The sequence below is a fragment of the Hyperoodon ampullatus genome (genome assembly GCF_949752795.1).
Source record: "Hyperoodon ampullatus genome assembly, chromosome: 5".
Classification (NCBI taxonomy): domain Eukaryota; kingdom Metazoa; phylum Chordata; class Mammalia; order Artiodactyla; family Ziphiidae; genus Hyperoodon; species Hyperoodon ampullatus.
Genome location: NC_136918.1, coordinates 48,376,447 through 48,520,625, shown reverse-complemented (window position 1 = coordinate 48,520,625; position 144,179 = coordinate 48,376,447).

The window sequence follows — 144,179 nt, the reverse complement described above, 5'->3', positions numbered from 1 at the left end:
ATTGTCTTCATTTTCCTTGAAGACAGACATTCTAAAAACATCTAAAAAGTCAAAATTTTCTATTGCTGAATGAAGGGTTCTATAAATGTCAATAGGTCTAGTTGGTTAGTAGTGTTGCTCAAGTCTTCTATACCCTTTCTGATATTCTGTCTACTTGTTCTATCAACTACTAAGAAAGAAGTGTTGAAATAGCCAATTACATGGGTTTGTTTTTCCTTTCACTTCTATAAGTTTTTGCTTCATGAATTTTGAAACTTTGCTATTGGGTTCATTATACATTTTGTATTGTTATGTTTTCTTAATGAACTGATCTTCTACTTTATGAAATGTCTCTCTTCATCCCTGATAATATTCCTTATTCTGAAATCTACTCTCTCTGATATTAATATAGACATTCCTGATTTCTTATACTTTGTATCTTTCTTCCATCCTCTTATTTTTAACCTACCAGTGTCTATGTATTTAAAGTTTTTTTTACAGGCAACATGTAACTGAATCTTGCTTTTTAAATTCAGTGTGACAAGCTGTTTTGTTTTGTTTTTTCTTTGGCTGTGCCTCAAAGCTTGCAGGATCTTAATTACCCAACCAGGGATTGAACCAGGGCCCCAGAAGTGAAAGTGCCAAGTCCTAACCACTGGACCGCCAGGGACTTCTGTTTTATAAATTATAGTGTTTCAACTACTTTTATTTAATAGAATTAACCACGTGATTGGGCTTTAATTTACCATCTTGCTATTTGTTTTCTTTCTTTTTTGTTTTTGTTTTTGGCTGTGTTGGGTCTTCATTGCTGTGCGCATTCTTTGTCTAGTTGCAGTGACCAGGGGCTAGTCTTCCTTGTGGTGAGTGGACTTCTCATTGAGGTGGCTTTTCTTGTTGCGGAGCACCAGCTCTAGGCATGCGGGCTCAGTAGTTGTGGCTCACGGGCTTAATTGCTCTGCAGCATGTGGGAAACTTCCCAGATAAGGGATCGAACCCATGTCCCCTGAATTGGCAGGCGGATTCTTAACCACTGCACCACCAGGGAAGTCCCGCTATTTGTCTTCTATTTATCCAATTTTTTCTATTCATCAAAATAAATTATATGCTGAACAAATAAAGCAAGTCTCAATAAATTTAAAAGATTGGAATTTGAAAAAATGTAGAATATATTCTCTGACCAAAGTAGAATTAAATTAAATGCAAATAACAGCAAGATTCCTGGAATATACCCCAATGTTTGGAAATTAAATGATTACTCCTAAATAACCCATGGGTCAAAGAAAATATAAAAAAATTTGTAGACTGATGCTGAAGCAATACTAAAAGGGAAATAAATCTATGGCTTTGAATGCTTACATTAGAAAAATAAGAACAGTCTAAAATCGACAATCCAAGCCACCATACCAAGCACCTAGAAAAAGAATAGCAAATTAAACTTGATGTAAGTGAAAAAAGAGAAGAAATTAAAAATAAGACAGTAATCAGTGAAATGTACAATGGAAAATGGGGGCACTCTGAGGACTGCCTGCCCCACACAGATTCAGTAAGCACTTTCCAGGCTGGCCCACCTTACCAACCCCTACCAGAAGCTGCAGTGGGTGGAGGGCTGGGACACAGACCCATCTTGAAAATAAAATAGAAATGATGGACCATGCTTATTAAATAAAGCTGCAATGGGAGGAAAAACAATAGTGCTTCCTTTGAAAATTAAAAACTTCTTTGAAAAACATCTATATGATTGGCAAAACTCTAACTAAATTCAGCAAGGAAAAAAAGACAGAAATCACCAATATCAGGAATAAAAGAGGTGACATCATTAAAGATCCTAAGTATAGACATTAAAAAGGTAATAGGATAATAAAGAAATAGTATGGACATATTAACATCAATAAACACAAAAATTTGGAAGAAACGAACATATTCCTTCAAAGAGATCACTTAGGGCTTCCCTGGTGGCGCGGTGGTTGAGACTCCGCCTGCCAATGCAGGGGACACGGGTTCGTGCACCGGTCCGGGAAGATCCCACATGCCCTGGAGCGGCTAGGCCCGTGAGCCATGGCCGCTGAGCCTGCACGTCTGGAGCCTGTGCTCCACAACGGGAGAGGCCACAACAGTGAGAGGCCCGCGTACTGCAAAAAAAAAAAAAAAAAAAAAAAAAAAAAAAAGAGATCACTTACCAAAACTGGCACGAGAAGAAATGGAAAATATGAATAGTCCTATATCTATTAAAGAAATTGCATTTGCAATTAAAAATCTCTCCCTCAAAACAAATAAAACCCAGAAAAGCTACTTTGGGTTAAAGCCATTTAAATAAAATTTTGCTTTTAATTCATTCGTTTTCTCATTTCCCCTGAATCTAGAAACTGGCTTCCTTAATATGAGATTTCATTGTGTGTCTTTGCTAAATTGATGATAGCCTTCAGTTCTAATTCAAGATGGCTTATTTTTTTTTTAAGATGGCTTATTTTATTTAAGTGGTCCTTTGCTTGATTATTATTATTTTGCATTTATTTAAAATTTCAGAATTTACCTTTCTGAGCATTACCATAAATAAAATTACAGAAAATAAAACCAGCTAAAGTAAAAACACCAGTAAATATTATTTAAGGGAAAAGCAGGGCCCTTAGCTGTCAGACAGACTGAACTCTGGTGAGGCTGGGAAGCCTAATACTTCTGACAGCAACTGCCCTCTTGAGTTGGTTTACTATGCATGCTTTACGTTGATGAGGGCACCTCAGCTAATGGCTGCCAAGTCCTGGACTTTTAAAAAATAATTCCACTTTCCTTTTTTTACACCGGAAGTTAGTGACTGCCCTGGGAATATGTGTCATTTCAGTGCTCCAGTTGGCTCTGGATCCTGAATTGTTGCAGTCTGTTTGCCTGGTAACCTCCTTGTCTGTGTGAGTTGTTAAGGGTAACCAAAGGCAGCTGATTACTTAATTGTTGGAGGCTGGAAACCAGGTGTTTCATTAGTTCCCATCAGGTGCTTGAGAGAAGGCGGTGTTTGACCTGGCCAGGTTTTCCATCTTTTCTAATTCAAAAGGTGTACTTTTTTCCTGATGTAGTCACTGAGGCCTTGGCCAGCTGAGTTGTACACAGAGTGAACTGCATATTAAAAACAAGTTGAAAATTTTCTATAGTTAATATAGATCATTGATTTTAGGCAGAAAAATGAAACCATCTTGGTGTTATGGAGACACAATTCCATTTTTTTTCTTTGAAGAGGCATAAAAGTGTTTCAATGTTTCCTGTTTTATTTTAGATCATTGAGGATACTTGGATACATCGAATTTGTGAGCACCTAGTGTCCCTACCAAGCAGACTGACCTCTCAAAGGATGTTTTCTTACATAGTCTAGAGTTTTGGTTGTTACTGGAAAGTGCTGTTAAATCTAATGTCCAAATTCCATTATTTATATGGGTATTAGGGCTTTGAGGAGTTTAACTTGCTTTTAGAGAATAAGATTTCCCTTCCTCTCCCTCCCACCACCCCCATGTTTGGTTATTCTAATACCGAGGCTATGAGAACCCAGTGCCGAAGCAACCAGTTGAAAAGGGAAACATCCACGTAATTACTGGTTGTTTTGTCCATACAATGTGAAACAAGAAGTTGGCATGATTTTATTTTTCACCTCGTTGACAGTTTTTTTTTTTGTTTTGTTAGATTTCTTTGGACTGAAATGATTTGTTGATTTGGTATTGTATAAATCAATCCCTATTCTACAATACCTCTGTGACTATTAGAATAAAAAAAGAAAGAGAGAAAGGGGAAAAAAAGCAAGTGAAGAGTGAAAAGGATAATTAAACTGAAAGCTAGGAGACTTTGTGATTTTGTTGTAGCTTTGTCACCAACAAATTACATGACCTTGGGCAGATCATTTCACCTCCTAGGGCCTCCATTTCCTTAAATGTAAAATGAAGAGACTGGGCAAGACAAGTCCTCAGGGGCCTGGAGTTTCACCTTTTGACTCTTTGACTTGGAGGATGCAGAATAAAGCTCCAGTGTGATCCCCAGAGACTAGTTGGTGACTAACATTTTTGGTTGGCTCAGGGAGAGAATCCATTTTGTAGTTGGTTTTTAGAACCAGATCACACCTTTTGGATGGAGTTTTAAATTTAAAAGCATGTTATTCAATTTCTTATTACAAATGAATACATGTTGCTTGAAGGAAACTTAGCAAATACAAGTTAACAGAAAGAAGAAAATTTAAGTCACTTATAATCCTACACTGAGATAGAACTAATGTCAACATGGTGTGCATATTTCCAGATTTATACAGATCATCTAAATACAGTCAGTACTGGTAATGTTTGTTTTGAAAATGTAAATTTGTCCCAACATGATTAATACCACTAGGGAGCAGTTGAGCAGGTTCGTGTATGCTCAGTTTCTTCCAGGAGAAACACTGGGTGAATGCAGAAAACTGCAGCCAGCTGCACGTGTGCGCACACACACTCATACAGACATACAAATACCCTCCCAAGGACAATGAGCCACGACTACCAACATCTGGTGTTGCAACTTTTTGTCCTGATTCTGACAACCCTCCTGCCACCATTTCCCCGTAACTGGCCACCTGCCACCCTTCCCTCCCCTGGAACCCGGGTACCCTGGCCAGGCCAGAGCCCTCCCTGTCTTTCTTTCTCTTTCCTCTCAGCCTATTTTGTATTGTTCCTCCCTGTTCTCTGTTCATTTTCCTCTCTTCTTCTCACCTTTCTCTCACTCTTTTTCTCTTTATTGTGTTTTGCCTCTTCCACACAGGATGGTGGGCTTTGGACCCCATTGGGCAGCCTGGCAGGCAGGCAGACATTTGCTTCCACAGCAAACTTGGGGTCTCTTTCCAGGTAAAGTGCCATATTTATAAAACACACATTTAACTTGTGTAAAACCATGTTATTTTTTAAGTTCCTTTTTTTTTTTACTGTGTCATTGACAAAGTTTTTGAGTGTTGCACCCCAAACCCATTTTCCCATATGTCTTGCAGTTTTTATTGTCGGATTTTGCATAGTGCAGTAATAACTAATACCTAGCAAATAAATGATAATTAATAACTGAAAAATAATTAGATAATAAAAGAACAGTTAAACTATAGTTTATTTAAATAATCGTTTAACTAACGATTTAATTAGATAACAAATTATTAATTTTATGGAATTTCAACCCATGAGTTCACGTTCTATTAATATGCTGTGTGATGAAATGAGAAGTACTCATAAGGCACTCCCGCTGCAGGCTGAAGTCTCGGTGAACATCTGGAGGAAAAGCCCTTGAGCGATTGTTTGAGTTTCTAGTTCAGTTTCTCAGTTTAAATTTCTAATATAGAAAATATTAATAGATTCAACTCAAATAAATGCTCTGTGGTGTATACAATAATTTTTAAGAGTATAATTGAGGTCCTGAGACCAAAATATTTGAGAACACCTGTTAAATCCAGTTTCCTATAGCTTTTCATTCCTGCAACGAAAGTATAAAGTTTCCTTGGTGTAGACTCTTAAATCTTAGACTTCAGAATCTAAGAATGAATACAGACAACTACTGTATGATATCACGTATATGTGGAATCTAAAAAATAAAACAAACTAGTGAATATAACAAAAAAGAAGCAGACTAACATATAGAGAACAATCTAGTGGTCACTGGTGGGGGAGGGAAGGGGGAGGGGCAAGATAGGGGAAGGGGATTAAGAGATATAAACTACTACGTACAAAATAAATAGCTACAAGTATATATTTATTATACAGCACAGGGAGTATAACATTTAATAATAACTGTAAATGGAGTATAACCTTTAAAAATTGTGAATCACTATGTTGTACACCTGAAACGAATATAATATTGTAAATCAACTATACTTCAATTAAAAAAAAAAAGCATGTATTTTTAAAAGGTTTATCTATATAAAGTTAAATGTCCCTCCAGAAGACTGGTGCCTGTTTGTGATCTTTCTTATGATCAGCATATGAGTATGCTCATTTAATTTTGGCTAAATTTAGTTAACATCCCAGGTCACTGAACACCAGCTAGAGTTCAAAGGTGGAGATCATGTTAAAGTTATCCCAACTTTTTAGAAATATTTGGAACGTTTTTCTTTTGAAGTTTAAAATGACTTTGAAATGTACTTACTGATGTATCAATATTAGCAAGCTTTAAGCCAGAGATGAAACCTCTTGTTTTGACCTCTTCTGAGAGGAAAACCCTAGAAAGGGGACATCACAGATATCTATATGACTCAACAGTTCAAGGCTTGGTTAAAAACCGAAGGACATAGCTTTAAATATTGTGTGGCCAAAGACATTGAGTTATAAGTTAAAAGTCTTCCTTTTGTAAAATCACAGCTTAGAGGAAATACTACCATGAAAACACTACTTGGGAAATAGTTTAGCTTCTTAGAATAAAAACACGTGGAAATGGCCGTGCTTGTCTTCCTTCAGACCTTCCCTTTACCCAGTCTCTTCTCTTCCCCTCCTAATTAGGCCACTTGAGTCCACATTCTCAAGGAGGCTTTTTGAGCAAGCCTTGGTCTCTCTAAGAACTGAGAGCAGTTTGACGAAGCTGAGAGGGAGTTACAGAAACAAAGCTGGTCTTCTGTCTCTCTTGTTTTTCCTTTTTTTACCTTAATTAACCCAGATTTGGGTTCACATTCTTTTCTAATTTCTCTCAGATGCTTTTGTGCCTGCTCTTATTGTATAACATGATATAGTAAATAATTTTTGTAATTATATGGAACAGAATATATTTCTTAAATATATCCATCTGAGCATCTCCAGAAATTCTGCTTGTACAACTTCACTGACCCTCTTGGTGTTTCTGGTCCCATTTAATTTTCAAATGTTTGAAACAAAGCCATTTATTTCACTGTGGGGAAAACAGACTGAAAACCAATAGTTTCATCACAAATTGGTGCATCCTATGATACAATACTATGCAGCTATAAACAAGAACAAAGCTGCTCTTTTTGCACCAATATGGAAAGAGTTCTAAGGTCCATTTTTCGGGTGAGAAAAAGCAAGGGAAAATATAAATATATATTTGTATTTGCTTGTTTTTGTATAAATTCTAGAAGAATATACAAGAAACTACATACAGTGGTAGTGTTTGGGCTGGAGGAAGGAAACGAGGCAGATGGAAAACAAGGGTAGAAGTGAGACTTTTCACCTTGTATCTTGTTTGTTTTGAACACGTGGATGTATCATCTTAAAAATTAATAATAATAATAATGATATTAATAATAAAGAATTACACTTGTGTTGAGGAAACAGAACCATGACATATTAATAGCATGTGAGAGAGCCCAGTGTCTGATAGTAAGGAGGCACTTTCTCACAGGTTTATATTTTATTCATAATTCTGGGATTCTTCCCACCATTCATGTGTGTAATGAGCTTGACCTTGGATCTTGGCAGCTCTTCTTAGTTGGAGGGCATCCCTGGAGAGGAGGAAGTGAGTCTTTTCCTTCCTCTCGGCAGCGACAGGACCCTTCCTTGCATTTTTCAGCTGTCTGGGTCATGCTGGAACTGGCGGGCAAGGGAAGAGGCAGCCAGGGGTTCTGGCACTGTCCCCAAGGTGAGCTGTTTCTGACTGCAGGTATCACAGAGAAGGTTTTGAAAAGCTGGCAAAACCAACGCCTTGCTTTCTTCGCAGGATGATGAAGATGCTAATACTGGGGCAGTTGAAAGCAAATTCTGAAGGTTTTCATTCAAAGAATATGCCCAGAGGACAATGCTATTAATGATCCTTGGCCGGGTCCAAGTTTGTTAAGATTCCAAAAACCCTAGGATAGTTCAGCAGCACAAGTCTAATTTGGAGTAATTTATTCTGTTAATATTTTGGTTTTCTTCTACCAGGATCTCTGGGCATATGGCATTCCCTTAAGACATGAGGAAAGAAAACATTATGGGCGATAATAAGGAACGCACATTCATTGATATGTTTAACATCTTAGCTTGAAGATGAAATTCTAAGCCATGAACCCCAGTGGCTTCCCAGCTCTATACACGTTAAAGTACATTTCCCAGTGACTGCTGTATCGATTCCAATAATGTGATGACTCTGGGGGTCACTCTGAACCTTGCCTTTGTGACGGTGATAAGAATCAGCTGGGATGCTTGCTAAAAACACAGATTCCTGGACTCCACCTAAGCCCTGGAAATCTGCTCAGTTGCCTCAGATAATTCTTATCTGGCAAGTTTGGGAAACATTGCATTTTAGAATCTTGAGAGGAAAGTGATGTTTTACTGAATCATCCTGCCTTTAGGCTGACCTCTTTCACCTGAAATGACAAATGTCTGTCCCTAGAAAGAAAGGAGAAATTGTTCTCCATTCCCAGGATGTCGTTGTGTGTCAACCTGTGAAAGAACCTTCAGGATCTTCATTTGGCTTTGCTAGTGATTCATACTTAAAATATTTGACTTTTCCTTTTTTGCTTACAGGAAAAAGGTTGTTAAATAACCTGTGGTTTCTTCACAGAGTTTTCTATTTTAAATGCAGAGCTCAGAAATCTGTGGAGCCATATGTAAAAGTTTGGGGTTATACCCGGTAGAGGCATCTGGTAACAGCTACATAATTTAATTACCCTCACAATATCGCAATTCGCCTCGCCCTATCTCCCATCAGACACGTGGACCTCTCACAGGGACAGACTAGTCCCAAGCAGAGTGCGTTTATGGGGCATACCTAACGGACACAACCAAATGCCCCTCCTGGAGAAAAACATTTTCACCCACTACAAAGTAACAATCTCCAGTTGGTGGGTTCTATTCAGTGAAGTTGAGAAGCTGGACTTGGCCTTTCTGTTCTATGGTAGAAGAGGTCAAAAGTTAAATGAATCCTCCTCTGGGGTTCTTCTAATGGTGACTGTAAAAATCTCACCCACAAATGAATTTGTGGACCAGGTCATCAAATGGGTTTATTTTTATCTGACTTAACTGATCAGCAGAACAGACAAGTTAATAATAAATAAATACATTTTAACAATTGGCACAACTGTGTTGTTTGACAAATTTTTGTTTTTGATCTGTTACCACTGTGTCAAATCAACCCAAACAGCCGAAATTTTTATGAGATGAAAGGCAGTCCGGGTTTTATTTTCTGCAAACTTCACTGCACTGATAGTAGAACCCACCCTACCTATCTCGTTCAAGGGCACTGTGATGATTTCACTCAAAGTTTGCTTTTTATACATTCTTATTTTTAATTCCTCAGACTTGATCTTCTCTTAAGTACTCTTAAGCAGTACACTTCTTTTCATAAAAAACAAACAAACAAACAAAAAATCTTTGCTTTGTTCAGTCCTAGAAAAAAGGAAGGAGAGAAGAGCAGAGAAGGGAAGAAATTCAGACCTGAAGACAGGAGTGGATATAGGGTTTTTTTTAAAATAAATTTATTCATTTATTTATTTTATTTTTGGCTGCGTTAGGTTTTCGTTGCTGTGCACGGGCTTTCTCTAGTTGCGATCAGGGGCTACTATTTGTTGCGGTGCACGTGCTTCTCATTGTGGTGGCTTCTCTTTGTTGCAGAGCAAGGGCTCTAGGTGCACGGGCTTTGGTAGGTGTGGCGCGCGGGCTCAGTAGTTGTGGCTCGCGGGCGCTAGAGCGCAGGCTTAGTAGTTGTGGCGCTTGGGCTTAGTTGCTCCGTGGCATGTGGGATCTTTCTGGACCAGGGCTTGAACCCATGTCCCCTGCATTGGCAGGCAGATTCTTAACCACTACGCCACCAGGGAAGTCCCTGGATATAGGTTTTATGGGGCCTGAAACTCATTGTCTTCTTTAAGGAAAATTATTCAAAAATATCTCACTTCTACAAATTTTATACAATCGTATTGAAACAGGAGGGAAGGGGGCAGGGCACAACTTTTAAAGAATGACATAGCCCAAGGACATGACATAAACTGATTAGAATCAAATGGGTCCAAGATGGTGGACAAGTCAACTTCCACTAGACCCTAAGCCTCAGTATGCGCTCACTGTAACACATCAGAAGTTAAATGACACACCCACAGGCACCGTGACAGTTCCAAGGATAAAAAAATGGGCTGTGGCCCAATTCCTGGAAATCCCCACCCCTTCCCAAAATAGCTGGAATACTCCTTCCACTCATTAGCCTATGAAATTACCCACCCGAATAAAAACTGACAACTCACCTTCGGAGATGGCCCACACTTTGTCTGTGGAGTTTCTCTCTAAATAAATCCACTTCTTACCTATCACTTTGTCTCTCACTGAATTCTTTCTGTGATGAGACATCAAGAACCTGAGCTTCATTAAGTCCTGAAACCAGGTGTGTGATCTCAGTTGGAAGACTGTGGGTTTTGGCCGGGTTTAAGTCCTGATCTGGTTTTAGGCTGGGTTTGAGTCCTGGCACGTGGGTTCAAGTCCCAATCTGAGGTGCAGGCTTTCAATACGACCACGTGAACCCACTGCTGGGGCCCTTCCAGCATCTTGGAAGGAGTTCCTGCTAGTAAAGGACTCAGAACTGAAGCTTTATCAGCTTTAAAACAGCCTCTGCCTACGTACACACCTTTTCATCCTCTGACTTTGCTGTCAATTTATTTTATTTCCTAGTCTCAAAAATTACACATTTCTGAATGAGTAAATGAGTAAAGGTCTTTCCATGCCCAGGTGAGGAGTATTTTTAGAAACACATAAACCAATTGTTAGATGAGTCTCCTGGGGTACTAACAGGCTCCAGGACAAGCTGGTTTCTACCACTCCTCTGATCTGCCCAGAACTTTGCAATTGGGTGCATTTCTGCAGTATCCATATTTCTTTTTTGTCAGGAGGCCTGGATTCCAATCTCAACGTCACAACTGTAGAGAGGGTTAGTGTGGAGGAAGCAGTAGCTGAGATGCATAATTACCCAGAAGGAGAGACTGAAGCCTGGAGAGATGTGGCCACTGACCCTGAGTGGTACAATTAGTTTCTTGCACAGCAAGGACTCCCAGTCTGGTGCTCTTCCCATCTAGTACTTCCTGCATCTTCCTCTAGCTGTGCATTCTTGGGAAAAGGACTTCTGACTCTTACCATGTTTGGTTTCCTTTTCTGTACAAGAAAGAACTAGAACCAGATAATCTATAAATTCCTTTTAGTTTTAAGATTATCAGGTTTTCTGATTCTTAGGCTATTTTTTCTTTTTTCGTCATCCTGATGTGCATTCAGCTCCTGGGTGACCTGTGTCTAGCCCTAGTGCCCAGCACAGGGTTTGCTGAATGCTTTGAGTGAGATGGAAGTTTCATAATTGAAGACTTCAAGGTGGGGTTGTGAGCAGAATGGCTTTCCCCTTGGCTTATTACTGACCTCTTGAACTTTGTTGATTCGATAGTTGTCACAGAAGCACAGGGTTGAAAGGGTCCTGAGAAGACAATCATGGCTTTGTTTCATTATAGAAATGAAGAATCAGAGGCCCAGAGACTCTCCCAAGGCTGCTTCACAAACATTAACGACAAAAAAATGGGAATTCAGCTCCCCTGATTCTCAGTCTGATGTTTTCCCCACAACTTTATTCTCAGCCTTTGGGTTGATTTTAAGTAGTTACTACTGGTCCATAAGTGCCCAAGTTCAGTTCTAATAAAACCGCTTCTGAGAGACCCAGGTGTCTAGTCCACAGGATAGATTAAAGATTCTGGTTGGGATCCATGTTGAGGTTATTCTTGTTTATCTAAAGTCTATTGTTTATATATTCAAATTAAAATATTACTTAGTTTATTAACACATATCCCTATACTTTTCTCAGGTCTAATTCTTTCTGGCCACTGTCATAAACATGAGGGATATCGTTATCTTAATTTTGCGTCTAGAATGCTCTCCTACCATGAGAAGATCACAGGTATGTTAAGTACTCCCTCTGTGGATCTTTCCATCAAGCTATCTTCCTCCTCCTCTCCCTAAAAACTAGATTCTTCCCTTTGAAACCATTTTTGATGAAGGGCACATCCTGTGCTTTCCTGCTGGGTTGTTTTGTGGGGCCCTTGCAGCTGACTCATCACTATCAGAAACTTCCTCACTGAAATCTCCTGGTCATCCTTTGAAATGGACATACTTTCTCCATTTGTTGAGATAGGGAATTAGGACTTTCAGTTTTAACTGTCATTATTCCTACAGTTGGACAGTTAGTTGGCAATAAGATCTGAATTCCAGCTCAGGTTTTCTGAATCAATTTCTGATGTTCTTTTTGTTACCTCATAGCCACCTGCAGGACAAAATGTGAGGAATGCCAATAAGGCCTTTGAGACAACACAAGTGGGAATTTGGAAGAGGATGGGATACCTTCTATTAGCTGACAGCAGGAAGAGCTTAACACAGAGGCATTGTTTGGTCTGGGCTGAGAGGCCTGGGTAGGATGAGGGGAAGAAGAGGAGTGTGCATGTGTCAGGGCAGGGTGGTCCATGTGTGAGGGTGGGGTGTGGGCTAGTGCAGACTCTCATTGCCATCAGCCCAGTCAGCACTGGCACGATTTGGGAGCCACTGAATTATGACTGTTGATTCACTCATCACTGTGCGGACAAATGGCCTTTGCCATCAGCTCCTCTTGCCCTTTCTTTATCTATAAATAAATTATGCTTCTGTCCCCCATGTATGTATTTCTCTTTTTTTCTCCTTTCTTAGAAATAGTCTTTATAAAGTATATATCATAAAAGCTAACATGTATTACCTATGTAACTTGAAAGGTAAAATTCCACCATTTAGCAGCTAGTCTTGATCTACCCGTTAAGAACCCTTTTAATGGGCAAGAACATTTCTCCTCATTATCACTTCCTTAAATTGAATAGAACTAGGAGGCCTGAACTTGGCCTTGGGGGTTTTTCAAGGTGATAATGAGATGGCATTTTGTCCGACTTGTGCCTTATTTTAGTTCTTAGTGTATTTGCCTTATTATCTCTACTAGGTTTTAAGTTGTTTCAGCAGGGACCGTGTCATTTCAGTGTTGAATTCTTCACTGTGCCTGGCAAAAAGTAGGTGCTCAGGCAGTCAGAGATTCAAGGTGGGGTTTCCAAAATTTTCCTGATGATAGACTCAAAAGCATGTTAGGAGAATAAGGATTATTCTACCTTCTGGGCAGCAATAGCTCCTAATTCATGTAAGGTTGATTTCTATATGTTTATAATGCAGATTTTTCTTTCTAGGGCCAGAATTCTTCTGTGTACTTGACCTGGACACTCTTTTGGGGACCTAGGTGTTAATTGAAAGGTTGCTTGGTGAATATAGGCTCTGAGTGGTAAATGATGGAGAGTCATACGGGTTGTTTCATCCAGATTTTTGTGAGGCCTGAACAAGCACACTGCTTTAGGGACAGACATACGTTCACCTACCACACCAGCCTCCCCCTCCGCTAACCCCCACAAAGGCCTGCATTTTTCTCAGAACCCAGCAGAACTTCCCGACAGCTTGGTGTCAATTGTGCCAGACTGAATCCACTTGCTGACTAAATCTAAGACAGAACTATGTATTTTTTAAAGTTTTCACTCTGAGGTTAGTCTTATTTCTATCTAGGCTGCTGGACAGTGTCCAGTTGTGTAAGTGTGAATGAATTTAAGAGGAGAAAGTGTGGTGAATGTCATTTACACCACATCTCATTTAATCTTCCCAACTACCCTATGAGGTAGGCAGAGCTGGGATTCAAACCCAGTTGATTTCAAAGCCCATATCGTTTACCCTACATTACACTGCCTCTGTATGGACACTCAAAGCCCTCCCTGACCACACTCCCATTCATCAAAACATTCTCACCTCTCCCTGCTCAGGCTTCCCTCTAGGAATGCGAAAGGCTCTAGGTTCCCTCTACGTGATGAGCTATGTCTGATTGAGAGGCAGATTGGTCTGTTTGCACTGTACTTGTTTGGCTGAGATTTGAGTCCTCAGGACCAGGAAGTTAATGTTACAACAAGAGTGCGTAAAAGGGAGTATATTGGGCGTCCCTGGTGGCGCAGTGGTTGAGAGTCCACCTGCCAATGCAGGGGACACGGGTTCGTGCCCTGGTCCGGGAAGATCCCACATGCCGCGGAGCGGCTGGGCCCGTGAGCCATGGCCGCTGAGCCTGCGCGTCCGGAGCCTGTGCTCCGCAACGGGAGAGGCCACAACAGTGAGAGGCCCGCCTACCGCAAAAAAAAAAAAAAAAAAAAGAGTTTAGACTCGGGAGCCATTTTCCCCAGGTTTCAATCCCAGCTTTGATACTCACTAGCTGCGTGACCTTGGGCAGGTCACTTACCCTGTCTGTGCCTTAGTTTGTTTCTCTGCAAAATGGGAATGATAATAATCATGAGGTTATTGCCTCATAAGGTTGTAATGAGGATCAACTTAACAGTGTCTTGTACGTGGTAAACTCTTTCCAGGGGTTATAGCCATTCTTAGTGCCCCAGTTTTAGAGACGAGGCATCTGGACTCAAAGAGGTTGTCACTCGTTCAAGGCTACACAATTTGCAAATGGTTGCACTGATTTTTAAACCTAGGTATGTCTGCTTCCAAAGACCATATTATTTCCAGTACATATTACTGTGTTCAGTAAGATAAAGACAATGTGCTTTTCAGAATGAGGGGCTGTCTCTCAGGTATGTACTCAATAAGAACACAGTGACACATTAAAGAGTTAAAAAAAGAGAGTGGGTTTTGAGATGAATCACAGAAAACTGCCCTCAGTTTACATACTTTTCATAGTCCAGCATCACCTCCTGGGGTCATGGAAATAGGGCTTGGTCACCTGGGAACAACTAATGGTTATAAACCCTGCATAACTGTTAGCCTTCATCATTAGAGTGCCAATTTTACAGTGAGGAACCTGGGCTTAAAGAAGTTAAGCGCAGGTCTGAGAGGGAATGGAATACTGAAAAGTGAAATATGCATGATCAGCACACACACAGAGAAAGGAGTTTTGGTGGGAAGTAGATTGTATGAATTGATCTAGAGCCAAGAGGACTGCTTGGGACTGGAGGCTGGCTGACTGCTTAGACTGCTTGCATTGGAAGGGGGCAAACAAACTGAGGGCAACCACCAAGAGTAGGGGGAAGATGTAAGAGGGGAGATAGCAGTCACAGTAAAGATAAGATAGGAACTTTTGTGTCTGGAGGGAGTGTCAATAGCTACATCCTTTCTGATCAGGAATATGGCACCATGTATTAAATACCTCAAATGTGCCCATCTTGTATACTTTTAATACTCTCTCCTAGGACATAATGAATGGTAGCCAAAGATTTGTATTCATCATGGTGTTATTAAAAACAGGGAAATTTCGGAGATGATTTGTTCCGATATAAATTGATAAAATGGAATAGTATGCAGCCATTAATAGTAATTTTAGGAATGGTTTTTAAAGTCTATGGGAGCAAGGATCTTGTATAGCTTGTTCATATCTGTGTATTCCTTGCTTAAGACAATGCCTGGCACATAATAAGAGCTCAATTAATATTTGTTAGAGAAATAAATATAACATTAAGTGTCAAAAAGAAGATTGCTAAAGGACACTAAATTGAATTTCTTGCTTTGAAAAGAGACCATAGAAAAAGGATTGTTAAAAATGCCTCCATACTAAATGAGGTACCCTGAATTAGATCCTGAAACAGAAAAGGACATTACTCAAGCCATGAAAAGACATGGACATATTAAATGCACATTGCTAAGTGAAGGAAGTCAATTTAAAAAGGCTACATATACTGTACGATTCCAACTATATGAGACTTCAGAAAAGGGAAAACTAAAGAGACAGTAAAAAGATCAGTGGCTGTCAGGAGTCCCAGGAGAGAGAGGAGAGGGAGGAATAGTGAAGTACAGGGGATCTTTAGGGCGGTGAAATTATTCTGTATGATATGGTAATGGTAGATAAATGTCATTAGTCAGCTGTCAAAACCCATAGAACTGTACAACACGAAACGTGAACCTTAATGCAAACTATAAACTTTAGTTGATAATAGTGTATCAATGTTAGCTCATTACTTTAACAAATGTACTACACTAATACAAGGTTTTAATAATAGGAGGAGCTGTGTGCAAGGTGTGGAGAGGCTGGAATGGGATGGGTATGTAGGACTTGTACTCCCTGCTCAATTTTTCTGTAAATCTAAAACTGTACCCCCAAAAAATAAAGTCTATTAATTTTTTTAAAAAAGGACATTAATGGAAAAGCTGGTGAAATCTGAATAAATTCTGGATTTTAGTTAACAGTAATGTACCAATGTTAATGTCTTCGTTTTAATAAAGTTACCATAGTTATGCAAGATGTTAACACTATGGGAAACTAGGTAAGGAATATGTGAGAACTCTGTACCATTTCTGTCACTTTTCTGGAAATCTAAAATTAATCCAAAATGAAAAACTTATTTAAAAAAGAATGTCTTATAGCAAATGACAGGGCCTCCTGGCTGACAACCCCCCAGGCACTGCCACTGTCATCCAGTAGGGAAATATCAGGAACACTGTAGCTGTTCAGGTGGCGAGAAGTAGATGATAATGGGAAAGTCAAATGCTGACACTTCAATTCTGGACTTTAGGTGACAGCAATGGCACCCAAGTTCCTAAGAGATGCAGTTAAATGTGATACGTATAAAACACTAAACAACAACTCAGCAAAGAATTTATACAAATGCCATCATCTATTTTTGGAAATAAATTAAAATGACAAAGGAAAGACACTTGCAGTTGTGCCTTCTAAACTCGTCTCATCTTTCCTCTTGGAACATTTTCCTTTCCTTCTATCCTCCCACATTTACTGAGTGACTGCATTAGATCCTGGGGACTCTTCAAGGAACGAGACAGACGTGAGCCCTGCCCTCAAGGACACCAAAACGTGGCCTTCACTAGTCAAAGAGTAAGTGTTTGCCCCTAACTTGGTGCATGCTCTCATCCTGAATGACCTCAGTGCTGCTTTTATTATCTGTAGGCTTTTAATGCGCTCTGCTAGGTCCCAAGCAGAGTTGCCATTACCACCTTGCGCTGTTCCACAAGATTTCAAAGACTTTCTTGTCCCTGCTTTGTGATATCTTATCAATGGCCACCACCTCTGAAATTGTTGTCTTAAGGATTTCTTTAAATAGCCATCAACATGTCATTATCTTTCCTTTGAAAAGAATAGTAGCCACAGGGAGATGGCCATAGGGGTGGGAGGAGCAGTCATTTAGCTTGTGGCCTATAAAGTGTTGAGTTTCACACTAGGACCCCTTAGACTTGGCTCACACCAAACTGGCCCTGATATTGGCTCATGGAAGTTTAAAGAGAGAATCCTTTCTGGGACACCACTGTCAGCTCCAGCTCTCAGGAGTTTAAATACTGTATTCCTCCCCCTTTACTTCTTATGGTTCCCACCTCCCATCTGGCTCTTCCTTACCTGCCTACGTATTTAATCTGTCAGTGGAGTAGCAAGGGCAGGATACCCATTCTTAGAGACTTTGTTTTATTTGGTTGGTCATGAGGAATTGCAGAGCAAAGCACACTATTCCCTAGTTCCCATGGCCATCCCTGGTTGGGGTAATGGGGTAGTGTTTGTGGTGATAGGCATGCAGAATAGGATAATAACATATTTTGAGGTGTTCTTTGCCCACAGTCATTCCCAATCTGTTTCAGGAGGTGTATCTAACTTACGACCACTAGCATCTGAACAAGGTTCAAATTTCCTGTCTGTAGATGGGGCGAGGCTGGTGTGCTTCTGCCTTTGACAGATGGGCTGGATGGCAGGCTGGGAGTGAAGAGCTGGAAGCTCGGTAATGACTATGGTTCAGCCCCAGGTACAGGGCTGGCTTCGTGGGCGTGTGACCTGTGAAGCCCCACAGACTTTGTGAGGTTTAAGGCTCTGCTGTCACTCTCTTGAAATTATTAGTAGTTTTCAAATGAGGCATCCACATTTTAATCTTGCACTGGGCCCCCGTCTTAGTCTGCTGGGGCTGCAATAACAAAATGTGATAGACTGGGTAGCTTAGAAACCACAGAAATGTATTTCTCACAGTGCTGGAGGTTGGAAGTCAGAGATCAGGAAGCCAGCATGGTCAGGTAAGGGCCCTCTTTGGGGGCTGCAGACTTCTCATTGTATCCTCATGTGGTGGAAGGGGTGAGGGGTCTCCCAGCATCTCTCTCATTCATGAGATTAGCTCTGCTCTCATGACCTAAACACCTACCAAAGTTTCCACCTCCCGACACTACCACTTTGGGCATTAGGAGTTCAACAGTATGAATTCTGGGGGGACACTTTCAATCATAGCAGTCCTACCAATTATGTAGCCGGTTCTGCCCAAGTGCAGTAAGCACAGGGGTATCGAACAGATTGGGGTTCAAATTTGGGCTCAGCTACTTGTTAGCCATGAGATCATGAGTAAAACCTTACTTAAATCTCTGGGCCTCAGTGTTTTCATCAGTTAAATGGGGATACTTCCTCATTATGAGAAATATTCATATGAGAAAGCACAGTTTAAAGAACTAGTGTGGTGCCAGGCACATAGTAGAGATCTTGCTATCCATGCCTCTATCCATCCATTTATCCAGATATCCAACAAACGTTTAGTGTTTCCCCATTTGTGTAAGTCATTATGCTAGGTAGGCCCTGTTTGGGATGCAGAGTTGAGAAAAACGTGTTCTCAAATAGGTTACAGTATAATAGGAGAGACAAGACCCCTCCATCCACAATGATTCCTTCCAACATAATTTAAATATAGTATTACTGGGAACTCGTTATTATTTGCAGGGAGGTAGGGAGGAGGTAAGAGGAAAAGTAAGGTGTAAAACTTAAGGATGAGATGGCAAGTTTGTAACTTGAGAGAACCTGTGTCTTAGAGGAAAGCTAACAGGGAGCATTGACAAGTGTAATCTCATTCTAGCAAGTATCCAGGGAGGGAGAGCGTGGTGAGGTGGATGACGGGAGATAGAGGAAGATGTCTAGGGAGGGAGGTGGCCGAGATCTAGGAGCAAGAAAAGAGCAAAACTGGACCCAATAATTGGGTCAAATACAAAATTTAACACTCCCATTGTCAAACCAAGCAGCGGGTTTTAAATAATAACAGATTTCTGGTTTTAACCACAGCAGCTTTTATCAGGTTAAACATGAAAGCAGACTAGCAAGGCACATACATGGGGAAATTTACCATCTTGGTTTAATAAACGAGTTTATGTGTGGTGTTGAAACAGTGCAACTTCTTTAATCCAGTATCTGATGAAGGAGCAAGGATAGAAGAATTAATTTACCACACACTAATTAAAGCAGCGTAAGCACTGTATATATGGCGAAAGTCTCTGAAATGAATATTTGATAAACAATATCTGGTAAATTAAAAACCTGAAATGTTAAATTAAATGCAAATTAAAAATCTGGAATGTTAAATTAATTAAATACAGAAAACTGCATCAAATAACATTACAGGTCTCAGTTAAATCAGGGAGAAAAAAAGCCAAGTTAATAGGCATCACATCTTGCCAGTGTGTGCTTCTGACTCACCTGTCGGGAATAAATGAGGGCTGACAGGAGGTTCAGCTTTATCCGTGAATTTACACGTGGCATGCACAAACATTTCTAGGTACTTTTTTTTTGCGGTACGCGGGCCTCTCACCGTTGTGGCCTCTCCCATTGTGGAGCACAGCCTCCGGACGCGCAGGCTCAGCGGCCATGGCTCACGGGCCCAGCCGCTCCACGGCACGTGGGATCCTCCCGAGCCGGGGCACGAACCCGCGTCCCCTGCATCGGCAGGCGGACTCCCCAACCACTGCGCCACCAAGGAAGCCCTCTAGGTACTTTTTACTTGTGAAGCTAAGTGAGGAGTAAAATGGACTTTTACTTTATCATGGAAAAAATGCTAGGAGATTTATTCTAGTCATTGGATCTTCTTCTAGCTTGAGATAAGGACAGACACCTTGCTACATAAAGGGACCTCTCTAAGGCAGTGATTCTCAGCGTGTGGAGGCTGAGTTTATGTCTGACGTGCAGCAGAAGAGTGAGCTTGGAGAAGCAGGCTCAGAATGTTCCTGGAGACCTGCCTCTTGCTGTGGCTTTGCTCTGGAAGAAGGACCAAAAAGTCCTGGTTGTCCTATGGATGAGCACCATGGCCCTGTAAAGACATCTAATGGGTGAGGCCAGCCGTATTTTCTTGTTTCTTGAGAATAGGAGATGCCACCAAACTGACACCTACAGTCACCTGACTCTTCATTTGAACACAGGATCAATTTCAGTGGGCCCTTTGGATTCGAAATTCTGCTCCTACCACTGACTATTGCATGATCTGGGCAGGGCACTCATCTTCCCTTTTCTGTTTTCATAATTTTGATTCTAACTTCTGCAAATTGATGAGCATTCTAAAACTGTCATAGACTGCCAAAGTGGTTTTTCTCAGTCTAAGTCTCCGGGTGTCTATGTTATGAACACTTGAGATATATAATTTATTTTTTTAAAAAGGAATAAAGGTCTGTTTAGTGAATTGGAAACTTCACAGAATAGATTATTTTCACCTTCTGTTGGGCCACATAATACCTTGTTCATATCTCTGCTTTGGCACTTTTTTGGGGCACTTATTTTGTATTGCAATTCTTTTTTCAACTTTATTAAATTGTAAAAATTCATTTAAAATAACACCAGTTAATATATGAAGGGATTCTCTTTAAAATATCCAAACAGGGACTTCCCTGGTGATCCACCAGTTAAGACTCCACGCTCCCAAAGCAGGGGACCCAGGTTCGATCCCTGGTCAGGGAACTAGATCCCGCCTGCTGCAACTAAATAAATAAATATTTAAATAAAATAAAATAAAATATCCAAACAATACAGATAAAGACTCCTGAACCACAAACTGCAGGCTACATGTATCCCCATTATTGGGTTGGTGTGTATCCTTTTAGACCTTTTTCTTTACATGTACTTACAGATATATAAACCTAGAGAAACATAATTTTTAAGTAAAAAAAATGTTTATGTAAATAGTTTTGTGCTGTATTCATTTGGCAAGTTTGGCAACTTGCCTCTTTTTTTTAAACTGCATAATGTCTTGGAAAATCTTGTATCATTGAATTATAGATGTATTTCAACCTATCTTTACTGCTGCACAGCAGGCCGTGCCTGTATCATAACTTATTTAACTATTTCTGTATTGTGACATGTAGGTTGTTTCCAATTCTTTGCTAACACAGACAAAGCTACACTCCTTGGCCATGTCTTTTGTCCAGTGTTTCTCTAGAAATGTAATTGAGAAGTGGAGTCTATGGTGGGCACATTAAAAAATGTAATAGATGCTGCTGAATTGCCTTTGAAAGTGGATTGGCCACCTTATATTCTCACTAGTAACGTATAAGAATATTTGCTTTCCCACAATCTCAAGACTGAATGTTACCAGATATGCTACTTTTTGCCAATCTGGTGAAAAAAAAAAAAAAGAAAAAAGGTAACATCCTAGTTTGCATATCCCTGAATATGGATAGGACCAAGCAGCTTTTATATTTTTATTGGTCATTTGTAACTGATATAATCTTAGTTGGTGCATATGGGTGCTATTCCAGGTGAAAGGCTCAAGGGAGGCTTTTTGGAAAAAGAGGTTATTTGAATGGAACCTTTAGGGAGAGAAGAGATAGCCATGGAAGAAAAAGTAAACGGCTACTGAGCCTTCCCATAGTAGCAGAGGACAGGGTGAGGAAGAAGTAGGGAAAAAGTTGGACTGTCCTTACCTTGGAGTCTTGCCTGTTCCCCTTCCCTTTCTCAGTACCCTGTGAGCAACAAAGGATGTGATTGCAGCCAGGAGTCAATGGATCCAGAGATGGGGGTGACAACGTCAGGGGGCAGAAATCAACTGTTGAAGGCTCATTCACTTACATATCTGGTAATTGATGCTGGCAGTAGCCTGGGAACCCAGCTGGGTCTACCGGCCAGAACATCTTCATGGGGCTTCTCTGTCTAGCTGCTTAGGCATCCTTACAGCATGGTAGTTATGTCCTGGGCGAATATTCCAGAAGAACCAGTGGGAAACTATATCACCTTTTAAGATTAGTGTCAGAAGTCGCATAGCATCACTTCTGCAATAGGCAAAAGCCCAGACAGATGTAAGGGAATGGGACATAAACCCCACATCTTGATGGGAGGAACTTCAATACATTGTAACAAGAGCATGTGAGATGGGGGATAGCGTTGCAGCCATCTTTGGAAAATACCGTCTGCCAGAACATATCTTGCACAAAGAGACACTGAAATCTCTATGAGAAACCCGTTGCCAAAAAGAGTGATAACCTTCCACAGGAAGCTTGATGTGTAAAATATTCCATCGTAGAAGATAATGTGAAAATTGGTTTGCGATTGAGGAGGCTTGAGTCATGGCCCCAATTTTACCATTGTGTTACCCTTGGAAATTGGGAACATTATGTAACACCCCCAGGCTTCAATTTTGTCACCTGTAAATAAGAAGGTGGAACAAGATGAGTTCTAGCTCTGAACATAGATAAAGCAAATCACATTTAGCCCATATATTCCAGATTGCTAGCTTTCTGAATTAACCTGAGACAGTTTGTGATCTCTAGTCTAAACAACACATAGATTAGATGATGTTTGATGGCAAGTGATTGGGCGAGTCCAGTGTCACAATGATACATTTGTAACTGGGGTAGATTTGGAATTTCCTGTGAGAAAGCTTACAATTTGGAGGCTCAGATTTACTAAATTTTTTGAAAAGTCCATCAAATGATGCCATTGAGGTAATCTGGATTAAAAAAACATACCAGAGCCTAAATTGATAGTTTAAATTAGCCTAAGTGGTTATAAATCATTAAGAATTGATCATATCAGATCAGTTCTTAAACTAACTCAGTTAGCTAGGCTGTGAACTAGATTCTAACGACCATTCCTATATGACCAATTGGAACATTTATGAGAGAAGAGGGGCAGCTGAGTTAACATTAATTACATTTACAGAGCCTCCCTCCCTCCCTCCCTTCCTTCCTTATTTCCTTCCTTCTTTCCTCCCTCCCTCCCTCCCTCTCTCTCTTTCTCTCTTTCTTCCTTCCCTTCTCTTTCTTTCTTTCTTTCTTTCTTTCTTTCTTTCTTTCTTTCTTTCTTTCTTTCTTTCTTTCTTTCTTTCTTTCTTTCTTTCTTTCTTTCCTTTCTTTCTTTCTTTCTTTCTTTCTTTCTTTCTTTCTTTCCTTTCTTTCCTCAATTTACCCCAGGCAGTAAGCTGCACAGCCTGTGTTTTTAAATTAATACATCGCATGAGAGTAATGTTGAAATTGAGAAGAACCAGTTAATAATTAAAGTTGGCTCACTCCTTCAATGAAAAATAAAGAACGTAGACAGGACTCTGCCTAAATAAAAATATTTTATATGTATACATGTATTTGTGGGTGTACACATCGGCATGTTTTTTTATGTACGTGTGTGTGTGATAACATTCTAGGATACATAAGATAGAAAAGTAGAACATGATGCAAAGAAGCAAAACTACAAATGCATGATGATACTCATCAAAAGCTCAGATTAAATGTGATTTAAAGAACAACTACGGGCTTCCCTGGTGGCGCAGTGGTTGACAGTCCGCCTGCTGGTGCAGGGGACACGGGTTCGTGCCCCGGTCTGGGAAGATCCCACATGCCGCGGAGCGGCTGGGCCTGTGAGCCATGGTCACTGAGCCTGCGCGTCCGGAGCCTGTGCTCCGCAACGGGAGAGGCCACAACAGTGAGAGGACCACGTACGGCAAAAAAAAAAAAGAAAAAAAAGAACAACTGCAAGGGTACAATCTGTTTGGTAATCTTGTGTAAGGAAATAAAACATAGAGAAAGATTTGTGGGATTTAAGACATAACCCCCTCCCAGAATGTGCAAGTGCATGCACATTCACAATTAAAGAATTACTGGAATTAATATTAATCTTTTGGTTTCCTTTTCTCTTTAGTACTAACCCAATTCTATCTTGAGATTTTTATTCATGAAGAAAAAAATATCTCCATGTTTATGGACCATACTCCTCCCACCGAAGCACAATATGAGATTGGTCCAAAAATAAAGTTGCAGATTTGCATTCTGTAGTAATTAAAAAAGAAACTTCCTGTATACTAGTAGCATTTCCCTGTAGGTATAGTCAATTTCCCACAGCAATAGAAGATATAATTATACTGATGTAAATCACAGCCAGATGCCTGGGAGGGATTGGCCTTTCACCTTCTTTAATTCATTGAAAGATCTTATCTTTTTGACAGGTACTGTCAGGCAGAGCAAGGGGCTGGGAGGCAGGATATTTTTCTGGTAACTAATTTGCTTGGAGGAAAAAAAAAGTATTTATTGCAAACACTCAAAAGCAGTGAGATAATCCAGGTTTAGCAGAAAATTCTCTACCTCGTTTTTTTGGCCGCCTAGTAATTGTCCTCGTGTGTCCTGCCCTCCCTCTCTCTCTGTCCCTAGGTCCTCTCATTCTCTTTCTCCCCCATAAACCACTAGCCATTCCTTTGGACCTCATGTTTCCAAAATATTTGTGAAGAAATATGTATATATTTACACACATGTATTTTTTCACCTTTCCTTAGAATGAATCCTTGTTGCCAGCTTTTGTGCTTTACATTGTTTGTACAGAAACATCAACACTGGGAAAAGCCAGCATTCTGGGAAGGACGTTCTACCCCAGCAGGTCTGACTTATTTTCACAGTTGCTTCCTGGTTTGCTGCTTTTGTTCAAGAGTCATTTCCTTTTGGACAAAACCACCTAGAGTATAAGGTTGGATCTAGGATTGCGTGAGAGTCAAAGCAGCTCCAGTGACTGATGGGAGTTGGTGCTGAGAACCCAAGAAGCAGAAGGAGATGTAACACCCAACTGGAAATGAAAAGATGCCTGAAGTCTGGTAGTTTCTCTTACCCTCCCCTACATTCCTTTTATTTTTGTGGCAAAACTTGAAACAAAGCTATAGTAAAAGTGCTTTTCATTTGGTGGGTGGTGGAGATTCTGACACAGGCTTTGCAAACATGACATTGCTTGAACCCCAACATGAATGCTCCCACAGGATTCTGGAAAAACAAAGCGGCCTGCTCCATCGTGTAGCATTGGTCCCCTCGGGAATTCCGGTAGAGCTGGGGAGGCGGCCGCACAGGTGCAGGTCTTCTGAGGCACTTGAATGGAATCGCCACAGTTCAAAGGGGTTTTGAACTTTAGATCTAAACTTTCTTGGTTGCATTTAGCCTATTTGGATATCAGGTTTAGGTTTGGACCTACTAAAGTAGAAATTTCCAACTCTCTCATTAATATTTTTAAATTATTTTTAGAAACTTGATTATGTTAGTAAAAAATTGGAAGCGTCTAGTACCCAATATAGGGGATTATTAAATAAATTATAATATGTCCATACAATGGAATAGTTCATAGCTATTAAAAATGATGCAGTAGGGCTTCCCTGGTGGCGCAGTGGTTGAGAGTCTGCCTGCCGATGCAGGGGACACGGGTTCATGCCCCGGTCCGGGAAGATCCCACATGCCGCGGAGCGGCTGGGCCCGTGAGCCATGACCGCTGAGCCTGTGCATCCGGAGCCTGTGCTCTGCAACGGGAGAGGCCTGTGTACCACAAAAAAAAAAAAAAAAAAAAAGATGCAGTAAAAAAAAAAAAAATGATGCAGTAGAAGATAATGGAAAAGTTTCATATGTTATTATGTGAAAAAAAGACTATAAAACTGTGGTACAATATTATCCCATTTTTGGGAAAAATGGAAAGATAAAGTAGAGAAAAAAGTAGATACATATAGAAGAATTGGAAGATCAATTCCAAAACGTTAAAATGCTAGCATTAGTTACCTATGGGTTGTGGGATAGCAGGAAATTTAATTTTCTTCTTTCTTTTAATCTAAATAAAAAATATATATTTATTTATTTATTTAGGCTGCGCTGGGTCTTAGTTGCGGCACTCGGGATCTTTGCTGAAGCATGTGGACTTCTTAGGTGCAGCATGCAGGCTCTTAGTTGTGGCATCTCGTTCCCTGACCAGGGATCGAACCCGAGCCCCCTGCATTGGGAGCGCGGAGTCTTACCCACTAGACCACCAGGGAAGTCCCCTGTTTATCTGAATTTTAAGATACAGAGAATATGTGTTACTTTGGTAGTAGTAATAATGATAATAATATAATTTAAGAAAAGAAACTGATTATTTGGTGCTCTTAGAGCTTCTCATTTTTGTGTTTGGCACTTGGCACCAATTGAACAAAAATAACAAACCTTGTGGCATAATTGTGGAAAGATCAAATGACAGGAAGTACCCAGAAATTCCCTTAGAATGCCATAGCCTTTGGGCCTGAATATGTTGAGCATCCATGCTCCTTCCCAGTCCCAAGTCCACATGATGGTAAATGAATGCATTGGCTGGGTACTGGCATATACATGGGGGTTTGAAGTTTCATAAGCCAGGGTGAAACTGACTTTATCACAGAAAGAAAATATTTTAGCCGAATATTTGTTGCTGATGAATGTTCTGAGGATGCAAAAATTCTAGCCCAAATGTTCGACGTTAAATAGGTCACTTATTCCCAGTCAACATGCTAGTCTCTTTTAGTGTTCAGAGGCATTGTGTAGAGACTTTGACAACTCTTTGCTTTACAGATGGCAGCAGGTGAATGGACAGTTGGGCTGCAGATCCTATGGCTGAGTGGCAATGTTTTAGGTAAGCCATGGAACTGTGAATGCAGGACTCCCTAGTGCCCAATGGCCAAGTGAGCTCTCATCTGACATCTTTGGTCAGCAAGGCCTTTGGCCTCACTAGACTAAGAGGCAGGCTATTATTTACTCATGGATCTCTGTGGGCCAGGCATCCCACATGCCTTGTCTCATCTCTGCACAAACTCTGCAAGGTGGGCGTGATTATCCTTCCTCTTACAGACGAGGAAACTGAGGCTCAGAGAACATAAGTCATTAGGCCTGAAACTTGCAGTGCATAAGAACCCAGATCTGTCTGACTGAAAACCTGATGCCCATTCAATCTCCAAGACCATGATTTCATTGTATACACAGTTCCCCAGCCTTACTTGATTATTTTCAAGTGACCTATTCAAATCCAGATACTAGTTTATATTATAATATTATGCCGACCCTTTCATGTTCTTCCTTCTTTCCTCCTTCCTTTCATCCATGCCATTTTCTTTATTTCTCTCTTTTTTAATCTTTTAAACACAGAGAAACAACATTTAAATTTAAGGAAAAGCAACAGGAGATTTCATTCATTGTGCTCTACTCTGTAGCCTACCAAAGGTATCTTTTGCTCTACATATTTAAAAAGTTATGCAGCTATAGCTTTTCTCTTTAAACCCAGGTTATCGTATTAAACTTTCACTCTACTAATGGGAGAAGTGGAAGAGGGAAAGTAGCATATATTGATACCATTTATCAAAAAAAACCCTCTTATTAAGGAAGATTTTAAAACAAATACAAATAGAATAGTATAATGAATGCCCATGTACCCATCACCACACAGCTTCAACTCAGGAACACTCCTTTTTCACCTAAATCCTCCATTCCCCCCTCCCATATGATTTTGAAGCAAATCCCAGGCATCATACTATTTCATCCATAAATAATTAAGCATGTATCTCAAAAAAATAAAGCATCAAAACACACAGTACCATTATCATATCTTGAAAAATTAACAATAATTCTTTAATATCATCAAATACCTAGTCAGTATAATTTGCAATTTTCTCACAAATTTCCTATCATTTTTATAGCTTATTGAAATCAGTGTCCAAATGCAGTTCACACATGATTTTTTGATATGTTTTTTGTCTCTTTAATCTATATGTCTCCCTCTCTTTCTCTCTCTCTTCACGTGATATGCTTTATTTGTTGAAGAAATAAGACCGTTTGGCCTGTGGAATTTTTCACAGTCTGAATTTTGTGGATTGTATCCCTGTCATGTACCTAACATATTCCTCTACCTTCTGTCTGTATTTCTTATGAATTGGTATTTGGATCTAGAGGCTTGGTCAGATTCAAGGACTTTGGGGACAGGTCACTGGAGTAAGGGTCAGGAGACAGGCTTGGTTCAAGCCCTGGCTCAGCCACTTTCCAAGAGGGACTCCAGACAAAACTGGAATCTCTCTGAGCCTCAGGTACTCCATTTGTCAAGTGGCGTTGGCTACACCCTCGCCACCTCTCCAGGATTGTTGTGAAAATCAAATAAGATAATGCCAGTGTTTTTATATCTTTACAGCTCTATTCAAATGAAAAATATTTCAGTTGATATTTATTTCTTTTACTTGTGAAAGATAGCATAGTTAAGAAAAATTTAAAAATTATGTATCATACCTTCTTAACATCTTATTTTTTATTTTTGCATAATTTTCTGGTCATTCTTCACATAACAAAATTTTACGGACTTGAAATCATGTTAGGATACCATTTTATATTTTGTATTTGTAGGTTAATAATTTTTAAATTAATATGGTTCTGGGTCGCTGCATTATCTTTATAATTACTGTTTGTTACAACCATGGTTGAACATTTAAGTGATTTCACGTTTACATATGAAACTGCCACAAACAACTTTGTGTATGAATTATTTCCTTAGAATAAACCCCTGGGGTGTGATGACTGGGTGAAAATATATGGGCATTTTTATGGCTCTTAATAGATTTTGCCATATTGCTTTCCAAAGGCTAGTAACAACAAAGCTGACACCGGCAATGTATGTGTATTGTTTAAAGTGATTATTTTAAATAAATTATTCACCAGCCATATGTGAAGGCATGTCCCAGCATCCTTGTCTGCAAGGACCTTCCATTTCTGACTCATTCATTCATAAGAAATAAGTAAATAAAACAAGAAGACTGTGTATGATGAATAAACAAGAGTTCTATTAATTAAGATTCTAGAAAAGCCAGTGTGTTTTTGTTGCCTGTAATGCTTGTTTGCCTGTTTGATTTTATAGATTTGTTGGTATTTTTGCAAATTTTCTGGAACATACAGAGAACCAATATATTCTACATTATCTGAATCTTTTATAAAAACATATAGAGAAATAGGACTTTTTTCTCATCCTATTTTTCAGGAACTTTTTTTTTTTTACACCAGTCAAAATATTTTTTTATTTTGTTTTGTTTTGGGGCTGTCCGTTAGGTAGGTTATATTTCAAAAGCAAGACTGAACTCTGAGTAGATATTAATATGTATGTATACTTTCAAATTATGGAATTATAATAGCATCCATCTACTGTTCATCTATAGATTGTTTAGCTTTCAAAGCTCTTTTATGTGTTTTTCTCATTTGACCCTCACAACATTGCCTGGGGTAGGTCAGGATGGCCTTATCATTTCAGTTTGACTGATGAGGAGACCGAGGTACAAGGAAACTTTCCTGAGATTGTTCCCCTTCTCAGGGCTGCCACCGCCTCCTGGCTCTTTTTTTTTTTTGCAGTACGCGGGCCTCTCACTGTTGTGGAGCACAAGCTCCGGACACGCAGGCTCAGCGGCCATGGCTCACGGGCCCAGCTGCTCCGCGGCACGTGGGATCTTCCCAGACCGGGGCACGAATCCGTGTCCCCTGCATTGGCAGGCGGACTCTCAACCACTGCGCCACCAGGGAACACCCCTCCTGGCTCTTTTTACCCAATTGTACAGTCTTTAAAAATGCTCTTTCATATCAGTACTGTGCTTTTCAACTAGCATTTAAAAAATATATGGCTATATAGAATTAGCTTGTCTTTTTTTTTTTTGGCTGCATTGGGTCTTCATTGCTTAGCGCGGGCTGTCTCTAGTTGTGTCAAGTGGGGGCTACTCTTCGTTGCGGTGCACCAGCTTCTCATAGCGGTGGCTTCTCTTATTGTGGAGCACAGGCTCTATGCATGCAGGCTTCAGTAGTTGTGGCATGTGGGCTCAGTAGTTGTGGCTCATGGGCTCTAGAGTGCAGGCTCAGTAGTTGTGGCTCACTGGCTTAGCTGCTCTGTGGAACATGGGATCTTCTTGGACCAGGGATGGAACCCGTATCCCCTGCACTGGCAGGTGGATTCTTAACCACTGCACCACCAGGGAAGTCCCTAGCTTGTCTTTTAAAAATGCTCTCTTGCAAAATGGCGTTGGCTTTTTCTTTACAACAGTAGTGGGATGAAGGGAGTTCTTTAGTTAATGTCATAGCCATAGCTGTCATGTGCTGAGTGGCTGGTAAGTGTTAGGCACTTTTTACTGTTTTAATCCCCATCACAACTCTGTGAAGAGGGTGGTGTTATCACTCATGATGTTACAGGGGAGAAAACAGCAATTCACAGAAGTAAAGAACTTTTCCAATTTCGTGGAGCTAGGAGGTGACAGAGCTAGAACTTGAACCCAAACTCATTCAATTTGAATCAAAGGATCTTTCATCTGTTCCACACAATTTTCCTGAAGGATCACTTTTCAAATAGTTAATAAAGCACACTTTAATTTTTTCATATTATAAAAGAAATATATCTTTACCAAACAGCATTTGGAAACATAGAAAATTCTATTTACACAGTGCCAGGCTATGCTTCTTCATGCAGAGTACCAAATCTAAGGTATTGTAAAGACATATTTAATTAGCTGTCATCCCAGAGATGAAAGCATGGAGTTTAAGCCTCCAGTCAGCAATTTTTTGTCCCCTAAAAGTCTAACTTTCTGTAAAGCTTAAAGGTTTAACTCATTAAATCCCACCTACCTGGCTTATGTACTCTCCAGTTTCCGGTCTTGTACTTTTTAAATTTGTTCACTTGGGAAGGAAGCAAACACAACAAAAAGAAATCAAGCCCTGACTTGGTACAGTAGCTAACAGAGCGTCTTAAATCAACACAGCCGGCGTAACTTGTACTGCTTCAAGTAACTATTTTTGTCTCTAGCATTTCACATTGTCTCTACTACCAAAACTTCCTGATACTCAGAGGTGAAACAATGGGAGGGTCAGATGTTTATTGGTATAAGGCTCACCTTCAGCTTATGAAAAGAAGATGCAATTTACAGTGCTGTCTCTTAGACCTCCAGTGTCACATCCTTTCTTTTGACTACATTAAAGTCGTAGCAGAAAGCATTCCTCGAGACACAACAGAGCAACTTAGCAGCCGCCCCAGAGTTGGAGTTGGTATTAGGTTACCATTCTGCATTTTTTTCCATCTCTTGACCTGTGTACAGGAAAGTTGGGACAAGGTCAGGGAAAGTGTGGAATTGTTATCAGCTCTACTGAGGCCACACCTGAATGAAAAGTTTGGTGCTGAAACAAGATCGAACTTGATTGCTATTTGGAACTTAAAACAGTAAACGTCACCGTAGAAAGGAGACTGCCTCATAGAGTTGTTTTAAAGGGGACCAAAGCCCAACCTGGGCAATTAATTTCAGTTTGGCTGACATCACTTGCAGGCCCAGTACGTGCAGTTTTTGTGCTGCACACTCCAGGGTGTGCCTGCACAGCCCAGACTTGGCCACAACTGAGTATCCCTGAACTTAGCAGCTCGTGTCCTGGCCACACACACTCTGGTAGAATACTACTTGTTATCACCCAGATTCCCATCAGAAAGAGATCGCTCCTGTTCTAGGAAACAAATTCCATACGGCAAAAGCTTGAGAGAGCATAATTAACCTATATCCTGTTATGTCCCCTGACCCTGGCGATATACAGATCTTCTTTAACATTTTGCTCATGTTCTAGCTGCTGGCATGCTGACTCGTTTAATGAAATTCATATCTGGTCTAAGGAGCTGTCATTAGATGAAAATTATTACTGAGCCTGCAAGCAACTCTCAGATGATTTCGAGAACCTCCAGAATTAATTATGTTTAGAGACACTGCCAGCTACATTTAGGGGTCAATCTGTTTCTTCTCATTTCAATTAAATTGAATTTAGCAAACATTCATTGCATTCCTACTGTGTGCCAAGCACTGTGGTTACAGAAATGAATGGGATGTGGTTTGTGCCCTAAGGAGTTCTTGACCTAGCAAGTTTTGGAGTCTCTCATTCTCCCTGGCTTCTCTTACAGCCATATTCTATTTCCTCCACCCCCAACCCCTCATTGCTTTTTGGGGGAGGGGGGTGGTGCTGTTTCTCTTCTTTACACCACATGTGGGTGTGTTTTCTTCCTTCTGCTGAGGATAAACTCTCCCAGACCCTGTTCCTAACTCTGCTGTAGTCTTCCTAGTTTGAGGGCTATAACCACTTTGGAAGGATGAGCCTGTGCATCTGGATTGGAAAATGAGGTCAGTTGTCATTATCAGAGAAGTGGAGCCAATAGCTTGGTGAACCACGGGTTTGTCAGGGGAAATAATCCTTATGCTGTGTTTTTTGAGTTATGGGAAAAAAGTGGCTGTGATTTGAATTCCCCTCAAGCATTTGTAGGAAAGGAAGAAAATATGCAGAAGACTCTAGTCTTTTCATTCCTGTCTCCCATTTAGAAGATTCCCCAAGTCATCTCAAACCATTCTCTGGCCTGGCTAAAGATGGCTCTTTAGAAGTTTTAATTGAAAATTTGTCTTGGGTTTTTCAGTTTAGACCTATAGATGAGAGTCTACATTTTAACGCACAATTCAAAATGAAGAATTTGCCTTGTAAACAGGCATATTTTTCAGCTTCATATGACTAATGGCGCATGAAGGGAGTCTAGTAATCACATAATTAGTTCCCCATTACTAAGAAATCATTTTCGGAGTCCATGAGATGTGGTTTGCAATAACTTCTGTGGTTCTGCACCAACAACCTAAACTTTGGATGCCCACATTTGAAGACAAAGGCCCAATTTTCAATGATAGAGCTACAGGGAATTCTTCTCACTAGGAGACAAAGTTTGGTTTAACTCATTTTCTTTGTATTTTGTTTAGAATCCAACACTTGGATCAGATTCATGAAAAAACTTCCTAGAGGATTTGTAAACTTCTCAGAGATCTTAGATTCTTCTGGAGTTCATATACTTGTCTAGATTCCATGCTGAGTTTGAGAATTTGATGGATCATATATCATTTGTAAAGTTTCCTCTGCTTGTAAACCATGATTCCAAAAATCATGGGCTACATTTATTTTTTTAAAATAAATGAAAAGGAAGTAACTGTGAACAGTACTTCTAAATTTGAAAATAATTCCTGGAATGTTTGAGATTTTAGTAAGAGAAACTCAAGTGATTCTATATAACAAGTAAACTGAAAAGGATTATTCCTACCTAGTGTTAACCTTTAGATGATTAGCAACAAGTTGATAATTTTTGAAGCTGAGTGATGGATATTTGAGTTTCTAATCTCTAATTTATGCTTGAAATTTTCTACAATAAAAAGTTACATATAAAATTTCAAAGAAAAAAAAGCTAATAAGAAATTAAAAGTAAATTAGAAAGAAAGAGAGAGAGAGAAGGAGAGAGAGAGGGTTATTAACCCTTTGCAATGATGTGGTTAAAATACCATATCTCTGGAGTCATTAAGTCAGTGAAAAATAATAATAGTTAACAATAATGGTCCCTTATAGAATACTTAATATGTACTCAGACCTTAAGAACATTATCACATCTAATCTCCACAACCACCCTTTGACATACATATTTATAAATCATATAAAATATTTATATTTAAAAAAATGTAAGTACCAAGGCTTAAAAAATTTATTCGACTTGCTCTGGGTCATACATTAATAAATGTCAGATTATCTGCCACCAGAGCCCAGGCCCCAAAGCACAGGGCTATTTGATAATTGCCTCCTAAAGGGTGAAGAAGCTTGGGTGGGAAATAACTTCATTTAGAGTTGTAAAGGTACATTTCTGTAAAGCTATCCACCAAAGTGCAGTGGAAACACTTTGGGGCTAGACTGACCTCACCTTGAATCCCACCTCTGTAGTTTATGGCTGTGTGACCTCAGGCAGGACTGAGCATCTCTGGGCCCTAGTTTCCTAACCTGTAAAACAGAGCACATAGTAGGCACTCAGTACAGCAGAGCTGTATCATTTTCTTTTGCCTGCTCTCTTCATATCTGGCTCTGTTCTAGTGAGTGTCCAACTGATCCAGCTTTTCTTAGAAGAGGCCGTATTAGATGGACTTCAGAATAGTTTTTAGCAATAAGAGGCTGAAAGCTGACCTCGTTTTGCAGTAATAGAATATGGAGTTTAGGTCTACATGAAATTTACTTCATCAGCCTGACCTCTGAACTTTTTTTTTAAACCACACACACAGGGATATTTTTATAATTGCCTGTGGCCACAATGGTGAATCATCTTATGACTGAGTCATCTCTCCAGGACTGGGAGAAAGATGAGTAAGGGCTCATCAGGGCTGATTCCAGCATTCCTCAGAAGTCTGGAAGTTCTTTGGGTTGATTTGATTATTTTCCTATTCTCCCTATGAGGCAGAGATAATCTTGGGGACAGAATTGCATAGTCTGGGTTACCTACTCAGAGGCTAAGTGTGCTTAGGCTTACTGTTCCAATGGGGAAAAAAATTTAAAATTGCTTAAGTCAATGAGACACTAGATTAGCTATACAAGTTGTTTGAAAGAAATAACTAATTTAGTCAAAACAATAACTCAGTAACCCCTATAGTCCAGACAAGGGATAGTAAAAATTAACTTAATATTCTTAAGTGTGTCATAATGTGCTGAATGGATAAGAGCACACACAAAAAGAGTGTACAAAAGACAGAGGATGAAAGTTTCTAAGCGCACCCTGCATGTATCTACAGCATCATGAATCACTTGACTTTTCTTCCTCTACCACTATCCCTCCTCCTCCCCATTTAGGACTGTGTTACTTGACTATGAGCTCTTAAATATCTAACTATACAAGGGTTCTCCTCAAACTCAGCCTTAGGGGCATAGAAGAACTCATTATTATGAAACAAAAAAATTTTCATGCACTTTGTTGGGCAGGCTTTCTTCCCATATAAAGAAAGCAAGACCATTTCCAAGTGCTGAAGTCAATTTCAGCTCCAAAGGTTGGTTTATCATACTGTGGATATAGCTGATGGTAATAGGCCAAGTACTCAATTAAGTTTGGGATGTCCCAGATAAAGAAGCTGGTGAAAGAATTTTTTCATTTAAAACTTTTTTTTCCATTAGGAAGCCTTTCCTATGCTGTCATTATACTATAAAACAGCTTCTTATGCACACCTTCACTGTTAGACATTGACAGGGTAAGAAAGGAGACAAAATATTATCAAGTACAAGCAAATGGTGCCTCAATTTTTATTCAGCATTTTAAAAATTTCAATCTTTCTGAGAAGGGAAACTTTAGCTACTTTGCAGAAACTGCTCTAGTTTGTAAATTAACTACCTAATATATTTTGTGTTTGAAGCGTGGTTTAGTAGTTTTTTTCCTTGATCAAATTCCCTTTAACATCACTGGGAGTTATATCTGAATAATTACTTCAGAACTGGGCCCAACATAGATTTCTGAATTGGCAAATTCTAGATACTGGGTGAATAGTTTTGGTGCCTGTGTGTCAGGTGGGGGGAGGGAGAGGTGAAACCTCATAGCTTCAGGAACTAACACACATTTTATTTCTGTCCTCCATTCGGTGGAACTTCCACAGAATACAAGGAAACTACCTTGTGGAGGCTACATGTTGTTATATGGAAAAGTGACATTGACGTGTGCAAAATCCTGAGAACTATCCTGAAAATCTATTTTCAGAATAAACAGCCCTTTAGTCAGCTGTCCTTCCGATACAGGTGGTCTCCCAGGCAGCTTTTTCTGTGTGAACAAATGAACAAGTGGAGGAATCTGACTGTTCCATTAGTGAATAAGCTGCTTTTGCGGAAAAATGCAAACTGGATTAAGGCTGGATTTTCTAAGAAAGAGGATAGGATCTAAGACCTGGAGATTGGTATTTGGTTTTGACGTTCACAATCCCCTTTTAGCGATTGGCCCAATAGATGACAGTAGATCTGGAAAGGAAGTCTAGCCAGTTCTAGCCCCCTTGAGAGGAGGCCCTGAACCTGGTACCAGGGAAGCCTGGATGGGCTTGAGGGTTAAGTGTTGGGCAGGGCTGGACCAGGGCAAAATTGTGAAGAAAAGAAAGCTTGATTTTTCAGATGCACTATCACCCCCATTGCAGGCATCCTGTAATGTGGGGTTACCACAGCTGTCATTTCCTACCTGAGCCTAGATTACTTGGTTGGGATCCAGATGTCAAAAGAAACAAGAAAATAGTAAAACAATAAAACCCAACAATTTATGTGTTCACTTGTGATTATAAAGATAATAGATACTAATTGCAGAATACTTGGAATATTCATTAAGGAATAAAGACAATGAATTACTCTCCATCCATCACTCAGAGATAAATGACTTATTAGATTTTCTGATTATTGTATTTCAATTATATGTCCTACACATTTTCGGTAGGAGTGGGGGCATTACAGTTGACCATTAAGATTATTTTCTACTCTTCTCCCCATCAAGATTTATTCATTGTATATCACATTCCTATAAGATCTTGTTGAACGCCAGAGGTACAGTCAGTTCTGTTGTAATGTGATCTATGTGCACCCCTGAGAGTATCCATGCTCTGCGTAATTGCACAATAAAAACCATAGAACTTATGGGAAAATGGGATTAAAGGGACAGCATTCAAAAGCTGTCAGTGATACATAAAAAGATAAGAACTTAATAAAACTTTTACCATGTCAAATGGTTATGAAATTCATAAATACTACAATACATATGGCACTTTATTTTGAAAAAGAGCTGGTGTTTACTTGAAGAAGTGGACACTGGAAGGGTTGCCTCTTGTGAGTTACTGTGAAGTGCCAGAAGGAGGGTTTTCTGAAGTCAACAAAAAGTTGTAATACTAGGATGTGACTGGGTGTAGCTCACTGTCCTCAGTTTGTGATCCAAAGATGACAGTTAAGTGATCATTCACGGCTTTAAATCTTGGAGCATGGTTTTCTACCTTTGACATGCAGATCTTTCCAGGCATTTGTTTATAATAAAAACTTTCATCAAAATTAATAATCTAACGTATAACTTCCTTCAATTAATTTTTGTATGATGGCTAAAAATTCTTTTGTAGCTTTCTCATTTCCTTGTAGTTTCACTGGACAGCTAAAAGCTTTGGAACATTGTACTGATGTTTAAAACAACTGAAACAGCCACTACTAGCATAAAAAGGAACCACATTTGCAGGGTTTGGTGATTTCCATTTGAGGTCTTCAAATGTATGTGGTACTTTCCTTTGTGTGTGCACTGCTTGGCATTTTGAATCAGGACTCTTAGACAGGTTTGGGATGTTGAATGGGTGTTTGTATAGAAAAGCTCATAAGTGTGAAAGAATAGTAAACAACCTCATAGGATAACACATGTGATGAATTCAGGTAGTCGATAGTTTGAGATGTGTGTATTTTGTGTATTCCTACCTTGTTGGTTCAGTGGGATGCAGTTTTCTGTGTTCACCTAGTGTTTCTTGCAGAAAAAACTGTGCGAAAACAAATGTGAAATTTGATTATGCTCAAACTATTCCCTAACATAACAATGGTATAGGAATAGATTTGTGTTGTCAAAACAAATGTTATAGCAAATTTAACTGTAGTCTGACAAACACATTCCATGGCAAGCCATGACCAGGTGGCAGAGATCCATGAAATTTTATCTACATTTCCGAAATCCATAAAGCTCTGAGAACTAAAAGGTCTTTTGTTTGTTTGTTTTTGGCCACACGTCATAGCACCCGGGATCTTAGTTCCCCGACCAGGGATCGAACCCATGCCCCCTGCAGTGGAAGCACAGAGTCTTAACCACCGGACCACCAGGGAAGTCTCTATTTGCTTGCTTTTGTGATTCAGTTTAGGAAAAACTTGATCCGACTTAGCTTCATTTGTCACCTGGCTTAAACTGATGTGAGTCTCTTCATTTATTTCACTTAGTATAAATATTTATACATTTTGTTGCAGAAATATTTTTGCATCTGATAATTAGATGCTATCTCAGACCCTGCTGGAGATTTAAATAATACATGGAATAAGCAGCCTTCTAATATCCCCCAAATTCGTTTTTGTTTTTTTTTTTTTTTTTGCTTTTTGTTTTAGTTTTGCTTTTTTGGCTGCACCACTCGGCACGCAGGATCTTAGTTCCCCGACCAGGGATCGAACATGTGCCCCTTGTAGTGGAAGCTCGGAGTCCTAACCACTGGACCACCAGGGAATTCCAATATCCCCCAAATTCTGAATTCTTAAACACATATGGACCCAAGACTGTGGATCTGCAAGGGCCAAAATTGTGTGACTCATTTTAGGTGACACATTCCCATTTTAACAGGGACCTTCAGGGCTGTTACCCTTAGGGGTGACCGACGCAGGCAGGCTGGTGGGGAGCCGCTGAGACGGACCACTTCCTCCCTCGTTGGAGCTGTCTTCTTGGCTCCACGACCAGTCGTTCTCCTAGTCCTCTTCTTCCACTGCCACTGCTCTTTCCTTAGATTTCCCTGAGCGTCTCTCTTCCTCTGCCCGTCAACGAAATCAGCGTTTCTAAGGGCGTGGTCTACAGTCCATCCACATCTAAATCGTCCAGCAAAATGCGAACCCCCAGGCCTCAAGTCAGACTTTCTAAATGAGAAACTCATAGGATGGGGCCCTGTACGTTTTAACAGTTTCCCCCATGATTCAGATGCACTTTTAAGTTTGGAGTCAGCTAAGTGAAATAATGTATTCCTCAATATCCTTCCCTATATTCACCTCCTAGTCTCACTTTGGTTTCACTCAATCAATGGCCACACATATGCTTGCAACGTGACCGTATATCGCACAGTAGCGCATAATGTCTTTATTTCTACTTCTGGGCTTCAGACTCTAATATGCAGCTGCTAACTCATATCCAAGGGGCATTACGAAATCAGCATATTTAAAATTGGGCTCATCCGGGCTTCCCTGGTGGCGCAGTGGTTGAGAGTCCGCCTGCCGATGCAGGAGACACGGGTTCGTGCCCCGGTCCGGGAAGATCCCACATGCCGCGGAGTGGCTAAACCCGTGAGCCATGGCCGCTGAGCCTGCGCGTCCGGAGCCTGTGCTCCGCAACGGGAGAGGCCACAACAGTGAGAGGCCCGCGTACCGCAAAAAAACAAACAAAAAAGCCCAACTGGGCTCATCCTCTTACATTTCAATGAAAGGAGCCACAATCATCTGGGTTTCCCTGTCAAAACTCACAGCTCATCTTTGATTGTTCGCTCACTCTCGTCTTCCACACCTTATCTCCACTTTCAAAGTAGATGTCCAGTCTTTCCACTTTTCTCCTCCCCTTAGCCTAGTCCACCATCATTTCTTGCCTAGACTCCTGGAGCAGCGTGATTGTTCCCTTCCAGACCATCCCTGCCTAATCCAGTCTCCATAACGGAGCCCGATGGAGCTTTCTAAAGTACAAATGGAACATGTTGCTCCCAGCTTAAAAACATTGAAGAACATCCCATTATCACTCACCAGAACTCAAACTCTATCCAGGCCTGCAAGACTCGGCAAGGCCTTCCAGCTTCATCTCCACGGGCCCTGTGTCCTGTGATACCCTCTCTCCCCACTCTTTTATTTAGGTCTCCCTGACACGTGCTCCTGGGGTTACCCCCTACTTCCCTCTCTGAGCACTCTTCCTGCTGTACATAATTACTTACTTAATTATCCATTTCCTCCATCATCAGACTCTAAGCTCCATGATAGCAGGACCCTGCCTGTCTTGCTTATTATCGAGCACTCCCATGGAAAGCACTGATGAACAAATGAATAAATGAGTTATTTTGGCATGTGTGGTTGTGAAGGCAGAGGTGGGGCCTTTTATGCTTCTCAAGCAATACCAGTGAGGATGGCTGGCTAGTTCAATTTAGTTCAAGACAACTCAATTTAACAAACAGTTATTATTGAGTATTTATTATGCTCTATTGAGCATGTCAGAGTTAGAGAAGACAAGGCCTCTGCCCTCAAAGACCACTGCCCTAACCTAACCTGTCACTTGCTGGCATCCTGCTGTTTGTGGACAGATGGCCCAGGATCACAATGCCACTGATGCCCTGACTTCAGAAACTGCCTGATGCCTCTACTCCTCCGTTGGTCCCCTATCTGCCTCCACTTCAGGTGTTTGCCCAAACTATGCCTGAATTTGCCACATTCATTAGCATGAGAAAAGAACTGTATAATGACTGAGTCCTCTAAAGGAATTCCGGTCCCCCACTGCTATATGCCCTTGGCCACGGGGAGACAAGCAATTTCTACAAAAGACTGCATTTTATAACAGAAGTTACAGCAGAAGGCAGAGTCAGGCAGAAATCTCAATTCCATCATTTGCCAGTTGACCTTGGGCAAATCTTGATTTTTTTTCATGCATAAATAGAGATAATAATAGTCACCTTATAAGTTTTTGTGATTATCCATGCTATTAAAAAATAACAATGTCTAAGATTGAGGGCTGACTACATGCTGGGCATTGTCCTAAGGGCTGACCTCACTTAATCTTTGCAATAATCCTAAGAGGTAGATACTAATATATTCATGCTACAGGTGAGGGTGGTGAGGCTTAAGTAACTTTCCTGTGCTAACAGTGAGCAAGTAGAAGGGCTAGAATTTCATCCAGGCAGCCTGGCTCCAGAGTTCATGCCCTTACGTACTACACTACCTCCTCAGGTTGAGGTTAATTGAAGATATGGATAAAATTTCTATTCTCTTATTGGGGAAAAAATAGCAAAATATTTTAAAAAGGGTTTTAATTTATCTTTAATTCTCTTGTTTTCCAAGGTCCTGAGAGAATGCCATGAAAAGCACATTTTCTTATTCCATGGAATAAATAGGTCCTAGTAAAAATAACATACCATCCTTCCTGTTATTTTTCACTTTAGCTTTTTCTCCCTGCTTCACTGATATATAACTGTTGTGTGTAGTTGGGCCACATGTGTCCTGGTCTCACAGATGCCCAGCCATTTTGACAGTTGGGTGGAGTAATGGGCATACTGGGGGGAGGTGGGGGGGCAAACATACATCCTTTAGTTACTTGTTAAAGGAGCTGGCTAGTTTAGCAGGCATGATAATTCTAAAGCCTAGTGGCTGTCTTCAATCCAAACTTTTGCTCTATTTAATATATTATCATTTTGATTACATGGTATAACTGAAGTAATTTTACACCATGATAAGAGTTTTGTCTAAGTGCCTGCAGGCAGCTACTATAAAGGAACATGATAGTTTACAGTGTGGTCACAGGAGAGTTATACTGTTTTTAAAAAAAATCCTTTTATTCATTCACAAACACACGGTATCTACTATTTGCTAATAATATCTAGATTCTAAGAATTTGAGGATGCAAAGGATATATTACTGATGGAAAGTGGCTAATATCCATTAATCTAAGGTGTTCCTGTAGCCTTACTTCTGTGGGCTTTGAGCTTTTTTGTACAACTATAGGGCTTCACTGTGATGAGACACATTTAAGGGAGATAAATATTTGGGCCAATGGTCTATCTATAGCATATATTTGACCTCACTGGAGGTCAAATAACCAAATTTCCTTAGTGACACCTGGGTCAAGGTAACTGAGGCCATCTACCTACATATTTATATTGTATTCTTTCAAGGAAAGATTGGGTATAGTAGCAGAAATATAAGTAAATATGCTGTAAGTTTATAAATTTATGTGTATTTACATATTGATGCTCATTAAAGCCTACATTAAAATATGATTTATTGTGAATAGGTCCATCAGCAAGAGGTACCTTTTGTGAAGTAGCTGCAGCATTTAAAGAGGTTAAACACTTTAAGATTCATATTTAGGCATCAACCTATTCGAAGGCAGATTCTTTTTTTTTTTAACATCTTTATTGGAGTATAATTGCTTTACTCTTTTTTTTTTTAATATTTATTTATTTGGCTGTGCTGGGTCTTAGTTGTGGCATGTGGGATCTAGTTCCCTGACCAGGGATCAAACGCAGACCCCCTGCATTCGGAGCACAGAGTCTTAACCACTGGACCACCAGGAAAGTCCCTAAAGGCAGATGTTGAAGTATAGATATAAGTCCTTAAAAAGGAATGTGAAAACACATGTGCATTAAATAAATAAGATTGCAAATCTAGTGAGATTAGAACTGAGCATTTAGAGAAACTGACATTAAAGGAACATAGGCAATCTATTAACTCAGAATATGGATAGAAATATCTCTTAAGTGGTGTTATGGGCTGATGGTGTTCCCCCCAAATTCATATGTTTAACTCCTAACTCCCAGTACATCAGAATATGACTGTATTTGGAGATATGGGCTTTAAAAAGGTAGTTAAGTTAAAATAAGTTTGTTAGGGCAGGCCCAACTCCAATATGACTAGTGTCCTCATAAGAGGAGATTATAATACAGACATGTACAGAGGCGAGACCATGTGAAGACAAAGGGAGAAGGCCATCTACAAGCCAAGGAGAGAGGCCTCAGAAGAAACCAACCCTTGATCTCAGACTTCTAGCCTCCAGAATTCTGAGAAATAAATTTCTATTTTTTAATCTACCCAGTCTGTGGTACTTTGTAATGGCAGCCCTAGCAAATTAATACAAATAGTTTTACCACTTCTGACTCTTTGACACTCTTGCTTTTGTTTTTGAAGACACAAGCATTGTTTCAACTTCTTGTACTTGATTTGTCTCTGAATATGACACGACTCAGAATAACTGACAAGCCACAAGAGTTTCATTTCTGTATGAGTCAGGTTTGTTACTGAGAGACCTTGTATGTATCTTCAAGTTTATCTTTAAATGGGAACAAAGAAAGTATGCTTATTATGTTTGAATATGGCAAGAGACCAGAGAGCACAGTCAATCCAAATCATCTTGATTGGTTGAACGAGGAGCTGAACTGAAGTAAAGTTCAAAAGAGATAAATATAAGTTCTTGAACTTGGACTTTAAAATGTCAATTTCACAAGTATAAGGGAGGGGAAATGTTGTTGAACAGTAGTGTGTATTGAAAGCTCATTATGAGTCAACTGAATAATGAGAATGTCTCCAAATCCAGTGTGCTTATAAGCCATCATTTATGGGATCCTTATTTTCAGGGGTGCCTGGTGAGCTGCCTCATGAAGTAGTGAGTTTCCCATTGCTGAAGGTGTCCAAGGAATGGCCCACTGACCAATTCTCAGGGATATGGTAGAGGACACATAGTTAACGTGAAGACACACCCGTGGTTGAAGTTAAACACACTAATTGTTGCCTGAGGAATTGAAGACTACATGCCTCCACATAATTCTGAGTTTTTACTATAACTATCTTTTAAATATTAGTACTTAGGAAGACTCACGGAAGGAAATAGAGATAGCCCTGAAAGCCAATGACACCAATATTAATTTGTTTTTATCTCCATTTATTTACATCTTCCCTTGAGAGAAATCATTTCTTTAAACATGGGTTTGGAAGTAGTGGTCTTTGGCTGTATTGAGAGCCTGTCCAGTTTGACAACTTCAGATATTGATTGAATTTGATTTATTCTGAAGTTAATATCTTAAATGGGGATATGTTAATCTTGGTTTTATCTCTAACCTCTGTTGCTTTTAAGATAACCAGAAAGAGATTAGTCTATAAAACATGTGTTTACCTGTGTAGACTAGTGAAATCTTATGCTGGGAAAAGTCCCCATTTTAATAAGCTTTAAACAAAAAATTCCACCTTAGGTGCTAATTAGAATCTAAATTCAGGTGTTAACCTCTTTGACTGAAAGTGCATGTTGAGTAATTGCAGGAAAGGGGCCAATTTCAGGCACAGCAGTAATTACTGAATTAGTAGAAAAGTTCAAGTAGGGCTTCAGATTTCAGATCATTACTGAGCTTTTTGAGGAACAGCTAATCCTGGAGTGATTGGGCTTCTCACACCTGTGTGTGTGCGCTTGTGTATGTGTGTGTGTGTCTGTGAGTGTGAGTGAGTGTGAAGGGAGTCCACTTAAATTTCAAAGAAATAACCTTACAAATGACCACAGAATTAGGTATTAATGTTTCTTGATACTTAAAAATATAATTTTAAAAACCTCTGAATGACCTTTGATACTTTTCCTTTTTACTTCAAATAAAGGGAAAAGGAAAGCAGAATCTGGTTTATCTGATAAAATGGCTTCATTTTTAAAGTTTAGTTTCTTGCATTATTTACTTCTTACAGTCCTGGGAATTAGCCTTTAATATGCCAGAGAGTATCCACCTCTGATATGTACTGTACATATGGGGCATCATTGAATTTGGTTCTTGCTGAGGGTTGAGTAAGCTCTCAAACCAACAGCAGTGACAGTTTCCAATGACATAGAAGAGGAAAACATATGGGAGACTGCAGCTGCCTTGTGTGTTGGTACACAGTGTGCTGTGCAGTCATGATGTTGTCTTCCCAACAAAATCTAATGGCCCTAAGGAGAAACAAGATCCATACAGACAAAATCAACCCAAATCTTCAGGGCATAAAGTAGCTTATGTCCTCCTTCATTATGGTGACTATTTCTTCACCTCTGAGTGTAATTTCAAGTGTTAGCTCTGATTTATAAAGTGCTAAATGGTCTGTAGTCTTGTAAAGAGCTTCTTGCTTCCTCTAGGAACTATGATGAATTATTAAGCACCTGTTCACTGACCTCAAAAGTAAAACTGTGGAAATCTGGAGTACTGAAATTCCTTATGGGAATTTTTCAAGGAGCCTTTCAAATGGAGAGCCAAGTAGACACCATCATTGAAGCACACATTATTTTCTAGTGTTTACAGTGTGTGATGTAAAGAAACATGCAGTAGGCTTCATGCCCTAATGAAGGGTTCACAACTGAATACGTTATAAACATGTGTAGAGTGAAATAGGAACACCAAATAGAAAAGATCACATAAAACTCCAATAAGCTTAGCTATTCATCAGTGTAGAACTAGATAAATATATCATGGATACTGTGCACCCATTCAGAAGAATTAGGGAGATCTGGATATACTGGTATGTAAAGAGCCTCAAGATATAGTTTTTTAGATTAAAAAAAAGCAAAATAATAGATATAGAATTATTTTACTTTTATAATTTTTTAGAAGAAAAGGATATCTATAAATATACGTGTATATTTAAATAAGCATACTTTAAAAAAAAGTCCTACAAGAAATAGGATATAAGTTACTTTTTGGGAGATGGACTGGCGATAATTGTAAGAGGTTAGGAATGTGTGAGTAAAGGAAGAACTGGCTTTATTTATACTTTCTGGCTTGTTTTGATTTTTTTTTTTTACCATTTATATATATTGAGTCTACATTTAAGATATAAGTCAATGTTTAAAAAGGCATACAAGATGCAGACTGTGATTGAAAGTAAAATAAGGTGGCGCATTATTCATTATCAGATGAATGTTATAGGCAGTGAGCATCACAGAAATTCAAGGGAGAAAGAGATCACTAGATGAGTTTCTGAAGTATTACTATAATATTAATTCCATTTATGGAACTGCCAAGACCATATTTGATATATTTCCATCCATTGCAGTTAATGTCCTTACTGAAGCTCAATTTATCCTGTCTTCAGCCAGTAGAAACCTCTTCAAGTTGGCTCCTGAGTCCTTCTGATAAAACCTCAGTAATCTTTGATAGCATCTGTGTTTTCTGGTATGACAAGATATTTCAGGATCATCTTATATATTTTCTACACCAGTCAAGGAATTGAGAATCTCCAGAGAGCACTGGTCCATTTTAGTGGGACATGGTATTTAGAGAGCATGGTCTAGACACTAGTGGTGCTTATTGCTACTGGGTCAGTCATTTTTTCTAGGCCTTTTCAGGATATGTATATTTGAGATAAAATATACATGTGTTCATACTGATACTTGCAATTCAGATGTTTTTCTCAACCATATTGATCTTACATATTTATCTCTTTATTCATACTGAAAATTCCAGTTTTCAAATACACCAGCATAATCATACAAATAGTCTCAGAATAACAATAGCACCAGTGCTATTACTATTGTAATATAATTGGTGAAAACCACTGTCCTTAGAGTAGATCCTGCTAAGAACATATAGTCAAACAATTGTGCTGTAAGAGTCATTTGGAATAGTTTCTCTCTGTGAGGTTATTCCTTCAACTGGCTATACACTGAAGTTCATTTGTTTCATTTTACTTTTGAGTTTTTTAGAGATTGCATTTTAAAATTTAATTTGGTTGGTGATTGTATAAAATGTTAACTTGGTTCCAAAGTCAAGTCTATAAAACAATATATATTCAAAAAATGTCTAGCTATTATGTCCCTTGCCCTAAAGGTAATCTTAAAAAAATTTTGTTATGATTTTTCTTTCCCTTGTTTTATTTTTAATATAATTAAATAGGTATTCTCAGAGAAATGGAAGCATTTAACTTATATCATGGAGACCACAAGTAGTAAGATCATAGTAGTAAGTAAAGATATCCTTTATCTCTTTTCATAGCATCTTTCATGACTTTTTGTCTTCTCTGAAGTTGATAATAATCAATTTCCATTTAACTGTTTTTTTTTTTTTAGTTGGTTTACTTTTCTATATTTTTAACACTAATTTATCTTCACACACTCCCCGGTTGTCTAAATCTTTTGTCAATATATTTAAGCACATCAGGTACTCAGTCAAGTTCATAGTCTTGGATTCATTCTCCCAGAGTCTGCTGCCTGCTCTAATTTACATGGATAATTCCCCTGGCCTTCTGCACAACTGCCATCTCACAATCTCCCTTCACCATCATCCTGGGAATTTTCTCCTTTTATTGAGCAAAATCACCTGCTTACTTGTCCATCTGTCACCTTCTTTCTTGCTTTACTCCCTCATTTTAACTCATAGTTAAACTCCTTTAGCTTGATAGCATGATGAGGTTCATAATTCTTATTTACTCTGATTCATCTACCATCACCCAAAGATGGGGATGTCACTGGAGCATCATTCAGATGACTTGTTCTTACCCAGTGTGTCCCATGATATGCTTTCATATGGCTCTTAAATCATGTAATGTATAAATGTGCCACAACCTGATTTGGATTCTATCCTTACTCAAGAAGGCCATGACTTAAGGCTGTCTCCATGACAATTAACTAGAGAATCATCTTCTGCAAGTTCAGATAGCTCCTTTGCCTACTACAGAGCAGTTTCTGATATAACAGAAGCAAAGTCTTGCAACAGACTGAAAAAACTTGAAAACTGTTTTATGTACATAGTCGAAGCATGAAACGCAGCCTAAACAAAGGCTTGACTTTGTCCGAAGACCTCAGAGCCTGATGGTTTGCATCAGATTATACAGGTAAAATAAAATTCCCAGGATGAATTTAAAATAATGAGGGGTATAAGCTACTTATGATTAAAGCAAGCAAGCAAACAAACAAACAAATAACACTAACAAAATCATTGTTAAATGAGAGATGCATGCATGCATGGATACAGCAGAAAAAAGAGAAAAGCAATTCACTGGCAGGCTTTTGGTTATGTATTTCAGTAATGTACAGGGTTTGTGGTTTATAACATCATCAGAGTTGTACAATAGCATTATATCCCTGAGAGTTGTGCAGTTATCTCTCCCTTTCTCTTTCTTTTCTTTGCATACAATGGGGGATCTAAGCCTGGATCCATGCCCTACCCAGGACATTTCCTCTTTGTGGCATGTGAGCCATTACCAACGCTAAGATTTACTGCTTTGGGGATCGGTTCAGAACAAATGTTCCAAACAGCCGTCTGCCTCAGGCAAGGTAATTTTGGACAAATTCAACAAGACTTCAAAGGAAGCCACCTACTACAATGCCTAAGGAGGATAAAGACCTGATTTAAATGAATGTATTGCAATTAGTGGGTATTTACTTTATATGTTGCCAAGTTCTGATAACTTTCTCTAACCCTCAGGGAAATAATATATATGTCTACTTCTGGTGAGCTGAAGAAATGGGATATGTGCATCCCAGAGAGAGAGGTGTTGAGAATATACACAGATCTAAAGGAGAGAAAAGACAAAAAGTCCATGAAAGCTGGAGACAAAGAATAGATGCAATGCTTGTTTTGGAGAAAAAAAATAGTGAGTGTAAGTAGTGTTCTCCAGCAACCCCCTCCCTGAAAAAGGGACAGACCTTTTTTTTTCAAAATTCTGTCTTCTTTGAAAACAGCTTGAATTAACTAAGGAAAGTAAGAAGGAGGCAACATTTAATACAGATAAATATGGAAAAGCCATGTATCAATTAAAGGAATCTTGGACCACCAAGCTGATTTAGGTACATCCTGAAGTGCTGTGAGTTTAATCCAATCATTCAGCATGAAGCATTCCAGCAGAAGAGGAAATTAAGGATTAAACGGTGGTGGAAGAATGAGAAAGTAAAACGCTGGATGTGGAGTCTGAGTGGACTTTAATCAAATCAAGCCAGAAAGAGACCAAAATGGAAACCTGATCGCCCAGTGTTCTCATATTCATGCCTAGAGTTTCATTCCAGATCTTACATTTGAAAGTGAGGTTTAGCGTAAGAATTGTTACAGGGAAAGACCCGAGTGTTCTCTTAGCATTTCTCATAGAAAGAATGAATATTAAGAGAGACAGCCCCAAATTTAGTCAAGAAGTGCTGTCTAGAGGCTTCTATATGGGGGTGAGGGGTGAGCAGAGAAGGAGCTACATGCCAAATCCTTCCCTAATCTGACCTCTTTTTGCCCCAAAAAGATCCCAAAGAAAAGGAAAAGCAAAATACACTCACCCTAATCTGTGTTCCTGTGTATTTCAACAGTACACAACTGAGCAAATAATCTTTCACTGAAAAATCGAATCCAAGGACACAGGTTAAAAGCAGGTCTAAAATTAGTAGAAATCTGTTAATCAATAAGACTGCCTTACTCAGATTTAAAAACCGGATTTATCTGGATAATTGACAATCTTCCCTTCTATTTAGAGTCATAGCCATATACCCCCATTGTGTATAACACCAACCTCTACCTGAATTTTGGACTCAAACAAAATCATATTTTGATATTGAAAACTTATCTGACAGATGAAAACACTTTCTAAAACTAGCCTGTACAAAAAAAACCCCTCAAATATCCTTTTGATAATGTTATCTTTTGCTATCTAAAACACATTTCCCCATCTTTATCACTGTATTTGATATTCTGTGAACCAGCAGAATGCTTTATGGTCGGTGGCATATTTTCTTCTTGCTGTCCTTCAGCATTCTAGTCGGGATGCTTTGCCATTGCCCCTGTATTCCTGAGATTTTAGAGACAATTGCTATCTGATTACCAGTGTTTTGAGGAAGGGGGGAAAGAAGAGAAACTCATTTAGGGATGGCAAGTGAGACTTCTGATGGCCTTGAGACTATTTTAATCAATCTTAAACCTTCCTGACGTGCTAATGTTTGAAATGAAGGTATCTTTTAGGTGTGTGGCCTGGCGTGTTTCTCCCCTGCTATTTACTTTAGCGGCTTGTCTGTCTGAAAGTTATGATACCACAAAGCCTCCTCAGGGTCTCGGGGCAAGATGCAGCGTGCAGACTATGAGAAATAGCCCCCCAGGGCTGGCCTTCTAAGCCACTGCAGCTAGAACTGTGGTGGTGCCAGCAGGTAAGCCTTCAAGGGAACAAGGAGTGGGGTGGCTCAGGTGAACGCAGCCTGGCTTCACATGGATGTCTGGAGCAATTAGACAACTTCCATCCTAAAAGGCTGTCCTTAGGAAAGATAAAGGGAACTCCGTTGTTAAGTGACTACTGTCATGTTCTGAAATGCCGTGGGATGCAAATTTTTCATTTCCTGGACCTGCTGTTCCACCTAAATCAGATTTTGCTCAACAAGCTTGTTAACGTCAATCCCAGTGATTGGTGGCTTTTAAGTAAGGAAACTTTCTAATTTTTAAAAACACATTAGCAAAGGAATTTATTCTCAGATAAGACAGAGTGAAGTGGCAGTGTAAACAGAGTGACCTAAAGGGAACCAGCCTTTAAACCGCACACACACACACACAGGAAAATAAGAGATTTGAAATAACCAATCTCTTTACTCTGGTGGTCATACTTTGGCAAAAATATTTTTGCCTGCATCATTCCTAAAACAATTACTTCTAACAAAATTTAAATTGTTTATTTCCCTTTGACAGTCTATATTTTTTATTTTATACACAATACACAAATATAGTATTACTGTGAAAGATTCAGCAAATACTTCCATTCCCACCCTTCCCAATTCTCCCACTTCACACACAATCGTGCACTCTGTCTTTCCTTCTCTAAGAAGTAAGTGGCTACTGTCAGAAGTTTTCTCTGTATTTTATGAATTTCCTTTCACATTTACATACAAATATAAATTCTTTGGAGGTATTAGAAATAAACATAAATAGAAATAAAATATGTCTCTGTGTAGTATTCCTTAGCGTGGGGTTATCACAGCTCCCCTACCTATTCCTCTATTGATGGACACTGAGGCTGTCTCATTTTTCTTTTTTTCTATCACAGTTAAACTTCAAACTTTTTTTTCCCTTACATAAGGGGTAATGTATTTCTAGCTAAAATTTCTAACAAGTTAGAAATATTGAGTCAAAGATGTCAATTTTGCTATCCATTTCAAATAAAACCCATCTTTTAATTAATAAATCAATTACTAGCATATATTGTATATCTATTATGTGCATGGGGCTTTAGGCAAGACATAAACTTTAGGCAAATCTTAGTAGGACATAGAATGATTCCCATTTAGAGCCTAAGCCTTTTCAGACAAAACTTCTTTTTAACTAATCTTGATTTCTTTGGTCACAAAACTAACCTCTAAAGTACTTAAAGGATATAGGTCTTTGCCGTAAAGCTGACTGAGGCTACTTCATTATAATATAACAATTTTCAATTTAGGACTTTTTGCTATGTTTGCACTGCAAGTTTGTGATTGACTTTTTTAAAAAAGATTTATTATTTATTTATTCATTTATTTTATTTATTTTTGGCTGCGTCAGATCTTAGTTGAAGCATGCAGGATCTTTTGTTGTGGCGCACGGGCTTCTCCCTAGTTGCGGTGCGCGGGTTTTCTCTCTCTAGTTGTGGCGCGCAAGCTCCAGGGTACGTAGGCTCTGTAGTTTGCGGCGTGTGGGCTCTAGCTGAGGCACACGAACTCAGCAGTTGTGGCACGCAGGTTTATCTGCCCTGCGGCATGTGGGATCCCAGTTCCCTGACCAGGGATCGAACCCGTGTCCCCAGCATTGTAAGGCGGACTCTTTACCACTGGACCACCAGGGAAATCCCCTGTGATTGACTTTTGATGATGTGATTTCAAAGGACTGGTGTCTGTTTTTGCCTGGGGATTCCCAGCCCCTAAATATCTAGCTATCCCTGATATATCCAGGTAGCCCAATTCCGAAAAAATACCTGGTGATGCACCTCAGGGCTGGGGGACAGGACTCGGACAGCCCAGCCACAATGCCCAGCAGGCTCTGAGGTGAGGTTAGCAGGGCAGGCATGAGTCTGATGGCTTCTCTCCAAGACAGCCCAATGTGACAGGACACTAACTCTGGGTGACATAACTTGCCTGTAGCTAGTGAGCAGTAGAGCTGGGACTTGAATTCAGGTACTTTGACACCTGAGCCTTAGCATTTAACCACTAGGTTATCCTGCAACTCTTACTACAACATTGCTGTCAGTACAAAAAGGATTCAGAGGAGAGTGTTTGCTGTGGGCTAGGATTGCCTGTACGGCTTTCAGGTAGAATCTGAGAATTAAATGGTTTAGGTTTGGGTTATGAGGAGGAAGAAAAAACAGTATAAATGAAGATATGGGAAGAGAAAAGCAAAAAGCAAAAAATTAACAACAGTAACAACCATAATAATAGCAATGAATTAACATTACAGATCATTTTACTATGGGCTGGGACTTTGCTAAGTGATCCGTAGGAAACATTTTATTTAACTCTTAGTAAATTCTGATGAGATACAATTCCATTTTATAAATGGGGAAATGGAATTTAATGATATTAACTAAGCTGCTCAAAGCCATGGAGCTGATAAAAAGGTGTAGCTCAGTAAGTGGACTGATGGAGGGATAAGGTACTCATGGATGGGAGGGCACCATGGGATGGGAGGGGAAGAGCATAGGGACAGTCAGTGGAGGGCCTTGAATGATCATTCCTGTAGGCAGTGGGGAACCCTTGAACACATTCTGAGCACTAGAGTGACATGATGAAAATGGATGTATAATAAAATCCTTTTTTTTTTTTTTTTTTTTGCGGTACGTGGGCCTCTCACTGTTGTGGCCTCTCCCATTGCAGAGCACAGGCTCCGGACACGCAGGCTCAGCGGCCGTGGCTCACGGGCTTAGCCACTCCGTGGCATGTGGGATCTTCCCAGACCGGGGCACGAACCCGTGTCCCCTGCATCGGCAGGCGGACTCTCAGCCACTGTGCCACTAGGGAAGCCCAATAATGTTCTTTTATTTTTATTCATTCACTCTCCCCACCCTCTGATGAGAGGTGGGGACCCCGTACTCAGCCATAGCGGGTAGTGATTGCAAAGGATGAGCTGAAGATAAGAAAGCCTGAACAGTGTGGCCATACTCCTTTCATGCCTACTTTGGGGGTCCTAAAATAATGTATCTTAAACAAATGGTTAGGAACAGCAGGACTCCAGTGAAAAGAATCTGAGTCCTGAAAGCAGAAGGACCTGGATGCACATCCTGGCTCTGCCATTCTCCAGCTTTGAGCAAATCTGCTCACGTCAAATGACCAGTCTGTGGGACCCTGGTGGGGAGAGCAGAGACCTGGTCTCGCTATGACTGTCTGACTCATGGGCTCTGTAAGCATCTTTTTGAATAACAGGTGAATGGATTGTTCTAAGCCTTCCTCTGCATCTATACAATGAGGATCATCAAACCTATTTCATAAAGTCCTGCCTCCTGTAAACCAAGGACTTGCAAACACTCCGGGCCCACACAGAAGAGAGGCTGGTGTTTTTGCTGCCATAGTATCCTGCTTTCCTGTGAGTTATGCCACAGGGAAGGAATGATAATTCCTTGTTTGTTGTTTTAAAAGGTAATTTTTTTTTCTACTAAAGCAATACGTGTTCGTTTATAGAGAATTTGGAAAAATTCAGGGAAGTTAAAAATAGAAAATAAAAAGATCTTACTATAAGATAATAGATATCAGTGTTCCTGTTTTGGCCAATTTTCTTTTAGTCATTTTTTTTTCTCTCCATATATATTTTACATAATAAAATTGTGATCATGCTGAATAAAAACTTTCTAGCCTGTTTTTTGTCATCTCATTTTATAAGAACTTCTATAGACCTTAAATAGTATTTAAAATAGGATTTTGAATGCCAGTGTAAAATCTCAAAACAATAACTACACTTACTTCATTAAAACTTTTTGTTATTATTGAGCAGTTAATCGGTTTGCAATCTTTCAGTATTCTAAAGGACATGGCAATGAACTGCCTCACTAATGGTGCCCTGAGGTTGGTTCCAGGCTGACAACATGAGTCACCAGTGCAGCTTTTAAACCAGAGATTTCTGTCTTCCACCCTGCGGGTCCTGAGCAGTAGGCTTAAGGGGAGGGAGGTGACTTTTAAGAAAAAAAAAAAGTTGGGCCCTCTAGGTCATCCTAATGGAGATGACGGACCTCTGATTTTGAGTTTCCTGAGGCCTGGCCTTGTGCATGGCTGGAGTCCCATACCTGGGTACCTGGAACACAGTGGGTGCTTACTAAACACGTGGTGACCAGATCATTCAACATGTTTTAATCCTGGTTCCTCTCTCCTTAGCATAGAGTCTTGGAAGAAAAATTATTGGGTTAAAGTTTTTGGGTTTTTTTTAATTTTTAAAATTTTGTATTGGAGTAAGTAGAGTTTATTTATTTTTAAATTTTTATTTATTTATTTACTTATTTCTGGCTGTGTTGGGTCTTTGTTGCTATGCATGGGCTTTCTCTAGTTGCGGTGAGCGGGGGCTGCTCTTCGTTGCAGAGCACAGGCTCTAGGCACACAGGCTCCAGTAGTTGTGGGTTGCAGGCTCTAGAGCGCAGGCTCAGTAGTTGTGGCGCATGGGCTTAGCTGCTCCGTGGCACGTGGGATCTTCCCGGACCAGGGCTTGAACCCGCGTCCCCTGCATTGGCAGGCGGATTCTTAACCACTGCGCCACCAGGGAAGCCCCAGGGTTAAAGTTTTAATTAAAAAATCTTATGGATATGTTTATAGTGCCTTCTTAAGAAATCAACACACATTTCTTTTTATTTTAAAAGAAATAATTTTTCTGGGGCTTCCCTCGTGGCGCAGTGGTTGAGAGTCCGCCTGTCAATGCAGGGAACACGGGTTCATGCCCTGGTCCGGGAAGATCCCACATGCTGCAGAGCGGCTAGGCCCGTGAGCCATGGCCACTGAGCCTGCGCGTCTGGAGCCTGTGCTCCGCAGCAGGAGAGGCCACAGCAGTGAGAGGCCCGCGTACTGCAAAATAAATAAATAAATAAATAATTTTTCTTAAGAGCAATATAGATCCATAATAGAAAAATTATAAAATGCAGATAAGTGAAAAAAAAAGAAAAACCTCCATTAATTCTACCTCTTGGGATATATATATATATATATATATATATATATATATATACTCCATCCAGTTCTTTTCCTTCATGTATATGTGTGTAAATATACATGAAAAATACATATTAGACATGATCTAAACATAATGTTTTGTGATCTGCTTTTTTTTTCTCTTTGTGGGTACTACAGTCAACTAAATCCAGGTTTGCAGTTTTTGTAATTATATTTCTAGCCTGTTAATAATTAATTTCTAGTCTGTTACATCTATTTTCAACAAGTATCTACTTTAATGACAGAATTTAAATATTTCCAAAATGATAAGCAAATACATTAAAAAAAATTATCAGTGAACATTTTGCTTGGCATGGTGTAGACTGAAAGTTTTCATACTTTTTGTACTTAAAGAACTGGTAAAATATCTTTATGGGACCAGTATGAAACTGACATATGAGTAAAGGTGTTTAAATAACCTACTACCATTTACTGCCAAGTTACAGAAAGAACAGCTTTGCAGTGTAAAATTTTAAATACATTTACTGTTATGAAAATTAGAACACACTCTCTGATGAAATGTGGAGTTCCTATGTCACCCTAGAATTGTAAACTTGTGCAGTGAGATGGCATGTAGCAATTACAAAGGATGCGCTGAGGATATGAAGGCTAAAGTTGAGGAGAAGTTGGATTATGTTGCCCCAGACAGGTGAAAACATCGTCATTAACCAGCTCTAGCTCTTCAGTATCAACAAAACAAACCCAAGTCTTGCATTTCAGCCATTTTATTCTTGTTTGCTTATTTGTGAGCTCCTAGAAGGGAGAGATCACATCTAATTCATCTTCATAAACTTTGTGCTTAGGACTGTGCAGATAGAGTAAATGAAATAATGGCTAAGGGGAACTGCTAACTGGTGGATTCCAAGGAGGAAACATATCCTATTTCTAGACTGCTTTCTTTTCACTTTATCATTCAAGTTTCCCAAAGTTGCTCTTTAAATTAGTGTCCACTATTTGAGTAAAAGACTTAGGTCATAGCATTGGGGAACAGGCAATTTTTTTTTTTTTTTTTACGGTACGCGGGCCTCTCACTGCTGTGGCCTCTCGCCTTGCGGAGCACAGGCTCCGGACGCGCAGGCTCAGCGGCCATGGCTCACGGGCCCAGCCGCTCCGCGGCATGTGGGATCTTCCCGGACCGGGGCACGAACCCGTGTCCCCTGCGTCGGCAGGTGGACTCTCAGCCACTGCGCCACCAGGGAAGCTCCCAGGCAATTTTTATACAGTACGAACTTCAGTTTCAAGCTCTGGCTGGATTAGAGAAATATATGTATTTAACATATATTATCTTTACAGCAACTTAAACTGTAAAAAAAGGGGCATCTCCAAGAAAGTATAAACATACTGCTGTTGCATGAGTCAGGTTGAAACTGCTTTGCAAGTTTGGTCTCCGTCCTTGCACACTTTAATGTCTCATTGCTATTTTGTTTCTCCTGGCAGAGGCTCCATCCTCTACCTGCTGAACTCTTCTTCCTCTTTCTAGTTCTAGTTTAAACGCCCCTTCCTCTAAGGAGACTTTTCCTCTTTCCCCTTCAGTGTCTCCAAACTGGCCAGAATTAGTCCTTCTCATCTTTTGCTCCCATAATGCTTTGTTCATACCTCTGTTTTAATACATCATTGTGCTCTTTTTGTTTGTTTGTTTGTTTTTTGGTCACGCTGCTCAGCTCGTGGGATTTTAGTTCCCCAAGCAGGGATTGAACCTGGGCCCTGCCAGTGAAAGCACCGAGTCCTAACCACTGGACCACCAGGGAATTTCTCATCATTGAGCTTTTCTGGTGAAACATATGGCTTAAACCATTTGGGCTGCTATAACAAAATACCATAGACTGGGTGGCTTGTAAACAACAAACATTTATTTCTCACAGTTCTGGAGGCTGGAAGTCCAAGATCAGGTTGCCAGCATGGTTGAGGGAGGACCTTCTTCCAGGATGCAGACTTCTTATTTTACCCTCACATGGTGGAAAGGAGGAAGGCAGCTCTCTGTGGCTCTTTTATAAGGGCACCAATTCCATTCATAAGGGTTCTACCATCATGACCTAAACACCACTCAAATGCCCCACCTCCTAATACTATCAGCTTGAGGGTTAGAATTCAGCACGTGAATTTGGCAGGACACGAACATTGAATCTATAGCAGTGTATATGGGTCTATCTTGGCTGCAAGGTGGAGTTTCCCAAGGCCTGGGGAGGGTTATTATTTATCTTTGTATCCTCAGTATCTGGTACAATCCATGATGTAGAGTAGGGACTCCTGAACTTTGACATTTTCAGGCCCTTCTATTCAGCATCACCAGCTGTAAATACATTTAAGTCCTTTTTGTTCTCAGTGGCTGCTAAGCTGAATCTGTGATGATTCATAGCAAACAGGTTGTCCTTTGTGAATGGACTCTGTTGGCTGGGTGGTTTCCCAGCATCCTCAGCCCATTGTTAAACCCATGAGAAGGCACTGTGGGTGGGGTGGGAAGAGACTCTTGAGGCAGATGCAGTACTCAAACTCTCTCTCTCTCCATACTGTTACTAAGCAGAGTGGCTTTCTTCTCACCCCATTGGTCTTCCAAACCCAAATGTGTTTAATCACCTACAAGTACCACTCATTAACTGCCCCTAAAAACAATAATTAGGTACCACATTTTAATGTGAAGTGATCCATGTTACTATTGTTTCCTCCGTATAGTGACTCTCCCACTGCTGGTATTGTGACAGCTAAATAAAAGGCCAGTAATATATGGATTTCTGTTTTTTGTTTTTTTTACCTTGAGGAAACAAAGACTCCCCTGATGAAATGAGATACTAGGAATCTCAAAAAAGCCAAACAGAACAATACGTATTCTTTTAAAAATATTATTATTATAAAGCCACCAAGAAGGAATTATTCAGCAATAATAAATGGGAGACTGGTTATTGTTAGAGCTTATATCCCATCATGGGAAGAGAAACCAAGCTGTTCAAGGCAACCCATAAGGGGTGGGTGACCACAAATGCACACAGTTTGCTGGAGTCGACCCAGTCTCCCAAAGAAGACAGACATTAAAAAGCCACAAAGATGCTAATAAGACTTGGCCAATGCACCTTTTCAACAAAGCTCTTTGGTATTGAACTGAATTCTTTAAAACTTTTCTTTAATATGGCTTTTTTAAGCTATTTTTAATTTTTATATGTTTTTAAGGTTACTTTCCATTTACAGTTATTATTACAAAATATTGGCCATATTCCCTGTGTTGTACAATATATCCTTGAGCCTATCTTACATCCAATAGTTTGTACCTCCCACTCCCCCATCCCTATATTCCCCCCTCCCCCCACTGTTAACCACTAGTTTGGGCTCTATATCTGGGAGTCTGCTTCTTTTTTGTTATAGTCACTACTTTGTTGTATTTTTTAGATTCCACATATAAGTGATATCATACAATATTTGTCTTTCTCTGTCTGACTTATTTCACTTGGCATAATGCCCTCCAAGTCCATCCATGTAGCTGCAAATGGCAAAGTTTTCTTCTTTTTCATGGCTGGGTAGTATTCCATCATATATATATATATATATATATATATATATATATATATATATATATATCACATCTTCCTTATCCATTCCTCTGTTGATGGACACTTAGGTTGTTTCCATGTCTTGGCTATTGTACACAATGCTGCTGTGAACATTGGGGTGCATGTATCTTTTTGAATTAGTGTCATTGTTTTTTTCAAATATATACCCAGGAGTGGAATTGCTGGGACATATGGTAGTTCTATTTTTAGTTAAACTGAATTTTTTAAAAGAAGTAAACCTCATTATTAAAAAAGTGTTCTGTCAAGTGTTGCTCTGTACAATGTGACCTTAGGAGCCCTCACTGAAAACCTGTCTACCCTAGTTTCCCAGGAACTTCTCCATTTCTTGGTTGGAAGGTGTGCAATACGTCAGCACCAAGATTCTAATTCATTGGCCTGAGGGATACTCCCCCCCACTCCCCACCCAATGGTCTTCCTCCTAACTGCCATGGAAAGCTCAGGGCAACACAACAGACCTCTCACCATCTGATTGGCCTGGTGCCCAGGAGCACCATGGGAGAGAATTTGAATGCTCTTGGCACTTGAGATACAGACCTTGACAGTTGTAACTGATGGGCTGGCTGGGGCACTGCTGAGGAACGTCACATTCCTGAGAGTAAAATCACCCAAAGTAAGGAGTTTTGCATGATAGACTGGACTGAGCAGCAGGGATTGTTGCTGGAAAGGTGGTGTTTCTGAGGATAGGCCTTTGAACCCACCTGGTCCCCATCCCCTGAGAGGGCTGTGTGCTTTGTGAATGAGAAGATTATGGAATAAAACTGAAAACCAAGACAGAACAAATATTGTTTGGGGTCCCAGCCACTTGAGAGAGTTGGGCACTAGTAAAGAAAATGTTTCCCTGTTGGGTAGAGAGAGGTGTTAGGACTGGAGATTAGGAGGCAGGGGATGAGGAAGGAGAGGTGGGGGGGGAGAACAGATCCAACAGGGTCACTGGAGGTCACAGGTGGGTAAGTGCTCCCCCATGGGTCTCTCTCAGGTTCTGAGCATCACATAATCAGGCACTGCTCTGAGATCTGTGGGCATCTTTCAGAATCAAGAGAAGGTTCTTAATTTTAAAGAGAGAATAACCCACGCAAAAGATGGGACATAATGACCAACAGTACAGGACAGTGACATCTTGAAACTGCACCAACAATGAAAGCACTAGGAATTCAGAGGAAGAAGGGATTTCTGGGAAGGTGATTAGAGGAGGCTTAGTAGAAAAGTTTAAAAGAGAGACAACATTCAGGTAAGTTGGAGGAAGAAATAACTGGGGCAAGAAACCTTCCTAAGAGCTGAGATGTACCTTGAGTCTGTCAGCAACTTTGAGTCCCTTTGGTATCCCATCTATTGTAACTATACATTGCGCTTACTTTCGGTTTTTCAGTATCTTCTCCAGCTTTCTAGATATTATTATGAGGGGCCCTGACTAACTGGAGAGACTCATACAGAAACCCCTGTCCCCAGCACAGCTACTTCATTACCATGTTCCCCCCACCCCTGAGGAGAATCATCACTAGGCCTTAGAAAAAAGAGAAAACCAAAAGGCCATCAACAACAAATTGAAAATTGAAGTTGAAAGGCAAGTCTTCAGATTTGGAGGAAGAGTTGTATCTAGTCCTTAAAGGGAATGAACTGTCTGAGGCAGCAAACACCAGTTAATAAATGAATTTTGTCAATGTGGCTATATGAATAATTCACATGAGCACATATTTTACTACCCGAGATGAACACCTTTACCCTGGTTCGCTTTTGGCTCAAGGTACAAGGTTGCAGTAAAATGGAAAATACAAAATAATTACAAGGTTAAGAGAATTTTCAGATAGGTGCTCACCCCGACCCTGACCCCACTGCAAAAGAGGATGAGTGCAACGTGCCCTGGAGAACTGATGCTGCAGGCAGGCTAACTCTGTTCTTCCACTCAACCCGGGAGATGGGTTTACTATGCAATGAAAATAATTTTCTCCCAATGCCATCATTGCCCTTTGGCACCAAGTGAAGGGGTAAGAAGGAAGGGGCCAGGTACATGGCTTGACAGGTCCCCTGTTCCCAGGCAGCCCGAGTGGGTGGCCACATTGTCTTGTGCTGGAAGTCTGCTTTCTCCTGAATGATCCTGGCTGGCTCTCAGTTCAACATGAACTCACTGTTCTTTGCCAGTCTTTTTTTTTTTTTTTTTTTTGCGGTACGTGGGCCTCTCACTATTGTGGCCTCTCCCGTTGCGGAGCACAGGCTCCGGACGCGCGCAGGCCCAGCGGCCATGGCTCACGGGCCTAGCCACTCCGCGGCATGTGGAATCTTCCCGGACCGGGGCACGAACCCGTGTCCCCTGCATCGGCAGGCGGACTCTCAACCACTGCGCCACCAGGGAAGCCCCTCTTTGCCAGTCTTTCAGTTCCCTTGAAGGGGCAGGTGGATAGAAGCCTGCCCTGCTAAGGCAAACCCTGACTTCTAATAGTGCCCCCTTCTTGGCTGTGCTTCTGAATCTGGAGTTAATAGCAACCAATTACCAGAGATGCTGTTAGGTGGGATTTTTAAATTTTGGCTTCATGTTTGGTCCAAATGTCATTTTTGAAAGGAAAGTGTTTCTTCGGTGTTATTATTTATAATACCACTACCACTATTCCAACTCTATCTCTCCCTACTAAAGATCAGCCCCAAGCAGGCTTCTGGGGTTTCAGGCCACTAGTTTATTAACACCAGTGACACTGCCAATATTAAACTTCAAGTTATGTTCATTTATTTCATACTCTTCTTTCCTTCCTCTTCTTTTCCTCCTCCCTCCCTCCCTCCCTTCCTTCCCTTCTTCCTTTTTTTTTTTTTTTTTTTTCTTTTTTTACAGCCCATAGTTACCTCATGCCTGCATTCTCCTGAGCATTTTCCTGTGACACTCAGCCTGAGGGGAGTATGTTCCTATGAGATCAAGACATTTAGAGGTAGATGTGGCCTGTCACCTGGACCTCCTGGCCCTGAGTCATTTCAGGTGGGCTACCATATGAACTGTAGGTTTTAGGAGGATCTTTGCTTTTCTACTCTAGTTGCTCCATGACCTAACTTCTCATCCTCACTTTACAGCCCTTCAGCCTTTTATGTCCATTGCCTGATGGTCAGATGTAGAACCCCAGGGATCAGAGAGGAATTAAACCCTTCTCCCCCTACGCCCCTCTCCTCCAGGGAGATCATCAAAAGCCAATGGAGAACTGTGTCCTAGGAATAACCTTAGACTTTCTGAAAATCGTGGGGTTCAAGGACTTTAAGAGGGGTGGCTAGTGATTTTTCTGGAACTCTTTTCCCCTCAGGGCTTTTAGGAGATAGGCTGAGTGAAATGTGTGCTTGTCTCTGCAGTGCATGGAGCCTACTGCCACAGACTTCAGGCTCTGTAGAGAACCATTGGCCAGGGGATAGGTTGTTAAAATGTTAAGTGAAACAGGCAGTTGAACATGCAGTGAGTTCACTTACAAAAGGAGGAATATGTGTAGGTAAAAGATCTGAAGTACACTGAAATATTCACAACTGCGTGTGAGATTATAGTTGATAGTTTTCTTCTTTGTTTTTTTTACACTTCCCAACCCACAAAGAGCATGTGTTAATTTTTATCAATAGAAGGTTAAAGAAAAAGCCTTTAAGAAGAAATAATGTAGGGGTAGGAATAGTGCTTCTTTCATTTCATCCTTGTGGTTAATGAATCCTACAATGGACACGTGGCCTTGCACCTGGGTCGTGATTTTTTTTTTTTTAATGTTGAGCCTTCTTTTAATTTATTTATTTTTATTTTTGGCTGTGTTGGGTCTTCGTTTCTGCGCAAGGGCCTTCTCTAGTTGTGGCAAGCGGGGGCCACTCTTCATCGCGGTGCGCGGGCCCCTCACTGTCGTGGCCTCTCTCGTTGCGGAGCACAGGCTCCAGACGCGCAGGCTCAGTAGTTGTGGCTCACCGGCCCAGTTGCTCTGTGGCATGTGGGATCTTCCCAGACCAGGACTCGAACCCGTGTCCCCTGCATTAGCAGGCAGACTCCCAACCACTGTGCCACCAGGGAAGCCCCTGGGTCATGATTTACCAACGTGGAGTCTGGGGTCTGCTCTAGTGCTCCTGGGGCAACAGAAACAGTGGTGTCTTGGAGATCTGGAAATGAATCCCTAACTTATGGAGTCCTGGGGCTTGTCATGGCAATCAAGTTATGCGGCCCTCTTAGTCATTTCAATAACAGAATCATAAAGTTTTTTATTTTATTTTATTTTATTTTATTTTTTAAATTTATTTATGGCTGCGTTGGGTCTCTGTTGCTGTGCGCGGACTTCTCTAGTTGCGGCGAGCGGGGGCTGCTCTTCCTTGTGGTGCCGGCTTCTCACTGTGGTGGTTTCTCTTGTTGTGGAGCACGGGCTCTAGGCGCGCGGGCTTCAGTAGTTGTGGCTCACGGGCTCTAGAGCGCAGGCTCAGTAGTTGTGGCAAACAGGCTTAGTTGCTCTGCGGCATGTGGAATCTTCCCAGACCAGGGCTCGAACCCAAGTCCCCTGCATTGGCAGGCGGATTCTCAACCACTGCGTCACCAGGGAAGTCCCAGAATCATAAAGTTTTAGACCTAGAAGGATCTTAAGGAAACATCTGATTTTTTCATTTTTGTGGGAGAACCCAGATGAGAGTTTGATAGTAATAATATCTACTTTTTAGTAATCATTTATTATGTGCCAGGAATTATACTAGGTACTTTTCATAAATGAATCTTTAATCACACCATCAAAGTAAGTATTATCACTACCTTGATTTTATGGACAAAGAAGATGAGACATATAGATTATTCCAAATTATCTAATTGGAGTCCAAGGCTGATTTTGAACTCATGTTTGTCTGGTTCTAAAATGGGCTCTTACTATGCACAATTCTGCCTCTTTATTTCTAGCATGGGCTACGTGATCCCCAGTCGTAGAGCTTTGCCTCTTGTCTCCACATTGAAAACTCAGGTCTGCTTTAACCTGTGTGGGCTGAGCAGATCAACCCCCAAATGGCATTCCCGCTGCTGGGGTAGCCTGTGTGGTCACGAAGAAGCCCACTCTGTAGTTTAAAGGCCCATGTTTGCTCTTCTTCAAAGCAATGTGGCCACAGGCCTTCAGCTTGAGCTTAGACTTGCTCTCCTTTACTCACTCACTTCCCTTTCACTGTGAGAGCTCCCATTCACATGCTGTGGGAAGGCCCAGGTAGAGTGAGGGTGTGGTGGACAGGAGCTTGTAAACAGCAGCCCAGCCACAGGAGGAAGATGGGAGGGAAGCCTCAGGCTGTAGCACCTGAGGCCTCTGCTAGTGGTGGCTCAAGCTACCCCCTCCTGACCCCTTCTGCCCTCCAGCTGTGGGAAGGCTGGGCTGACCTGATCTTTGGGGAAGAGAGGATTGAGAGCAGAGAGGTACCTTCTCTTTTAGAGAGAAGTAAAGACTCTCAAATCATGAATGGGACCAATTTAAGAGTAAGTTCTCCACGTTTCAGCCTGGCCAGAGGCATCTGGTTAATCAACTACAGTATTCAAAACAAGGGTGATGGTGTGTGCTATATGTGGCTGAAGACTTTTCCAGGGATTATAACACAATAACGTATGGATAAAACACCAACTGCACTAAATATAATTAAACCTTTCTTTGATGATTCAGAAAGCCTTTAGAATCCCATAGTGCCTCAGGGTCACCATTAGGCTTATCATCACCCTTGATGAGGCGGGCAGCTGAATAAAAATGCCAGAATTAAAGTTAGAGGCTTCATTCCCACTCTGCCTACCTGGGTGGCCTTGGGCAGGTGACTTGACCTCTTGAGCTTCACAGTCCCCTCAGAATAGGGGTGGCAACATTACATCATAGAGTTGTCATAGTAGAAACCCGTGTGTAAAGAATACTGCTGCCATTGTTATCATTACTAGTAAGCTACCAGGATGCCTAACTGCTGGCCAAGAGAGTATTCTATCGAATGTTTTCTTCTAACACATTTCAAAGTAATTTACTCTCGTCTCCTTTTAAGGAAAAAATGGCTTCCCAACAGCAGGGATTGCTGAGAAGTTATATTTACTCAAGGGCTAGCAAGAACATTTAAACAGTGTTTTTAAACTGTAAAAATGGTATATAAGAAAGCCGAGATAAACCCACACATATACGGTCACCTTATTTTTGACAAAGGAGGCAAGAATATACAATGGAGAAAAGACAGCCTCTTCAATAAGTGGTGTTGGGAAAACTGGACAGCTACATGTAAAAGAATGAAATTAGAACACTCCCTAACACCATACACAAAAATAAACTCAAAATGGATTAGAGACCTAAATGTAAGGCCAGACACCATCAAACTCTTAGAGGAAAACATAGGCAGAACACTCTATGACATAAATCACAGCAAGATCCTTTTTGACCCACCTCCTAGAGAATGGAAATAAAAACAAAAATAAACAAATGGGACCTAATGAAACTTAAAAGCTTTTGCACAGCAAAGAAACTATAAATAAGATGAAAAAACAACCCTCATAATGGGAGAAAATATTTGCAAACGAAGCAACTGAAGAAGGATTAACCTCCAAAATATATAAGCAGCTCATGCAGCTCCATATCACAAAAACAAACAACCCAATCCAAAAATAGGCAGAAGACCTAAATAGACATTTCTCCAAAGAAGATATATAGATTGCCAACAAACACATGAAAGGATGCTCAACATCATTAATCATTAGAGAAATGCAAATCAAAACTACAATGAGATATCATCTCACACCGGTCAGAATGGCCATCATCAAAATATCTAGAAACAATAAATGCTGGAGAGGGTGTGGAGAAAAGGGAACACTCTTGCACTGCTGGTGGGAATGTAAATTGATACAGCCATTATGGAGAACAGTATGGAGGTACCTTAAAAAACTAAAACTAGAGCTACCATATGACCCAGCAATCCCACTACTGGGCATATACCCTGAGAAAACCATAATTCAAAAAGAGTCATGTACCACAATGTTCATTGCAGCTCTATTTACAATAGCCAGGACATGGAAGCAACCTAAGTGTCCATCAACGGATGAATGGATAAAGAAGATGTGGCACATATATACAATGGAATATTACTCAGCCATAAAATGAAATGAAATTGAGTTATTTGTAGTGAGGTGGGTGGACCTAGAGACTCATACAGAGTGAAGTAAGTGAGAAAGAGAAAAACAAAAGCCATATGCTAACACATATACATGGAATCTAAAAAAAAAAAAAAAAGGGTTCTGAAGAACGTAGGGGCAGGACAGGAATAAAGACACAGATGTAGAGAATGGACTTGAGGACACGGGGAGGGGGAAGGGTAAGCTGGGATGAAGTGAGAGAGTGGCATAGGCTTATATATACTACCAAATATAAAATAGATAGCTAGTGGGAAGCAGCCACAGAGCACAGGGGTATCAGCTTGGTACTTTGTGACCACCTAGAGGGGTGGGATAGGGAGGGTGGGAGGGAGATGCAAGAGGGAGGAGATATGGGGATGTATGTATATGTATAGCTGATTCACTTTGTTATAAAGCGGAAACTAACACACCATTGTAAAGCAATTATACTCCAATGAAGATGTTAAAAAAATTACATATTTTGAAATAAAAATGAAAAAGTTACAATATTACAGAAGAGAACTTATTAAAAAAATAAAAGTCCCCTTCTACCCTTATTGTCTCAGTCTCCCCAGGGCTCAGCCTGATGTAGCTTAGTGTGTGTGTATGTGTGTTAGATTTAAATTACACTAGTCATTATCATTCTATGACTTTGTTTTTTTTCCACTTAACATATTTTTGAGATCTTTTTATTCTTTTTTATAGCTGCATCTGCATGGCCTTTTGTAATATGGATGAGTTTTATCTTGTTTAACCATTGCCCTGTTGATGAACATTAAGTTATTCCTAGTTTTTCTATGGCAAACAATGCTGCAGTAAGCACAGGATGGCAAGTTTATGGATCGACTCAGATATGGCCACTGAGTAATTTTTTATTACCTCAGATTGTCTTAACCCATACTTCCTAAAGAATATTTTTCCTGAGCAAAGTCTCATGAAAGAGATAACACTGAATATGAACAAAGCAAGTGATTTGCTGATTTCTAAATAAATCTACACACTTGTGTACCTATCACCACAACTGAGATTTACAGCATTTACATTAATCCCCAAAAGTTCCTTCTTGAACTTCTTTGTGGTACATACTTACTCCAGCTCTAGGAAACCACTGATATGATTTCTGTCTCTAAAGTTTTTCCTTATCCAGAAATTTCATATAAATGGAATCCCAATATGTAGCCTTTTGTGTCTGGCTTCTTTCACTTAACAAAATATTTTTTGAGGTTCAGGCATGTTGGTGGACCTATCAGTTGTTGCTGTGTAGTGTTCCATTACATAGATGTACCCATTTTTTTTGTTCATTTGGATTATTTCCAGCTGGAGGCTATTTTCAGATTTTGCCTGTTATGAATAATGATACTGTGATCATTTGTGTAAAAGTTTTTGTATGGACATATATTTTTATTTCTCTTGGGTAAATACCTAGGAGTGGAATTACTGGGTCTTCTGATAGGTATATGTTTAACTTTTTTTTTTTTTTTTGCAGTACACGGGCCTCTCACTGTTGTGGCCTCTCCTGTTGCAGAGCACAGGCTCCAGACGCGCAGGCTCAGCAGCCAAGGCTCACGGGCCCAGCCGCTCCGCAGCATGTGGAATCTTCCCGGACCGGGGCACGAACCTGTGTCCCCTGCATTGTCAGGCGGACTCTCAACCACTGCGCCACCAGGCAAGCCCTGTTAAACGTTTTTTAAAAACTGTCAAATTATTTCCAAAAGTGGTTATTTCATTTTACGTTCCTACCAGCAGTGTATGAGGGTTCCTTTTCCTCCACTTCCTCACCAACACTTGGTATTATCAGTCTTTTTTTGTTATAGCTATTCTAGTGGTTGTATAGTGGTAGCATACTGTCATTTTAATTTGCATTTTCCTAGTAACTAATGATGTTGGGCACAATAAAGCCACTCATATGTGTTCTAAATGCCTAATTAAATCTTTTGTCAATTTTTTTTACCAGGCCATTTGCCTTTTATTGTTGTAATCTTTCTAGATTCTGACTATAAACCTTATATATATATATATATATATATATATATATATATATATATATATATATATATATATATGATTTGCAAATAGTTTCTCCCAATCTGTGGCTTATCTTTTCATGTTTTTTAGTTGTGATTTTTGAAGAACAAAAGTATTTAATTTTGATGAAGTCTAAATTAGTTAAGCTTTTCTATTATGGATTATGCTTTGGGTGTCATATCTAAGATATCTTTGCTTAACTCACAGTCACAAAGATTTTAGATTATGTTTTCTTCTAGAAGTTTTATAAAAACAAGGTGATTTTTAAGGTATTTCAAAGATTTAGATGAAGTTAATGTTCTCTATAGGCCCTTCCTAAGCTAAAATCAATGGGTCCATGGAGTTAAGTCTACACAGGAGGTCTTTCATACCTTTTCCAGGGTAGTTTTCACAGGTTGGCTAGATTGTATACCCACAGAATCAACTAATGTGTCCCTAGTTACTGACCCCGCAAAATCTTTTCCCAAGGAAAAATGTGAGATCATGCCCATTTAGAAGGATATGGAAAGGTTTCCTTTGAGGAGGTCATATTTATTTCCTTTACCATAAATAGAATGTTCTTGGTGTGTCATTTCATTTAGTAAGTGTAGGGCACTATCTCTTAAAACCGAAGCAGTAGGGCAATATCTCTTAAAATCAAAGCAGTAAAGAGTCATTTCTGGGCTTCCCTGGTGGTGCAGTGGTTGAGAGTCCACCTGCCGATGCAGGGGACACGGGTTCATGCCCCGGTCTGGGAAGATCCCACATGCCATGGAGCGGCTAGGCCCGTGAGCCATGGCCGCTGAGCCTGTGCGTCCAGAGCCTGTGCTCCGCAACGGGAGAGGCCACAGCAGTGAGAAGCCCGCGTACCGCAAAAAAAAAAAAAAATAGTCATTTCGTATTACTAATGGTTTTGACATGGGCATATTTCTTCTTGCTTCTCTTTATTCCTAGTTACTCATTTTATTTCTCAAGTAATCAGGCAATTATTTATTAGATTTTAACAAAGTTCTTTGATCATGTCTCTGTGTGTGTGTGTGAGTGTGTGTGTGCGCACATGCACACATGTGCACACTGAAGGATTGCATTGCTCTTTATTATTGGGAGAACTTAAATCTCATTTCTTTCAAACCTTCATTGATCATAGCATATATAGGTCCTCGTTCCTTACTTGAAACACTCAGAGCCAGGAATGGTTTAAAATGTGTAGTTTTTTTTTTAATCTTAGAGAGATACTACAATGAATATTCTGAATGAATAGAATTTCTCCAGTCAAGATGACTAGTAATACTTTATAATATGGACATATTAATATTTTGAAACATACTTAATATTTACAATATGTGAAATAATAAAGACCATAAATATCTTCAATCAGTTCAGGTTTTCTACCACTTGAATTCACGTCTGGTTAGTTTTGGGGGCAAATGAGTTGTAAACCTTTCCATTTAAAGCATTTGTGGATTCTGAACTGAGAGTAAGGGCTAGTAGATTTGTACTGCCTTTCCTGGGAGCTCGCTACAGCAGCTGGTCCTGTGGACCGCCGAGTTCCTTAGCCTCAGTTGACCACTCCTGGTTCTGCATTTGGGGCTGCTGTGAGTGGCTGTCCCATTCCAGGAGACACAGGGAAGCATGGACTTTGGTGAGTTTTGGTGAGGCTTTCAGCCTGAAAGAGTTTTCAAAATGAACATTTTAAAGAGAGCTAATTTCCACCGTATACAATGCTTTGGTTTAGATTGCTTTCTAGGTGTAAGGTATTTTGCCATTCAAAATCAATATATGCTTTAAAAAATGCTTCCTCATCCCCACTAATTCTAGGGCACTAATTCTATCTGCCTCAGTGCACAGGGTCTCAGAGGCAGATGCTCAATAAAGATCCGTTATCTAGGGGGCCCAGATTCCTGGCTTGGGGTGAAAGTATATTCTATAAAATGGAATTAAATCAAGCTGTGATATACTTGAATCCCACTGAGAGCTAGATTATATGGTCAATGGCAGCTCAGAGGCACGTTTTAATCACTGAGCACTGTGGTGCTGACCTGACGGCGCTTGTGGAAACTGTTGGCCCACGTTCCTGGGGAAAATGAGAACCTCCTTGGTACCCACAACTTCTTTTTTCATGAAGAGGAAGCAGCTTAGCCATTTGTCTAATGGTACTTTATGAAAGATTACAGAAGTAGTACACACTCGTCATAAAATATTTACACAAGTAATTATATGTTCCCTAAGCATATAGAGTAAAAACGTGAAAGCCCTTCAATGCCACATTCCCACCCCATTCCTGCCACCCTCTTCAAGAGGTCACCGCTGACAGTAATTGGGTGTGTGTCACTCTAGGGCTTTTCCTTTCTAACAAAGTATGTGCACATGCAAACACATTTGCACAGTCATATTTAGAAACAAATGGATTGTACTCTTCAAATTGTCCTGTAACTAGCTTTTCTTAACCATCTATCAGAGACATCTTCTCTTGACACTACTATCCTTTTGATGGCTGCAGAGCATTACCAAGAAGATATTTAATTGGTCCCATAGTGAAAAACAAGTAGGCAATCTTTTGGGGTGTTACAAACTGTGTTTCAGTGACATTTCTTATTCATATATTTTTGTGCATATATGTATTTTTATAAAATAGATAGTGAAACTTTCATGGTTTTTGGTTTATCTCCAAGGTTTTCCTCCCAACAATTGCTTTAAGTCTGAATTTCAGCATTCTCCTCTGTCCGTCTACTGTTTATGGAGAAAGCCATTGGGGCACTGCTTTGCCATTGGGCAAAGTCATCTTTGCTGGACACATGGGTGTTTCTTGGGATGAGGATGTGGGAGGTTCAAAGAGGAGGATTGCTTATGTTACAACTTTGGATACTTTTGATTTTGCCTGCTAGTTTAATGTCATTTAAAAAAACCTCCTCCCAGATATAGGACAGGTCAGATAAGATAAGAGCTTACCTTCACCTGTGTAAATTGTTACAAACTTTTTGCAGAGCTCTTGACAATACCTACTGAAATGTAAAATTTCTCAAAGTAAAAAATCTTTCTTCCACGCACTTCCTCCAGTCACCTGGCTTCTAGAGGAGCATTTTGTATCTCTCAATACAAATTAACCTCAGATTGGAGTCAAAGAGAAGGTATAGAGAAACTTAAAAAGTTTTTAGTCCTTTAGGTAAGGTCAAAGCTGACTGACTTGTTTAGGAAAAAAATCTGTAATCTTGGTCTCATTAGTCTTATGTTCTAAATGCTGAGCTTATTAGCCTGGACAGGAGCTTCTGATTGTTCACAAACCAGCAAGCCTTCAGAGGTCTTGCCCTCTGCTTTAAAATATTTGAGCAGCATTTGAATCTGGTGGTTGGGTTCTGAGGAGGCTGTGACTGTGCTGGGGACCTCCCCAAGGTCGTCCAGAAGCAAGTCAGAGCCAAAGGCCAGGAGGGAGAGGAGGACTGAAGTATCAGGAGACCCGACACAAACAGCCTGGGCTCCAGGCAGGTAAGCGGACAAGTGTGCGTGTCCAGGTTAGCTTAAAGGATCAGAGGTCCACGGGGAAAATATACTCCCAACATTTAACTTAGCCAGTGAAAAAGCTAAGAGAACTCAAGTCACTCCCAAGCAATAGAACACCTGGGTATTTCTGTGTGACCAAAAAAACCTTTCAGGCTTTAATAAAGCTTTTGGCTGATTTTATGTTGTAGTGTAGAAAAATGATCGATTAGAAGAAGGATTGACAGAGAAAAGTGAGTTATATCCATGTTTTTCTTTCAGTGAACACTTTGTTTTTCCTCTTTCTCCATGACGTGATATTTTATTAATTGCTGTTTGCCCTGTGTTTATTTATTTATTTTATTTTATTTTTTGGCTGCCTTGGGTCTTCCTTGCTGCTTGAGGGCTTCTCTAGTTGCCGTGAGTGGTAGCTACTCTTCGTTATGGTGCGTGGCTTCTCATAGTGGTTTCTTCTCTTGTTGTGGAGTATGGGATCTAGGCATGTGGGCTTCAGTAGTTGTGGTGTGTAGGCTCAGCAGTTGTGGCTCGTGGGCTCTAGAGCTCAGGCTCAGTAGTTGTGGCGCACAGGCTTAATTGCTCTGCGGCCTCTGGGATCTTCCCGGACCAGGGCTTGAACCCGTGTCCCCTGCATTGGCAGGCGGATTCTTAACCACTGCACCACCAGGGAAGCCCCTGCCCTGGGTTTATTTATATATACAGTACAAGCACAGATTAATTTAGATATATAGTAACCTGATTACATTTTAATTTTTCAATTACTTCAATTAAAAAAATTTACTTCAATTTACTTTATTTTTTAAATTCTTTTCAAATTAAAGGTAGCGTACATGGTCTCTGCAGAATTTTAAGACAGCACAGGAAGGTATTAAAAAGCAAAAGAGATCATTTATAATCCCACCACTCTATTTCAAACACTGTTGCCATTTTTTATTATTCCCTTACAGTCTTCTCCATGTATTTTAACTGAGTTGAGAAGAGAACAAATGAGTGATTATAGGCTCTGCTTTTGCACATACAGAGAATTGGCTCTAGCATCTGTCCCTGCATTAATCACCCAGGTTGATTTGGCTGATCTAATTGGCTAGACCCCTTTCCTCCCTCATGGCTCCCTGGGTGTTTCTCCATATGGAGTAATTTAATTAGACGGAGATAAAACTTCTCATTCATTCATTCAACAAATATTTATTAGTTGTCTGCCACGTGCACTGTGTTAGGTGCTGAAGGATGGAGCAGTGAAGCAGACAGACACTTATCATCTTCTCATGTTCGAATGGTGTAATTTGCATAGGGACTTGACTTCATACCAGGGTAACAGGCACTCACCTGCTAGACCTTCAGACAAGCTTTCAATTTCATTTGCATAACTTTCTCACTTGATAATTCCTCCAGCATTATAACTCTTCAGAAGTGTTACTTTCAATGGCTGATGTTAAATATTTAGTTTTTCTTTTCCTATTTTCCCCCATAACAATGCTGCCAGAAATATCTTTGAAATTAGGCTAGGTCCATATGTTGTACTATTTTCCTAGAACTGATTCCTAGAAGAGGAATTTACCCAGTCAAAAGATCTGAACCTTTTTAAGGCACTTAGATACCTTTTGCCAAGTTGCTTTTCAGAAAGCACCTACTAATTTAAACAGTACAAAGACATCTTTTTCACCTGAGAGAGGGTTCATTTGTTTATATGCTGCTTTGGCTGAACCAGCATGAAGAGACAGGTTGAAGATAAAGAAGATGGAACAAGGTCCCTGAGAAGCAGTATTGGTGAGATCTGGAGAAGGTGCTAGAAAGTAGTTTTGAAAAAGAAGAGAGAAAGCTCTCCTGTTGGAACAGGAGTTAAGGAGGATGCAGCTACAAGGAGTGTTTACTATGTATTGAGAGAGGGGGATCTGGTGGCCTCTAATTTCTTCACATGCCAGGAGGCAAGATCATTTTGGCAGGAGGCGGGAAGATAAGGGGAGGTAGGCTGATAGCTTGGGGAGAATGAAGATGTTTCGGAAGGGCTGTGCAGAAAATGGAACACCATCTTAGAGGTGCAGATGCCCAGATAATGTAATGTCACATTTTGTTTATAGTTGTAAGTGAAAACTTGATCATTGATACTGGGACCCTGTTTACCAGAGTATAGTGAAATTGAGGATTGGCAATTATTTGATTAATTTGATGAATGTTCCAAATTAGAAGCACCAGGTCAGGCTATGTTTCCGACCTAAATTGTACAGTGCAGTTGTCTGCACTGATCAAATTAACCAGCTGATTGCCAAATCTCTATTTCTCCCTGTCCCCTGTGGACATAGCTTAAAGAACTAATAAGTGAACTGGACTCTGCCCCAATCTATTTTGGGATAATTGATGTCTTTGTACTCGTATCCCAGCAGCTTGGAATTAAACACTGAAGCTTTGTGGAGACTATGTCAGGAGGCGACTTACTACCTCAGAAAGCAGTCTTTCTCTTATCAATCAGAAGTTTGGAGGAAATTTTCCAAACTCGCTAAGGAAAATTGTATTTTATTGCTATGGAAAAATATTTTATGCCGTGCATTTTGCTTTATAAAATGAATTTGTTTCAGATTCTGAATACTTATGATTTTTGTTTGTCTTCACGAATTACTTTAAAGCAATTTTCAGTTTTACATTTAAATGGTTTTGGTTCTTAAAACACTTATGTTGACTGAAATTTGGCTTTTTTTTCTTTTCTAAATGAACAGTGTCAGTGATTCTAACCTCTTAAAAGATAAGGAAAATCACTTATGGTGAAGAAATATTTCATTCCATACTGTTTAAATACTTCCATCCTAAACTGATGGTTGATGTAAAGTAGGCTGCAAAATGAACGGAGGCAGCTACTGGGGTAACTTGGGCTCTGAAACCTATTTTGTGAAATAGCAATGTAATTTGAATAATTTAGGAGCTGACCTCAAGGCTTTCAGCTTCCTTTGTATGTTCTTAAACAATGCCCTGACATGTCATTTACTTACATATGAAAGCGAAGGTAAACGTTGCTTTACTCCAGTTTTGACTCTTGCCTTCAGAGACTCAGCCCACTTCTCTTACACTCAAGTATTCATCAACCTGCAGGGCTGTGATGGTGTAAGATGATGGCGTCAGAGGTCCTGGCACAAGAGCTCTCTCCTCTCGAAGAACTTACAAGCTGTTTAGGTTTGCTAGCAGACCAAACTCTAACTAACAGTAACCCTGTTTCAATCTGAATACTGTTCAAATACAAATGCAGATTGAAATGCTAAGCACAGCTTTTGGCATTAGAGATTTGTCATGTGCTCTTACTAACTGTAAAATGGACAAACAAGCAGAAGTTCAAAATGACAGAATTACATCATTTGCATCTAGATTTTAGTCTGTTCCAAATCTCTGAATTGGCAAGAAAGACAAATTGGACTCAGCCTAGTTACTTCCAAGCAGCTCAAAGGGAAGGTGTGCAAAGGAGGATCCCTGGGGTCACTGTGGCTTCCTTGGCTCCAATCTCCCACCCAGAGGGAGGAACCTCCCAAGTCAGAGGATCCCAGAACCCAGGTTTTTGGAGAAACTAGAAATCTAGATTTTTACACAAAATCCATGATTTCTAAACATTAGTATTTCATATATACATGTTTGCCTGTGACACTGGACTGGATTCAGCCTGAGGCTGTTGTTCTGTGACCTCTGACTGAAAGGTTTCCAAGCCCTGATTTCTAGGTAAAAAGCCAGACTTCACCACTTGTTTTAGAGGTCATTGCTTATGTCACATGATAACAAACTTGTTCCTTTTCATACCTTAATCTGCTCAGCCTTCTTTTTACATTTCAAAGAAATAAGAAGAAACTCACATTTGAATAAAAGGAAGGCAGAACTAAAATTAGACTTACTACCTTGTTTTCCTCAGAACTGTCCATTTCAACTTTTCTGGCTAGATCATTCTTTAAGAAAGCTTTTACTGCACATTCTATAGCATTTTCTTTCCAGTGAAAATATGCTGTGATTTTTATTTGCTAATTTCAAGAGTCAAATTTTGTCTAGTTGTTTAGTTAAAAAAAGAAAGGAAATATCTTATTTTGGGTAGTGTCTATTGAAGGAGTAGTTAACTTGGAGAAATGTCACAAGGTGAGGTCTTGATTTACCCTGGGAGGTGTAACACCTGCTGTAGGAGGGAAAGGCTCTCTGATATAGGTGTGAGTAAAACGATTGTAACAGTAGGACCAAATCATGCTGGAATGGAGTTTGGTGTGACTGTTCTTTCTGAACCGTTCAGTTTCATGACTCATCTTGTCAGGGACACAGTAACATACGTATTTGTTTCAGGTGGCGAATACCTTATGATGTTTGTTTCTCTCCTCATGAAGTAATATAAAGCAATTATGGTGCATGCAATAAACTTCCATTTATGTTAGAATGATATGAGATTAGATCTGCTGATGAGTAAAATCTGCTTTACTGACTTTCATTCATCTATAAAATAAACATTTATTGAGAACCTATTATTATATTGAAATGCAAAGATAAATCAACAAAATACTTAAAAGTTGTTCAATTTATCGCACAAATGTAACAATTAAAATAACATTTTTCTCCCCTTTCCCCTCTTGCTGATAGGAAACTATAGCTTTGAGTTGCATAATTTGGGAGTAAGAGAGATAGAAAAACATTTTTTCCAGGAAGCTCTTCTTTTCTTTCTAAAAGAAAGAAAGACCTGCCAAGGTCTGTAAATAACGTTTTCCACCATCAGTGGGGGCTCATTACAGACTGGCAAGGGTGTCCTGAGGAAACTTCACAAGAGGTTTGGGGAGGGTTACTGCAAAGTGTCGAATGAGTTCATTGTAAATAATGTTTTCCACCGTCAGTGGGGGCTCATTACAGACTGGCAAGGGTGTCCTGAGGAAACTTCATAAGAGGTTTGGGGAGGGTTACTGCAAAGTGTCGAATGAGTTCATTCTGGGTGCAGAAATTCACATTACATGGATAAGAAGGAAAAGAAGAGCAGTGAATAAATTTTTATAATTAAGGTTCAAAAAAATCTTAATGTTCTATTGATTGAATTTTGAGTATTTGCCTAGAATACTATGTGCTTTTTGATTTTCCAGTTAGCATTTCAGTGTGGATACAGAAGACAAGATTAGTGCAGATCAATTACATGGAAAGAGAAAAAGGAGACAATGCTGGATGACACAGGGGCAGACAGCAGAAGGAGAAATCCAGACCTTGGCAAAAGCCGTGTTATCCAAAGAGGACTGTAAGTCTTGCCCATGATACTCTTTCTGTGTTATAATAGTGAACTCTTATATGGCACTTACTATGTGCTCGGCAGTTCTAAACATTTATATATAATAAATCATAGATGGATGTATAGAAAATAGATGCACAGATAGATGAGAGAAATTAATTTTACAAGGGTTATTTTTTTCCAATAACTTCCATTTTAGGCATGGGTTAAAGACCCCATTTAAATTTCATTGAGAAGAGAAACCTCAGGCCTCGGGAACCAATGGACATTTGGTCTTGAAACCATTGCCTGGATGGAGTTAGCTAGGTAAGCATCCTCAGGCAGGAGTTGCCAACTTTGACCTGGTTCAAATTCATCCAAATCCATTAATCACTAAAACTGTCCAGAAATTATTAATCTTTGCTATATCATAAGGGACATTAATGACTTGCAATGCCTTAGGGTCACTGACATGAATAATAATGAACACAATGCTGTGACATAAAAAAAAAAGGTCAGTTAAGATTTTTAGACATCTGATACTAGAGATCTAGTTTTATTACCAGCTTTCATTACCTGGGTATGCAAGGTGTAGGTGTGTGTGTTTCTGTATGTGTCTGTGCATGTTAGCATGTACACTCATGCATATGCCCATGTGTGCATGTTTACACGTAGTTGAAGACTTTGACAAAGAGACAAAGATGAGAAAACTGCTATGTGGCCTTGAAAACTGGCTGTTAGCTTATAGACAGAGCATTGAGAAGAGAGCTCCTGGAATTTCTCACGCCTAAGGTCACTGGGACAGGAAGAGGGAGCCAAGCCTGCACAAGGGGATCAAAAAGTTCTAGGTGGGATGGCAGGAAAAATGAAGAGACAAAACCAGCAAGGTGCGACACTTTGGATGTTAGAATGAATGACAGGACAGAGTAGCATGAGTTGGCAAAGGGTCTGAAAGGTGGAGGGGTAATGTTAGGCAAGGAGGGGAAAAGACGATGGGCATGACCTTCCCATGAGTCAGATTTTCTTTGTGTTCTTGGCTCTTTTCTCATTCTATTCCTGGTCTCGTCGGGGCTTGATTAAGTAGATACTGGCCTAGGTGATCCTAAGAACTCTCATGTGTACATTTTTAAACAAAACATTATCAGACAGATAACTTTTATTAAGTAGACATTCACTACACGTTGGATCGGACTTCTGGACATTTTGATGTGCCTTCAACAATCCCATTTTCCTTCTTTTCCTCTTTGCCCTTACTTATGGACTGCTTTTTTTTTTTTTTTAAAGAACTTTAAATACATTTTTTTAAGATGCCAAAGACTAGATGCTTCCAATAAAAAATACATGTGTACCAGGAAAATTTATACATTACTTTATTGGTTCAATAAATATTTTCCCAGACTTTGTGCTAAGCCTGAGGGGCATGCTGTGAACAAGCCAAAGGGCCTGCCCTCCTGGGGGTTACAGTCTAGGGGAGAAGAGCTAAGTCTCTGTTTCCACTCTTTCACAGGTCCTATCAAGCAAACTATTGGAATCAACCTTGCATATTTTAGATTCACTCATCCAATATGGAAAGTTCAGATATTCAGTTGGGAGTAACAACATTTGAATTTGTCTCTAGGTCTAGTCAATTATGGAATTCCCAAATGTAGTGCTTCTTTTTAACAGTGCAATAGATTTTCACGACCAGATGTCAGTGTTGATGGGCCAATAGGCAGTGGCTCAAAACAGTGTCCTTCATATTTATAGGGGAACATAAATGTTAATTTATTCCTCATCTTTAACACACTCCATAGAATGTGGGGATACCTTAATAGCTTAAACACAAAGTTATTTTCCTGCTTCCCTCAGCTCTCATAAAAAGTTTGGGTCATTTTTATCAAACAACTACACTTCTCAATGATAATGAAAGTGAAGTATAGAAAATTTAATTTCAAAGCAGGATAAGAAAGAAATACTGTACAATTTCTGAAATCAAAGGAGATTTTCTTGTCTCCAGCTAGCCACAGCCTTTTATCCAAGTCCTTATTTTAAAAAATCCTAGAGGAAGACATGACCAGCTTTGTATGAATTAGTGGAAGATTGTTTCTATCTTCCCTCAGTTAAAAGTCTACATGGGATTATTAATAATGATTTTTAGTCATAAAGTGAATTTTTCTGATAGTTCAAAGTGCTTTTGAGACAGGTAACTTTCCAATCCCTGGAAAGCCCCTTATTAGAAAAGATTATAAGAGACCAACCCGCCTTACCCTAATTGCACCACATTTTCTCTTTATGTCCATGCCTGATTTTTGAGGCATGATATATCTTCAAGGCCCCTAAACATAACATACATTATGATGATTTTTTTTCATCATAATTTGGGCCATATGACCATTCTGCATTCATTGAGTTAATAGTTAACTTATCATTTGGCTTAAGAATTTTATTTAAAATAGCTTTGAAGAGAGAAGGAATAGAAGGAGCTGTTACTTGGCGTTTTTGTCAGGTTCCTCCATTTATTTCAGAAGTGCTCTTTCAGGGAACGGCCCCAGCAGTGTGGGGAAATGTATACTGAACACTGGTGGACAGAACACTGTGTGAGGGGTCAAGGGCAGCACGCCCTGACTCTGTACCCTGCTTCTGCCACAACCTGGTCAGGCAGCCTTGGTCATACCTAACTTTTTTTCTAGCAACACTTTTTGTTTATCTTATAACTGTAGGTTTATAAACTGGGGTCTATCTATGGCTGTTAGTATGGTTCAAGGATTGGTTTTTGGGGAGAGGAGTGTCTGTAAACCCCCATAAATAGTTTCATAATCCTGTTTATGGACATTATTTTTTTTCTTAGATCCATAACTTTGTTTGGATTCTCTAAAGGATCTGTGATCGTCAAAGAAACCTCTTCTAGAGGATCATTCAGTTGTAACATTCTATAACCACTGGCTGTCTTTATGTGTGTGCATGTTTTCTTCTAGACCATAAGAATGTGTTCAGATTGTCACTTGTCACCAGAAGGAGAGATTCTGACCAGGATATTTAAGAACATTGCTTAGAGATCCTTACTAGAAGGCAAAAAGTTCTGATGCTAAGGAGGCTTGGCTGGAGCTTTTAGTTTACTTTTTTGCATCCTGCTTCTTCCATCTGTATTAATTTCTTTTTTTTTTTTAGTAGTTCTTTCACATTCCTTTAGAATTTCTTTCAGTGATGATGTCTGCATATTATGATCTCTCTAATCCTTATTTGTGTTTCATTTTCAAATGACACTTTAGTTGGTTATAGAATTCTAGATTGACAGCTATTTTCTTTCAACACTTTGAAGATTCAATGATTTTTTTGGTCTCTTTTGTTACTGATGAGGTATCTATGTAGTTCTTTGTAGAAAAGATGTCTATTTCCTCTGATTGCTCTTGATATTTGATCTTTTTCTTTGAGATCTTGCTGTTTTACTCTGAACTGTTCTGGGTGTAGATTTGATTATGTATTTATATTTTCAATAAAGTGCTATGGCATATTAACTGCTTTGAAATCTCTCCCATCAATAAATATTAATATGAAATATATTTCCATGTCAATAAATATGCATCTGTTATGTCAGTTTAAATGATTGCATTTCTGTATAGTTGGCAATTAAAGCATTTAATCGCACATTTTATTTGAATAAAATCATATGCATACACAATCACAGAAAAGGGGTCATAGCCTACATGTAAGTATTGAATACTTCTGATGTGCTGACTAGCTCACCAGTGCTCTGAAGCTGCTCATACTGTCTCAGGGAGAGCTGACTGTGTGCATCTCTTCCCAACTCCACAATCAGTCATGCCACTTTGGCAATAGTGGGAGTATTTACACTATGAAAATAGACTAAGGAGGGATTTTTATTTCCTTCCAAATTGGTTCTTAGACATTTACCAGCACACCACCTTCTTTTGGACACTTGTTACCTCTTGCCAGCATCCACAGTACCCATGTTCTGTAAGCTTAGGCTCTCCTGGGTCCAGAAACATTCCTGACTTTAGCAATAAGCCACTTGACTGTCTCAAGTCCATTAACAAGTGGTCCATAGAGTCATTCCTTCCTTCATTCATTCATTCATCTATTAGGACACTTCTATAAAGAATATTTATGAAGATCTTCTATGGGTGAAGCAGCGTGTTGGACAGCAAGAACACACAGTTGACCAAGGATAGGACATCTACCAAGCCAAGGGTCAGCTTTAGTTCCCATTGTACATTCTTCCTACCACTTGGCATGATCATTAGTTGGGCTATATTCCTGAGGCCTTTCATGTATCAGCCTAATCTTTCTGCATTAGGACATCCATGTCAACTTAATGGGGAGATGTGGTCAGAAGCATGGTATGAGTTTGTTGTTTTGTTTATAGCAAATACTGCTTCAGGCTTCTGAAGAGTAGCAGAACCCACTGTTTATCTGTAAATTCTTAACCTCACTAAGTGTCTCTAAGTAAGCAATTTTAATAAGGTTTTCATCTTTAGAATTATACATTTTGGAATTAATTTTAGATGTTTGGGAGTTGATTCCTACTTATTGTAATTCCTAGAAATAACTTAAAAATTTAAATTCTGAAGACATCAAGTAGTTCTTCCAGTGTTATATTTTGATGAGTTCAGGATAAATTAATAAAAAACAGATGAATGAAATACTTTTTAGAGTGCACATGGGTTTAAAAATTAAGGCTAGATATATTGACAAAACATGTTTTGGCTTTTGCTAAGCCCTGAAATTTTTAAAGAGCTTGGAACATTTGGAATTGAAAATGTACTGAAACTACTAATATACTGTTTAATCAGTATAGTGTCTGTTAAAACAATATAAAATTTTTAGCTGAATTGATTATTCTCTCTTTATGTAAATCTGATAAAGTTAACATCTTAGATTCACTAAATTAAAAATAACCACAAAGAATTATGTATTTCATAGATTAGTTATAGGTATCTCATAAGTAAAGCAATGTGTTAATAACATGAAAACATTTAAAAATAAGATTCAAATTCAATTATTGATGAGATCTAGTAAGCTCTTCAAAAATTCAGTGCTTATGTAAATTATTGCATAAATTAAGAAAACACGCAAAGTCAAGTATATGTGTTACAATAGCTCCGAAACATCTGTACCTGTGAGGCAAATATATACTTTGTATCCAATGAGGTTTGAGACAAAAGTACAATATTTTGGCCCAGAACCTTGAAGGAGTCATTCAAAATATTATGGGAAGCATCTAAAGAGAGAGATGTGATTACCCAGGAGTTCTTTGATGAGCTCAGATGTTAAGGAGCCATGGGAGAATGGTGACAAAAATGAGGATTCATGTTTAAAGGGTGTAAGAAAGGTTATTATTATTATTTTTTTAAGAAGATGTTGGGGGTAGGAGTTTATTAATTAATTTATTTATTTTTTGCTGTGTTGGGGCTTCGTTTCTGTGCGAGGGCTTTCTCTAGTTGTGGCAAGCGGGGGCCACTCTTCATCGTGGTGCACGAGCCTCTCACTGTCACGGCCTCTCCTATTGCGGAGCACAGGCTCAACAGCTGTGGCTCATGGGCCCAATTGCTCTGCGGCATGTGGGATCCTCCCAGACCAGGGCTCGAACCCGTGTCCCCTGCATTAGCAGGCAGATTCTCAACCACAGCGCCACCAGGGAAGCCCCAGAAAGGTTAATTTTAGTATCCAATAGTCCACATGAAACACCAAACACCACAAAAAGGACATTCAGAGCAAGAAGAAAAAGATGTACAAATTTGGGAAAGAAAATGTTATAATAATAGATGGTGGAAAGAAGACAGATATATTCAGTTCTTTTCATCTGTTAAGGAACATGGTCTCCAGACTCTAAAATGTAGGGTAAACATTGTAGACAAGGGTACCTTAACTAGGATAAAATAAGAACTTTAAATCTAAATAAGTCCATGCCTTCAAATAGATTCCTGCCTCCATTTTTGAATGACATATGCAAGGTGCTTACAGAGTCTACAGATGTGACCACCAATCCATTGCTGATAAAACTTAATGAGACATTGCTGACAATGTGAGCAGGGCCAGTAGATAGGAAGTGAACACATGCTACTGCTGTTAACAAAAGTAAAAACTGTTGGACTACTAAATCGTAATGCAGATCCTGGGCAATAATTGAAAACAAATTATAAATCTAATGATTTCTAAGTACCTAAAAGAAAAGCAGAGCTGTTCATTGTTATTGTTTTGGTTGAAAAACCAAATGCATCGACAAGCTGTATCATATACTCAGCAAGATTATAGCCTCTCATGAAAATCTAGATGATAGGAGAGTTGGATGGATTAACAGCATGCCTCTGTGATCAGAGAGGGATTCTATAGAAGAAGAAAGTGTCCTAAACGTAATCTTGTTCTGTTCAGTGTCTTTATTAATGACTTAAATGGGGACATATATAATATTCATCAAGTTTGCAGAGAGGTCCAGACTGTGAGGGAGAGTTAATAGAAAAGATGACAGGTGCAAAAAGATAACCAACACCTGGAATAATGGGCTTAAACTGACATAATGAAAATTAACAGAGATTACTATTAAGTTTTGGATTTAGGTAAACAAAATAAAATCAGAGCATACAGGAAGAGGTTGGAAGTCCAGCATGGCAGCAGTTTATATGAAACGTTGATGGACCACCTCAGCTGCTCTATTTTCTGTCTCATGAGAAATAAAAAGTCATCACACATTATGATGGTCAGAAAGCACATTTGATTAGAGTGTTCACTTTTGGGAGCAAAGTAGTGAGGATGGTGATGATTCTTACAGTTAACTATCAAAACCGGTGACTGGTTGAATGGACCGACCTAAATCTAACAGGCCAGCTTATCTGTGAAGTGTGGAACAGGCAAAGGTTTTTGAACACTATAGTAAGATCCAGGAACAAATCCTGGCCACACTGTTGGGTGTCTGTGTGTTTTCAAAGAAGTCCCACAAATTCTATGAGCCTCAGTTTCCTTGGCTGAAAAGTGAGGATAAAAATACTTCTTTTGCAGAGTTGTCATGAGGATTATAGATGTTTAAGGGACTTAGCCCAGGGCCTATCACCTAGTATCTGCTTGGTAAATGGTAGCTATTAGAATGATAATTATCACCTAACCAGTGCTTGGAGATAGAAGTATGTGTGCATTTTAGCAATTAGGATACTGGTTCCCAGGAACTGGGTACTCATAACAAAATTAGGGAGAGTATGAGGACACCGTCTTTATGAAGACCAAACTCAGGATCGGATTATTAAATTTTGATGAAAATGGTCTCTATTAGAAGCAAATGTTATTTGATACGTACATCTTGAAGGAAGATGACTCCCAAGCTCTGAGATTTAAGGCTGCAAATGTGGGAGACTGATTTGAGGCTAAGTGCTAATGCCGTTAGAGGATTTTTTAGGACTGTTAATGTTTTTTTTTTTGTTGTTGTTGTTTTTTTTTTGCGGTACGCGGGCCTCTCACTGTTGTGGCCTCTCCTGTTGTGGAGCACAGGCTCTGGACACGCAGGCTCAGCGGCCATGGCTCACGGGCCCAGCCGCTCCGCGGCATGTGGGATCTTCCCGTACCAGGGCACGAACCCGTGTCCCCTGCATCGGCAGGCGGACTCTCAACCACTGCGCCACCAGGGAAGCCCTGTTAATGTTTTTATTAGTGCTCTGTTCCAAAGGTCTACAGCTCTTGAGTGGGCTGCCTAACCCTATTGTCCCCACAAACTCTTATTTTTCATGTGCAATTTTGCAGAAGGCAAGGCTTTTTACAGTTACACATATGTTGCATTATAGCAGAAATGCTGTAGATGGAACATAGGAATGTAAATGAAACCTTACATTTATTTGATACCTTACTCTTAAAGTAATTCCACAAACAACACATAGCTAGGAATAAACATGGACGGAAAGGTACAATGGACGAGAGCCTTGGATTAGGCCTCTGGGGTGCTGGGCTCTAGTCCGAGCCCTTCACTCGTTAATTGTGTATTATGGGCTTAATTGTGTCCCCCAGATTGTAGTCCTAACCCCCAGTACCACAGAATGACTGTATTTGGAGATAGGGTCTTTAAAGAAGTTATTAAGGCTAAATGAGGTCATTGGAGTGGGGCGGGGGGGCCCCTGATCCAATGTGACTGATATCTTCAGAAAAGATTAGTACATACAGGCACAGGAAGAGGATGGCCATCTGCAAGCCGCAGAAGGAGGCCTCAGAAGAAACCAACCCTGCCAAGACCTCAATCTCAGACTTCCAGCCTCCAGAATTGTAAGAAAATAAATTTCTGTTGTTTAAGCTGCCCAGCCTATGGTACTTTGTGATGGCAGCTCTAGCAAATGAATACACTATTTAACTCTGATATTTAACCCCTCTGAATTTTCACCTTACCTGTAAAATGGAGATTATGATATAAAAGTGGGTGATATTTTAAAATAAACAGGTAAAATAACCTATTTTGTATTGAGGGAAAAGATGACATGAAAGCAGATTGGATCACAGTAACTTTAAATTTTTATTTATTTCTCTAGAAGTCTGAGAGAGAAAATATACGTATATCCTGCCTTGAAAAGATCAAAAACTCTATGTTAAAACTAACTAACTAAATAAATAGATAATTACTTACAGGAAAAATCCCCAGTAGCATAATGCCATCGATTAGAGGGTGTTCCGAGAGAATTTCAAATATAATTTGATTCCCTCTACCCCCAAATTTTAATTTGCACCGTCTTTCCAGAAACATACCTATTTCATAAATTAGGACGTACCTGTACGTGTTAACTACTTAAGGTTTGACTTAGTAAAAGATTTCAGGTTACTGAGAGCAGCCTAGCCCTTCTGTTATTGTAATGCATGCAAAGGCTGCAGATGATAATCAGAGCTGTGTTGGGCATTCCACTTTGCACCTCCTAGGGCATCAATTTTCAGAAGCTGTTAGAACCCAATAGAAAAATCTCACCTAAGATTCATCTGTGAGCTAAATTACAGGGGAAGCCATTATCATTCATTTTACATGCAGTATTGGTCCAGGTTGTCAGCCAAGCACCTCTGGATCACAGGGACGGGTTTTGTTAGCTTTGAGAATCCTGAGAATTGAAATGGTCACCTGAGGTATTTCATTGTTCTTCTGATCAACAAATGATTCCTAATTGAGCCAGAAGGATATATTGAGTCCCATGCCTATGTTCTAGAGTGCGAATGGAGGAGTAGAAATTTAAAATCTGGTTAGAAGGGACCAAATACTAAACAATTAGTAATCAGTGACATGTTAAGCCAAATGGAATTAAGTGAAAAGGGATTTCAGAGAAGGCCAAGAACAGTGCGAGTTTGAGGAAGTCGATGAGGCTAAGGTAGGAGGTGGGAAGGATCTGGAAACGGAAGCTTAAAGGAGAGGATACATTGGAAGTTATTTTGGGGTGGATGCAGCCTGAGAGGAATGCTGAGTGTGTGTGTTTTGTGCATACATGCTTGGCACCCCTTTCTTGGGGAGAACGTTGAGAGGAGAGATAGCACGAGCAAAGATGTGAGCGACAGAACCTAGATGCTGTGTATGCGTAATGCACGGAGGGAAGTCAGGCTGTGAGAAAAAGATGTGCAATTCCTTCACATGTACTATCACGATTAGGAATGTGATATTTCTCAATCCTGAGAATAACCTACAAGATTAAGTATAACCAACCTCATTTTGCAGATAAAGGAATTGAAGTTTAGAAAAATTAACTGACTTGTCTTCAGTCACACATAGTAAATGCACAAGCTTCCAAAGTCTTCATGAGTTTGTCCAGGCATAGTGGGACATACAGGGGTCCACATGGGTATCACAAATTAATGGATGCTCTTGGTGCCCACAACAGCATCACTTTATCCCCTCAGCTGCATTCATTCCCCAGGAGGATACACCCTCCAGACCTTGGCCAATGACCATTACACATGGAGCATAAAAGTCCAGCCCTCTTGCTCAAGTGGGGTCTCACTTCGTGGTGCTTTGTGCTCCAGAGCTCCTCCCTGGGATCAGATCGAAGCTCGTCTGAAGCTGAGCTCACATTCTTGCTTCACTTCTCCTCCGTCCCCATACACTCTCTCCTGAGAACACTCCCCCAATAAATCAAGCCCTACGTAAAACACAACCAGTCCCCAGCTATACCTCCAAATTGTGATCAAAGTGCACAGTGCATCATTGCTACAAGTGAGGACGCTGTGCTGGGGAACTACCTGTCTGACAACATTGTGCGGAGCAGGCTGCGGGAGTGGTGATGACGGCCTCTGCCATTAGCCATCGTGTGGATGTTAAGCACTTTACCTGCATCTTCATACCTAAAGCTTATGACTAACCCTTAAGTTAGGTTCTATGACCATCCATATATTTACAGGTGAGGAAACTCAGTTTGGAAGAGGATATATTATTTGCTCATGACCACATAATTTGTAAGTTGCACAGTCAGGATTCCAACACGCCTATGTTTAACTTCATATTCAGCTCCAAAAAATAGATTCTGCATACTGGAACATGTAACTACTAAATGCGTAACATACTGGAATATTTAAGAACCATGGCTCACAACATGCAGGGCAGTAAATATCTCTACTTAGGGCTGAAGGGAGAAACAGGTCATAATGGTGGATCCAATCCCTTAAATGGGTCACCATGAACACAAAATGATTTGAGAACTATTGAACATAAAAGACATAACAAGCTTGGCAGAGGAGTTTGAAGTAGGTAGAAGATACGGTGACCACACATTAATTATCCAAATTGGAACACTATTGAGGATAATAGGAGATGCCGTTAGTAATTACACAAGGATAACAAGTGTAAACCAAGACTATCTAGCAAATCAGGATGTATGATCACCATAGCAGGAGGAGGCAACAGGGAGCTATAGAAGGTTCTTGAGTAGGGGTGTGAAATAATTCTGCCAGTGGTATGCAACATGATTTAGAAGAAACCTTGAGCTGAGAGAACAGCAAACAGGAGATTGTGATAGAGATACTAGTGTGATTTGTCTAGGTTTCTGTCCTGACCCCTGGTTTTTTTCTCTAGTTCACTGCTTGAAATGATTGTCATTTCTGGACCTCAGCATGCTTGCCAGAGGCTATCAGCCAATCCTCAAGTCCTGGGGGAACAAAACTCTGTTCAGGTACCCCAACCACTGGTGAGATCCTTTGTTTAATACAGGTGGACTCTGCCTTGGAACCAAAATGTTTTCCATCTGCTGGATCTGTTCCCTTGGAATATCTACGTCCCCATGTGGTGTCCCATGCTCCCATAGGGCCTTGTGATTTTCCCCATGGACACTTCTGGATGAACAAGAGGGAGGGGATGCACATCTGTCAGTAAGATATTCAGGCATTCTGCCTAGATAGATTTGTCCTAAAGGTCATCTCCCTCTGGCTAATACAAGAAAGTTAATGGAAAAGGTTTGCACAAGAGGTCTAATTTTGTGGGGCCTATGTTCCTTGGAGTTTTTAGCAGTTCTGGGTTAAATGATGTGGCCTCCTATCCTCATGTAGGGCCTTACGGCCTCTTGTCTCCTTGAGTTTTAAACACATTTCATTACCTTTACAGAGGTAAGATTAAGGGCAAGAGTTCTAATCATGTGGGTTTCAGAGGGGAAAAGAACAAAGGACCTGGGACTTCCCTGGCAGTCCAGTGGGTAAGACTCCATGCTCCCAATGCAGGGGGCCTGAGATTGATTCCTGGTCGGGGAACTAGATCCCACATGCTGCAAGTAAGAAGTCTGTGTGCCAGGCTTCCCTGGTGGTGCAGTGGTTAAGAATCCGCCTACCAATGCAGGGGACATGGGTTCAAGCCCTGGTTGGGGAAGATCCCACATGCTGGGGAGCAACTAAGCCTGTGCACCACAACTACTGAGCGTACGCTCTAGAGCCCACGAGCCACAGTTACTGAAGCCCATGTGCCACAACTACGGAAGCCTGTGCGCCTAGAGCCCGTGCTCCACAACAAGAGAAGCCACCACAATGAGAAGCCCGCACACTGCATCTCTGCAACTAGAGAAAGCCTGTGCCAGCCACAAATACCCAACTCAGCCAAAATTAATTAATTAATTAATTAAAAAGAGAAAAAGAATGTAGGAACAGAGCTAGATGATGGGGTACAAGAGGGGTCTGAGGGAGGGAGAGGCCAGTTCTACTAAAAAAAAAATGGTCTGTGTGCTGCAATGGAGATCCCATGTGCCACAACAAAGACCCAGCACAGCCTAAATAAATAAATAAATATTTAAATATTTTTTAAAAAGAGGAGGGTTTTTTTTTTTTGGCTCTTTTTTTCTTTTATTGAAGCATAGTTGCTATACAATATTATATAAGTTACACAGGTGTACAATATAAAGATGAACAATTTTTAAGGTTACACTCCATTTATATAGTTACTATAAAACATTGGCTATATTCCCTGTGTTGCATGAAAAATCCTTGTAGCTTAGTTATTTTACACATAGTAGTTTATACCTCAATTCCCTACTGCTATATTGCCCCTCCCCCTTCCCTCTCCTCACTGGTAACCACTAGTTTGTTCTCTATACTGTGAGTCTGCTGCTTTTTTGTTATATTCACTAGTTTGTTGTATTTTTTAGATTCCACATATAAGTGATATACAGTATTTTTCATTCTCTGACTTATTTCAATTAGCATAATGCCCTTCAAGTCCATCCATGTTGTTGCAAATGGCAAAATTTTGTTCTTTTTCATGGCTGAGTAGCATTCCATTGTATGAAATCTTCTTTATCCATTCATCTGTTGATGGACACTTAGGTTGTTTCCATGTCTCGGCAATTGTAAATAGTGCTGCTATGAACATAGTGGTGCCTGTATCTTCTCAAATTAGTTTTTGTTATTTTTGGATATGTATCCAAGAGTGGAATTGCTGGGTCACATGGCAGTTCTATTTTTCTTTTTTTGAGATTCCTGCATAATGTTTTCCACAGTGGTTGTACCAATTTACATTCCCAGCAACATTGTAGGAGGGTTCCCTTTTCTCCACACCCTCGCCAACATTTGTTACTTATGTTCTTTTTGATGAGAGCCATTTTGACAGGTGTGAGGTGATATCCCTTTGATTTGCATTTCCCTGATGATTACAATGTTGAGCATCTTTTCATGTACCTGTTGGTCCATCCTTCAGAGGACCTATTATTATTGATGGAGAGCTCCTTTGTAAAAAGATAGACTATGGACTTGCAGTGTTGAAAACAGTGAGAGACAGAGAAAGAATATTGTCTCCAGCAAATCACCAGGGTCTGGAGACATCCAAAGAAAAATTAAGCGTGTAGCTTATATCTTTTGGAATTGAAACACAGGTCCTTTTTTATTTGTTTGTTTTCCAACAGCATTATTTTTTATTTTATTTTATTTTTTAAATAGATCTCTATTGGAGTATAATTGCTTCACAATACTGTGTTAGTGCCCTGGTCCTGGAAAATACTGCTTATGTGGAAGAATGAAGAAAACAAGGAAGCTGGGGAATAAGTGAAACAAATTTAGGGAAGAACCCTTCACTGTGTGAATGTGGGAATTCGTTTCTGAATTCATGTTGCTTGTACTGTCATAGTAAAGAACTGAAACCTGTGAAATGGGCATACAGTGTATTTTTTTGTGATTTACGATGCAGTGAAAAACAGTCAAACTTTGGAATCACAAAGACCTGGGCTCAAATCCTAGAGCTATCATGTAATAATTGTGGGACTTTGGATAAACTCCCTACCTCTGACCTCTATCTTTCACATCTATAAAATGGCAGGGTAAAATAACACCACCCCCCCACGCCGAGACTGTCACAGGCTGAAATGAAGTATGTACATTTGTCAAGCCTCAAGCATGGAGCCTGGTACTCAGTGAGGTGAGCTGTTGCTGTAATGGTTCTTGCTCAGACAAGGTGCATATGGGCTGACTTGTGCCTCCTCTTTGCATGGCCCACTCTTTTTTGTTTTTTATTGAAATATAGTTGATTTACAATGTTGTGTTAATTTCTGCTGTACAGCAAAACGATTCAGTTATACATATGTATACGTTCTCTTTTGTATTCTTTTCCATTATGGTTTTTCACAGAATATTGAATATTTAGCATAGCCCACTCTTTTTTTTTAATATTTATTTATTTATTTATCTATCTATCTATCTATCTAATTTATTTATTTTGGCTGAGCCTGGTCTTAGTTGCAGCATGTGGGATCTTTAGTTGCAGCATGAGGGCTTCTTAGCTGCGGCATGCATGCAGGATCTAGTTCCCCAACCAGGGATCTAACCTGGGCTTCCTGCATTGGGAGGGTGGAGTCTTACCCACTGGACCACCAGGGAAGTCCCAGCATAGTCCACCCTTAAGGCATGTATCACACAATCTTAGATGCAATTTTTTGTGTGCCTCCCCCATCAGATCACCTGCTTCTCCTTGTATTCCAGAGCTTGGTACACAGTGCTCAGAATATGGGCAATGGATAGAATTTCCTTTTTTATATTTTTGGTAGTAGCAGTAATAGCCTCCAGGCAATAGTTTCTTTAAAATGTTGAATTGACGGTTTGTGTTATTTTTTTTTAAAGAAGAGGCTATCTGAAACTACAATTGCATTTGTAAGTTTCTTAAAGACATAAACTTCCAAGTTTGTTTCCTCATCAAGAAAATAGAGAAACTCATAGAACCCCTTTCTTATGGGGTCGCTGTGAGAAAACAAATGACTCAGGGTCCGAGGAGGACTTGGCACAGACCTGGTACTGAGCGGGTGCTTAGTAAGCACTTGTGATGGTTATGTGTCCAACTTGCTGTGCTTTTGCTATTATAGAGACATAGCATTCAGGGTTATTTATTTTGCAATTTTTATTTAAAAAATAAAAATATTTATATTACATGTTTATATTACAAAACCTAACATGCTCACTGCTGAAAATTTGGAAAATATAGAAAATACCAACTGCTCAGCTTAATGATTGGCACCTCTCTTGGGCTTTTGTGGATTGAGTTTGTGGTGGGTGATACTCTTCTTGGAAGATGTGAGAGAATTGGAGACCAGAACTGGGATCCCCAGACAGACCAGTAGGTGTAGAAATCCTCTGGCCCAGGGCCTTGGCCCAGGCCTGGAGCACATTTGCTTGGGGTTCCCGAATGGGTTTGAAGAACATTATCAATGATGGGCTCGGCTATGTGGCCTCTCTCTTTGCAGTCTGCGTTTCTGAAGACATCTTAATGGAACCAGAGTACTGCTCTGGAACTTCTGGCATGGGCCAATTGTCTTACCACTGCTAGAGTCCACATCTGGACTCAGACTGCCTTGGCTGGGGGTCCAGCCTTCCGGAACCTGACCCCTGGTTTTGGTGAGGTTTGTTTAATGTTGGTTTATAAGAGCTTGTAGGTCAAGTAAGCTACACCTACATTTATGACCACACAGTTTTCTCATCAGCTCTTTGAAATACATTCTCTCATTTTAAACCTCTCAACCACACAGGGACCCTACCCTTTCTCCCACTCAGCAAACTGACCCTTTAGTAGTGGATCCAGTGACTACACATGGAAATGGTCCATATTAGCTGTGTGGCTGCAACACAAGCTGTCTTCCCATTCTTTCCATATATGAGGAGCATCACCAAGGGTACATCAACAATTACATTCTCTTGATTCAATCTGAGAAAGAGCTTCCAAGTTGGCCCTTCCTGTCCATCTGCATTGTCTAGTCTTCTTGAAGTCCTGAAAATGTGTTCATGCCATCCTACAAAGGACTGTCAAACTAGTCCTGACCCACATTTCCAGTCTCATTTCCTGGAAGAAGGTGTGGCCAAGACCCAGCTGCTCCAGATATTTTGCTGCCCGGGAATCTATCACAAATGACACAGATGTAGAGAATAAATGTATGGACACCAAGTGGGGAAAGTGGTGGGGGCGGGGGCGATTGCGGTGGGATGAATTGGGAGATTGGGATTGACATATATACACTAATATGTATAAAATGGATAACTAATAAGAACCTGCTGTATAAAAAAATAACATAAAATTCAAAAACCAAAACAAAAAACAAATGTCCGTAAGCATCTTTCCAATGCTATTCTCTTTGCCTAGAATATTCTCCTATGTTGGAAAAGTCCTGCTCATCCATCTTTTTGACTAATCTGAATGTCATTGCAGTGACATCCTTTGTTGATTCTGGAAAATAGACAGTTATTCACTTCCTTCCAGTGCTCTCAGAGCTCTCTGAATTGTCTCTCTCGTGGCCTTTATGGTGTGCTGTAATTATCTATTTACACATCTGTCTCCTCCCACTGGACTGTGAGATTGTGGAAGGCATAGATAGCTCGTATTCAGTGGTGTGTCCCTAGAGCCTAACACACAGTAGGTGTGCAGAACTGGTAGGAGGAATAACTAGTGACAGGATAAAATTTTTTCTGCTCTTGTGAAATGGGCTTTAGGCTGCTGTGCTATTGTGATCTAATGTAAAATGATAAAGTTTAAAGGGGAAAACTTTCCTGACCTGTTGCGACATACAGCAAGAGATTTTATTGCTTATTTCTGTTCTCGTCTGCCATATGGCTTTCCATTCACAAACTGCTCTAGTGAGAATTACTTTTGCAGGTAATTTTCTAATGATTGTCTTGGGATAAACAAATTTATCAGACTTGTTTGGCTAATGTATTCAAGGAGGTTCACAGGGGAAAAGATTAATCATCTAAGAAGCAAGCCGGTGTCTGTCATTAGGCGGAAGGGTCCAGAGATGATCAGAGCTGAGCGGGTGGTTGCTATGACTGCAGATACTTTTCTCTCCCTTTGTGAGGTCAACAGCAGCTCCCAAGCTGATTGGCTAAAATTAGATTATCCTGCTGACCAACCATGGGGAGTTAATTTCATCAGAAAGAGAAAAATGGTGGGAAATCCTGCCGTGATGCTACAAAGGAATTTTCTTTAGAAACCAAGAGAGTCCAAGTTTGCTTTCATTATAATTAATATGTTCCTTCTAATAAAATAATTTAAGGGAAGCAGACAATAGCATTAGTCTATTACTTTGTATATCCATATAAGCTTTAATCTGGTTTGTCCTCAAATCAACTCTCAAAGTTAAAGTAACCCTTATTTTCCTGTAGTAGCTCCATAACCGAAGACAGTCATCATGTACGACGTGTTTATATAATTGGAGATAAGCTAATTGTGAAAAACACAAAAGGAGCTGGCAAAATTAAAGGTATTTGCTTTCAGGGGTTCTGCTCTAGGGAAATAATGGGCATAAAAAACTTTGAGTCGAACCACTTACCTTTGGATTGGGAGCATCATTCGAGTTGAATTTGAGAGGGCTCCTGCCTTCCAAAGCATTCTTTTGTAAAAGTCATATATGACCTATCCTCTGGCTCTTCACTTGGTACATCTTTCCCCACCCCCCCAGGAATTAATTACCACTGACCTCGATTATGACATTTATTTCTGTACAGGAAAGATACAAAATTAGTTAATCTGCAGGCTCTGCTGAGTAGTAAAACTAAGTCGATGTGAAATACAAACCAAGGAAAACAGGATTTATTTGTTTCTTTAGTGTATATATGACTATGGAAATAAAATATGCGTAAGAGGAAGAAATGGACAAGAAGAGCTAATGTTGACTGAATTATGTACAATCTATATACTTTTTTTAAAAAGTGAATATACAATTTATTTAACACTCAAACTTCTCTATATACTTCTTCTCTCTGTATGATCACCAAATTAATGTATTTTAAAAATCAAAATAACTTGTGGTGGTGCATTTGGTTGCATGCTAAAGGGCCCATGAAGAGGGACCCTAAATGCCCCTTTCCTGAGAGCTATGTAGGTGGATTCAGGGATCAATTCGTACATATAAAAGGCAATAATGAACTCCAGGCAGCATGAATGCAGTGTCAAGACACAGTATCCAGCAGAAGCACTACCGGGAGTCCCAGGAGGAAGAGAACAGGAGCACCATGGGCGATAGTGATCCACACCAGGCATTTCTCCCAGAGGAGGGGGAGAAAGGTGAGGAGAACACATCATGATGTGTGTGCTATTAGCTCATCACTGAGGATTTAGGATATGAAGACAAAACTCTGTAGTTCAGTCACTCTCATAGTTACACTACAGTCAGAATGTCTGCTGAGTGCTTATCCTCTTAAGTCATAGCACTCATTCCCCCCCCCACTACACTCCTAAGAAATCAGTGATTTTCTTATTATTATCATCACATTATAGTTAATATGAGGAAATTGGACAATAAAGATTAACCCACCTAAATGTACACAATTTATGAACTGGGCAGACAGAATTTAAATCTAGTTCCCCTTGTTAGCATTTTCTGCATGAGTCTCTGCATATTTTACATAGGTATTATCACAGTGCATGTTTTGTTACTTTTTCCACTTATTATGCTATTATGTAAATTTAATAATCATTTTTGATAACTACATACTATTTCATTGAGTGGATGTACCACCATTAACTTTACATTTTATTGTTGCTGAAATTTAAATATTTTCAAATTTTGGAAACATTTTCTATATGACTTTTTTTTCCTGTTCTTATGTAAGTTATTTTCTTAGAATTAATTCCTAGAAGTGAAAGGATATGAAGTGTCTTTAAAAAACTATGTTGTCAAATTCTTTTTGTCAAGAATATGAGGATGCTTAATTTATCACATTCCTGTCAGCACTTGGGAAGAATTATTAAAACAAACAAATAAACACCCCAAAGCAAAAAAATGTAGATTTATAGACAACAATAAGCTTCCTTTTTTAATATGCTTTTCTTGATCATTAACTAATTCATTTATTTGTTAATAACATATTTATTGAACACCTGTTAGTCTTGGGATATATCAGTGTGCAAAATAAAGTGATGATATATCTGTTTAATAATTCTACTCAAATATTTGTATTAGAACTACCACCATTGCAGCATGTGGAAGGGAGATTGATTAGAGGGGAGAAAGATTTGAGGAAGGGAGACCAGGTTCAGATGCTATACTAATTGAATGACTCAGATAAGTATTCAGCAACTTAGCCATTTAAAAAAAGTGGCAATGAGGTGCATAGAATATATAGTATCACAAGATCCATGAGTTGGTTGGATCTTTAGTTCTAGTGGAATTTCCTTATAGTGAAGATGTCCATCCCAGGGAATTTCCTGGCAGTCCAGTGGTTAGGACTCCTTGTTCTCACTGGTGATGCCCAGGGGATCAATCCCTGGTTGGGGAACTAAGATCCCACAAGCTGTGTGGTGCGGCCAAAAAAAAAAAAAAAAGTGCCCATCCCAAACAGTTAAAGTTGATAAGAACTTTGTAAGTAGAAGTAAGAGATTTTTCAGAGCTCACTTTCACATATATGTCTCTTACAAATTTTAATCCTGTGGCTGTTGGGTTGTCATGTTGTATAGCTTCAATTTAAGGCAGCATTTCAAGCAGGAGGGATTTGGTTGTGGTGAGAGATGTTGAAATTTGAGTTTGGCAGCATAAGAATAAAACACTGAGACAGTGTTGTTCCATGGCACCCTGAGGTGGTAGGGGAGATGGCCATCCATCCACTCATTTCTGGCTACAGTGCAAGCATCATATAGCCAGAGAGTTGGTTCTTTTTTTTTTTTATAAATTTATTTGTTGTTTTTTTTTTAATTTTTGGCTGTGTTGGACCGTCATTGCTGTGGACAGGCTTTCTCTAGCTGTGGTGACCGGGGGCTACTCTTCATTGCGGTGCATGGGCTTCTCATTGTGGTGGCTTCTCTTGTCGTGGAGCACAGGCTCTAGGCACGCAGGCTTCAGTAGTTGTGGCACATGGGCTCAGTAGTTGTTGCTCGCAGGCTCTAGAGCGCAGGCTCAGTAGTTGTGGTGCACGGGCTTAGTTGCTCCACGGCATGTGGGATCTTCCCGGGCCAGGGCTCGAACCCATGTCCCTTGCATTGGCAGGCAGATTCTTAACCACTGTGCCACCAGGAAGGCCCAGAGAGTTGGTTCTTGAGTGTGGCTATCACACAGTTAAAGGCTCCTTGAAAGCAGCCATGTGGTAACACAGTTGATTATTGTCATCTTAGAGGGTGGACTGTGATGAAACCAATCATAATCTATGTTTCCACAGACCATTTATTATTTGAGACAAAAATAGCTTGCAAAACAGAAAAGGTGTTTATTCTGAAGTCACACATGCTAGGTATTTAGCTTGGTCCCAGGTACAAAGTAAGTGCTCAATAAATATTTGCCACTTGTGTTATTTACATTATTCCTATTTTATTATTAAATTTGCTGAGGTGTGATTTTTTTTTTCTCTCATATTCCAAAGGCACCTAGACGTGAAAGGGAAAAAGGAATAGCACCACAGATGAAAGAGCAGGCAGGATCAAGGGGGAGCTATTTTTAGGAACAGGCTGCAGAGTGCAGACTGTAAAGTGCAGAGGAAGGAGCAGGAAGAATAAAGAGGCTGATGAGGAGGGCAGAGGGGAGCTCCGCGGCTAAGTGTGCGGAGTTGCGGGAGCAAACGAAAGGTCCTGGACAGGAAGAGCAGCTCCGGGGAGAAACTGAAGACGCGTGAGCAAGTCAGGGCTCTGAAATCCCGGAGGAGTTTAGCTGCCTCACGCTAAGCCCCAGGTCCGTTTCTAAAGCCGCAAGGGTACTGAAGGCCGGCCCCCCTGCTGCAGGCAGCGGTGTGGGGATTTGCAAATGAGAACAAATTGTTCTATTGCTGTAGAGAAATTAAAGGCTGAAGCGCTTTCTTTTGTTTCCTTTAGAGCAAGAGGAATAACTAAATGTTGAGATTTCCGCTGGTTCACTCCACAGAGGGGCTGGTATGCACAAGAACCAAACCGAAAGTTCCAAGATGGGGCTCCTGGCCCGACACGGTGGCAAGGACCAAGTGAATCAGGTGACTGCTGAGCACCTCCTTAGAAGTCTGCCTCAGCCGACGGTGGAGGCGGCGGCATCTGAACCGTTCTTGGGTGCACAGGTTGCTCAGGGCCTCCAGAGAGGATAGGCCCATGGAGTCTCCACAGCCACTGGGGCACAGCCAGTCCAGAGCACTGCTGAGGTCACCGGGTCTGTGCCAGTGGAAGGGACACCGTGGTGGGTTCAGACTTGGGGCACTGCCACCCACCCACGTGGCTTGAGGCAAGTCCCTGCACCTTGCTGCACCTCAGTTCCTCAGCTGCCACACCTGTAAAGCAAGGGGAAGAGTCCCCTGGCTGCTAAATCGTGATCTAACTACGCCTGCCTGCGGAACAGGGGCCTGACGAACCATTGGTTCCACAGAAATCCGGACTGAAGTAGGAGGAATAGAATCTCTCTCAGATCTATCTTCTCTGGCCCATGACCAAGTCTTTGTTTAACCCCTTCCTTGCCTTTGTGCTGTAACTTACAAGATTGTTCTAGTGAACTCTTGCCCGTTGTACGGGTGTTTGTCTGTGTTGGCTGTGAGCTAGTCAAGGACAGGGACTACTTCTCCCATCTACTCGTTTCCCCTTCCTATTGGCAGCCAAATATTATTGTTATCTTGTGTCTCTCTCCAGAGTTCTTTTATGCACACACAAATAAACACGTATATATTTCCCTTCCCCTGATCCCAACATCTTCTGTGGAGAAACGGTAGTGCAGTACACTCCCTGTTCTGCATTTTCCACTTAATACTGTATCTTTTTTAACTCAGTATATCATGAGTTTTCCTAGCCTTTTTTTTTTATAGCTTCATGGTATTTCATTTTATAATATGCCATCATTTATTTAAACAGTCCCACATTGATAAATATTTAGGTTGTTTTCAATCTATGGTATTATAAATATTGCTGCAATGAATAATCTTACCTATAAGTGATTCTGCAGGTGTGTGGGTGTTTGATTTTGTGCCAATAAGAACAGTGGTGGATGTCATTTAGTGTGATCTGGGAAATTCCAGTGGGATGTCTCCCACTCAGATATTTATCCCACCAATTTAATTTGATCTTTCCAAATTCTACATCCGGATGCATTCCTTTGCTTAAGATTTTGTGTTATCAAAACACCAACCGATTAAGTCTTATCAATCCTTTGCATTCTATCATGAATGCTTAACCCCCTGAGCCATCTTGCTGTGGAAGAAGTCAGGGAGGAGATGGCAAGTAAAAGACTGTGAAAAGGGAGACCAGAGGGAAATAGTCAAATGTCACCTATTCATTAATTTTAGCTACTTCTACTCTCTTATCAGAGAGACCTCTCTAACGCTCAGAGTTGGTCATATCACGCTCCTGCTTAGTACATTTCTGTGTCCTCGCCACCTTCAGGGTCAAAGACACGTTTGGCAGCATGTGCAGGGCCTTTCACACCCTGGCCCTGCTCATGCTGAGAGCATCTTCTCTCTCAGCCTTCTCCCTTCAAATCACAGTCATTCTTTACTTCTGTGGCTTCTCACGTGGGCGATGCTTTCTCGTCTCCGGGCCTTTGCTCACAGTGTCCCTCTATTTGTGCACTCCCTCTAGACCACAGAGGGCCTTAGCTCAGTCATCACCTGCCCTGGGTGTCCTTTACCATCTTGCCTCGTTTCAGCTCTGAGGGCCATGCTGTGCACTCCCTAAGGCATTTGTGCTTACTTCCACCAAGCAGAAGTTCCTTAATATTGCAATTACCCTTAAAAGTTTGTTGTTGTTGTTGTTTTAAATTCCTGTATCTTAATACACCATAGCTCCTTAGAGGTAGGAATTTTTTTTTCTGGTCTTTTTTTTCTAGTGCCCATAGGCCAGTCAGGACTCAGAATATGTTTTTGGAGTGATAAATAAATGGGATGTCCTTAGCCCAAGGGATGAATTAACAGTTAATTGATCAAAAAGGAATATTGGGGACTTCCCTGGTGGCGCAGTGGTTGAGAGTCTGCCTGCCGATGCGGGGGAACCCGTGTCCCGGTCCGGGAAGATCGCACATGCTGCGGAGCGGCTAGGCCCGTGAGCCATGGCCGCTGAGCCTGCGCGACCGGAGCCTGTGCTCCGCAGCGGAAGAGACCACAACGGTGAGAGGCCCGCGTACCGCAAAAAAAAAAAAAAAAAAAAGGAATATCGGGTAGAAGGAACTAAAAATTGAATTAGATCACCATCTGCATTATTGGACCCAGAATAGTCAAAATCTGACTTTGTATTTAAAAATAGACACTGGCTGGAATTCCTTACAAAACTAGTGCAAGGAAGTTGTGTTTTGACAGTCCCTGCACAGAATCACCCAGTCACAAGGATGGACTCTGGTTTTCAAACCCCTTTAGTCACAGCTGTTTTGGTTTGCATTGATGTAATGAAGATGAAGATGCAGCCTGATAATTTTTTCCTTTGTGGTCATCTAGGGAATGAGAAGGGAGTGGAGGGCAGACATGAGCCTGCCTCAGCTGGCATGGCAAAGACACGGCTGAATGAGTGATTCTTGTGTCTGGCTCAGTATGTTTGGCTTTGAGATGTGGGTTTAAATTGGGAAAGTTTAATTTTATAGACCTAGGCTATGGAGATATAATGCACAAGTAGGTGTCCCGAAGTCAATTGTTGTAGTAAGATTTGTCATATGTACGTGTCGATGGTTGGGATGCATTTCTGCCTAGGATATGAGAGTGGTGTAAAGTTAAGTAACAAAGCACTGCTTCCAAGTAGGCCCACGGGACCAGCTCATGTTACAATTCTCTAGCCATCTTTTCCTACATATTATTTCCTTTATTCTTGGAAAGTTGATGGATAGTTCCCCACATAAGACTTATGTGCAACTTATTTGGCTTTCAGTTAAAACTAGGCAAGCTAGCCAGTCACAAAAGGACAAATATATGTGTAATTCCACTTTGTGAGGTACCTGGAGTAGTCAAATTCATAAAGACAGAAAGTAGAATGGTGGTTGCCAGGACCTGGCAGGGGCGGTATGGGGAATTCGTGTTTTAATGGGTGTGGCATTGCAGTTGGGGAAGATGGTGGCGATGGTTGCATAACAATGTGAATGCTCTCAGTGCTACTGAATTATACACTTAAAAATAGTTAAAATGGTTAATTTATGTTATGAATATTTTACCACAATTAAAAAAATCCACATTCAGAAAAAAAAAAAAAAACTAGGCAAGCTAAGGCCTAAAGCATCTTTAATTTTCACTATCATAGTTTACATAAGTGCCACAAGACCTCGTATCGTGTTGGTACTAGGATATGTTTTCCTCAATATAATAAAATATTAGTGAAATTTCTCTGTACTGTGTGTATGTGTGGGTATGTGCGTGTGATATATGTGACTTGAGTGGTGACCAGGGTTCCTGATAAAGTTTACAGCAATGTCAGAGTCTGGTTAGGTTGATATATAGTCCAGAATGCTTGGCTTTCAATCCTATCTTCATACTAGCCTTATAACCCTTTGCAAATCGTTTAACATTTTCGTCACTTGTGTTGTCATCTGTAGAATGAGCTGATGATAATTCAGGAGATATTTTGAGGATGAAATAAGTTAATATATGTAAAGTATTTTCGTTGGTGCTTGGCACATAGTAAATGTTCAATACATGATAGTGATTATCATTATCAAGCCCCTCTACATGATATCGGGAGTGCTCAGTGGACAAGAAATAGTGGTGTGTATGAATTCTGGGTTGCGGTTTGGTGTTGAGAATATGCAGCAGTTCTCACTTTTCTCCTTACCTCCTTATCTCCTCAGGGGAGCCTGAAGGTGGATAGCTAGATCAAGGTAACTTAGCTGTCTTTTGGAGAAGAGCAGGCCATGGGGGATGAACCCTGGCTGTGGAAGGAAGCTTGGCCAGGCAGCAAGTAGATTTCACAAGAGTTGAGGTACGGGTGGGTCACCATGGGGATGGTCAGGCTGCTGATGCCAGTGCCACCATTGTGGGGCTGGGGTCCTCAGTGGAAACTGACAAGAGAAGACAGATTGTCGGGCCTCTAGAAACTGTGCAACTCAAGTCTCAGACAAAGGTCTAGTTTCCGTACTCAACAAGCCAATTAAAAAAAACCCCAAGCCCGATAAAAAGTGAGCAAAGACAGTTTGCAGAAAATAAAAGAGAAATAAAGGATCTTAAGCACACGAAAATCTACTCAGCCCCACTCATAGGAAGAGAAATGTAAATTGCAGTGACAGTGAAATTTCATTTTTCACCTATCAGACTGGCCAACATAAAAGAGTCTGATAACACTGGGAGATGGCTCTCTGCCAACTGATACAACTTCCAGAGAGAGATTTGTTAATATCTATCAAAATGAAATGCATATGTCTTTTGACCTAGCAGTTCCACCTGTAGCAGTGAATCCCACATATATTTTCTCAAATGTCTGAAATGATCCATGTAAAAGATTATTCACTGAGGTATTGTTTATAGTAGTACCATTTTCAGAGCATCCTGAAAGTACAGTAATAGGACTGGTTAAATAAATAATGATGCATCAATTTAATAAAATATTAACAGCTGTAAATAAGACTAAGGGAGGACTTTGTTTACAGATGCGAACTCTAAGATTTCTTGTCAAATGAAAAGGAGCAAAGTATGGAAAAGCATGTCTAGTGGGCTACTATTTGTGTCTGAAAGGAAAAAAGACTATATAGGTATATGTGTATATGCATAAAATAGACAATAATTTGCATATTGAGAGGGGAATTTGCCATTGGGGCTTGGAGGATAAGTGTGAGAGAAACTTTCCACTTTGTGCCATTTTGTAGTGTTGGAATTTTGAATCATGGTAATTCATTACCTATTCAGTCTTTTCAAAAAATAGAAATGTGGCATTGGCTCTCTAATACAGCCATTGAATTTAACATGAAAATGCATGTTTTGAAATACTCATCAATGCAATTACTTAATCCCACACCACCCTCCTCCTGTTCCATTTGACACCCACCAATGTTTGGGTAAATCTGATACCCCAGAAGCTACTACAGATTTCTCCGATAGCTCCCTACATCCCTGGTGTCCACAATCAAATACTGCTGGACAAGCACCAACCCAAAGGTGAGAGAGTTGCAGTGCCATGAGCAAGACTCCGGAAGAGACAGCTGAGTTTGGATCCTGCCTACAGTACTCATTGGCTATATTAACCTGGTTGCATTGCCTTACCTCCGTAAACCTCAGTGTCTCGGTCTGTAAAATAGAAATAATAACTGTTCATCACTGCATCATGAAGTCAGCCTTGGCTACCCTGAGATACCAGAGGATTTCAAATATTTAAGGCTCAGGCTCATGAATGACAACAGCTCTATGGTAGCGCACTGCTTTGATGTCCCAGCTGGCCTCTGTCAGAGTCACATGAGAGCTGGCCAGACTCACCTCTGCACCTTGTTTCACTCACTCACTCAGAAATCACTCGGGCCCACTGTTTTCTGGTCCCTGCTGTCTCCCTAGAGTTGGTCTCTGTTCTTTCAGGTCAGCCAGCTCTCCCTCTAAGGTACCCTTGACTTAGCCCTAAGGATGCACCGCTTATCCTCTTTCAAATCCAAAGTCTCTGGCAGCTTTTTGGACAGTCTTAGTTATTTTCTCATGGTGGAGAGAAAGAGCGTTCCTTCAATGCTGGAGTGGGACACAGTCTATGGTGTCTGGAGCCTCAGGGACCTGGCAACAATGACACTTATCTTGTGGGGATTTGTGCCAGGGGCACGGGGACATTCACCTGGGGTGAATGTCAAACCCCTATGCTTCCTCTTCATCGGCTTGAGTTTGTGATTTACAATCAACTGTACATAAAATGTGCATGTGTCTTGCCAACTGTTGACTTGAGCAACTACTGGGACCTGTTACCAAGTGACATCAAAGGCCCTGAGGTGGTGGTTTTATAGTCAGCCCAAGAAATGGTAGAAGGTTCAGGTTTATATGTGTTCATATACTTTACTGGGAGAAAAATTGCATATATCGTTAATAGCTTCGTTGCTATGGTGAGATAGAATGCTCTGTGAAAAAGTGTCTCTTTAAAGTCAAAGATTAATCACTTTCAAGGCAGAGGGAAAACAGGAGGAGGAAAAAAACCCAGACTGTGGTAGGCTAGATTTCCCCCAGATATTATTGCTGCTTCTGTCTCTACAGCCGAACATAACAGCTGGTGAGTGGGGAGAAACTGGAGAAAGATCTTTTTTGCCTTTAATCCAGTATGCTGTTTTCCTGTGCCCGTTTTACTGTAATTCTCAGCGGCCACGGGACAAAAGCTGTTGACTGATACGTGCAATTACCTCCTCTAATATTGCTCTCAGCTGTCGGCCCTGACTGACAAAAGTGGATGAGGTTTAGTTAAGGTCTGGGAAAACACTCCTTTAATAAAAGCCAGTCTCATCTCTATGATCACCTCCCCCGCTCAGACCTTTTCATCTGGAAAGATAAGGCCTGGTGATGGAAAGTTAAAAAGTGGTGCTGAACTTGGACGTTCTCAATGCCAGCATTTACCTCACAAAAATACTCCACAGTGTGTGTGTGTGTGTATGTGTGTGTGTCTATGTGTGTGTGTCTATGTGTGTGTGTGTGTCTGTGTCTGTGTGTGTGTCTGTGTGCGAGCAATTTGCATTGGAAATGAGGAAAATCAGGTTGGGTCATTGGGCAGGGTTTTCCCAGAAAGAATGAGAGGTTATCTTAGAAGGTTAAACCAGCCAGTTCCTTATTGGTTTCAGCCCACTTTCGGTTTTGGTGGGCAAAGGAAAGCCTTGAGCGGGCATCCCCTTGGTTTCTTCTATTGGTTGCTGGACTCGGGTGCCCTGTTCCTATGGAAGATGCACACAGCAACAGAGGGTAATGAGCTGGAGATGGAAGCCTTCTCCTCCCCATTGGCACAGTGCTGTGTGTGTGCACTCATGGTGGCAAAAGGGGGGCTAAAATCCTCGGGGAGAGCCCCTGGGCATATCTAGAGTGAGAAGCTCACCACCGCCCCGGCCCCTGCCCATCTTTTGTTTAGGAGAATTCCTAGTTCACACAGAATGAGGATAAGATCACAGAAGTGAGGATGACGCCCTAATTACAAGTGTGGTTTGGAAGACTGAAGTGGAAACTATGGGAAGATGTCCTTATAAAAACCAACAACTGTGTGGATTGGACTGCGTCCCTGTCTGTTTAAAGGCCTGCTGGTTGTCCTGAATGCAAACTGCTGGCCCTGGTGCAGACGGAGCCAGTTCTTCAGGACGGCTGGGGAGCACTTGGCAGATGGTCCTCACCGAGTCCTTTGGTGGGGGCGAGTTTGCAGAGGAGGTTGGGGCTGAAGAGGTTGCAGTTTATTCACGGGCCCAGGAGGGAGCTGGCTTAGGTCTGAAGGAAGTCGGCTCCCTTATCAACAGTGCAGGTAGCTTTGTCCTATCAGTTTTCCCCTGCGTTGGCACTCAATTTTCATAACACAATTTGTGATGTGATAAGGTCTGCACATTAGTAATAGTGACAATAGCGGGGCAAGGTTATTCCTGTGCAGTTTTAATAAAAAACAAGGGGTGTGCTTTACAGGTGCACAAAGGCCACTGCTTTATGTGTGAAGGCCACTGCTGACGAAGTGAATTTTCTAGGATTTTAGAACAGGACACAACATAATCCTCTCTTTCAAGTATCTGCAGACTCTACTAAAATAACGTCTTCCCTTAGCGATAAGCCTGCCTTCCACCTCCATCCTGCCCCACTCCCACTGATATGGAGACCAAGTTAACACCTTGTTTGCTTTCTGCAGCGGTCTCAGAGAAAGTCAGCTGAGGAGAGGAATGTATCAAAATCTGGGGGTACGTCACACAGGAGAAGAAAAGAGTGATTTCCGAGGAGCCCCCGCCTAGGAAGAGAGACCGAATTTCAGCCTAAGGTGACAAAACGCTGAAATGCTCTGAGGGAAGTGAATGCATGAGTCCTTGGAGGAAGAGGAGGGAGTCAAGCATGGCTAGGTCAGGAAGAAAGAGGCGCCCGCAGCTGAACCATAGGAAAGGACATACTCAGAAAATGGAACAGGTGGCAACTGAATCATTCTGGAAGGCGAGTAGTATAGCGGTGTGTGTGTGTGTGTGTGTGTGTGTGTGTGTGTGTGTGATTGTCTCCACTCAGGGTTTCAAAAAAAGATAGCGAAGAGCTAAAACTTAGCCCTTGTGCATTCTCTAAGAAACACTTGAGATCTAGCTGGCCCCAGAGAAAGGGAGACAGAGGCAAGGTGGTGGCCATTTGAGGGAAATCCCAGTGTCTCCTGCAGTGGGGACAGGCTCTCTACTCCAGGAATGTCCACCCTTACTACTACTCATAACTTACCCCCTTTGGTCTGGCGCCACCTGCAAGGCGAGCTGGGCTTTTTAACCAAGTGACTCCTTCCTTGGTGTGCTTTACAGGTGCACAAAGGCCACTGCTTTACGTGTGAAGTACAACAAAAAATTAAATGAGACGCAGTACTTCCCTTAGGTCACAAAAGTTCCAGCAATGCAGACAGGAATGTAAACAAATAATGACATGGTGGCGCGCTTCCGCAGGGACAGGAAGAGGGCTCTGCAGGGGCACAGAAGAGGATGACCCGGCTCCCACCTTAATGACAAGGCGCTCACCTGCTTCCCCAGCTTGCGCTAATAGCCGGTGACTACACGGTGCTTCCCCCATACCAGGCCTGGCTCTAGGTACTCCGGACATAGCAGCACATGTTATTTTCACACAGTCCTACATGAGGAAACAGGCAGAGAGAAATGCCCCAAAGGCACACAGTGAGGGCCAGGACTTGAGCCTGGGCTGCCTAGCTCCCGACTGTGCTCAGCACCCTTCAGTACCTGCGCACCAGTGGGGAACAAATTCCATTCTGGCCTTTCCTTGGGGGAAGGTGATTGTCTGAACCCAAGGTCTGATCTGACTCCTGGGAGGAGAAGGCAGGGGAAATTGCTACACGAGGTGTACTGGGAAGGAGGAATATTTTTATTTTTTTACCTGTGGAGTTTTGCGGCCACCACACACAATCACATATGCACTCACACCTACACAAAGCACACACACGCGTGCACACACACACACACACACACTTCCTCCCCCAGTCCCAACTCTGCCTTTGCATCAAAATCACCCAGAGCTTTAAATAAAATACAGATATGCCGAGGCTTCCTAGATATACTGAATAATCATCTCTGGGAGCAGACCTCGAGCATCTGAATTTTTCCATTTCTTTTTTTTTGTGTGTGTGAAAAATAGGGTTACATTTTATTATTTTATTATTTTTTTAAAGTTGTTTATTTATTTATTTATTTTTTGCTTTATAACAAATTTAATCAGTTATACATATACATATGTTCCCATATCCCCTCCCTTTTGCGTCTCCCTCCCACCCTCCCTATGGCGGTCACAAAGCACCGAGCTGATCTCCCTGTGCTATGCGGCTGCTTCCCACTAGCTATCTACCTTACGTTTGGTAGTGTAGAGCTCAGACCTTGAGCATCTGAATTTTTCCATTTCTTAAAAATTAAGTGACATGCATGCCCAAAGTGAAAATTCAGAGTACAGAAAAGAAAATCTCTGTGTCTCTTCTACCTAACCCTCAGTCCTTCTCCCCAAAGGCAGACGTTTCTAATAGAGCCTTGAGATCTGTTTCCTTCCAAAAACAGTGTTCACACATAGCCATCTGTTATTATTTTTAACCTCTGTCAATGATTGTGATGAATAGTCAGGTGAGAATCTCCTACTTGGGGCCTGCTCAGTCCACCTCAGAGATGCATCTTTTGCAGGAAAGGAGGGTGGGAAGAGGGAGGCTTGGGAAGCGGGGAGCTTTCTGAGTGGCCAAGCAGATAGGAGAGCCAAGGACAGAGCCCAGAGAGGAGCTACTCTGGGCAGCAGAGCGCTAAGAATGAAAAGAGGCAGCACGTCCTCTTAATACCCATTGAGTCCACATGCGCTAAGAACAGCAGGGTGGAGATAGTCAGAATCCAGTGGGGCTCAGTAAAAGATGCCTTCCAGGGGAAACTTGAAGTGTCCCCAAGATGAGAGGAAAGGGTATTCTGGGTGGAAAGAATGGCATGGGAGGTGACCGCTCATTTTTCCTTTATTCCAGGCACCTTTTTCTTCAGTCCTTTGGGAGACAGCAGGAGCAGTTGTAAGAGAGTACACTTTGGTGTCAGGCTGCCCTGGATTCCAGGGCTTGAAAACACAGTAGATGTGGTGACAGACATCCAGGAGGCACTGGGGAGAGAAAGGTGAAGGAGACATGCCCTTGAGCTCTGTCTCTTGGGTAGACAGACATGCAGACCTTCCCGTGCAATGTGATGAACGTTTTCCTAACGGTAGGTCAGGGCGAGGCGTGTTGGGTAGAAGGGGACTAGGACTCCTGGCATTTCTTTTAGGAATTAAATTAGGACCTCGTTAGCCAGAGTCTTGAAATAGGTCATAAGTTTTTGTTGCCAGATTCTGGAAAGGGTCCATACTGATCTGTCACAGACAAAATTGAGGGATAGCTGAGGTTGGGTTGACTTTTGCCAACACTTGGTTATAGTTCTGTGGTCTGTTTGCTTTCCAGGGTTTCCACAAGTTGCTCGAGGGCACAAGTGGTGCCTGCATCCCTGTTTGATAGCCCTTGCTCTTCGAAACGCAGGTGAAGTCTGAGGTAGAAATCAAAGGCTTACTTGAGTTTTATTTGCTTGCAGGACTTTTACAATTGCTTTTCTGTCTTCCTAATAATACAATTACATTTTCTGAAGACAACATGTATCTGGAAAGGAATAGTGTGTACTCCAATCAATTTTTTTGAAAAATGGATCAGAAGGAAATTTTCATGTTGTATCACAGACGAGCCCCAGGTTGGGTTCCAGATTTTTTTTTTTTTTTTTTTTGCTGTATGGTCATTTCTGTCATAGGAAGGACTGTGATTTTTTTCCCCTTCTTTCTTTTCTTTTCTTTTTTTTTTTAAACGTGAAAGGCTTCTGACAGCCACCATTTTTCTTCTTCTCTTTCTGTTAAAATTCCTACTGTGTATCAGGTATGGTTGTTAGCGCTGTCTCTGCAGCAACATGGCAAAGGAAGTATTTTGCTCTTGTCACCATTTTACAGATGAGGGAAATGAAGACACCAATATATTCAGTATCCTACCTGAGCTCCTGTTCTGATACACGGCCAGGCTGGTATTTGAACTTGGTAACTCCACACGAAAGTTAAGCCTCTCATATTGCAGATGAGCCAACTGAAGTCCCAACGTCACCTGCCTCATCGGTTGCAGATTTTGGAGCCATGCCAAATGATTCCTGTCTTTCAGGTCCATTGGAAATGCCACCTCTTTCATGCCATGTCTTTCAGGTTCATCAGAAATGCCACCTCTTTCATGAAGCTTGTGAAGTCCCAGAGTTGTGTAGGACCTGTTGCTCTTGTTGAGGGTTAAGGGATAGGGTGGGGAAGAAAATGGGTGGAACTCAGGACAATAGGTCTGAAGCTTGGAGATAGGTGCCGGCCGCACTGGATGACCCCAAGTCTAATCAACAACCATGAGACCTGTGGCTTTTTGAGTGTTTGCTGTGTCTTGGAACAGTGCCACATCATCTTCTTAAGTCCTCACAGCAAGTCATCACATTGCTGGAGCTGGGATTCCAGCCCAGTCCTGCCTGAAGTCAAAGCTTGTGCTCTCTCTCACCATTGTGTAGTCTCCCAAGACAATTGGTCGTGGGGTGGGAAAAGAATGGAGCAACGCTTAAGTGGAGGATTAAGGAGATGAAACAAAATTGGGGTCATAGATTGAGACAAGGGAGCGAGGGGCCCTGGAATTGGAAGAGATGAGGGGGATGGCTAGGAGTGGAGCTCTCTGAAGACTGTGGCCTTGGGTCCCTGGAACTTCTATCGTAACAGTGATCATCTGGGCAACAGGAATTGCACTCACTGCTTGTGCCTTTTGCTTTGGGTTTTAGCGCTCTGGGTTCTCAAGCTCCCTGAAGGAGGAACTGCGTCTATGCCTTTGTGAGGTGGAGACATAGTCTGACCAAGTGGCCACATGGGAAGCACAGAGGGGCAGGCACCTCGGTCTGCCCAGGGATCTGGGGAGGCTTCACAGAGAGATGAGGGTCCAGGCAGAGAAGGGAACAGGGTGAGGGGATCAAGGGAGAGGGCAGGGCACACATTCGGAGAAGAAGGTCAGGAAAGGCAAGGGGGCTGTATTTAGGGATGTGCCCAGACTATAAGTCAAGAGAAAGCAATGGGGGAAATAAGTCTGGAGAGGCGGCCCAAGGCTGGGCATAGATGTAAAAGCTGACCGCCCACCCCATATACTTTCAACCCACCCTCACAGACCACTCCCCGTGGCCTATGGTGTTTCTGAGCCTTGTGTAGGCCCAGGATACCCTCCTTAGAGGGTATCCTCCTTAGAGGGTATCCTACCCATCTAGAGAATTCTACTCATCTTTCAAGGCACATGAGGCATGCGTTCTGTGAGCCCTGCATTGCACTCTCAAGTAGCATTCCCTGTTTGCTCAGAAGGGTCTTTTCTACCTCTCTGTTCTAGCACTGGTCACACTGTTTTGTCTGTCTTCCCTATTATTGTGAGAGCTCCTTCAAGGGGAGAAACTTTGTCCTGTCTTTGCCTCCCCAGTGCTAGTACATAGTAGACACTCAGCACATTTTGATGATGGAGAGATCTCAGCCTAGCATTCATGTGTTTTTCAGGCAGACAGAGTGAGTGGCCGGCGGGGACTCGTGAGTCTGGGAAGAGCAGAGGGGAATTTGCCAGCTTGCCCTGTGAAGTCTGCTGGGGACTGCTGGCTGTGATGGCAGGCGGCGTCCTGCTCACCCTGACTCCCTTTAGCTTCTGGTAACTGCCAGCCAGGCCCTGTAATGTCTCTGCATTTTCCCCCTTTGTCACTTTTTTTTTCTTTCTTGCAAGGAGTGTAGCAGCCCCTCAGGAGTTTGATTATATTGCAAGATGAATAAGATATTTGAATTATGCTCTTTAAATGAGTCATCTCAACCCTGGTGTAATTGTTCACCCCCCATCACACTCAACGTGACTACATTTCCAAAAGAGCGCTTTGGCCTGAATAGGGAGTTGCTGAAATTGCTCGGTTCCAATTCTCAACGGCTTATCATTTGCATGGCGGGATGCATCTTTTGTTTCACATCTGGGCAGATGTGGACTTTTACACGGTCACTCACCAGAGCTATTGGAACAAGCAGCACATATGTACAGAAAGAAGCTGAACTGATTTTCTAGATGTTTACAAATGTGTGTTGGGGGCAGGGTGGGGCTGAGGGAAGAGCAGCAGAGTGCAGAGTGTTGCAGAAGATGATGTCTGATCGTGCCTGAGCAGTTTCTCGACATACAAGAGAGCTTAAGCTGAACAGATTTAGATTTTGGATTTGTGGTCTGAAATCTCCTTGTTTCATATTTCTGTTTTGAGAGTTTTGGTCGCTCCGAAAACTAAGCTGGCACTGATGGTCTCGGGATGGATGGCCCAGGTGCCCCAGGATGCCTTAGCATTGCCTCGTATTGGAGCTGAGCCGGAGGACAGGATGGTGACCCTGCCCAAATGGACTTGGGCATGTTCCTCTTCATCGTTCATTTCCTTTAATGAATAGAACATGATCCATGGTCAGGTTGTTAAACATAACTGACTCCAAAGCTGCCCCTCCAAGTCTGGGAAGGTCTCAGTTCGGAACTGGTGGTGATGTTGCCTCAGATACTGAAATTGTTCAGACTCTGAATCTGAGTCAGCCCACCGTGCAGGGCCCACACTGAGATCAAAAGGAATTCAACTTTCCAAATTAGGGGTAAGTGGTATCCCAAAAGTGATAAAGTCAGATATTACATTCATCCAGTAGATACTGACTGTGTGCCCATGGAGCTTGCACATGCACAGGGGCGGGTGATATAAGAGAAATAGGCCCTTGAGGCCCTGCCCTCAAGAAGCTCACAGTCTAGTGTGGTTGATGGGTATGCAGATGGTTATAACACAGTAGAGGCATGTAAGAAATGCCCTGGAAAATTAGGACAGCAGAGTCTGCAGGGGAGATTGACCAAATTTTTAAAAATTAGGAGGTACTTTTGTTGGAACTTGAAGGACGAATAGTGGATTTATCAGCATATATAATATGCTGAAAGGCAGGGATATTTCAAGAAGGCTGAATTCGGTGGCTCAACTCTGTCATTAAGGACCTAGGTGCTTTCCACTTTTCTGCTCCACCATTCTTGGTATGATGGTTTATCCTCAGACTTGCCCTTTTCCTGATCACAGGATGACTGAAGAGAAGGAGAAGTTTGTTTACTTTTTGTCTTGATGTGTCTCTCTTTAATCAGTGAGGAAAAGCTTTATTAAGAAACCCCCATCAACTCATCCTCATGTCTCAGTTGTCAAAACTGCATGGGATGCCCAATCCTAAACCATTCACTGGCAAGGGGAAAGCAACCATCATGACTGGCTCACACTCCCGGAGGGGAGAGACCCACTTCTTCTGAAGTACATGACCGGGTAGAGGATAGTGGAACAAAATTGGGCTTCTGATAGAAAGTAGGGGAAAGGGGACAAATGGTTGCAGAGTTGACAACCAACAGCGTTTGCTACAGTAAGTGATGAAAAACTATTGTAGACAATTGAGCAGGAGTTGGCATGATCTGCCTTTCATGTTAAAAAAAAAAATCACCCTGTCATCAGTGTAGAGTTCAGTTTTGTAGGCAGAAAAACTGAGAACAAATGGGATAGTCTTATGAGAAGTCAAGTAACCAATCTATCTATCTATCTATCTATGGAATTGGAGCTAAATATTTTCCTTGAGCCATGCTCTCTACCTTAAGGGTGAAAGGGGAATTGAGGGGGTGGGGAGGTTCTAGGGCAGAGTAGAAGCTTTGCATTCTGGATTTGCCAAGAAGTCTTTTATAGTGCTGTGGCAAGCATGCAACCTTTTTTAAGTCCAGATGATTATGTGGTCCACTCCGAAGGGCTAGTGTAATCATACAATCCCAGCATGTTGGAGCTGGACATGTCCTTGTAGTCGTCTAGTTCAAGACTTTTATTTTACAAATGAGGAAACTGGATCCCAGACAACCGAAGTGACTCAAGTTCCTATGTTTGTACATGGCTGAGCTGCAGCTAAACCCACAGAGTCTCTTCACTCACAGCCTTGGGTTCTCTGAGCCAGCTTTTCAGGGGGTTTATATGTACATTCAGGGGCACTGGAAAGGCTCCTAGGCCCTCTTCCTATGTTTCTATTATCCTTGACAATAAGCTTATTGTTGGAATTTACAAAAAGTAATGCTTTGGTTTCTATAAAAAGGCAAACAATACCGGTAGGTATAATGTTTAAGCTTTCTTATTCATTTTTTAAATGATCTTAGTGTGAATATACCCCTTTGGTTTTTTCTTTGAAGCAGTTTTAGTGGGGAATGAGGATGAGACTTTTGGGGCACTGGGAGCCTGAGAGAGGGAAGGAGATCCTAACCTGTGGAGCTGGAGACTTGAGGCCTCCTAACTTTGTTGAAGGCTTTTCCTGTCCCACCAAGCCAAAAAGATACCAAATAAGAGCCTTGGTGATGGAGGCATTAGTGAGTGGCAGTTGCTGTGCTCCTGTGAGGTGGAACCTCTGACCCATTTTTCTCGGGGACACAAACATCCATTCCTAGTGACTCATCACACTCTGTCTCCACTCTTTCTTTTGGCCTTCAGTGTATATGTGCCTGGTCCCCCTAGAACATATACACATTTCAGGCAAAACTTTTACCAGAAACTTCTGAAAGTTCACCCTTGTAGACAAAGTAGTGCTTCAAACCATAGGCACCAAAAAGAAAAAAACAAGCTTAGTAAAAACTAGAAATGGTTTTAAAATCAAAATTTTACTGAAGAAGTGCTATGTGCAAATCACCAAGTTAACTAAGGCCTGCTCTATAAAATCCATTTATTTCATCTTCACTTTTGAAAATATTTTTTAAATGTACTAGTTTATTTTTCTGGTAGTAGGCCAAACATTATAAAACTGCTAGTTTTAGGTGTCAAATGGAGATCAAGATTGGGCTGAATCTGAATAACCATTCTTGGATATTGTGTAAAGATTGTTCCACTTCTGTAAAACATATAACGAAAAGAAAAAAAAACATCTATGTATGTATGTGTCTGTATAGGATGACTTCAGCCTGGAGAGCCATATGACTGGACATATATGAAGCTGTTAACAAGGGTTACTTTGCTGGGCAGTGCTGGTGTGCATGGACGAGGAGGGCTGGGGAAAGTCAAACAAAATGTAAGAGGGAAAAAGGGGATTAAAAGGGCATGTATATAAATTTATCTTTATGTATGGATAAATACACAAAAATTTGAATAAAATACTTTCAAAAAGTGATCTGAGAAATGAGAAAACAGAAGTGACTCTAATTCTCCTGTAAATCAGAACATAGAGTATGCTTTGACTGTCTGGCTAGAGTGAATGACATTGAGGGGCTTTCATACTTGAAATTTTAGTGTTCTCTATGGTTCTTTAAGTGTGGCTGGGAATGCTGTTCTACTTTAATTTGCATTTTGCTCTACTCTCATCTACTTGTTATATAGTTTTTCATCTCATTTCATTTTTGCCATCTGCGTATCAGTAAAGGCTGAACTATAATTGAAAAATATGTATTATATATTATTATACATAGTTAACTATATACATAGTTAGATCTAAGTTTATTTCAAAATTGCATAGTTTGTTCTGTGAATTTGGTCCGTCTTAAAAAATCCTCTCGTATTTCTATGGTGTCCTGATTTAAAGGAGGCCCTCAAAGTATTATGGAGTGATCCCTGAAGAAGCTGGTATCTCCTGACATTTCTTTTTTTTTTTTTTTTTTTGCGGTATGCGGGTCTCTCACTGTTGTGGCCTCTCCCGTTGCAGAGCACAGGCTCCGGACGCGCAGGCTCAGCAGTCATGGCTCACGGGCCCAGCCACTCCACGACATGTGGGATCTTCCCGGACCGGGGCACGAACCCGTGTCCCTTGCATCGGCAGGCGGACTCTCAACCACTGCGCCACCAGGGAAGCCCCTCTCCTGACATTTTTAATTGAGATCTTGTATTCTCTTTTGAAGAGTGTGCCTGATGGACTATAACTCCTTTGGGGGTCACTCAGCACATTCCTGTAGCACTTTACCTGTGCAGAGGCTAGCAGCATTCATCCCCGCTGCCACACACACTCAGCACACACAGGAAGGCCAACAGCATTTACTAAGCACTTATCATGCATCAGGTACTTTCCTTACAGTAAATCAGCAAGGGCAATCATTTTATATCCATTTAATAGATCAGGAACCTGAGGCCCACAGGGGCTAAGTAACCTATTCAAGGATGAGTGAACTGAACCAGTTTTAAAATCTTGGTTCTTTGATTCCACAAAACAAGGGTTTTTGTTTGTTTGTTTGTTTTTGTTTTTCTCTCCCACTACACAAACTCAGGCACATCAAAGGAAAACTGGAAGGGTGTTTTTCCTCTGAGGACTTTCCCTTCCTCTGATTCTCTAACCACTGCTTTTGAGCTGTGAGACAGGAGATGGAAGAAAAGGACAGGAGGGGGAAGACAGGATAGATAGTCTCTATCCACTCAAATGCCAGGTTTCCCAGGAGAAATAACTGTTCTGGAATAGCTCAAATTTGGGATAACCTCCTTCTAAGAACCTCATCTGTTCACTCACTTGGCTATCAGAGTATTCTGATCTTCTTAAGGCCAATTCATTCTTACCACATTTGGACAGGGAGGAATAAATCTTTGAAGTATTTAAAGATACAAAAATTAGAGTAGAACTGGGGAAGGGGATCTTGATGTGAGCAGACTAACCTTCTTTCTCAAATCTTGACTCGCTAAGGGTAAGCTTCCTTTTGTTAAATAGCAAGAGTTGAAAGAAACTTCCAGTAAAAGAAACACTCACTATAATCTCCTATGGCCAACAATAAAATGGAAACAATGCAGTGTGGATTTGTTTTCTCCATTACTTTGGACCCTCACCGGCTCTAAGAGTCAACTGAGTGTAAATATATTTGTTGTGTTTATTCCCTCTGATACATGCACTTTAAAATTAAACTTCCCTTTGAGTTCGTTAAGAGGCAAAAATCTAGGGTGCCTATTTGACATTTTAAGTCATTAATTATTGCCTAGGTTTCATGAACTGTTTTAGCAGGAGGCTTTTTCTTCCCATACATATATAAGATTTTTTTTTTTTTTTTACTTTTAAATAGGACAAAATAGCAGAAGACTGACTTTTCTTTTTTTTAAACATCTTTATTGGAGTGTAATTGCTTTACAATGGTGTGTTAGTTTCTGCTTTATAACAAAGTGAATCAGTTATACATATACATATATCCCCATATCTCTTCCCTCTTGAGTCTCCCTCCCTCCCACCCTCCCTATCCCACCCCTCTAGGTGGTCACAAAGCACCGAGCTGATCTCCCTGTGCTATGTGGCTGCTTCCCACTAGCCATCTATTTTACATTTGGTAGTGTATAAATGTCCATGCCACTCTCTCACTTCATCCCAGCTTACCCTTCCCCCTCCCCGTGTCCTCAAGTCCATTCTCTAGTAGGTCTGTGTCCTTATTGCTGTCTTGCCCCTAGGTTCTTCATGACCATTTTTTTTTTTTTGGATTCCATATATGTGTGTTAGCATACGGTATTTGTTTTTCTCTTTCTGACTTACTTCACTCTGTATGACAGACTCTAGGTCCATCCACCTCACTACAAATAACTCAGTTTCTTTTCTTTTTATGGCTGAGTAATATTCCATTTTATATATGTGCCACATCTTCTGTCTATGGACACTTAAGTTGCTTCCATGTCCTGGCTATTGTAAATAGAGCTGCAATGAACACTGTGGTACATGACTCTTTTTGAATTATGGTTTTCTCAGGGTATAGGCTCAGTAGTGGGATTGCTGGGTCATATGGTAGCTCTAGTTTTAGTTTTTTAAGGAACCTTCATACTGTTCTCCATAGTGGCTGTATCAATTTACATTCCCATCAACAGTGTAAGAGGGTTCCCTTTTCTCCACACCCTCTCCAGCAATTATTGTTTCTAGATTTTTTGATGATGGCCATTCTGACAAGTGTGAAATGACATCTCATTGTAGTTTTGATTTGCATTTCTCTAATGATTAATGATGTTGAGCATTCTTTCATGTGTTTGTTGGCAATCTGTATATCTTCTTTGGAGAAATGCCTATTTAGGCCTTCTGCCCATTTTTGGATTGGGTTGTTTTTTTTTTCTTTTTTTTTCTGCAGTACGCGGTCCTCTCACTGCTGTGGCCTCCCTCGTTGCGGAGCACAGGCTCCAGACACACAGGCCCAGTGGCCATGGCTCACGGGGCCAGCCGCTCCACGGCACGTGGGATCCTCCCGGACCGGGGCATGAACCCATGCCCCTTGCATCAGCAGGCGGACTGTCAACCACTGCACCACCAGGGAAGCCCGGGTTGTTTGTTTTTGTGATGTGGAGCTGCATGAGCTGCTTGTAAATATTGAAGATTAATCCTTTGTCAGTTGCTTCATTTGCAAGTATTTTCTCCCATGCTGAGGGTTGTCTTCTCATCTTGTTTATGGTTTCCTTTGCTGTGCAAAAGCTTTGAAGTTTCATTAGGTCCCATTTGTTTATTTTTGCTTTTATTTCCATTTCTCTAGGAGGTGGGTCAAAAAGGATCTTGCCGTGATTTATGTCATGGAGTGTTCTGCCTTTGGTTTCCTCTAAGAGTTTGATAGTGTCTGGCCTTACATTTAGGTCTTTAATCCATTTTGAGTTTATTTTTGTGTATGGTGTTAGGGAGTGTTCTAATTTCATTCTTTTACATGTAGCTGTCCAGTTTTCCCAACACCACTTATTGAAGAGGCTGTCTTTTCTCCACTGTGTATTTTTGCCTCCTTTATCAAAGATGAGGTGACCATATGTGCATGGGTTTATCTCTGGGCTTTCTAGCCTGTCCCATTGATCTATGTTTCTGTTTTTGTGCCAGTACCATACTGTCTTGATTACTGTACCTTTGTAGTATAGTCTGAAGTCAGGGAGCCTGATTCCTCCAGCTCCGTTTTTCTTTCTCAAGATTGCTTTGGCTATTCGGGGTCTTTTCTGTTTCCAGACAAACTGTGAAATTTTTTGTTCTAGTTCTGTGAAAAATACCAGTAGTAGTTTGATAGGGATTGCATTGAATCTGTAGATTGCTTTGGGTAGTATAGTCATTTTCACAATATTGAGTCTTCCAATCCAAGAATATGGTATATCTCTCCATCTATTTGTATCATCTTTAATTTCTTTCATCAGTGTCTTATAGTTTTCTGCATACAGGTCTTTTGTCTCCTTAGGTAGGTTTATTCCTAGATATTTTATTCAAAAGACTGACTTTTACTTCTTGTTGGCTCAAGCAGGAAACATGAGCCAGGCTTTGATTCCTCCATGTTTGACTGATAACTTTGAGAGCATCTAGCCAGGTATTCTGAGTGTGATCCAGCAGGTAACAGCTGGAGAGCGTGTGGCAAAAGAAGACACACAGCAAGGGACCAAATCACATTTTTCATTGATTACTGGACAATTTTAGAATAAGTTGATTCTTAACACACTGCAATCTGATGTTTGACACAGTGTGCAATATACATTACTGTGTGTATAGTCACACAATTATGTCCTGCATGTGATTGCTCACATAATCTATTATAAATTTGGAATATATATCATTAAAATGTATCACTTTTGAATTTTTAGCAGAAAAATTATATTTGACACAAGTTAATACAGATTATATATAAGATTAAACTGCCTGTAGTTGTTTGGGGTGTATGATCCTAAGGGTCCTGCACCCAGTTCCAAAGCGTGGGTTTCTCCCTGACATCAAGCAATGCTCCGACAACAGCTGGGTGTCCTTCAATTCAGCTCAGTAAATGCTGTCTACCCAGAGGTAGCATCAGATTCCACAGATTAAAAGTCCCACAAGACTACCCTCCACTTCAGAGCAGCCAGCCAGCCCAGGTCGATACCTTTGCTTCTGACTGACTGGTTACTATAAATCAGAGGTTCCCATGACCTCCTCCTTGGGTTCAATTAATTTGCTAAAGGGGCTCACAGAGCTCAGAGAAACCTTTTTCTTATTAGATTTCCAGTTTATTGTGAAAGGATATAACTCAGGAACAGCCAGATGGAAGACACATATAGGACAAGAGGGGAAAAGAGGCACAGAGCTTCCGTGCCCTTTCAGAGTGGGTGACCCTCCCCAAATGTCCCCGTGTTCACCCAGAAGCTCCCTGAACCCCATCCTTTTGGGTTTTTACAGAGGCTTCCTGGGCTAGGCGCTATTGATTAAATTATTTGCCATTGGCGATTGACCTCAATCTCCAGCCCCTCTCTCTTCCCCAGGACAGAGCTCCAACCACTTTAATCACATGGTTCCTTCCCCCAACCAACCCTCCCTGCCATGGAGCCCCATCCCATCCTTAGGTGTGGTCCAAAAGTCATTAACCTAACAAAACACAAAAGACACCTTTATTGCTCTTACCACTTAGGAAATTCCAAGGGTTTTGGAGCTCTGTGCCAGAAACTGGACAAAGATCAAATATGTATTTTTTTATTATAAATCACAATATAACAGATACCCACTCTCTGCCCATTTCATATTGAAATAATTAAATCCTGCAATAAGGAATTATTAGTTCAGGCATCTTGAAGGACAAGAGAAAAATCGTCTAAGACATTTCAAAGGGCAGCACCAGAAGAAACAAGAGGAATTATAAAGTAGAAACAGACACAGTTTAACTGGTGGTGTTTCCACTTTCCATTGCCGCCTTTTGCCTTTTGGCTGGTTGGCCCTCCTGTGAGTAATAGCCAGGCTTTGTGATCTGCTGCTTACTAGTTATGAGTATGCTCTCAACAGCTGCTAAAACACTGTTAAGCGTTAAACAGACCCATGATAATTGAAAGCAGTAATTTTTATACTCTTCAAGGAAACTAACTAATAGCTAATTTAGGGTAGGAAGGGGTAACGAGATGTTCACATTTTCTTCCTGATAATAGAGGCAACTGATACCAAAGTTTATTCAACCAATCCTGTAATTTCTGAATTGGGGCTCAATCACATGCAAAAATGGAATATTGGAGACTTTGAAAGAACTCCTTATTTAATCTTGCCTCAAAATTTCTTTAATTAGCAGGGATTCTAAATTATGAGCCACAGAAAATAACGTACTTCCTATTTTTTTTAGTTAGGTGTAATTTATACACCATAAAATTCACCTTTTTAAAATGTACAATTTAGTGATTTTTAGTATATTTACTAAAAATAGTAACCATCACCACTATAAAATTTTAGAACATTTTTATCACCCCCCAAAAGAAACCCCATTCTCATTAGCAGTAACTTCCAATTCCTCCCGTCCCCAGGGCCTGGCAATCATTAACATACTTTCTATCTCTATAGATTTGTCTGTTCTAGACACCCCTGCCTTAATCACATGAGCTAAGTCATAGTGATTATTTTTGTCCCATGTCTTCTGTCAAGAGTCCTTTGCACTCTCCTAATATGTACTATTTCTTTTCCTCTTTATAAATGTATTTATTTATTTTTTTGGCTGCGATGGGTCTTCACTGCTGCGCGCGGGCTTTCTCTAGTTGCGGTAAGCGGGGGCTACTCTTCAATGCAGTGCCGGCTTCTCATTGTGGTGGCTTCTCTTGTTGCGGAGCATGGGCTGTAGGCATGCAGGCTTCAGTAGTTGTGGCTCGAGGGCTCTAGAGCGCAGGCTCAGTAGTTGTGGCACATGGGCTTAGTTGCTCCACTGCACGTGGGATCTTCCCGGACCAGGGATCGAACCCGTGTCCCCTGCGTTGGCAGGCAGATTCTTAACCACTGTGCTACCAGGGAAGTCCCTGTGCTATTTCTATATCAAAAGCCTCCCATGTGCACATACCCATATAAGGAACTTACTATGGTTTATCATCATGTCTTTTTGTCTTGTCCGGGTTATTAGTTTCAGAAGATCAGGGAAAATATCTTAAAATTTACCATTAATTGAGCACTGCTTGTGTTATTGGGACTTGATTGAGGTCACGTATTTATTGGGCACCTACTGCATACTAGGCACTGTGCTATGTGCTAGGAATACAATCTCTACCTCAGAATTATTTAATTTTCACTATACCCTTGAGTGCTTCATATCATTATTACAATCTTATAGACATTGAACTTAAGGTTCAGGTTTTCTCAGCTGGTAAGAGGAAGAAGGAGGATATGAACCCAAGGCTGGACAGCCTTTCCAACTCATAGTCCCCCCAGTATGGTCCCCATCATAACCTTCACACGAATGTTCCCACATACAGCTAATTCAGTACCCAGCACTCACTGTGCGCTTGGTCCATGTTTAGTTTTGATGTTGATGCTCTTCACACACCCTTATTGTAGATAATTTAAGAGTAGTAAGCATGTTTTAAAAAGTAGGAGAAAATGTTTAACTTCACAAGTTATCAGAGAAATGGAAAGCTGAAAGAAAAAGGAGGCATTGTTTTATATCTGCTAATAAGCATTTATAAAGTGACAGTATTCAAGTGCTTGCAAAGTTTTGGTGAAGTTGGTGTATCTTATATTTCAGATGAAAGTGTGAATTCTTAAAGTACTTTGGAATGTAATAACTGTCCAAAAAATGTTCAGTCCCCTGACTTATTGAAGGAATTTAATGTAAAGAAATAATCCAAAGGAAGAGAAGAGTTTTCTGTACAAAAATGTTCATTACAGCATTATTTCCAATGCCAATGCCTTATTTAAATGCCCAAGAATAGTTTAATGAATATTACAGTGTAGCAGATATTCTTTTTTTGTTTTAAACTTCTTTATTGGAGTATAATTGCTTTACAATAGTGTGTTAGTTTCTGCTTTATAACAAAGTGAGTCAGCTATACATATACATATATCCCCATATCTCCTCCCTCTTGCGTCTCCCTCCCACCCTCCCTATCCCACCCCTCTAGGTGGTCACAAAGCACTGAGTTGATCTCCCTGTGTGTAGCAGATATTCTTAAATGGGACATTATGCAGCAACCAAAAGTGTTAATTATGAAAATCTAAAAAATGTTTGAAAACAATGAAAAAATTTGAATGTGGGCTTATATTTAAGCCTTGAATATAACTATGTAACAATTACATGTGAAAACAAGTTTTAAAAACTTAGGACAGGGCTTCCCTGGTGGCGCAGTGGTAGAGTCCACCTGCCGATGCAGGGGACATGGGTTCGTGCCCCGGTCCGGGAAGATCCCACATACCGTGGAGTGGCTAGGCCCGTGAGCCATGGCCGCTGAGCCTGCACGTCCGGAGCCTGTGCTTTGCAATGGGAGAGGCCACAAGAGTGAGAGACCCGCGTACCGCAAAAAAAAAAAAAAAAAACTTAGGACAACATCTGGCACATAGTAGACAGTATTGGTTGAATGAATGGGTGACAATGGAAATAGAAAGCACCCTACCTGGTATGTAATCTCATCCCCAGAAGTTATAAGATTTAAATAATGTACTAAGGTTGAAGCAAGATATTTTTAATAATGCTAAAGTTTACATGGTGACCCAGGAAATGTCAGTTGTTATAAAAGATCATTGCAGGTCTAGAAAAATTCAATTTTTTAACTAATTAATTAATTAATTTGGCTACGTTGGGTCTTAGTTGTGGCACGCAGGACCTTTGTTGCAGTGCATGGGCTTCTCTCTAGCTGTGGCGCGTGGGCTCCAGAGCACTTGAGCTCAGTAGTTGCGACGCGTGGGCTTAGTTGCTCCGTGGCATGTGGGATCTTAGTTCCCTCACCAGGGATCGAACCAACATCCCCTGCACTGGAAGGTGGATTCTTAACCACTCGACCACCAGGGTAGCCCCCGAAAAATTTAATATTTTTGATGATACATGCATGCAAATGATTTATAACAAAACTTTAGAACATTTAGAGAATGGTAGCGATTATATCAATAATCATAATAGCCTTATTAGGGCCCTGGAGCTTAAGCTTCATTGGCTTCAAGCCCAATGCGCCTTTGAGTGTCACATTCCCAATGTAAAGGTTAACAATGACTTTTCACTTTCTATCTCCTCATTAAGTAGTCAGTGCTTAAATGTGAGATATTGTGATGGTTATATTATAGTGTAAAAGAGCTTACATATATATTTACATAGGAATTATATACAAGACATATAAAAATAATACTTGTAACTCTGAATGGTATAACCTATAAATATTTTGTTATATATATAAGAAGACATATACATGTAATGCACATTCCAAGAAAATTGCCTTATTTTCAAGGTACTGGAATGGTTGTAGCACATTAACTAGCTCTGGCAGGAGGGGAAACTTAGTGGTGATCACAGCCTCTGGTTCTTCTTTTATCTTACATCTTGGAGGTCCACTCCTGAGCCCCTCCCCACTGTCAACATTGAGGAACATGTCTCCACATCTCTTCAGTTCTTCAGCTGCCACTGCTGGGATGCTCATCACCCAGCAGTGCCTCCGTCACTGGAAACAACCACGAAGAGATTCTGCCTTGCTTCGCCATTGCACTTTTACCTACCCAATTCTATCTCAATCCATAGCTTTACCTTAGCTCCTTTGCTTCGTTTTTTCAGAGTAGAAATTAACTCGAGTTGTTAGAGGGGGAAGAACTGCAAATTGTAACACAAAAATCAGCTGTCAAAGAAAAAGGAAGCTGTTCTAATTTTGGGCACTGCAAATACATTAAACCACTTATTGAAGTTTTCTTGGTGCCTTAATATTACATGGCCTCATGGCCTTCACTCCAGGCACCTGAGATTAATCAGCTTTTAAGGAAGACAGTCTTAAACAACTAAACAGGAAATAGGACACCCCAAATCTGAGGACAGTCACTGTGAGACTAGAACATAACAGAGCATATCTGAATTTTATAAGGTCACAGAATAAACGTTTCTATTCAGGAACCCTTTAGTGACAAAAGAAGGCTGTTCCTGGCAAGTGGAGGAGGAGGATAAAGTGGGTAAGACTCTTTGCTTACATTAATTGGCAAGATATATGGACTCTGGGAGTAAGATATAGCTGCAGTAGCATTTTGAGGGGGATAGATACCTCTCTAAAGTTATGACTTTGGAAAGAGATAAGTAGAAAGTTTTGGCTTAGTTTTAACCACCTAAATAATATGAATAAATGATAACCCCCAGGGCTTCCCTGGTGGCACAGTGGTTGGGAGTCCGCCTGCCGATGCAGGGGACACGGGTTCGTGCCCCGGTCCAGGAAGATCCCACATGCCGCAGAGCGGATGGGCCCGTGAGCAATGGCCGCTGAGCCTGCGTGCCCGGAGCCTGTGCTCCGCAACGGAAGAGGTCACAACAGTGAGAGGCCTGCGTACCGCAAAAAAAAAAAAAAAAAAAAAAAAAAGATAACCCCCAGAGGCATCTCATAAAAAAAAAGAAAAAGAAAAAGAAAGTTTTGGCTTAGTTATTGATGACCAGGTGGCAGTTAATTATGGCATTTCTTACATCCAAATAGTTGTTTGAGACTGATAGTCTAACATCTGGATAGTCATTTTAGTCTGAATTTTATCTGTGCTTAGTAATTCTTAAATGCATTCTTGTGCCCTTCTCAATCCTGGAAGTAGAAAGAAAAATTAGATATCAATTACCTCTATTTTTAATTTTAATCACACATTTGAAAAATCTGGGTGAAAATGTCACTCATCAAAATAATGAGTTTTTCTGATCACAGTATAACATTTCACCCTAGCTCTCACCACCCTCAGGATTTTACTGCAGTATGAAAGCCCTGGATTTGGGAAAAGGAAACAGAAGTTCCTCATAGCAGAGCTAAGACAAGGGTTGCTGCACTGACAAAGAAGAAACCATGTGTGGGAGTATGGAGAAAGGAGGACAGTTATCCCAGTAATATGTGTTCAAAACCGGGAAGGAAAGCACATAATTCCTGTCTGGGACTGAATTTATAGCACGTTTAGTAGAAAGAACATAGGCTCAAGTCAGACCGAATCTTGGTTTCATTACTTAAAAGCTGTATAACATTGGGCAAATTGATTTATCTAGTTCTTCTCAAACTTTTGCATGCATTAGAACCCCCTAGAGGGCTATATATACACACAGATTGCAGAGGCCTGTCCTGAAGTTTCTGATTCAGTAAGTGCTCGGTGGGGCTCAAGAATTTTCCTTCCTAGCAAGTTCACAGGAACCAGACTTCAAGAACCATCAGATTAATCCAATTTGTCTCAATCTTTTCACCTATGAAATGCTGCTAATATTACCTACCTTGCAGGATTGTGTGACAATAATATCCAACTCATACTGAGCACTTAACCCATGTGTCAGCCAAATACTATACTAAGCATGTTACAATCATTTAACTCTCACAGATGGGACTTCCCTGGTGGTCCAGTGGTTAAGACTCTGGGTTTCCACTGCAGGGGCATGGGTTCCATCCCTGGTTGAGAAACTAAGATCCCTGCATTCCGCGTGGCATGGCAAAAAAAAAAACAAAAAAAAGGAAAAAGAAAAGTTCTCACAGAAACCTCAGGAGGAAGGATTTGCTATCACAGAAGAGGTAACAGAGACATGGGAAGTTTCTTAAGGTCAAAGAGCTAAGAAGCAGTAGAGCAGAACTTTAACCCAGGCAGTCTTCAGACCAGACCCATGCTCTTAACCATGCCCTGACGCCATCTTTTGAAATTAAAGGAGATCATGTGTAAGGTATCTGTTATGGTGTCTGGCACATGACTGCTTAATATGCGCAGCAACTGGTAGTAATTTTGAGTTGTTCTTTCTCAAAAGGACCCAGGAGCAAAAAAAAAAAAAAAAAAAAAAAAAGGAACATGTACAGGAGGGTGACATGCTTGGGTTCCTAGTAGCTTCTTCTGTCAAATGGTCCCAGGCTGGTGGTTTGGCTCCCTGAGCCTCTTTGCTTCCTCATCTTAATAGAAACAGATACATGGAGAAAAGGGATAGTCACGGGAGCCTTAGTTTTCAAAGGTTTCACCCAAACACTTTGTTTGGTGTGGTTTGCCATGGTTAAAACCCTAGATTTGACTCTCTCAGGTTGAGACAAACCCTCAACCCCGAAGCACATTTACACATCATCCGGGTTGGCTCAGGGCTTGGCCAGGGGTGAGTGTGTTATCCAGAGCCAAACTTTAGCATTCTCACTGGAACTTGAAACCACTCAAGTTCATATATGTCCCCCAGGCCTACTTTGACTATTTGGTGAATATGATAACAACACTACACAAATATCACAAGATAGGGTATATAGCTACTCTGAAGAGAAAAATAGGAAGAGGACATGAGAAGATCCTGGTTATTTGCTGCATCCTTCTATCTTTAATGAAAGTCTGTGAAATGATTTTTTGGAGGAGTGGAAATCACTTCCAGGACAGCTGCCTCGTGTTGTCACTAACTTGTCCTAAGAAGAAGTCAGAGCCTTTAAGTTTATAAGCTCATCAAACCCTAAACTAAACCTTGAATTAAAAAAAAAATTCCCCTGGTTCAATGCTTTAGTAAGTATCAGCAGCAGCAGGAAAAATGGTGACATTTTGTAAGATATTGTGATGGATATCTTTTGTATTTGGCTCTATTTGGAAAATAATGTCTTTAAACTCAAACAAAGCCTCCTACTTTGTCTTTCCGATATTTCTCCTTTTACACCTTGAAAAACAGTCACATAGCTTGAACAAATTCAGTGAAATTTATATTGCAAAAATCTGACACTTAGAAAAATTAGAGGGAATTTTTCTCCAAAGAAGGAAATAAACCAAAATCCAGTTATTTACGGTTGTAACTGGAACTATTCGAGTTACTCAGGATTTAACTATTATTCCCTTGAGGAGGCAATATTACCAAAGGTACTGAGGATGCGGGTAATGTGATGAATGGGGACGTGGCTTTACTTCTGTGATTATGATCATTAATAAGACAAATATGTACATGTATACATCCATACTTATATTTATGTATATCTACAGCATTCATTTTCTATTAGTTATTACATATTGAAAGCTAAGACATGGTAGAAATTCAGAACAGAAAACATAATTGACAAAATCGGACCTTTTTCATCAGGAAGAACAGATGTATTTTTCTGACCTTGCTGTAATGCTCCAAGCAAGTTCTCCTAGCCCTGCATGAGCTGCATTTTTCCATCCACACATCCCTTACCTCCGGAAGGGAATGCCATGAGGATTATCAGGAAAATGTTAGCAAGTGTGTCTAGAACTCATTAGTAGGAGGCAGCTCTGACAATCACAGCACGATTATGTTTGGCACTTTTGATAATCTAAGGTCTAACTTCTCTGACTAAAGCTTACTATGCATAGAAACACAAATACCAAATCCTAGTACCTGTAAAAATTCCATTGCCAGTTACTGCTCTGTACTCATTAGCTGGGGACCTTTGATGTTTTCCATCTACAAAGTTTCTAATCTTTCTGAGAAGCAGAGGAAGCACTCATTCCTTTACATTTACATTTACATTTGGAGTTTTAATTTTGTAATTCCACCTTCCCCTCCCTCCCTTTCCTTCCCACTTTGCAGATCTCACAGGTGTCTGGTCCAACCTGTCAGGTGGGTCTCTGTTTGCCTGTCATTTGGGAAGCTGATGGTCTTACCTGGGCATGGCTGATTGCACAAAGCGGAACACGGGTTAGTTTGAATTGCAGGTGTGAGCAATCAGTGTAGATCAGCACTAATCCGTCAGATATTAGAACTGCCAAGCTGCAGCAGACACGGCAGAAAGAGCTAAATGCTGAGTGTGACAGTAGGGGCGTGTGTGTGTGTAGCCAGTGGTTCCAGTGCTGAGGGATGTTGTGTTTGCAGAACATAGACTCCCTGACTCTGACCATGGCACTTCCTTATGGAGACCCCTCTCTGGTTGTGGTTGTTCAAAAACGCATGGTGATAAGAGACAAACAAAAAACCAATCATATCTTCAGGTAGCTTATACGCCAGAAGAGAGACAATGATGTACAGCCCAAGGTACGTAGAGCTCACATGATACCATGATATACAGCTACGGCTGCAGAATCCTGGGTTCATATAGACATTCTGTCATTTATTGTCTGTCTGATCTTGGGTAAATTTCTAATTTTCACTGAGTTTCACATTTCCTCATAAATGTGGAAATATATAAAACAGAGATAATACCTACTTAGAAGAATTATTGTCTCTGGTACATAGTAGGAGATAAATACACGTTAATTGTTATTATTATTATTTGTTTTTACTATTATCATTAGAAAGTAGTAAATGCCCTGAGTGGTACACTTGGAGTGAGAACCAGAAGACACCACTTGTAGTCCAGGAGGCCAAGGAAGCTATCAGGAATGGTCAGGATGTGAGGAAGCTGAGCCTTGAAGATTCAGACGGATTCACAAGGAAATGGCATAAATGAAGGCTGGCGCGTGGGCTCTGGGACAGCAAGTTCATTTGGGTTGATCTGACAGAGATAAAGGTCCAAAGGGTCCAGTTTGTCAAGGACTGTGCTCTTAAGGGGTTTGTCCTTTCAAAACAGATTCTGAGATCTGAAGCTCTACCAGCCATTTATCAAGTTTCCGTGGTAAATACTATCACTATCATACGTTTGTCATGCAAAAACCAGGGCACACAGGAGGCACGCTTTTTCTTCTCGTCAGTGAGTAAGAATGACTGCACGTACATTCCTCAGTCAAAGAATGTCTTAGTAGTGACTGCTACATCTGGGAGCATTGACCTTTGATTAGTACCACAAACACGAGGGAGGAGTCTCCAAGCTACGGGGAGGTTGCCCTTGGGATCCCCTTGTGCATTTATGCTTCGTATCAAAATGTGGCGCCATAAGCCTGTGAGGTCCAAGTGACTGGAGGCAGCCTAGGACTGAGGTTATGGCTGTTAACTGTGGTGATCGTTTCACGGTATGGGTAAGTCAAGTTGTTATGCTTTCCACCTTACACTTACCTATACAGTGCTGTATGTAGGTCCATTTATCTCAATAATACTGGAAAAAATTTAAAAACATTTTAAAAAAGATTGAGGTACACAGAAAGGTGACTTGTGAGCAAAATAATTGGTCGTACTAGCAGGTGAAAAGTAATAGATGAAATCAGGAAACCTCTTTCGTTTGTTAGTGGGGAGACCCTGGAACAAGTCACCTCATCTCCCAGGGCCTCAGTTGCCCCACTTATAAAACTGGGATGTCGCACTAATCGTGAGTGGAAATCAAATTTTTCATTCTAAGGCTTTCTTGGGTGACAGCAAAAGCCCTTCTACACCAATAAATCCAATGCAGAATCACAACCTGTAAATGAAATAAAAGCAGCGCAGTTCTGGCTGCTGGGTGGAGGGCCCCGCCAGGGCCTCGGGGTCCTCTCCCTCCTGATCCACCCTCAGAGTCAGGCACAGGAGGTCACCTAGTCCTCTGCAGGGTGTGATGGGCAAGTTGATGGACCGCAAGTTCGCTGAGATTCCTCATACTTCCAGCAAGCTCCAGCTTAAATTAATGAGACAGCAGAGGGTTTGTAGTTTTCAACTTTTCCATTAACTTGACTGAAAAGTTTTAGAAAATAAACTCATTTCCACAGGCCTCTCTTTTAGCAGGTTGCATAATATTTACTTCTGCGATGGTTTTTATTCACAAGACAAATTTCATTTTACTAATGAATGCCAGTGCTCCAACACCAAGAGCCCTGATAGAAAGGGCATTGAAAGATTATATCTCATTCTGAGTCAGAGATATTCTTATTCATATGGGAAGCTATCTTTGTTAGGAATGACACCTAAGTATTCAGAGCAAAAAAATCTTGCCTGGCATTGAAACAGAGGTGAGGAAACTTAAAGAAAGAGAACTTTCTCAGCAGCAGAAGAAGCTTCACCTGGAGTTGGTTGATGCTTGTCTGTTGATGTCTAGCCAAGTGAGAGCAGCACAATCAGATTAAAGGGCAAATGCTCTGGCCCTGAGAAGTTTGAGCAAAAAAGAAAGCAGCTGAAAGATGCTGACATCCTAACCCTTCAAAAGTTTCCCAGCTCACTTCTGCCCCTGTTAGAGCAGTCAGTGCTACGCTGGAGAAGATGCCATCAAAAGTGGTCTTTATGTGTCTCCTAGCACTATCATTCCCCTGCAGTGGACTGTCAGTAGAGAAGAAAGTCAAGGCCTTGACTTGTCTCTAATGTTACAAAAACTTGGACCACACTATAAGCAGAATGACTATGCATATACCCCAGGATGAATGCGTCATAAACTTAGAAATCATATCTTATACACAGTCACCGACTGCAGTCATGGAATGCCTGTGACCAGTTGGCATGCTCCATCCCAGAGGAGCAGAGGCACAGACCAGAGGATTCCGAGGACCTTCTTGAGCCGCTCAAACTTCACCTTTGCAGCTGGGGAGCCCCCATGGCTAGCAAAGGGTGTGCATTCTCCTCTGTGCCTCATTTCTGTCATGTAGTCAATCAGTGGGTTTTGTCCTGAAGCTTAATCTGAAGAAAGTTCCAGGTTCATCAATAATTCCTTGAGAGTTATGCTTGAAATTCTACGCTAATTTCAAATTCTATACTAAGATTGAATTATTATGCTAATTTTTTCATGCATCTAAATGCACATTATTATACACATTATAAAAGGAAAACAAAGAAGCAAGCCCTGGCAAACAGAAAAACCAATAGCAAGCTAAATTCCATGTGTTGGCTCTACCAGAAGGGATAGCTGTATAGCTATATTATTCCTGCTGTGTAAGGATATTCTAATTCAAAGCGTAATACTTTGGAAAGTCCCTTAACCTCTCCAATCCTCAATTTCTTCTTCTGTAAAATCAGTTTAGTAAAACTTACCTTGTAGAGTGGTTATGAGAAATAGAAAGTATATTTTTTACCTTCTTAGCATAGTGCCTGGCCCAAAGGAAGGGATAAATGGTAACTTCACTGTTGTCATTCTTAGTCTCCATTTGTTAATTGGTTGATGACTGTGTCTGAACCATGAATTCATCAAACACAAATTACTTATTTGAAATCCTCTAAAAGACTTCATCCGTCTAAGACCGGGGATTAAACAACTGTGTTCATACCAAAAGCACACGTGAGGGATGGCCCATGCTCAACAATCCGATGATACATTGACATTCTGTAACTGGGAATTATAAATTCATTATAAATGAATTCATTATAAATCTTAAATAGTAAATAAATTATTATGATAAATAGTTTAAGATGTTCCTGAGGCATAGCTTAGTCTTTCCGGAGGCAATTCCAATACACTTTGGTTCAGACCAATTCCTAAAACACATGGGATTAATATTAAGTAAACAAACTGGCAAAGAGATATGAATTAAGTCACTCTCCAGCCTTGCTAACTTAATGCTAATGTGGACAAAGCTTAAATGGCTAATTCTACCTAGAAAGGAAGGTTTGAAGAGATATCTCCTCTCCATTCTTTTGACCCCTTTGCTGGCTAAGGTGTTTTTCTTAGCTTGTATGGTAAAAATATTACCCAGAAAAAGATTGCTAGGTATTTCTTTCCTTTGGTTTATTTTTTTCAGCCAAAGTATAAGACCTTACTTAGATGACTAGCAATTAAGGAATTTTTGTGGTTTATTTCCTGATCTAACTGCTCACTACTGAAGAAAGCAATTCTGACAAGCTTGTGTTAACCTGGATCTTACCAAAACTGTAGAGCCAGAAACATTTTTGAAGGATTTAGATAGAAAAGTCAGGCTGGAATTTTAACAATAAGTGTTTCTTAAGGTCGTTTTTCCTAGATCACATGGACTTAATTTTTTCCCCTTGGATACTGATTTTGTAGAAAATAAACCATTTTTTTATGCATTAACTTCATATTTCAATAACATTGCAGACCCGCAGCTGTACTAGAAGGAAGGTGAATAATCAAATCAATGCTGGTAATTCCACTTACAGTAATACTTTGAATTAATAAAACCCTTTACTTATAAAGATCTCAACATTTGTTTTTATGAATTTGATCTCATTGCTCTGTAAGCATTAGCTGAATATGGAGTTAAATTTTATTTTTCAAAGCATTATTATAACAAAGAAAAGAACTTTAAAGATCTATTTTCTAGGAGGAGAGACTGAGAGATGTCACACGCAGTGTTAAGATACACAATTGCCTCTTCCTGATTATCCTTACTGCTGGGTAGTGCTAGTGTCAAGCGTGGCATGAACCAGCAGTTCGAGAATGCCCCAAGGACCAGATATTTTCATGTCTCTCTTTGCCATGGGTTTGTCGGCTTCATCCTAAGAGGCTTTGCTTATTGTAGCAACATGAGTGCTGGCACCTCCTAGGGCTGTTTGCTTCCTGGCTGGCCCAGCAGAGGAGTGTGGCTATCTTTGCTCCAGTCTTCCCTGCAGAAGTCCTGAGTTTCTCTCTGTTGCCTTGGCTGAATCATGGCTTAGGGAGGCCCGGGGACCATGTCCATTGGCTGGGAGAACACAGGGTGATCACTGGCCTAGTTAGGCTCTCTGTTTGGGGTCCTGGGGCAGAATCCACTTCACCCAAAGTACATGGTCCAAGATAGGGGGGAGGAGATGTTCCCCTGGAGCAGAATTGGAGTGGCTTCCAGGCAGAAACCCTCCAACCGAAACACAGAAATGTCCATGAGACTGATCATCAATTCACATAGCCACGCTTTGGGAAACATTGTTGAAGGTGGAAGAAGGCTGGGAGTGGGTTGGTGGGTGAGAGCGTGGAGGTACTGGGGGTTTTTGAGCTGGAATGTGACAGAGTTAAAACAGCAGTTTAGGCATTTAATAATAACGATAATGATAATATCTTGCATGACTAGTTCTTTATATTTTCCAAAGTGCTTTCACTTAACAGAGCCCTTTGGATCTATCCTCCTGTGAAGTAGGAGGAGTAGGTCTTATACCTATTTTGCACATTAAATTGGGGTGCAGAGAAATTATTTAGAGCTAATGACAGAACTAGGATGATAATTCAGGTCTCTTAACTTTTGGTATATTTCTTTATTCACTATTATCATTTATAATATAAACTATTATCAGATCAGCTTCACCAAAGAAGATTGCTCAGTTTTTGAAGGTTTTCCTAATTCATTCACAGGGTGTTTATTTAATGCCGGCTATGTGCCAGGCATCATGTTAGGTGTTGGGAACACAAGGAATTTATTAAGAAGTAATAACAAATAAGCCACGATTTTGAGTCATTAGCTAAATGAAAGCACAGAGTGACACAATACTAATCTAGTCTTGACAGAGGAGGAGGGGCTGTCAGGGAAGATTCAGTGAGTATATAATGTCTCTGCTAAAACCTTAAAGACAAGTAGGAGTAAGCCAGATCAAAGGATAGGAGGCCAAGAGTTGGGAGGGGGGGAAAGCTTTCCAACAGGAGGGACAGCATGCACAAAGGTCCTGAGGTGAGCGCGTGGCATGTAGAAAAACTGCAGAGTTGAATATGGCAGGAGCAGTAAGTGCCAGAGGTCTACGTTGTGGAGATGGATGAGGCTGGGGAGACTGGCTGTGGGCACACCTTGAAGTATCCTGATGCTTTGGGCTTTATCCTGAGGGAATGCGGGGATATGGAAAGGTTTCAGAACGGTCATTCAGCTTATAGAGTGGAAAGTGGATGGGAGCAGGAGGGAGGAAGGGGAGGAAGAAATGGGACAGGAAGCCCATTATGCCTGTTTCAGTCACTGAGAAGTGAGGTGATGATGGCCTGAATTAAAAGCATCAGCGGAAAGAAGAAATAAGCGTTTGGATTTGCATGATATTAAAATCACAAACTTACATAGCAGTATTTTGCCCCAAAGAAATAATAACCAGTGATAATTGTTAATTTTATCTCTTCATTCAAGTTTCACTTCAAAAAACTTCCACTGGACTTGCTTCACTCAGCAAGCGTTTATTGAGAACCTATTACAAGTCAGATGTTCTAATATTGCCCAGATGTTAATATTCTGTCAGTTTAAATTGCTTAAAATTTACATTTTCATCTTTTAGATATACCACAAATTCAGTCTGTTTCCATCCTGTTTTACTTCATATGGAGTTATTCTGAAATCATGTTATTTTGAGTGTAAGCGAAAAGGTTTTCAAATACAGGTGTGGGATAACTTGTTTTTTAGCACATTTTCCTAGCCAAAAAAAAAAAAAACTTGTTTATTTTTCTGATGGTATCTGGGAAAAAGGTTAAGAAGTATATTGAACATATCACTTTACTGATTTCTATAACTGTGTAAAATCGCTACCGAAATCACTCCCAGTGCATTCTGTGGGGCTTGCTCAGATTTCAAAATTAGGACAATTCAATATTCCCACAGATGCAAATGAGGAAAGGTATTTAGCTCCTGCGGGGAATGAAAGGATTTGGGCAAACATGCAGTATGTGTTTACTAATTAATTCAGCTAAATTTTGATGAAGTCTGATGCTTAAAAACATTCTATTTATTTATGGAATTAAAAGTCTGTACACTCCTTCATTATCACAGACTGGGTATATTCTTCACCCAGGTATCAGCTTTTCTAGTAATCTCTAGGCTGTTACAGCACTTTACGACTCTGGCTGATAAAGGCAATTCTAATCTATTGCTCACGTGAATTATCAGTAATATTGAATGAATATTTGGAGGTATTTACATGTGTCATTCATAGTTGCTGTATTCTAAAGAAATGATTATAATTGTTCTTATTAGTTATCATATTTCATGCTTCTGCAGTGAAATTCTTTGTTTTTTTCTTGGTTTTGTTTTGGGAATATCTTAATGAGGAAAAAGGCTTACAGTATTTTGAAATGTTCACAAGGCACTGAATAGCAATTTCTAATTCATTAGTCATATTTTATTGGAAAATTCTTTTGTGTTGCTTTATTTTTTTTCTGAGCACATGTAAACCAGATGAAGAAGGAAACATGGGGCAGCCAGTCAATCTTCTTTAACTGATAGTTACAAAGAGATTATAATACAGAATAAAAACCAGAATAACTCTGAGATTTGAAAAAGTTTGCGTTTCTTTGCTTTTGCTCTTAGTTCTGTTAGGGACTGAAATACGAAAACGTGAACTTTTGTTGAATTAGAATCCTGACTCATGTAAGCCTGTAGGGTACGTGTTTTTTTTTTTTCCTTTGGTAGGAGTTGATTAATTAATTTATTTATTTTTGCTGTGTTGGGTCTTCGTTTCTGTGCGAGGGCTTTCTCTAGTTGTGGCAAGCGGGGGCCACTCTTCATCGTGGTGCGCGGGCCTCTCACTATCGCGGCCTCTCTTGTTGCGGAGCACGGGCTCCAGACGTGCAGGCTCAGTAGTTGTGGCTCACGGGTCTAGTTGCTCCGCGGCATGTGGGATCCTCCCAGACCAGGGCTCGAACCCGTGTCCCCTGCATTAGCAGGCAGATTCTCAACCACTGCACCACCAGGGAAGCCCCTGGATAACGTGTTTTTTATAGTACCTTTTCCCTAAGCTGAAAACATTTCCCTCTACCCTATATTGAATAAAAACTTACATTCCTGATATGTGGATTACCACCAGCCTGCTATAGATACCTGATTAAGTTTCAGAGTTGATTCAAAATTCAAAACTTTACTAAGACGATAAAAGCTGCCAGATGTCCATTTGAATTGACTTATATAGAATAATGTCTGTTATTTCGTGCAATGGGCGAACAAGGTGTTTCCAAAAATGGATTGTTTGCAAGTAGGTGAAATTCAAATTTTTAAATCATTTTCACTCTGAATACTCCTCTTCATCATCCAAGGTTCAACTCAACATTGACTTTTCTGGAAATTCTTCCCTGATCTCTGTGCCAGTCCTGGTCAGAGTTTATGCTCTCTTTTTCGTATGCCGCCCCCCCCCCCCCCGTTTCGTATTATAAGCATCGTTTTACTCATTTGTCCTTATCAGCACTGCCCTACTCCCCTTCCCCAACTGTAAACTCACTGAGAGTTGGGACTGCAATGCTCATCTTTGTATTTTCAATGCCTTAACTAACTTTGTGCCTCATACATAGTAGGTAGAGAAGCCATCTGAAAATAGACCATACATTTCCCTACCGTTTAAAATAAAGTGTACCAAAAATAATAAAAATATTGATCACTTAGACTTGTCACTATGAGCCACAAAGGTTTTTAAACCCTCTGAATATGTGTGTCTGTTGGTCTCCTTGTACATGGCCGAGGTGCCTAGGGTTTGTGTGCCCTTTAACAAACTCCTGGGAGGAGGTGGGTTCTTGGTGTCAGATTCTGGAGCTATTGCAGAATCCTGTGGGATCCTCTGAGCTGACTCCTAACATCAGGTGTCTGCTCCTCAGTGCTTTAATTGACCTTCATCTCTGTGCTGTCTCAGTATATTAATAGTGATGCTATCAGCTAGAGATGCCTGGGGCAATCCCCCGTCCCACATTACTTGTAGTGGGCCTTCCAAACATTTCCACAATGGGTCAATGTTGTGGCTGGACCGGCCCTTGTGGTTCTTATTACGATTGCAGGAAGTACTTCAGCAAAATCCATCAGAAAATTTTGAGGAACAAGATTTATTACTCACAGATCCTGGAGAGTACCAGGCACACCCAAGGGCCACACAGCTAGGTTGTGGGTAGAGAGAGAGAGATATCAGCTCTGGGGCTCTGCCTTTGTGGCCCGAGGGTGGCGTGCCTAGGGTTTCACAGTTCACTCTTTATTGGCTAGTTTAAAGCATAAGAGTGGAAATTAGGGTGCAGGAAGGGAGAAGAGTGGTCACTCAAGCCATCCATTATCTAGATTACCCAGAGCTTCTGCAAGAGGCACCTTCATGGGTGGGGACAGCCTAATTCCTTATCTGGTTTTTGCTAGTAGCTGGCACTTGCGCTATACTCTGCCACTTCCAATGGACCCCATCTCTTTTCTCTTCTCGTTTCCTTTTAGTTTAGGCAACAGTTGGCTCTTAAACAAAATGCCCTGGTTTTCAGAGCTATCACTATCCTTTTCTCCCAATACGTAAGCCAACTGCACCCAACACTTCTTATGGCATCTTTTTGGCTAGTTACATTACTGCTTGTTTTTCTACTGTTCAGTTACTTTTTTCCTTCTTTCTCTCTACTGACAGAAAAGTCTTAAGTTAAAAGACAAACAAAAAAGAAAAACCATAGACTCAATTTCATTTTAAATGCTCAAGCTGAATGTTTAATGTTTACAGAAAACCGCTTTCTAGAAGATAGACATGCTACTCTGATTCTCATGTTAAATGATTCCTTAAAATTTAATTTTTTGCCTAAGGGAAAAATACAAGTCAACTTTGCAAAGAGAAAAATAGAATGTTGTAAAGGTACCAAATTCATTGCAGGTAATTCTACAGATTTTTTACTTTAAATCATCCTAGGATGAGATCTTTGTCCATTTCCTTTAAATTCTTCCAAGAATCTCAATACTCTTTATTTTAGCTTCTCATGCCTCTTACATTAGAACATGTTTCTGATGGTTAACACAGATATCTCCTATTTTTGCCTCTTCTTAACTGCACAATTTGCAGTGAAAAATGAAGATTCTTCACTTACTACCAATTATAGTTCATCACTTCAAAAACTTGGTGACTCCTGTAGTTTATTATTCTTTGAGCCAAAAAACTCATTAGTTTTTTAACCTTCACTTTTGGGACTTACATACAAACCTACTATTTTCCCTTTTAATTGTTGCTCCTTTCCAAGATGCACATTAGAGAAGCCTTTCTTAAAATAAGATTCTTGGACCACTTGCATCAGAATCGACTTATTCAGTATTTACTGAAAAAGAGAAGTGCCACAAAATTACACTTCATGTATTCATTTATCCAGTATCTCACTTTGTATAAAAATAAAAGTAACATCAACAATAAGGTGAGTATCTATTAATAATTAAATTTAGACTATGGTCCACTCAGCCCCTGATTTTTCCCCCCTTACCTGTTCAAAGTCAGTCTGTTTCACTATGAGTTGTTGTATTGAAAAGGCCCTACAGAGGTCAAATAATACTTCTCAGTTACTTTTGAGGAATTCTCCTGCTTTTCAAATCTGAGTTTAGATTCTCTTTGTTCTCCATACTCTCTCTGGATAGATGCATCTAGTCTCATGGATTTATATAGGTTGATGGCTTCCAAATTTATAACTCTGGCCTGGCCTCTCCTTTGGATTCAGATCTGTTATCCAGTTATCTACTTGTCTTCTCCATTTGAACATCTAATGGGCATCTCACATTCAACATGACTGAAATTTAATTTTTTATTTCCATCCCAACATCCAAAACCCATACTTCTTCAAGTCTTCCCCATCCCAATGAGTGGAATTACATTTGTTCATTCTCTCAGCCAGAAGCCTAAGAGTCATTTCAGATTCTTCTCTTTCTCTCTTCCATTATATCTAGCCCATTAGCAAGTCCTGTTGGTACAACATCCAATATATATTCTGAATCTGACCACTTCTCACCACCTTCACTACTACCAGTGGTCCAAGCCACCATTACCCCTTGGTTAGTTCTACAACAGCCTCATCCCTCTTCTTGTGGCTTTTGTTTCTATCCTCCACCCAGCAGCAGTCACCTTTTTGTAGCTTTAGTCAGATTGTACTATACTACTGCTCAACCTCCTCCTCCCCTCCAGGGGCTTCCAGTCATACTTAGAACAAAACCTAACATTTCTACCATGGCCTAGAAAGCCTGCATGATATAGCCTGCCTCCTTCTCCCACCCTATCTCCTTCCACTCTGTCCAAGAATGTTCCTTCCTCAGGGTCCTTGAACTTGATGCTGTTTCTGTCTGGAATGCCATCCCCCACATATACACCTCACTTTCTCCATCACTTCTTTCAGGTCTCTGCCCACATACTACCTGATTTGAGGGATTTCCTATCCAAACAGCCCCCTTTCCATTACTCTCTATGTCCTTACCCTGCATGACTTTTCATCAAAATGTCCATACTGTCTGGCATTATATTTTTGATATGTTTGTTGTCTGCATTGTTCCTGCCTGTGTTGTTCCACTGGAAGCACCACTTCTTGTTCACTATTGTTCTCCAGGGCCTAGAGCAGCACCAGTATCTGTTGAATGAATAAATTTAATCCGGGCCCCTTCTTCATACAATCCTTTATTTAAACTATGGCTGAGAGTGTGAAAGAAACGATGTTGAAAATTTTCCATGACCTAAAATGACAATGAGAGGACTCAGCTTTGGACGATCACTAAAACAGCATGTTAGCCTTTCTTCTCTTGTTTGAAAGTGCTTCCTTAAGTCTGATGAGCTTTATTCTCTTACAGAGACTCCTCTCTTCAAATTGGCTGAGTGTTCCTACAGTCTCTGAGCTGGGCCTTCTGCCAATCTAGCCCCAAAGCTAAAGTATAACCCAGTCATAACTGTTTTCATTATTTGATATCCCTGTGAATCTGTGGATACAAGTTATCTACAGAATTTCCTCTAAGGCATTTCTTGATCTTGTCTTCTGATTTATAGGTTGGACATATTTTGGACATGTTTAGTCATATTTTTACTCCTTGAGTAACAAGGAAGTTTGTTAACTTGGATATCAGGAGCGATGTAAAAGCCCCTTCTTCTTAGTTCATCATTATCAGCCGTGCTTATGTAGGTAGTTGAATATATTATGCCCAGAATTTAGTATATGCATTAAATATGATAGAGTTCACCAGGAAATGTAAAAATAGAACAAAATACAACACTTTACTTGCAGATTGGAGGTGAGGTGATTGGTATGTTAATTAAAGGTGACCTCAGCACTCTTAATATTAACCTCCTGATTTTCTCCAGTGTTTCAGGTAGGAAAAAAAAATTATTCTTCAATATTCCTAAGAATGAGATTGGATAAAGGACACAAATGAAGTCCAGACCAAGTACAAAAACATGAGCTCCTTCTCCTGGCTGCTCAACTAATGCAGACTTAGTCTGGGGATGAGATAACTATCTCAGCCATTCCATCGCTCAGACTTCAAATTATAGTAATTATGACAATTTGTACCAATAGCCATGAGGTGGGATTTTTGAGGTGGTTAAAAATAACATCTGTAAAATCCAATAAAAATTACATTTTGCTAATTTTCTGATAAGATACTGTTTTAACTATACTGTGTCTTCTGCCGCTGCCAGTTTTCAATTAGAGCATTCCTTTAAAAAAATTTTTTTTAACCCATTTTGTCTCCTGGATCCAATTCCATCCTCAGCAATGCATTTGTTTTAATGCTCCTAATTAATTGTTTTGTATGAATTTTGCCTTTCAAGCCGATGCTAATCTTCGAGACTTTATTAACTTGCTGATTGCTAAATCTTGATACAAAAGCAATAGTATTACTCAGTCTGTTCTTTCTGGCTTAGAAAACAGAGTTCCCATACAGGCCTGCTCAGCCAAGTCATGCAGAAAAGGACAACTATGACATGAATAATGGGGCTACTAAAAGAAGTCGGGTCTGCAGTTCTGTCCAGCTTGGAAATTGCTAGCTCACCGTAGGGACACAGTCATTGGTGATAGCTCACAGAGTTCCCCTAAGTGCGTTTTAACAGTGCCTCATGTGTCTTCCAATGCTGTGTTTCCTTAAATCCCTTTCATTTTGGTTCATTTCTGATGAAACAAATTACATATTTTCATATGTTTTTACTGCAGAGGTCATTAAATTGATGTTCAGAGCGCTCAAGTGGCCTACCCAAGCTCTCTCAGGTAGTGAATGAGGACCAAAGGTAGGGCAAGCACGAGGGCCTTTGATTCTCCTTCCATCGCTCTTTCAATCAAATCATGTAGCCTCTAAGCCAGTACAACTGTGTGTGGGTACGACCCATTCCTGGCTCCTCAGGAATCTTTCTCCTTTATTTTTGCCCTTCTGTCTTCTCCTTTTTCCCGCTAAACAAATAAAGTCTCCCTTGATCCAGGAGGCCCCTCCAGCCACCACCTCATCTCTTTCCTTTCCTTTCCCTCAAATCTATACTTTTGAAAGAATTGACTACTCATATTGAGTCCCCATTCTCACATTCACTCTGCAACACACTCCTGCTCAACTGAGACTAGTTGGTCATGATATTTCTCAATTCCAATATTTCCTTCCCATTCTTATCTTCACTGCTCAGTTTCTTACTCACATCATCTCTCCTCTGATCAAGAGAAGATTGGGTGAGATGTAAAAGAGGAGTTTATATCCATCAATTGTTGACAGCATGAAAGTTAGCAAGGCAAACATGATTCCTGTCCTCACAGAGCTTACAGTATCTTGGGCCTGTTCTGTCTGAGGTGAATGATTAAATCTCCTCCTCACTTCCTGGATTTCCTCTGTTTCTCTACCTCAATTATGAGTACATAATTCTCTCACTCAAAAATAAAATTTTATTTTACTATAAAGACTATAGGTCAATAATTGTATCCTTTTACTTACATGAACTTCTGAAACACAACAGCTAAAATAATAGCCTAGTTATTAAGTATCAAAATACTATTCATATTCTCTAGCAGTATTTTTTGACCTCCAAGACTGGTGTTTTCTTGGCGAGCATGCATGGTCAGAGTGTACATGTAATATTTTATGTGATATTTCTCTGGTTGATCTTTATCTATGAAGACATTTTCTTACTTTGCCATTATTGATTAGTTTCAAACACTCACAAGCTTGTTTAAAAAAATTAACATTCAGGGATTCAACGTTTGATCCATTTTCTCACATTTGCAATAAATAATCTCTTACTTGCTGGGTAAAACATTGATTTGTTGCATTATCATCTAATTCCTCAGCAATGTTTTTCTGTCAGCTAGTCCATTCCCCCAATTATCTCAAACTTTCTTGTTGGAAACAGACTAAACATTTCCAGTTTATTTTGGTTTAGGTCAAAAATACAAACATTCCCTTTAGAGTTTTGTGTTTTTTGTGTGTTTTTTTTTTTTTTTTCCACTTATGCTTTTGCTCACTCTTCTTAGAGCTTGAAGACTCAGACAGGCTAAGAAATCAGCCTTCGTGAACGTTTGAATGACTTGTTAGGAAACCCAGCTCTGTCTGTATCTGGAACATGAATAAATATGGCATGGACAGTTCTGGGAATCTTAGGAACCACCACAGAGACCTAAATTATACTTCCATATCAATCATAAAGAGATCTGGAAAAAAATAGCCATCTTCAGTTATTATCTTGATGACCTGTCACACAGAGATTTGATTTCAGGAGGAACAGTGGACAAGGCTCATGCTTTTCAACTTCATTCAAGCCATGGCTCACCTGACCTTATAGGAGCAGAGCTGCGTGGATGGAAGGAGACAGAGAAGGGCAGCGGGAAGAGTGCTGAGACTTTCACTCTGTTTTCCCTACATCTACCTGGGAGATCCACACTTAAGGTCTCAGAGCTGTGAGGGCAAGGCCTTGTCTGTTTTGCTTACCATCATGACAGCTTCACTTGGTGAACCCTCAACGTTGAGAGTGGTTTTAGATGAACATTTTTGCTCCAATTGCTTTGAGTTGCAAAGTAAATGGCAATTGAAAAGTGAAGATAAGTGTGGCCTTTTCTTTAAAGAAGTTTGGTTGAGTAAGCATGGAGTGATGGGTAGAGGAACTGTGGAATCAGATGAAGTGGGTGTTTTAGCAGGGGCTGGGGTTGGCAGCATCTGAAACATGTTTATAAAAATAGCAAATAGGTGGGGGAGAGTTTGAAGATAAGGAGACAGTACTGATAGATTGAGATCCAGGAGGAACGACGTAGGACATACACACACTTTCCCACACACCTCAACAGACATATGAGTCTCTTTCCTACATGATGTAAGAGCATCAGACTCTGGAATCTTTTGACCCTCATAGGAAAGTCTTTTCTCTTGCTTTTATTTCTCAAAACTTCCCTGTATAAAATTCTTAATTCTGGAAAAATGAAAGTGAAGAAAAAGAGAGTTCCATTAAAAGCACCAAACAATAGATATATGCACATATATAACACATATGAATTATTTATGAATATATATGTGATTTATATATAAGTATACTTTATATATAATATATTATACATATAAAATATATATCTATAGGCATGAATCTCTATGGGCATAGATACATGCTAAAATATGATGTGTGTGAATTTTTTTAAAAAATTACCTAGGTTGGGAGAGATTGAAGAGTATAGATGAAACAAGATTGGCCATGAGTCCTCTTTACTTCTGTATATACTTGAAATTTTACATAATAAAAAATATTTTATAAAGCACTGAAGCATTTTGTTTTTAAGATACGCATATTTTCCTGAAGAAAGTGAAATGTGTTAGATGGTAAGACCTTGGCCAGGCTACAGCAATAGTTGACTGGGTGCCTTAATGTCTTTGGTGAAAATTGCACCAGAGGACTTTTTAAAAACTTCTCAATCTCTTTAATTTTTGTGACCTGATAGGCAACAAATAAGTGAACTAATTTTTTTAATTGACAGTTTTAAAAATTATTACTAACGTTGAACATCTCTCATATGCTTACTGGCTGTTTATATTTCTTCTTCTGTCATTTGCTCTTTTATATTCTCTGCCAATTGTATTAGTTTCCTGTGGCTGCTAAAACAAATTACCACAAACTTGATGGTTTAGAACAGAAATTTATACTGTCACCTTCTGGAGACCAGAAGTTAAAATCAGTATCACTGGACAGAAATCGAGATGTCAGCAGGGCGGCACTCCCTCTGGAGACTCTAAGGGTAAATGCATTCCTTGTCTCTTCAGCTTCTGATGGCACCAGCTGGATCATTCCAACCTTCAAAACTAGCATCTTCAAATATCTCTCTGCTCTGTCTTCATATTATCTTCTCCTCTCTGTGTGTAAAATTCCTCTGCCTCCCTTTTGTAAGGCTACATATGAGCACATCTAGGGTCCACTCAGATAATCCTGAATAATCTCCCCATTTCAATATCCTTAATTTTTATTCTTGTCTTCTAAGAGCTCCCTGCCCGACACCCCTGCTGCAAATAAAGTAATATTCACAAATTCCAGAGATTAGGCTGTGGATATCTTTTGGAGGGCCATTTTTCCATCTACCACGCTCATTCTTTATTGTTCTTTTCTTTTAAAAAAATGGGTTACAGTGGAATAATTTTAGATTTAGGAAATGATGCAGAAGTAGTACAGAATGCTTCCATATACTCTTCCCCTAGTTTCCCTAGGATGATTTTTTAAATGTTTTATTTCTTAACGATATTGTTTCAGGATTTCAGGAGCTAATAAGATTGGATATAGTGTTTACTTTTAGGCCAAAATATGTTGAAAAAAGCCTATGTTGTACTTTTTTGTTTAAAATGAGATCTCCATTATCTATATCCTACTTTTGTAAAGCAAGGAGAGAGAAGAGGACCATGATTGTGTCTAACAAATGAATTGACTGATACAAGCATGGGGTTCACACATTTCCAGTTGAAACAACAACTGGAAAGAGTCAAGACTGACAAACATGGGTAAGAGTGTTCTAGTAATTTTAATATGATAATGCTCCAAATTTATTTTTTACCTTGCCAATAAATTTCCATACACTAGATTCTGTTTCATATATACTCAAGAACAGCTTGGGTTACAGCAGAAATTAACACAACATTGTAAATCAACTGTACTTCAATAAAAGAAAAAAAAACAGCTTGGGATACTTTAAGATTTTTATCAGAAGAAGGAATCAAAAGTAACAAGTTCATTTTGTGAGTCAGGGTACACTGAGAAAAGGTACAGCTTGGGTGCCCCATTTACTAGTCACATGCTGTACCATTAAATTACACATCGAACATACAGAATTAGTTATACACTGTTTATTGAAAATTATCTAATGTGATTTGATCCAAACTCTAAAGAATGTCAGTACATCTAGGGATTCAGCTAAGTCAGTCTAAATTGCGTTCAATTTCAGGCATTTGATGGTGTGGGCAAATGATCAATTGGCTTGACATTCATTTTCATTTGATTTCTGAGACCAGACACTTATCACTATATAGATTTGACTATAGAGATCTGTGGACTGATTTGATAGTATCATGTAAACAGAAGATGGCATTCTATCTGAAGACTGGAATTTGGGGGTGATGATACATTTGGCTTCTTTATGACCATGGAGACCATGGAGTGTAGGTAGCAGAACAAGCATGTTTCCCACTGGGCCATCTGGAGAAAGCTACTGGTTGAATGGTATTATATATGATGTACAAGAGACAAATAGAAAAGCAAACATTTTATTCAAGTTTGAGATCTCAGAGCTCCTTGGGCCACCACCATCTTCAAATACTGTTTTCTCAATGGCTTTGGGCCAATTACTTAGCCCCTTTACCTCAGCTTCTCAACTGGTGAAATGGGAACTGTTATAGTATGATTAATTTATCTCCTAAGGGGGTTGCTTATATTAATTAACTGCTGTTAAGAGCTTTGAAGATGAAAAGTGCTAACTGCTTATGCCATGATTAGCCATGGAATAGTGGAATATGATAACTGCTTCACTAGATAAATGACTAAACCTGATATATACAAACTGTGAAATCTGTGGGAGGAGTAAAGACCTAGGGCAATGAGACAGCTGAGGAATCAATCTCATCAAGAAATACATTAGTTACACTTGAGCCTTGGTTTAAGCTGTTTAAACTACCTTCTGAAATACATGTTTGAAATGTCATAACACTGGCACCACATTTTACTTTGTCAATACCTATAACGACATTTCTTTCCTGTACATATTTTCCCCATAAATCTAACTAATCTACCTTGACTCATATTCTAAAAAGTTATCAATTATTCTCAATTACCCTTTGCATGTGCACTTACATACACCCACAGACAGCACGCAAATTGCTATGGTTGACAGGGCAGAACATTCTGCTTTTTATTTGTATTGTTTGAAACAAACCAAACACTTTAGTGGAA